Source organism: Oncorhynchus nerka, linkage group LG7, assembly GCF_034236695.1.
Source record: "Oncorhynchus nerka isolate Pitt River linkage group LG7, Oner_Uvic_2.0, whole genome shotgun sequence".
Classification (NCBI taxonomy): Eukaryota; Metazoa; Chordata; class Actinopteri; order Salmoniformes; family Salmonidae; genus Oncorhynchus; species Oncorhynchus nerka.
In genome coordinates, this window is record NC_088402.1 from 86,630,955 (window position 1) to 86,775,133 (window position 144,179).

Below are 144,179 nucleotides of genomic sequence, written 5' to 3' on the forward strand. Positions count from 1 at the left end.
TTTCCTGTCTAGAGACAACATGTATTCTGTAGCTACTAGGCAGCAGTACCGGCCTTTTCCTGTCTAGAGACAACATGTATTCTGTAGCTACTAGGCAGCAGTACAGTCCTTTTCCTGTCTACAGACAACATGTATTCTGTAGTTACTAGGCAACAGTACTGTCCTTTTCCTGTCTACAGACATGTATTCTGTAGTTACTAGGCAGCAGTACCAGCCTTTTCCTGTCTAGAGACAACATGTATTCTGTAGTTACTAGGCAGCAGTACCAGCCTTTTCCTGTCTAGAGACAACATGTATTCTGTAGTTACTAGGCAACAGTACAGTCCTTTTCCTGTCTAGAGACAACATGTATTCTGTAGTTACTAGGCAACAGTACAGTCCTTTTCCTGTCTAGAGACAACATGTATTCTGTAGTTACTAGGCAACAGTACTGTCATTTTCCTGTCTAGAGACAACATGTATTCTGTAGTTACTAGGCAGCAGTACCAGCCTTTTCCTGTCTAGAGACAACATGTATTCTGTAGTTACTAGGCAACAGTACAGTCCTTTTCCTGTCTAGAGACAACATGTATTCTGTAGTTACTAGGCAACAGTACAGTCCTTTTCCTGTCTAGAGACAACATGTATTCTGTAGTTACTAGGCAGCAGTACAGTCCTTTTCCGTAATTAGTTTGTATTATTTCACCTTTATTTATCATGCGTCAGACAGTTGTTATGGTTGCAAAATAAAAGTGCTTTAAAAACTGGGTTCCCCAGATAATGTGCTGTTAAATGGAACTATGTGGGGGGAAAAACAGGACCTGGTCTTTTTGACCTTGAAGAAGAGGTCAATCTGGTAGTTTCTCTATTCCAGATGGTGGATGTGACGTCCTAGAGGGACGATGATGTCATGCTCACCATGCTCTCTGAAAGGCAATTAGATTACACATCTGTTTTGTTGTTGTTGTTGTGTTAATTATATACAATTTCAATAGAGAGAGAAGGCAACGCTGGTTTCAAAGCTGGTTGCCCAATAGAGAGAGAAGGCAACGCTGGTTTCAAAGCTGGTTGCCCAATAGAGAGAGAAGGCAACGCTGGTTGCCCAACGGGCCTGAGAGGGGAGTGGGGGGCACATGAAAGAAGGTATTAGTGAAAAGTCTATTAAAAAAATACTGTTTCTTTTGGAGGAGAAAAATAGACAAATACTGATCAAATCTACACATCAAACTAATGGCACATACATACACAGGATCAAATACAACATTCTAAACATAGGAACATATAAGCTGAAATTTTAAAAGAAAAAAAACTTCTTCTTTTTTAAAGATTGAAAGTGCTAGAATTCAGATTAGCTCACAGAAACCCAGGGAGGACAAACTCAATGCCAATTGACGTTTCTTTTTTAATCAATAAATGCTCAATAAATGAATAAAAAGATAAATGCTAAATTTGAGTGCTACAATTTTGTCTGGAATTGGATATAGCCATGGTCTTTCAAAATGTAAACTTGATGTACACAAAAAATATATATGTTTTAAGCATAGCTTTTAAACAATTATATAAATATTTATATTCAATTACCACTATAAGAAAGAGGCAAATTCTTTCAAAGATGCGAACCACATTTCTTCACGATCAATCATTAAATGTTCCTAATTTAGATAATTTCCCAGCCTATTGGAAGTGTCAACATGAACTTTGGGGATTCATACCTGAACGTATTACTTCACAAGTATTGGTTGGTAGTGGCGCTCTGTCACAACCAAACACATGTTTCTTTTACGTTGGATTTCTTTTCACATATTTGGCAACTACTTTTATAGGTCAGTCTAATTAGCTGACTGAAGAGGCAATAGTAGGCTCTGATCGGTTGGTCAATTAGAATAACAATTCTACCATTATTAAAATGAAATAATAAAATATTTATTTTAATGAGCAATTGTGCAAGATTTTGTTTCCTCTCCCCAGGTTTTGGGAAGAAAAAAAATTCCCAAATAAAATGAGGTGATGTGTTGTGTCGTTTCAAGGTCCTGTTTTAACAAACAGAAAATAAAAATATCATATAACAACAACAAAAAAACGACTAAGAAATATCCTAGTCAGTCATCCCATGCTTTGAATGTCAAAGAGCAGGCTGGAGACTTGTCTGTTCTGGATATTGTGTATTTCTTTAAGACCCTTTCCTCCTGAAACCAGGAAGCAGCTGAGTGAGGAGTACAGACAGGAAGGGAAACAGTTCAAATCTGTACCACTGTGCATGTTTACATCTTGCAATGTTGAAATGTTCTCTGTTCCCAGCAACTGTAGCTAAAAGCAGCAATTTGTTTTGTTTTCCTTATGTTATATAGTTGTAGTTTTTCTTTTCTTCATACTTGGCGTCTACTTGAAACTACATGTTTACTAATAGTTGCATATGGACTGGGCTGAGTACTCAAACAGACAACGTCAAAGAGAGTTGAGAAAGTTGCAAACCAAGAGGATAATATATGAATACTGTTAATATCAGTCCTTGTACGCTCAAGATGCACTTTGACTTTCTTTTGACTAATGGACTTTATATACCCCACGTGCTGGGTGTTCCAAAGCCTATCTCTCGATCTATCAATCAGGACGTCTGTAGGAAAGTGAAACATATCATTCATTTGTTGGCCAAAAACAGGACATTATTAATATTTTCCATCATACAAATATCACTTACGTGATACAGAGCACGTATTATAGTTTTACAACTTTGGGCGCAAGTTTTCAACAGGCTAGTGTATATGAAAAAGGCATCTTAAAACCAGACCTCTTAATCAGGTTGTGTTTCAAACTGATAAAAATAGACTGTCGTACGAGACGATCAAAGACGTCTATGTAAAATCCTACTGGATTATTGTACCACTAACAGCCTACTAACTACATGTGTTTGTTTTAGTAGTACATGAACAGATAAACGAGACATCCAGAGGAGAAAAGCTACAAGGGCAAAGCTAAATACTTCATCCCATTTCTTATCAATAAAATGCCAGATACAGACACATGTAAACCAGCCACATAAAAAAAAAAAAACTTTGTTTTAATACGCCTAAATACACCTTACTGACATAAAAGCAATTCTAATGTTCATTTTTGACGAGATATTTAATACACTGCAAATAACATTCTTTTACACGTTTTCCTTAACTGTCGTCGTTGTTATTTTTGTTCTCTATTCACATATGTCAGGGTTATTATTACCATGTATCTAATAGACTGGATATATATTTGTTTTCATAAAAATAAAAATCATTAATATATGAAAGGTGGGAAAAGGATGTGACATATTGAATGAAAATCCTCATGAGTCAAATAATGACCTGTATTCAAGAGCAGCTTTTATAGGAGGGGTATATCCTCCACATGGGGTCATCCTCACTGGCCTGGCCCTGGTTGAGCAGGTCACGGTGGTTAGCCAAAGAGATTCCTAAAGGTAAAGACACTTCTGCTAAATAAAAGTGCTGCTCTTGAGGAACAACACATGCATGACTTGGCATGTTTTCTACTGACTCAGCTATTTTCACATCTGCTTTTCATTAAATATGTGGGCACCAGTGGTCGCTGTGTTTGGTTATCAACGTTAAAATCAACTCTCTGTTTTCACTTTTATTTTACTTTCTGCAGAAACTGATGAGTCTGAACAGTAATCAGTTATTCCAGTTTTTTTTTAAGAGCACTTTTTCAAGACAGATATTTTGTTGTGTGGTTGTAGCCTATATTAGAGGAGGGTAATGTCCGTGGGGCAGTATCACTTTAGTTCTTCACTAATCTTCCCCCCTGACGATGATGATGATGACAGGGTGTGTTTCTGGGTAGGTGATTCATACTTTTACACTCACGGGAGAGACAACCCAGCATGTTCAGTCACATTTGAAAAAGCAAGAAAATTATATTTCACCCACTTCAAAACTATACTTCTGGGTCACTAGGCTTCTGGGTAACAATATATATATGTTTTTTTTTTTACAATTTTCTCTATAATGAATATTTTTTTCTTAATATTCTGACTTTGTAAAGTACCAGGCCTTCAGGCCTGCAGATGCTGCCTCCTGACTACAGAGTAGAGGGAGGGAAGTGACGAGGGGGAATAGGCTAGTGGTAGAGGTTAAAGAACTCATTCACGGCAACTCACAGTATTATACAGAGCCGTGATCACATGGAACTCCCTTCCATTTCCAGTTACTCAGCAAACAGAAGAATTACCTTTAAAAGAAACAAAATAAACAGCATCTCATGGAACAGAGGGGACTGTGAGGTGACACACACACACACACACACACACACACACACACACACATTAACACTAACACAAAGACACACTAACACAGACACACTCTAACACACTCTTAACACACATACACACAGACACACTAGCACACAGACACACTAACAGACACTAGCACACAGAGACACTAGCACACAGACACACTAAGAGACACACACTAACACACAGACACACTAAGAGACACGCACTCTAACACACACACACATATTTGAGATGTATTGTTTGTACATCCCTGTATTTTAATTTGTGTGACTGTCCTTGTGTATCAGTGTTTTGTTACTTGTCGTGTTTTTTGTGGACCCCAGGAAGAGTAGCTGCTGATTCTACAAAAGCTAAATGGGGATCCAACTAAACAAACATCAACAAAGCGAGAGGGATTCAATCATCACAGCTAAAGAAAGGCCAAACAAAAGCTCCTTAGTTTGAAAGTTTCTCGTCTTTTCCTTTTTGTTTCAACAAAGGGATTTAGTTTCCTCTGGAGCTCAATCAAAAGCTTTTGTGCACTTCAATTAAGGCTTCTAAGTGTTCAAGTGTTTTTATGTCCACCCTTGCAGCCCAAGAGGCCCCTTGGCCCCTGGGTGTGAGGCAGTGAGCTGAGGATGATGGCCTGGGGGGCCCCTCATTGGAAGGCCTGGTGAAAGCGAGGCAGGGTGGTCGTGCTGAGGCTGGAGCTAAACACTGGCGGGAGAGGGTGCAGGGGCCCTAGACCCAGGCCCCTGCTGGAGCCATGCTGCTCCTGAGCTTGAGGTTGCAAAGAGGTAAGAGGTGCGGCTGTGGCAGCGGCGTGGGGCTCAGTGCCACGCAAGGATGACGAAGAGGAGGAAGAGGAGGAGGCAGCAGATGAGGTGTACCCCATGACTAGTCCTGCTGTGCTGATGGGGGCGTTGTAGGGGGGCAGGTTGAGAGGCAGGAAGCCCAGCAGGTGAGAGAAGTCCATGTTAGCTGTGCACAGAGACTCAGCGATGACAGCAGGGCTCTTAGACAGGAGGGGGTCACCACACAGCTCGTCTGTCAGGCCTGAGGGGTGCTCTAGTCCCTCCTTGGGGGGTGAGGCAGCAGCGTGATGATGATCACCTGAGTGGTGGCCCGGCAGCCCACTCTGCAGATCCATGAGAAAGCTCTCCATCTCCACTTTGAGGGGCTTGTCCAGCAGGTATGAGGTAGATCCCAGCTGGTACTTGGGTGGAGGCTGGGCGTGCTGTTGCTGCTGGTGCTGTTGGGGCTGCTGCAGGTGGGGCAGCGGGGGGGAGTTTTGGATGTGGTGGTGATGGTGGTGGTGGTGGTGGTGGTGGTGCGGGGGATGGAGGGGGGGCTCCATGTGGCAGCCCATCCCCATGGCAGTGGACAGGGAGCCGGGCATCAGAGAGTGGTGGTGGCCCACCTCAGGGTTGGACATGGCCTGGAGGTGGTGGGGGTTGTACATGCCCATGGGGAAGGGGGTGCCGCTGAGGAACGGCTTGGCCAGCATGTGGTCTTTGCTGGAACCCATACTGCACATCATAGGGCTGAGCTCCTCTTTGACGGTGCAGGGGGAGGAGCCAGAGCCCAGCATGCCTTGCATGTCCAGAGGCTCAGTCTTTATCTTCAGCAGCTCCTGAGAGTGGCTCTTCTTCACATGCCGCGTCAGGTGGTCCTTCCTGCCGAGCGCTGGGCGCAGTACTGACACAGGAAGTCCTTTCTGCCGGTGTGGACCACCATGTGGCGACGCACGTCCTTCCGTGTGTAGAAGCGGCGGTCACAGTGGTCACATGGATGCTTCTTCTCCTTGGCACCTCCGGAGGACTTGCCCGAGTGGCTCTTGAGATGCTCCATCAGGGCAGGGGTACTCTCGTAGCTCTGCAGGCACACCTTACAGGTGAGGTCCCCAGCTGTGGCTGAATGCATGGCCACATGACGCTTGTAGCCCAGCTTGGTGTTGTAGTGCTTGCCACATTCCTCACACTTGAAGGCCTCTTTGTTGGGGTCATGGGTCTGCAGGTGGTTCTTCAGGTGATCTTTGCGGTGAAACATTTTCTCGCAGAACGAGCACTGGTGAGTTTTCTGCGGAGAGTGTGTGGCCATATGCCTGGATAACGAAGAGAGTACAGTATGAGAAAAAAGTTAGTCAGTGAAAGTGTTTTAGAGCAACTGTTTAAAAACTCTTGGTGGAGTGATGTTTTACCTGAACAGTTTATATTTGGAGCTGAAGGCCTTAGGACAGTGTGGCTGGGAGCAGTGGAATGGTTTTTCTCCCGTGTGACAGAAAGAGTGAAGCCGAAGCTTATCCTGCGAACCAAACCAAGTCCCACACACCAAACACTCGTTGCCGCTGGCTCGCTCTTCCCTCTCTCTCTCTCTCTCTGTCCGTGGCAGGGTAGTGTCGCTGTACAGCTCGGCAGCGGCTAGTCGTTCCTCGTCCTCCGGCGTCAGTGCTGTAACATGGCGTGGAGCCTCGGCGGCACCAGCTGCCATGGCAGCCCTAGGGTGCTGTTGCCATGAAACCCCGGCCGTGGCTTCCCTGCCTTCCAGGCTCTACGTGGGGAGTGGTGGAGGGCAGTGTAGGGCGTGGCTCCAGGCAGGACCGGGTAGGGCTTAGGAGGGCTACGGTCTGGGCCTCAGATAGTGCTGCTGTTGTCAATGTCTGCTGATAAAACAAAAGTATTTGTGTACTTGTTGTTGCACTATGATGTGAGTGTGCAATTGTGTACATTTTCAAATTCCCTCACTCACTCACTCACTCACTCACTCACACTCACTCACTCACTCACTCACTCACTCGGTCCCAACAGCTATGGTTGGGGGTGAGTAGGAAATGATTCAATCAGTGTCGCTGAAGATCTGCGATAAAATGTAAAGGCAATTTCCCGTTGAGCAGACATATGCAGCGTTTCCCACGGGGAACCAGTATGAAAACTAATATGGAAATGTATGAACTCTCTATTGTGAGTCGCTCTGGACAAGAACAACTGCTAAATGACTCAAATGTTTAAAAATAAGAATGTAAAATGAATCCACCGCCTAAGGACTGATTGTTTTTCTGCTATGAAAATGGACAAACAGACTTGACTTGTGACTTGGACAGGGCAGAGTTCCAGTCCAAACACCCGTTGGGCACTAGGGGGCACTAAAGGACAATGTGGCATAGTGGTACACAAATGAAAAGTGACGAATAGGAATGTCTGAGACAGTTCATTCCCAGTCGTTGAGTCATTCAGCCATCCCACTCGTCACAGTATTCATCTATGTAAAATGTCAACGTCTTATCCACTGAACGTTAGCCACGTGTTACCGATGTTTAGCACATACCTGTTGTGTGCTTGGCTTCATACATGTCCTCATCATGTTGTGTGCTTGGCTTCATACATGTCCTCATCATGTTGTGTGCTTGGCTTCATACATGTCCTCATCATGTTGTGTGCTTGGCTTCATACATGTCCTCATCATGTTGTGTGCTTGGCTTCATACATGTCCTCATCATGTTGTGTGACTCCCCCCCCCAAAAAAAACATGGATGCACAAAGCAGGCATTGTGTGTGTGTGTGTGTGTGTGTGTGTGTGTGTGTGTGTGTACATGCATGTACATGTTATGAAGCTGGATAAGGCTCACATAATCCTACAGAAAACGATGAATCACACTCAGCCCCAGGGTATGGGGTGGGGGGGTTACCATAGACTGGTACCGGTTCATTTATCTGCCTAAATTCATCAGATTCCTCTAATGTATAAATCCCTACCTTTAAATAAGAACAACACTTGTCTAGTTTGGTCAGATTAAAATGAAAATCCAACCGTTGCAGAGTGATACTGTAACTACATGTCTGGATACAGTTTCTTTCCTGAGTGATATTTCATATAATAATCATCATAATAATAATTATAATAATAATAATAATAGAAGCCATTTAACAGACACTTTTATCCAAAGCCACTTACAGTCATGTCAAGCGTACATTTCTTACACCTTCCAAGTAACACTGTTGTACCATGTCTTTAAGTCACCTCTGCTGTCACCTCCGACCCCTCTCCTCCCACACAGCTAAGTCACATGGTCAAGTCCAAGGTCACCCTGGTCTGGCTCCTACTAACCACACCTGTGCCCCCACACTTGATATACACACAGGAAACTGTTGAGAGTGGAAAAACCCAGCAACGTTGCAGTTCTTGACACAAACCGGTGCGCCTGGCACCTACTACCGTACCCTGTTCAAAGCACTTAAATCTTTTGTCTTGCCCATTCACCCTCTGAATGGCACACATACACAATCCATGTTTCGATTGTCACAAGACCTAAAAAAAAATGGTTCTTTAACCCGTCTCCTCCCCTTCATCTACACTGATTGAAGTGGATTTAACAAGAGACATCAATAAGGGATCATAGCTTTCACCTGGATTCAGCTGGTCAGTCTGTCATGTTCAGAATGTTTTGTACACTCCGTCTAAATAAGTGTGTGCATACACACACACACAACACACACACACACAGCACACACACGACACACACAACACACACACGACACACACAACACACACACGACACACACAACACACACACACGACACACACACACACACAGACACTAACCCAGTTCCCACTACCCCATCTCTGTTGATAGGTGCAGTGTGATCTCTGGGATTCTCTGAGACAGAGAGGCTACAGGTCTGAATTGTATGAATTAATGAGAGACATCACACGGAGTACACTACACCTCACACCCTGACCCCTGACAGTTCTAGTCCTGCATCACACGGAGTACACTACACCTCACACCATGACCCCTGACAGTTCTAGTCCTGCATCACACAAAGTACACTACACCTCACACCGTGACCCCTGACCCCTGACAGTTCTAGTCCTGCATCACACGGCGTCCACTACACCTCACACCGTGACCCCTGCCAGTTCTAGTCCTGCATCACATGGAGTACACTACACCTCACACCGTGACCCCTGCCAGTTCTAGTCCTGCATCACATGGCGTACACTACATCTCACACCGTGACCCCTGACCCCTGCCAGTTCTAGCCCTGCATCACATGGCGTACACTACACCTCACACCGTGACCCCTGCCCCGCCGGTCCTAGGCATCACATCCAATAACTAACGCTTCCTACATAAAAACACCTAGCATCTACAACAGGACTCAACAACAAGACTTGTTTCTGCTATGTCATGTAATCATTTCAGGACGAATAACACACCACCAACAACACACAACTGAGCTCCACATAAGACCTCTTCATCAGCCCCGTAATATATAGTGGTAACCAACACCTCCATCAATCCCAACCTAGAACTATCTCACCATCTAACATAATGACCTCCTGAAATCCCCATACTCTCTCCATCTCTGCCGTGACTAAGCTACACCTCTTCATTCCATTACATTAGAATAAAATGAACAAGTCCCATTGTAAAAACCTGCCCACACATCAGTACAGTCGTTTTCTGTCATTTTTCAACCACTAACAGCTTCATACTGTGTGTGGCCCTTCTGCTCTTTGATATGTGTATGAGCTATACACGCTATGTTCCTCTGATGATTTAAATGTCCTTTACTTCGTTCTTTATTTGTCTTTGTTCGTTTCCCCTGACCCATCAGGCTCCGCCCCTCGCCCTCCTCTGCAGGGACCACAGTATGTGTGATAGTCAGGGAGGTAGTCATGGAGGAAGACAGGGAGGAAGTCAGGAGGGTAGTCATGGAGGTAGTCAGGGGGAAGTCAGGAGGGTAGTCAGGGAGGTAGTCAGGAAGGTAGTCAGGAGGGTAGTCAGGAGGGTAGTCAAGGAGGTAGTCAGGAGGGTAGTCAGGGAGGTAGTCAGGAGGGTAGTCAGGGAGGTAGTCAGGAGGGTAGTCAGGGAGGAAGTCAAGAGGGTAGTCAGGAAGGTAGTCGGGGCGGTAGTCAGGGAGGAAGTCAGGAGGGTAGTCAGGTAGGAAGTCAGGAGGGTAGTCGGGTAGGAAGTCAGGAGGGTAGTCGGTGGTAGTCAGGAGAGTAGTCAGGGAGGAAGTCAGGAGGGTAGTCCAGGGGTAGTCAGGAGAGTAGTCAGGGAGGTAGTCAGGAGGGTAGTCAGGGAGGAAGTCAAGAGGGTAGTCAGGAAGGTAGTCGGGAGGGTAGTCAGGAGAGTAGTCAGGGAGGTAGTCAGGGAGGAAGTCAGGGAGGGTAGTCAGGGAGAGTAGTCAGGATAGCCATAGCAAAGCACCGCACGCAATGCTTTCCCACTTGGCGCACACTGGTTGAATCAACGCTGTTTCCCGTCATTTCAATTAAATTACGATGAAGCAACGCTGAATTGACGTCTGAAGATGGAAATGGTAGCCTTCGCCCAAACGGTACTGTATATTCACTGTGAATGTCTATAAATAATAAACCTATGCACAATGATTTCATCATGTGGTAGCATTGTAAAGCATTGTCTACCCAGGAAAGATTAAAGCATTGTCTACCCAGGACAGAGTAAAGTATTTTCTACCCCAGGACAGAGTAGAGCATTGTCTACCCCAGGACAGAGTAAAGTATTGTCTACCCCAGGACAGAGTAAAGTATTGTCTACCCCAGGACAGAGTAGAGCATTGTCTACCCAGGACAGAGTAAAGCATTGTCTACCCCAGGACAGAGTAGAGCATTGTCTACCCCAGGACAGAGTAAAGCATTGTCTACCCCAGGACAGAGTAGAGCATTGTCTACCCCAGGACAGAGAAGAGTATTGTCTACCCCAGGAAAGAGAAAAGCATTGTCTACCCAGGGGCAGAGTAATCTACTGTCCACGCTAACAATTGTCAGTGCTGAGTGTTTCCATGCATTGCAGACAAAAATAGAATATACTGAGATAACAAATCAACATCCAGGAAGAGTATCTCATCACAGGTCCATCACAAATATGGACAGCAGGATGTGGTTTAACAAGACTAGCATGTATAAAAAGGTTTCTCTATGAGAAAACCCTTCCACATGCAACTGTCTAGTCTAAAACCTAGAACCTAGTCTGTCTAGTCTAAAACCTAGAACCTAGTCTAACTGTAGTCTAAAACCTAGAACCTAGTCTAACTGTAGTCTAAAACCTAGAACCTAGTCTAACTGTAGTCTAGAACATAGAACCTAGTCTAACTGTCCAGTCTAAAACCTAGAACCTAGTCTGTCTAGTCTAAAACCTAGAACCTAGTCTAACTGTCTAGTCTAAAACCTAGAACCTAGTCTGTCTAGTCTAAAACCTAGAACCTAGTCTAACTGTAGTCTAAAACCTAGAACCTAGTCTAACTGTAGTCTAAAACCTAGAACCTAGTCTAACTGAAGTCTAAAACCTAGAACCTAGTCTAACTCTAATCTAAAACCTAGAACAGAAATTCCCCTCTACTTTCCAACTGTTCCAAGTGTCTTTGGTTTTGTCCAAGATGAAAGAGCTTCCACATTCCTTTCCTTTGGGGTCAGGGGTCATCTCGTACACTTTTCTCTGGCTCCTGCATGTGGAGTTGTTTTAACCCTTTCACAGTCACACCGCTGAAATGAGGGGCGCTAGGCAGAAGGTAGGCACAGAGTAGTCAGGGCTGTGAGAGCTGTGAGAGCAGAGGGCCTGAGGCTACAGAACCTGTTCAACTAAACCACTGAGATAAATATAGAATATAGAAACTGAGTTCAGCTTCCTGAGCTTAGGTGACAACAGCCACACTCACCAGGGGAGAGGAGGGGCAAAACACTGATTACAAAAATATTGTGACAAATATACATAAATACACAAACAAACTCGCTGGTTATATCCGTGTCACCTTGTGTGAATATTTTGGTAGTGTAACCTCTTTTTGCCTTTATCTGAGAATATTATGATAGTTCATGCCAGTATAGCATGTCTGACTAGTTTGAAAGTTCAAGAGGATGTGTGAGAAAGGGAGTTTCCAGAGAGAATTGGACAGATCGATGCTATCGAGATATCGTAAGAGAGGGTGTGGGGGAGAGCTTCTGCAAGTGAGTGAGTGAAAGATAGGGAATGAGAGAGAGACGGTGAGCGAAGGACTGAGAAACTGAGTGAGGGACTGAGAGGGAGGACGAATAGAAAAACAGAGAGAGACTGCAGGTCTGGAGGGGGGGGGGTGTCACTTGCAACAGTGGAATTCGCCTTTAGCAATAGTGTAGTGACTCCACAGTGGAGGTTGGCAAGTCATGCTTTACCAACCACATGGACAAAAGAGTGACAGGGGAGGAAGTGGAGACACTCCTACAGACAGGACCAGATAGGAGAGTAGAAAGGAGAGTGAGGTGGGAGGTGTTCCGTTGAATAGCATAGCTCCTTGCATCGCGAACTGCTCAGAGAGGACTATGTATGGTGACCGACAACAACGATCAACGCAGTGATCAACAAGTTCTGAAAGTGGGCTTTTATGTGGCTGCTGTCAAGTTCTCTCTCTGAACAAGTCAACCCCTCGGTTGTCTCTCCCTCCCTCCTTTCCTCTCTCCCACCATTCACATAAATGGGCAGGTTTCGGTTCCTCTAATGGTTGTTGGCTTTGACAGCCTGGTCTTATAGACTAGACGTAACATAGTATACGTAAATGTGTTATTTCACTTCTTTTTTAAAATTATATATTTTTTTAACTTCAGTTGATTTTAGCACTTTCTTTTTTTAAACTGCATTGTTGGTTTAAGGGCTTGTAAGTTTGCATTTCACTGTAAGGTCTACCTACACCTGTTGTACTCGGCGCATGTGACAAAGAACATTTTATTTTATTTTACTTGAAATTCGGGACACTCAAATTAGTGTATGTTACTTTTGGTATGGTCACATAAGACAGAAGACAAAAACTAAAGTAAGGTGGTTGGTTGGGGTGTCTGGGTAGGCATATAACCCAAATATCTAGCAACCCAAAGGTTGTGTGTTCGAATCTCATCCTTCCACTGACCTTAACTCCTTACCTGAACGCTTAACCCCAACCTACCTAACGCCACCTTAGCCACCTACATAACGTTAGCCATCTAGCCAACGTTAGCATTAGCCACCTACCTAACGTAAGCCACCTATCTAAAGTTAGCATTAGCCACCTACCTAACGTTAGCCACCCAGCTAACGTTAGCATTAGCCACCTACCTAACGTTAGCCACAACAAATACAAAATGGATTGATGGACATACACAAATGAATACATACCACATTAAACGTAAATCCAGGACACCACAATTAGTATGATATTTTACGTTTGGTATGGTACGTCTACCCCTGAGTCCAGGTTGGTTTTGACCTCCTGGTGTGGAGGATTTTGTAGAGTTGGTGGTGGTGGGGAGAGGGGACAGAAGAGGAACCCCTCCCTGGCACGCCTGAAGAAGACTCTGTGCCAAACCCGCACATTCCCGGCAGTTGGAGCCAGTAGGCCTGGACAGGCAGCAAGCAGTGGGTTCGGGATGTGGCCAAACAACTCTGCGCTCTGCCCGGGCTAAAGATAGCCCCTGTGGTTGTGGGGACTCATCTGACAGTTACAGAGGAACACCTTCATGAGGGCTCTGTCTCTCCTCGGTTCACTTTTCACTGTTGGATCTTCCAAGTCAGTTTTGTCTTTCTTTCTTTTTTTTTTTACTTTTGTAAATCCAGCACAGATTATGAGTGATTGAAACCCAGGGGAAGTATTTATTTTTTACACTAAAACAGCCTTTTCATCTGTCAGCCAACAATAAAAAATCATTGACAAATCTGTGGTAACCAAAGAGATTTGGTCCCTTTCTGTGTTGTATCTACTACTCTGTGTGTGTCTATGGATACATCCTGCGACAGTAATGATAGCGGGAGGTCAACTGGGTTTTGTTCTGTTACACCACATACCCTGCAGAGACTGTTGTGTATGGTACACTGTTGTGTATGTGGTACTGTTGTGTATGTGGTACTGTTGTGTATGTGGTACTGTTGTGTATGGGGCACTGTTGTGTATGTGGTACTGTTGTGTATGTGGTACTGTTGTGTATGTGGTACTGTTGTGTATGGGGTACTGTTGTGTGAGGGGCACTGTTGTGTATGGGGTACTGTTGTGTATGGGGCACTGTTGTGTATGGGGTACTGTTGTGTATGGGGTACTGTTGTGTATGGGGTACTGTTGTGTATGGGGTACTGTTGTGTATGGGGTACTGTTGTGTATGGGGTACTGTTGTGTATTGTACACTGTTGTGTATGGGGTACTGTTGTGTATGGGGTACTGTTGTGTATGGGGTACTGTTGTGTATGGGGGACTGTTGTGTATGGGGTACTGTTGTGTATGGGGTACTGTTGTGTGAGGGGCACTGTTGTGTATGGGGTACTGTTGTGTATGGGGCACTGTTGTGTATGGTGCACTGTTGTGTATGTGGCACTGTTGTGTATGGTGCACTGTATGGGCCACTGTTGTGTATGGGGCACTGTTGTGTATGGGGCACTGTTGTGTATGGGGTACTGTTGTGTATGGGGTACTGTTGTGTATGGGGCACAGTTGTGTATGGGGCACTGTTGTGTATGGGGCACTGTTGTGTATGGGGCACTGTTGTGTATGGTGCACTGTATGGGCCACTGTTGTGTATGGGGCACTGTATGGGGCACTGTTGTGTATGGGGTACTGTTGTGTATGGGGCACTGTTGTGTATGGGGCACTGTTGTGTATGGTGTACTGTTGTGTATGGGGGACTGTTGTGTATGGGGCACTGTTGTGTATGGGGCACTGTTGTGTATGGGGCACTGTTGTGTATGGGGCACTGTTGTGTATTTGGCACTGTTGTGTATGGGGTAATGTTGTGTATGGGGCACTGTTGTGTATGGGGCACTGTTGTGTATGGGGCACTGTTGTGTATGGGGCACTGTTGTGTATGGGGCACTGTTGTGTATGGGGCACTGTTGTGTGAGGGGCACTGTTGTGTATGGTGCACTGTTGTGTATGGGGCACTGTTGTGTGAGGGGCACTGTTGTGTATGGGGTACTGTTGTGTGAGGGGCACTGTTGTGTATGGGGGACTGTTGTGTATGGGGGACTGTTGTGTATGGGGCACTGTTGTGTGAGGGGCACTGTTGTGTGAGGGGCACTGTTGTGTATGGGGGACTGTTGTGTATGGGGGACTGTTGTGTATGGGGCACTGTTGTGTGAGGGGCACTGTTGTGTATGGGGCAGATGCGTTTGAGGGGCACCTCCCAAAATAAACAGTCTAGATTACAGTACATCATGCATGGTGAGCGATTGGGAGGAGCACCACCCACTACTCACCAACCCATGACACTGTACCTTAACTGGAGAAACAGTACTGTAACCTCTGTCTTCTTCAAGTTTAGTCCCACAGCCCGTCACTAACCTGCCTGCAATTATCCGTGATCAAACGCCTTTCACACACCCTATATTCATTCCATGCATTACAACAAGTGGAGAAAGGAAATACACCTGGAGTATATACACAACCCTGCTGTGTTCACGCTCTGATTGAGACTCTAAAACGAGGCTCTTTCATAGAGCTATCTATCAGAGAAAGACACTAAACACACACCTAATAACTATCCTATTGAAGCCACACAATGGACTTTATGACTGATTCTCTCAAACAACAACACTCTCAATGTGCTGTATAGTCTACTGATAACTCTCAATGTGCTGTATAGTCTGCTGAGAACTCTCAATGTGCTGTATAGTCTGCTGAGAACTCTCAATGTGCTGTATAGTCTGCTGTGCTGTATAGTCTGCTGAGAACTCTCAATGTGCTGTATAGTCTGCTGAGAACTCTCAATGTGCTGTATAGTCTACTGAGAAATCTCAATGTGCTGTATAGTCTACCGAGAACTCTCAATGTGCTGTATAGTCTACTGAGAACTCTCAATGTGCTGTATAGTCTACTGAGAACTCTCAATGTGCTGTATAGTCTACTGAGAACTCTCAATGTGCTGTATAGTCTACCGAGAACTCTCAATGTTCTGTATAGTCTACTGAGAACTCTCAATGTTCTGTATAGTCTGCTGAGAACTCTCAATGTGCTGTATAGTCTGCTGAGAACTCTCAATGTGCTGTATAGTCTACCGAGAACTCTCAATGTTCTGTATAGTCTACTGAGAACTCTCAATGTGCTGTATAGTCTGCTGAGAACTCTCAATGTGCTGTATAGTCTACTGAGAACTCTCAATGTGCTGTATAGTCTACTGAGAACTCTCAATGTGCTGTATAGTCTACTGAGAACTCTCAATGTGCTGTATAGTCTGCTGAGAACTCTCAATGTGCTGTATAGTCTACTGAGAACTCTCAATGTGCTGTATAGTCTGCTGAGAACTCTCAATGTGCTGTATAGTCTACTGAGAACTCTCAATGTGCTGTATAGTCTACTGAGAACTCTCAATGTGCTGTATAGTCTGCTGAGAACTCTCAATGTGCTGTATAGTCTACTGAGAACTCTCAATGTGCTGTATAGTCTACTGAGAACTCTCAATGTGCTGTATAGTCTACTGAGAACTCTCAATGTGCTGTATAGTCTACTGAGAACTCTCAATGTGCTGTATAGTCTACTGAGAACTCTCAATGTGCTGTATAGTCTACTGAGAACTCTCAATGTGCTGTATAGTCTACTGAGAACTCTCAATGTGCTGTATAGTCTGCTGAGAACTCTCAATGTGCTGTATAGTCTACTGAGAACTCTCAATGTGCTGTATAGTCTACTGAGAACTCTCAATGTGCTGTATAGTCTGCTGAGAACTCTCAATGTGCTGTATAGTCTACTGAGAACTCTCAATGTGCTGTATAGTCTACTGAGAACTCTCAATGTGCTGTATAGTCTACTGAGAACTCTCAATGTGCTGTATAGTCTGCTGAGAACTCTCAATGTGCTGTATAGTCTGCTGAGAACTCTCAATGTGCTGTATAGTCTACTGAGAACTCTCAATGTGCTGTATAGTCTGCTGAGAACTCTCAATGTGCTGTATAGTCTGCTGAGAACTCTCAATGTGCTGTATAGTCTACTGAGAACTCTCAATGTGCTGTATAGTCTACTGAGAACTCTCAATGTGTTGTATAGTCTACTGAGAACTCTCAATGTGTTGTAGTCTATTCAGAACGCACTGGGTAGAGACATCTGGACGACACAAGGCATCCTCTTAACGATGGCACGGGATGAAACAGGACTAATTAGAAAATGAACAGGCTCTACAAACAAAGACAAATTTAACAGGGCTTCCCTCCATCCCACCCAGAACTAACACTCATCTGTGGGGAACGATAGTGAAGGAAGAGGAGGGGAGAGTGTGGAGAGGAAGAGGGAGGGAGAGGGAAGGGGAGAGTGTGGAGAGTGAAGGGAAGAGTGTGGAGAGGAAGAGGGAAGGGAGAGTGTGGAGAGGAAGAGGGAAGGAGATGGAAGGGGAGAGGAAGTGGGAAGGGAAGAGTGTGGAGAGGAAGAGGGAAGAGGGAAGGGAAGAGTGTGGAGAGGTAGAGGGAAGGAAGAGTGTGGAGAGGTAGAGGGAAGGGAGAGTGTGGAGAGGAAGAGGGAAGGGAGAGTGTGGAGAGGAAGAGGGAGGGAGAGGGAAGGGGAGAGTGTGGAGAGGAAGAGGGAAGGGAAGAGTGTGGAGAGGAAGAGGGAGGGGAGAGTGTGGAGAGGAAGAGGAGAGGCAACTTCCGGGTTGGAGCGATCTGGTCGCATCCGCGCTTCGGTCTGAAGGTTGTATAACTTTTTCATTACATTTCATTACATTTCATTATAGTACAACGGTCTGATTTGTCTAATCTTAGCAATTTCTTCTTAGCTAGCTACATAGTCGTCGTTGTATCAAAGATAATTGCGTAATTATCGTATTTCGTCGTCTCCTATCTGTCCAACACGTTCACCGTCTACCGTAGCACTGTAGTAACTATCACACTCAACTGAACGACTTGATTAGTGTAGTGTTAGCTAGCTACATAGCTAGCTACATAGTTGTCTTTGCTGTCTTCGTATCCAAGATAATTGTGTAGCTTAGAGTGTGGAGTCTTAGAGTGATAATTGCGTTATTATCGTATTTCGTCGCCCTCCTATCTGCCTAGCAGCTAGCCAGCTAGCATACGTTCACCGGCTACCGTAGCACTGTAGTAACTATCACACTCAACTGAACGACTTGATTAGTGTAGTGTTAGCTAGCTACTTAGCTAGCTACATAGTTGTCTTTGCTGTCTTCGTATCCAAGATAATTGTGTAGCTTAGAGTGTGGAGTCTTAGAGTGATAATTGCGTTATTATCGTATTTCGTCGCCCTCCTATCTGCCTAGCAGCTAGCCAGCTAGCATACGTTCACCGGCTACCGTAGCACTGTAGTAACTATCACACTCAACCGAACGACTTGATTAGTGTAGTATTAGATAGCTACATAGTTGTCTTTGCTGTCTTCGTATCCAAGATAATTGTGTAGTTTAGAGTGTGTAGTCTTAGAGTGATTATCTTAATTCACCGAGGTTAGCTAGCCAGCTATTTTGTCGTCCTTAACGTAGGAGACTCTCCTAGCTAGCCAATAGCCAGCCAACGTCTACTGAATAGAACTTTCGCATTCCGGTCGCATTCCGCGTCGCTCCACAGGTAGTATCACTTTTTCATTTCATTTCATTACAGTCCCAACGGTGTGATTTGTTTGATCATAGCTAGCTACATAGCCGTCTTTGTTTCAAAGATAATTGTGTAGTCTAGAGCGATTTTCTAGGTTAGCTAGCCAGCTATTGTCGTTCTCCTAACGCAACGTAACGTAACCAACACTGCTAGCTAGCCAGCTAGCTCCCGAAAAGCAGCATTGTAGAAACTTCACACTCAACGGTACGACTTGATTAGGGTAGTGTCAACAACGCAGCTAGCCTACCCCAGCAGTACTCTATCATTTTAATCATTTTAGTCAATTAGATTCTTGCTATGTAAGCTTAACTTTCTGAACATTCGAGACGTGTAGTCCACTTGTCATTCCAATCTCCTCTGCATTAGCGTAGCCTCTTCTCTAGCCTGTCAACTATGTGTCTGTCTATCCCTGTTCTCTCCTCTCTGCACAGACCATACAAACACTCCACACCGCATGGCCGCAGCCACCCTAATCTGGTGGTCCCAGCGCGCACGACCCACGTGGAGTTCCAGGTCTCCGGTAGCCTCTGGAACTGCCGATCTGCGGCCAACAAGGCAGAGTTCATCTCAGCCTATGCCTCCATCCAGTCCCTCGACTTCTTGGCTCTGACGGAAACATGGATCACCACAGACAACACCGCTACTCCTACTGCTCTCTCTTCGTCCGCCCACGTGCTCTCGCACACCCCGAGAGCTTCTGGTCAGCGGGGTGGTGGCACCGGGATCCTCATCTCTCCCAAGTGGTCATTCTCTCTTTCTCCCCTTACCCATCTGTCTATCGCCTCCTTTGAATTCCATGCTGTCACAGTTACCAGCCCTTTCAAGCTTAACATCCTTATCATTTATCGCCCTCCAGGTTCCCTCGGAGAGTTCATCGATGAGCTTGATGCCTTGATAAGCTCCTTTCCTGAGGACGGCTCACCTCTCACAGTTCTGGGCGACTTTAACCTCCCCACGTCTACCTTTGACTCATTCCTCTCTGCCTCCTTCTTTCCACTCCTCTCCTCTTTTGACCTCACCCTCTCACCTTCCCCCCTACTCACAAGGCAGGCAATACGCTCGACCTCATCTTTACTAGATGCTGTTCCTCCACTAACCTCATTGCAACTCCCCTCCAAGTCTCCGACCACTACCTTGTATCCTTTTCCCTCTCGCTCTCATCCAACACTTCCCACACTGCCCCTACTCGGATGGTATCGCGCCGTCCCAACCTTCGCTCTCTCTCCCCCGCTACTCTCTCCTCTTCCATCCTATCATCTCTTCCCTCTGCTCAAACCTTCTCCAACCTATCTCCTGATTCTGCCTCCTCAACCCTCCTCTCCTCCCTTTCTGCATCCTTTGACTCTCTATGTCCCCTATCCTCCAGGCCGGCTCGGTCCTCCCTCCCGCTCCGTGGCTCGACGACTCATTGCGAGCTCACAGAACAGGGCTCCGGGCAGCCGAGCGGAAATGGAGGAAAACTCGCCTCCTGCGGACCTGGCATCCTTTCACTCCCTCCTCTCTACATTTTCCTCCTCTGTCTCTGCTGCTAAAGCCACTTTCTACCACTCTAAATTCCAAGCATCTGCCTCTAACCCTAGGAAGCTCTTTGCCACCTTCTCCTCCCTCTTGAATCCTCCTCCCCCTCCTCCCTCTCTGCAGATGACTTCGTCAACCATTTTGAAAAGAAGGTCGACGACATCCGATCCTCGTTTGCTAAGTCAAACGACACCGCTGGTTCTGCTCACACTGCCCTACCCTGTGCTCTGACCTCTTTCTCCCCTCTCTCCAGATGACATCTCGCGTCTTGTGACGGCCGGCCGCCCAACAACCTGCCCGCTTGACCCTATCCCCTCCTCTCTTCTCCAGACCATCTCCGGTGACCTTCTCCCTTACCTCACCTCGCTCATCAACTCATCCCTGACCGCTGGCTACGTCCCTCCCGTCTTCAAGAGAGCGAGAGTTGCACCCCTTCTGAAAAAACCTACACTCGATCCCTCCGATGTCAACAACTACAGACCAGTATCCCTTCTTTCTTTTCTCTCCAAAACTCTTGAACGTGCCGTCCTTGGCCAGCTCTCCCGCTATCTCTCTCAGAATGACCTTCTTGATCCAAACCAGTCAGGTTTCAAGACTAGTCATTCAACTGAGACTGCTCTTCTCTGTATCACGGAGGCGCTCCGCACTGCTAAAGCTAACTCTCTCTCCTCTGCTCTCATCCTTCTAGACCTATCGGCTGCCTTCGATACTGTGAACCATCAGATCCTCCTCTCCACCCTCTCCGAGTTGGGCATCTCCGGCGCGGCCCACGCTTGGATTGCGTCCTACCTGACAGGTCGCTCCTACCAGGTGGCGTGGCGAGAATCCGTCTCCTCACCACGTGCTCTCACCACTGGTGTCCCCAGGGCTCTGTTCTAGGCCCTCTCCTATTCTCGCTATACACCAAGTCACTTGGCTCTGTCATAACCTCACATGGTCTCTCCTATCATTGCTATGCAGACGACACACAATTAATCTTCTCCTTTCCCCCTTCTGACGACCAGGTGGCGAATCGCATCTCTGCATGTCTGGCAGACATATCAGTGTGGATGACGGATCATCACCTCAAGCTGAACCTCGGCAAGACGGAGCTGCTCTTCCTCCCGGGAAGGACTGCCCGTTCCATGATCTCGCCATCACGGTTGACAACTCCATTGTGTCCTCGTCCCAGAGCGCTAAGAACCTTGGCGTGATCCTGGACAACACCCTGTCGTTCTCAAATAACATCAAGGCGGTGGCCCGTTCCTGTAGGTTCATGCTCTACAACATCCGCAGAGTACGACCCTGCCTCACACAGGAAGCGGCGCAGGTCCTAATCCAGGCACTTGTCATCTCCCGTCTGGATTACTGCAACTCGCTGTTGGCTGGGCTCCCTGCCTGTGCCATTAAACCCCTACAACTCATCCAGAACGCCGCAGCCCGTCTGGTGTTCAACCTTCCCAAGTTCTCTCACGTCACCCCGCTCCTCCGCTCTCTCCACTGGCTTCCAGTTGAAGCTCGCATCCGCTACAAGACCATGGTGCTTGCCTACGGAGCTGTGAGGGGAACGGCACCTCAGTACCTCCAGGCTCTGATCAGGCCCTACACCCAAACAAGGGCACTGCGTTCATCCACCTCTGGCCTGCTCGCCTCCCTACCACTGAGGAAGTACAGTTCCCGCTCAGCCCAGTCAAAACTGTTCGCTGCTCTGGCCCCCCAATGGTGGAACAAACTCCCTCACGACGCCAGGACAGCGGAGTCAATCACCACCTTCCGGAGACACCTGAAACCCCACCTCTTTAAGGAATACCTAGGATAGGATAAAGTAATCCTTCTCCCCCTCCCCCCTTAAAAGACCTAGATGCACTATTGTAAAGTGGCTGTTCCACTGGATGTCATAAGGTGAAAGCACCAATTTGTAAGTCGCTCTGGATAAGAGCGTCTGCTAAATGACTTAAATGTAAATGTAAATGAAGAGGGAAGGGAGAGTGTGGAGAGGAAGAGGGAAGGGAGAGTGTGGAGAGGAAGAGGGAGGGAGAGAGTGTGGAGAGGAAGAGGGAGGGAGAGGGCAGGGGAGAGTGTGGAGAGGGAGAGGGGGGGAAGGATGGGGAGAGTGTGGAGAGGAAGAGTGAGGGAGAGGGAAGGGGAGGGGGAGAGGAAGAGGGTGGGTCTGCCTCTGCTCAGTGTCTCTCTACCAACCTCCAGCAGTGCTATCAGTCACACCAACAGGAAAGAGGGATGTTTGGGGGTACATACCTGCCTGTATCTCAATCGTACTCTGTCATGAAGATACAGACAATTTGTTTAGCTTTTTATTCAATATTCATTGTTTGACCCAAATTATGTGTCACTTTCCAACACTTCATCAAATTGTGTTTAACTATTTCCAAGAAGTTGACTATATGTTTTGAGGAACTATCCAAATGTAGAGATTGAACAGTGTGTGTGCTTGTTTTCCTACCTTATCATGACCCTAACAAGCATTTCACTACACTCGCATTAACATCTGCTAACCATGTGTATGTGACAAATAACATTTGATTTGATTTGATGTCCTACTAATTCACTTGAATGTCCTGACAAGGTCGGGAAACAATAACTTTTTTGAAAAGTTTTAAGCTTCAGGTTTAGGTTTTTGTGGTTACGCTTAGCGTTGAGGTTAAGGAAAATATGATTTTTAATGGTCAAACATTTGTACTCCCCAAAGTCATGACATTTCACGAAAATAAAGCTGTGTGCTGCCAGGGGGCGCTCCGCCAACATCCCCCCCACCTCTCTCCATCTGTACCTCTCTCTACCTCCCTACACCTCTCTCTAACTCCCTACACCTCGCTCTACCTCCCTACACCTCTCTCTACCTCCCTACACCTCGCTCTACCTCCCTACACCTCTCTCTACCTCCCTACACCTCTCTCTACCTCCCTACACCTCTCTCTATCTCCCTACACCTCTCTCTACCTACCTACACCTCTCTCTAACTCCCTCTACTGCTCTCTACCTCCCTACACCTCTCTCTACCTCCCTACACCTCTCTCTAACTCCCTACACCTCTCTCTACCTCCCTACGCCTCTCTCTAACTCCCTCTACCGCTCTCTACCTCCCTACACCTCTCTCTAACTCCCTACACCTCTCTCTAACTCCCTACACCTCTCTCTCCCTCTACTGCTCTCTACCTCCCTACACCTCTCTCTACCTCCCTACACCTCTCTCTACCTCCCTACACCTCTCTCTATCTCCCTACACCTCTCTCTACCTACCTACACCTCTCTCTAACTCCCTCTACTGCTCTCTACCTCCCTACACCTCTCTCTACCTCCCTACACCTCTCTCTCTACCTCCCTACGCCTCTCTCTAACTCCCTCTACCGCTCTCTACCTCCCTACACCTCTCTCTACCTCCCTACACCTCTCTCTACCTCCCTCTACCGCTCTCTACCTCCCTACACCCCTCTCTACCTCCCTACACCTCTCTCTACCTCCCTACACCTCTCTCTACCCCTCTCTCTACCTCCCTACACCTCTCTCTACCTCCCTATACCTCTCTCTACCTCCCTCTACTGCTATCTACCTCCCTACACCGCTCTCTACCTCCCTACACCTCTCTCTAACTCCCTACACCTCTCTCTCCCTACACCTCTCTCTACCTCCCTACACCTCTATCTACCTCCCTACACCGCTCTCTACCTCCCTACACCTCTCTCTACCTCCCTACACCTCTCTCTACCTCCCTACACCTCTCTCTAACTCCCTCTACCTCTCTCTACCTCCCTCTACCGCTCTCTACCTCCCTACACCCCTCTCTACCTCCCTACACCTCTCTCTACCTCTACACCTCTCTCTACCTCCCTACACCTCTCTCTACCTCCCTACACCTCTCTCTACCTACCTACACCTCTCTCTACCTACCTACACCTCTCTCTACCTCCCTACACCTCTCTCTACCTCCCTACACCGCTCTCTACCTCCCTACAGCTCTCTACCTCCCTACACCGCTCTCTACCTCCCTACACCTCACTCTACCTCCCTACACCTCTCTCTAACTCCCTCTACTGCTCTCTACCTCCCTCTACCGCTCTCTACCTCCCTACACCTCTCTCCCTACACCTCTCTCTACCTCCCTACACCTCTCTCTACCTCCCTACACCGCTCTCTACCTCCCTACACCTCTCTCTACCTCTCTCTACCTCCCTACACCTCTCTCTAACTCCCTCTACCGCTCTCTACCTCCCTACACCTCCCTACACCTCTCTCTACCTCCCTACACACCTTGAGGAGACAAGCCCACAGAAACAACTAGTTGAGGAGACAAGCCCACAGAAAAAACTAGTTGAGGAGACAAGCCCACAGAAAAAACTAGTTGAGGAGACAAGCCCACAGAAACAACTAGTTGAGGAGACAAGCCCACAGAAACAACTAGTTGAGGAGACAAGCCCACAGAAACAACTAGTTGAGGAGACAAGCCCACAGAAACAACTAGTTGAGGAGACAAGCCCACAGAAAAAACTAGTTGAGGAGACAAGCCCACAGAAACAACTAGTTGAGGAGACAAGCCCACAGAAACAACTAGTTGAGGAGACAAGCCCACAGAAAAAACAGGATTGTGTTTTTTGTCTGAGAGCTAATATATCCACAACCACGGCAACAGGCCGCCGACTTTCACACTTTTGTTTCCCCGCCACTCGCGCTCGCTTTTTCATACGGGGTCAGCAACAAACAATCTAAGTTTGGCAACGTCAGCCGTGCTTAAAACAACAGGCATTGTTCACCAGGCTTTGTTTACAGAAATCTACAGGTTTCAATGGACAGCTTTTTCCTTAATCCTGTCAATCAACTCCTCATTTCCCCATTTTTTGGTTTGCTGTTTGAAGATGCCCTCTCATGTAATTTCCTTTGACTTTTTAAATATGCGCAGGGGAGGGGCAAAAAAGTGGAGAAGTTGTAAAACATGTTTTAAAAAGTTCATTCTTGCATAAACCTTGAAAATGGGCAGCTTGCATTGCCTGAATTTTAAAAAACAAAATCACTTTCTGAATCAGAGGCTACAGGCTCTGCCAGAGATACAGAGAGGATGACAAACATGAAAGGAGAGAGAGAGAGAGAGAGAGAGAGAGAGGAAAGAGAGAGAGGAAGGAGCGAGAGAGAAGAGGGGAGAGAAAGGGAGTTTATGAGGGGATTGGGTTCAGACTCCCTAATGCCCTTTGTGTATGTTTATCTAAGCAAGAGCAAGACGGAGTCAGCAATAGTGAAACTGAAAGAGAGAATTGAGACTTTTCATTGTTAAATCTCTGGTGCCTACAAAGCAGGAACAATGAGACAGCGAGCCAACTTCCCTAAATGTTCTCAACAACCAAAAACACTTATTTAAGTTCAACTTTCTTAATGGTTAGTTATTTCTGGTAGTTTGTAGTAAACTCTTCTGGTCCTGTAGGTTCCTCTGGCTGTTACTGTTACTGTTGCCATGTGTGTGTACTGTGACATGCAGCTGGCTCACTGGTCAGTCACAGGACATAGATGAGTCTTTGTATCAGGGCTAGAGATATTGGAAACCAGATCAGAGGATGTAGACATGGGGAGAGGTAATACCTCTATCGAGCAGTGTAGTGGCCATTCCTCCATAAGGAATACCAGAGGCAGGCTATCCCCCCCCCCCATCCTGCACGGGACAACTCTACAGGTGAATTTATCTTCAGTATCATGAGAGGATTGGCATGTATGAGAGAGTTGGCAAGAGGGGGAAACGGAAAATGTGTAGGACGGGAAAGAGAAAGGAGAGAGAGAGAGGGACAGAGAGAGAGAGAGAGAGGGAGAGAGAGGGAGAGAGAGAGAGAGAGGGACAGAGAGAGGGATAGAGAGAGAGAGAGAGGGACAGAGAGAGAGACACAGAGAGAGAGAGAGGGACAGAGAGGGAGAGAGAGAGAGAGGGACAGAGAGAGGGACAGAGAGATAGAGAGAGAGAGACAGAGAGATAGAGAGAGAGAGAGAGGGACAGAGAGATGGACAGAGAGATAGAGAGACACAGAGAGAGAGACACAGAGAGAGAGAGAGAGAGACACAGAGAGAGAGAGACAGAGAGAGAGAGAGAGGGACAGAGAGAGAAAGGAGAAGGGGAGAGAGAAAGGAGAAGGGGAGAGAGAGAGAGAGAAGAAAGGAGAAGGGGGAGAGAGAGACAGAGAAAGGAGAAGGGGGAGAGAGAGAGACAGAGACAGAGAAAGGAGAAGGGGGAGAGAGAGAGACAGAGAAAGGAGAAGGGGGAGAGAGAGACAGAGACAGAGAAAGGAGAAGGGGGAGAGAGAGAGACAGAGAAAGGAGAAGGGGAGAGAGAGAGAGAGAAAGGAGAAGGGGGAGAGAGAGAGAGAGAGAAAGGAGAAGGGGAGAGAGAGAGAGAGAAAAGGAGAAGGGGGGAGAGAGAGAGAGAGAAAGGAGAAGGGGGAGAGAGAAAGGAGAAGGGGGAAAGAGAGAAATGAGAAGGGGGAGAGAGAGAGAAAGGTGAAGGGAGAGAGAGAGAAAGAAGAAGGAGAGAAAACGCAGAGTATTAGGTCCGGGGGACTCCCTGCTCAGCAGTTATTCATTAACACATTTTAACACTTTCCTCCTCCGTTCTTCTCCTCCTCAGATATAAAAACACACACTCTCATTAGAATGACTGGCCTCCACCTCACTACATCCAGTACACTGCAAGTACAACTTGTGTGTGTGCGTGTGTGTGCGTGTGCATGCGTGCGTGCGCGCCCTGGACTACTCAGGGAAAGGGAGGTTCAAATTTCAGATGAGGGGTAAAATAGTTAACAGATTGCCCGTCTCAGTACCAGAGGTCCTGCTCAGTACCAGATGAGCCCCAGTCTACAGTACATCTCAGTACCAGAGGTCCTGCTCAGTACCAGATGAGCCCCAGTCTACAGTACATCTCAGTACCAGAGGTCCTGCTCAGTGCCAGATGAGCCCCAGTCTACAGTACATCTCAGTACCAGAGGTCCTGCTCAGTACCAGATGAGCCCCAGTCTACAGTACATCTCAGTACCAGAGGTCCTGCTCAGTACCAGATGAGCCCCAGTCTACAGTACATCTCAGTACCAGAGGTCCTGCTCAGTACCAGATGAGCCCCAGTCTACAGTACATCTCAGTACCAGAGGTTCTGCTCAGTACCAGATGAGCCCCAGTCTACAGTACATCTCAGTACCAGATGAGCCTCAGTCTACAGTACATCTAACTATGCCACTTTGTTTACATACTCATCTCATATGTATATACTGCACTCAATACCATCTACTGTATCTTGCCTATGCCGCTCTGTACCATCACTCACTCATGTATCTTTATGTACATATTCTTATCCCCTTACACTTGTGTCTATAAGGTAGTAGTTTTGGAATTGTTAGCTAGATTACTTGTTGGTTATTACTGCATTGTCGGAACTAGAAGCACAAGCATTTCGCTACACTCGCACTAACATCTGCTAACCATGTGTATGTGACAAATAACATTTGATTTGATTTGATCTCAGTACCAGATGAGCCTCAGTCTACAGTACATCTCAGTACCAGAGGTCCTGCTCAGTACCAGATGAGCCTCAGTCTACAGTACATCTCAGTACCAGATGAGCCTCAGTCTACAGTACATCTCAGTACCAGAGGTCCTGCTCAGTGCCAGATGAGCCTCAGTCTACAGTACATCTCAGTACCAGAGGTCCTGCTCAGTGCCAGATGAGCCTCAGTCTACAGTACATCTCAGTACCAGAGGTCCTGCTCAGTGCCAGATCAGCCTCAGTCTACAGTACATCTCAGTACCAGAGGTCCTGCTCAGTACCAGATGAGCCTCAGTCTACAGTACATCTCAGTACCAGAGGTCCTGCTCAGTGCCAGATGAGCTCCAGTCTACAGTACATCTCTTTGTCACTTTACCCTAAACATACATATATGGTTTTCAGTAATTACCAAAAAAGTACACACAGTAAGCGCCAGGATAATATCATCATATAAACGTACCAAAGATTGATTATCTCCATTCCATACTATTCATTACAATAACAATCATTTAGGAAACGGTACGACTGATCAGTTCACTTCACAAATAACAAATGAAGGATTGACTGATTTTGAGTCTTCATCCACCACAGTGGTGAGCGTGCTGCCATCTAGCTGAGGCCTATGGGAGATCAACTGGTCACTTAAACTACATGGCCAAAGGTATGTGGACACCGGCTCCTTGAACACATCATCCCGAAATCATGGGAATTGATATGACCTTGCCCCCCCAGTTTGCTGCTATAACAGCCTCCACTCTTCTGGGGAGGCTTTCCACTAGATGTTGGAACATTGCTGCAGGGACTTGCTTCCATTCAGCCACAAGAGCATTAGTGAGGTTGGGTACTGATGTTGGGCGATAAAGCCTGGCTCGCAGTCTGTGTTCCAAATCATCCCAAAGGTGTTCGATGGGGTTGAGGTCAGGGCTCTCTGCAGGCCAGTCAAGTTCTTCTACACCGGTCTCAACAAACCATTTCTGTATGGATCTCGCTTTGTGCACGAGGGCATTGTCATGCTGAAACAGGAAAGGGCCTTCCCCAAACTGTTGCCATAAAGTTGAAAGCACAGAAGTGTCTAGAATGTCATTGTATGCTGTAGCGTTAAGATTCCCTGCACTGGAACTAAGGGACCCGAACAATGAAAAACAGCCCCAGACCATTATTCCTCCTCCACCAAACTTTACAGTTGGCACTATGCAATGGGGCAGGTAGCATTCTCCTGGCATCCGCCAAACATCCAGATTCATTCATCAGACTGCCAGATGTTGAAGTGTGATTCATCACTCCAGAGAACGTGTTTCCACTGCGCCAGAGTCCAATGGTGGCGAGCTCTACACCAGCCGACACTTGGCATTGCACATGGTGATCTTAGGCTTGTGTGCGGCTCCTTGGCCATGGAAACTTAATTTCATAAAGCTCCTGGTGAACAGTGCTGACGTTGCTTCCAGAGGCATTATGTATTTCAGCGATCCCGTTCGGTGAGCTTGTGTGGCCTACCACCTACCGTTGTTTCTCCTAGACTTTTCCACTTCACAATAACAGCTCTCTAGAGGGTAGTGAGGTCTGCCCAACGTATCACCGGGGGCAAACTACCTGCCCACCAGGACACCTACAGCACCCGATATCACAGGAAGGACAAAAAGATCATCAAGGACAACAACCACCCGAGCCACTGCCTGTTCACCCCGCTACCATCCAGAAGACGAGGTCAGTACAGGTGCATCAAAGCTGGGACCGAGAGACTGAAAACAGCTTCCATCTCAATTTCATCAGATTGCTAAATAGCCATCACTAGGCGGCTTCTACCCGGTTACGTAACCCTGCACCTTAGAGGCTGCTGCCCCATATACATAGACATGGAATCACTGGTCACTTTAACAATGGAACACTAGTCACTAATAATGTTGACATATTTTGCATTACTCATCTCATATGTATATACTGTATTCTATACTATTCTACTGTATCTTAGTCTATGCATTACTCATCTCATATGTATATACTGTATTCTATACTATTCTACTGTCTCTTAGTCTATGCATTACTCATCTCATATGTATATACTGTATTCTATACTATTCTACTGTCTCTTAGTCTATGCATTACTCATCTCATATGTATATACTGTATTCTATACTATTCTACTGTATCTTAGTCTATGCATTACTCATCTCATATGTATATACTGTATTCTAAAATGTTTCTCATCCAAATATTGATATATTCTTAATTCCATTCCTTTACATTTGTGTGTATTGTGTATATTGTTGTGAAATGTTAGATATTACTTGTTAGATATTACTGCACTGTTGGAGCTAGAAACACAAGCATTTTTGTTACACCCGCAATAACATCTGCTAACCATGTGTATGTGACCAATAACATCTGCTAAACATGTGACCAATAACATCTGCTAACCATGTGACCAATAACATCTGCTAAACATGTGACCAATAACATCTGTTAAACAGGTGACCAATAACATCTGCTAAACATGTGACCAATAGCATCTGTTAAACAGGTGACCAATAACATCTGCTAAACATGTGACCAATAACATCTGCTAAACATGTGACCAATAACATCTGTTAAACAGGTGTATGTGACCAATAACATCTGTTAAACAGGTGTATGTGACCAATAACATCTGTTAAACAGGTGTATGTGACCAATAACATCTGTTAAACAGGTGTATGTGACCAATAACATCTGCTAAACATGTGACCAATAACATCTGCTAAACATGTGACCAATAACATCTGATAAACATGTGTATGTGACCAATAACATCTGGTAAACAGGTGTATGTGACCAATAACATCTGCTAACCATGTGTATGTGACCAATAACATCTGCTAACCATGTGTATGTGACCAATAACATCTGTTAAACATGTGTATGTGACCAATAACATCTGGTAAACAGGTGTATGTGACCAATAACATCTGCTAAACATGTGACCAATAACATCTGCTAACCATGTGTATGTGACCAATAACATCTGCTAACCATGTGTATGTGACCAATAACATCTGTTAAACAGGTGTATGTGACCAATAACATCTGTTAAACAGGTGTATGTGACCAATAACATCTGCTAAACATGTGACCAATAACATCTGCTAAACATGTGACCAATAACATCTGCTAAACATGTGTATGTGACCAATAACATCTGTTAAACAGGTGTATGTGACCAATAACATCTGTTAAACAGGTGTATGTGACCAATAACATCTGTTAAACAGGTGTATGTGACCAATAACATCTGCTAAACATGTGACCAATAACATCTGCTAAACATGTGACCAATAACATCTGATAAACATGTGTATGTGACCAATAACATCTGGTAAACAGGTGTATGTGACCAATAACATCTGCTAACCATGTGTATGTGACCAATAACATCTGCTAACCATGTGTATGTGACCAATAACATCTGTTAAACATGTGTATGTGACCAATAACATCTGGTAAACAGGTGTATGTGACCAATAACATCTGCTAAACATGTGACCAATAACATCTGCTAACCATGTGTATGTGACCAATAACATCTGCTAACCATGTGTATGTGACCAATAACATCTGTTAAACAGGTGTATGTGACCAATAACATCTGTTAAACAGGTGTATGTGACCAATAACATCTGCTAAACATGTGACCAATAACATCTGCTAAACATGTGACCAATAACATCTGCTAAACATGTGTATGTGACCAATAACATGTGGTAAACATGTGTATGTGACCAATAACATCTGGTAAACATGTGTATGTGACCAATAACATCTGGTAAACATGTGTATGTGACCAATAACATCTGCTAACCATGTGTATGTGACCAATAACATCTGCTAACCATGTGTATGTGACCAATAACATCTGCTAACCATGTGTATGTGACCAATAAAATCTGCTAAACATGTGTATGTGACCAATAACATCTGCTAACCATGTGACCAATAACATCTGCTAAATATGTGACCAATAACATCTGCTAACCACGTGACCAATAACATCTGCTAACCATGTGTATGTGACCAATAACATCTGTTAACCATGTGTATGTGACCAATAACATCTGCCAAACATGTGTATGTGACCAATAACATCTGCTAAACATGTGACCAATAACATCTGCTAAACATGTGACCAATAACATCTGCTAACCATGTGACCAATAACATCTGCTAACCATGTGACCAATAACATCTGCTAACCATGTGACCAATAACATCTGCTGAACATGTGTATGTAACCAATAACATCTGCTAAACATGTGTATGTGACCAATAACATCTGCTAACCATGTGTATGTGACCAATAACATCTGCCAAACATGTGTATGTGACCAATAACATCTGCTAACCATGTGTATGTGACCAATAACATCTGCTAACCATGTGTATGTGACCAATAACATCTGCTAACCATGTGACCAATAACATCTGCTAACCATGTGACCAATAACATCTGATAAACATGTGACCAATAACATCTGCTAACCATGTGTATGTGACCAATAACATCTGATAAACATGTGTATGTGACCAATAAAATTGGATTAGATTTGACATACAGTTGGCCAGGGCAGCTCTAGCAGGGCAGATATTTGACAAACTGACTTGTTGGAAAGGTGGCATCCCATGACGGTGCCACGTTGAAAGTCACTGAGCTGTTCAGTTCGGGCCATTCTACTGCCAGTGTTTGTCTATGGAGATTGCATGGCTGTGTGCTCGATTTTATACCCCTGTCAGCAACGGGTTGAAACAGACGAATCCACTACATCTGAAAAGGTGTCTGCATACTTTTGTAGTGTTTCTCCACAAAAACACAGAGCACAACTGGCAAGTACTGTACTTCAATATGTGTACTAAAAGGTGCTAAACAGAAGAGCCTTGAATAAACATCTCTCTCTCTCGTCACAGGTTTGGTGTTTAGATCAAAGTATATTCACGTATGGAAGTATCTCCTGTTTTGGTGAATATGGACAAAAATAACTAAACTGATACGACAAATCTAATTCCAGATGTACGCAGATAGAATGGGGAAAAAAATAGCTAATAGGCTAATGGGATGCAGCCCTACAACACAACAGCAAAACAGTAAAAGTCAGCAGAGACATATGGAACGTTAGATAGACACCAAGTTCCAACTGTCTCTCTCAAAAGCTCTCTTCCTCTTCAAAGTCACATCCATTGATGAAGACACGAATGTGTTTGTGAATTTAGGGTATTTTGAGCTGGTTGAGTTTTTACAGAAACTCTCTGGCGGTTGTATCTCTATGAGCTGAACATGTCTGGATACAGATCTGCCCCCCCCCCCGTCACTGGGGCGTCCAGCAGGCAGTGGAGGCGGTGAGCACAGAGATATGTGCAGAAAGTCACTCGCTGGCAAAATGAGGCCATTCAACCACATGGCCAGTGTGAAGAGGACCCACTGGCCCGTGATTGGCCAGCCCACACTGGGGAAGGGGAGGTCACCGTACAGAGAGGAAGGGGGAGAGAGAGAGAGAGAGAGAGAGAGAGAGAGAGAGAGAGAGAGGGAGATACGGTCACGTGACCTAGTCCAGCAGAGAGCTGTATAATAGGCCCTCTCTCGGAGTAGAGAGGCAAAGGCTGGATGTGAACCAAAATCCCTCTACCACACACAGGCTGGGCATTGTTGCCTGTTCACCAGACTCTATCTCAGGGGGCACTTTATCATTCAATTAGGACAGCTTTCACACCAAACACCGGAGAAAGGGGACCTTCAATCAAGCTCTAAAAACTCACACTAAAGCTGGAGGGGACACAGGAAAGGGACTCAAAGTTGTCACTCCACTTCCATTTTTTTTGTTTGTGTGTGTTGTCATCCAAGACTTTGAGGAGAGAGGAAGAGAGAGGAAGAGAGAGGAAGAGGAAGAGAGAGGAAGAGAGAGGAAGAGGAAGAGAGAGGAAGAGGAAGAAATGTGGCAGGAAGGAAAAGAGAGGAGAAGTATCTAGGCGGGACAACATGCAGTCAACCACATGTTCATGGAGGGTTCGCCATATATGTGTGAATGGGGGAGAGAGAGGGAGGATGTCAGAGAGGAGGGAGGATGTCAGAGAGGTGGGAGGATGAGACAGGTGTGAGGATGTCAGAGAGGAGGGAGGATGTCAGAGAGGAGGGAGGATGTCAGAGAGGTGGGAGGATGTCAGAGAGGAGGAAGGATGTCAGAGAGGTGGGAGGATGAGAGAGGGAGGATGTCAGAGAGGTGGGAGGATGAGAGAGGTGGGAGGATGAGAGAGGTGGAAGGATGTCAGAGAGGTGGGAGGATGTCAGAGAGGTGGGAGGATGAGAGAGGGAGGATGTCAGAGAGGTGGGAGGATGAGAGAGAGGTGGGAGGATGAGAGAGGGAGGATGTCAGAGAGGTGGGAGGATGAGAGAGGTGGGAGGATGTCAGAGAGGTGGGAGGATGTCAGAGAGGTGGGAGGATGTCAGAGAGGAGGGAGGATGTCAGAGAGGTGGGAGGATGTCAGAGAGGTGGGAGGATGTCAGAGAGGAGGGAGGATGTCAGAGAGGTGGGAGGATGTCAGAGAGGTGGGAGGATGTCAGAGAGGAGGGAGAATGAGAGAGGTGGGAGATGTCAGAAAAGTGGGAGGATGTCAGAGAGGTGGGAGGATGTCAGAGAGGAGGGAGGACACCTGCCTCTGATTGAGAACCATACCAGGCCAAACTCAAAAACACAACATAGAAAACGGAACATAGACAACCCACCCAACTCACGCCCTGACCATACTAAAACGAAGACATAACAAAGGAACTAAGGTCAGAACGTGACAGAAATCCAATGTTCATATTCCCTCATCTCTCAATGTATGCATCCTTACCTTCACCACCCTCTCAAATGTTTTGGCCAAATGTTGTGCGCTTTGAATGTTACCAAAAAAAGTGGGAATCATTTCACACAGTCTCAACTTCATGTTTTTCTACTTCTTTCTAATAGGGAGAGATGCTTTCTTGTCATCTAAGGAGGGAGAGATGCTTCTTATCATCTAAGGAGGGAGAGATGCTTCTTGTCGTCTAAGGAGGGAGAGATGCTTTCTTATCATCTAAGGATGGAGAGATGCTTTCTTATCGTCTAAGGATGGAGAGATGCTTTCTTGTCATCTAAGGATGGAGATATGCTTTCTTATCATCTAAGGATGGAGAGATGCTTTCTTATCATCTAAGGATGGAGAGATGCATTTTTATCATCTAAGGAGGGAGAGATGCTTTCTTATCGTCTAAGGATGGTGAGATGCTTTCTTATCGTCTAAGGATGGAGAGATGCTTTCTTGTCATCTAAGGAGGGAGAGATGCTTTCTTATCATCTAAGGAGGGAGAGATGCTTTCGTTGGCATAATTTTTGAGGGGTTGGGATTGTGGAGCAGGGCGGGGTTGTGGAGCAGGGTGGGGTTGTGGAGCAGGGCGGGGTTGTGGAGCAGGGTGGGGTTGTGGAGCAGGGCGGGGTTGTGGAGCAGGGCGGGGTTGTGGAGCAGGGGGCGGGGTTGTGGAACAGGGCGGGGTTGTGGAACAGGGCGGGGTTGTGGAGCAGGGCGGGGTTGTGGAGCAGGGCGGGATTGTGGAACAGGGCGGGGTTGTGGAGCAGGGCGGGGTTGTGGAACAGGGTGGGGTTGTGGAACAGGGTGGGGTTGTGGAACAGGGTGGGGTTGTGGAGCAGGGTGGGGTTGTGGAACAGGGTGGGGTTGTGGAGCAGGGTGGGGTTGTGGAACAGGGTGGGGTTGTGGAACAGGGTGGGGTTGTGGACCAGGGTGGGGTTGTGGAGCAGGGTGGGATTGTGGAGCAGGGTGGGGTTGTGGAACAGGGTGGGGTTGTGGACCAGGGTGGGGTTGTGGAGGAGGGTGGGATTGTGGAACAATCTGATCCTCTCAGTACTACAGTTCCTCTCTGATGCTCTCAGTACTACAGTTCCTCTCTGATCCTCTTAGTACTACAGTTCCTCTCTGATCCTCTCAGTACTACAGTTCCTCTCTGATGCTCTCAGTACTACAGTTCCTCTCTGATCCTCTCAGTACTACAGTTCCTCTCTGATCCTCTCAGTACTACAGTTCCTCTCTGATCCTCTCAGTACTACAGTTCCCCTCTGATCCTCTCAGTACTACAGTTCCTCTCTGATCCTCTCAGTACTACAGTTCCCCTCTGATCCTCTCAGTACTACAGTTCCTCTCTGATCCTCTCTGATCCTCTCAGTACTACAGTTCCTCTCTGATCCTCTCAGTACTACAGTTCCTCTCTGATCCTCTCTGATCCTCTCAGTACTACAGTTCCTCTCTGATCCTCTCAGTACTACAGTTCCTCTCTGATCCTCTCAGTACTACAGTTCCTCTCTGATCCTCTCAGTACTACAGTTCCCCTCTGATCCTCTCAGTACTACAGTTCCTCTCTGATCCTCAGTACTACAGTTCCTCTCTGATGCTCTCAGTACTACAGTTCCTCTCTGATCCTCTCAGTACTACAGTTCCTCTCTGATGCTCTCAGTACTACAGTTCCTCTCTGATCCTCTCAGTACTACAGTTCCTCTCTGATCCTCTCTGATCCTCTCAGTACTACAGTTCCTCTCTGATCCTCTCAGTATTACAGTTCCTCTCTGATCCTCTCAGTACTACAGTTCCTCTCTGATGCTCTCAGTACTACAGTTCCTCTCTGATCCTCTCAGTACTACAGTTCCTCTCTGATCCTCTCAGTACTACAGTTCCTCTCTGATCCTCTCAGTACTACAGTTCCTCTCTGATCCTCTCAGTACTACAGATCCTCTCTGATCCTCTCAGTACTACAGTTCCTCTCTGATCCTCTCAGTACTACAGTTCCCCTCTGATCCTCTCTGATCCTCTCAGTACTACAGATCCTCTCTGATCCTCTCAGTACTACAGTTCCTCTCTGATCATCTCAGTACTACAGTTCCTCTCTGATCCTCTCTGATCCTCTCAGTACTACAGATCCTCTCTGATCATCTCAGTACTACAGTTCCTCTCTGATCCGCTCTGATCCTCTCAGTACTACAGATCCTCTCTGATCATCTCAGTACTACAGTTCCTCTCTGATCCTCTCAGTACTACAGTTCCTCTCTGATCCTCTCAGTACTACAGTTCCTCTCTGATCCTCTCAGTACTACAGTTCCTCTCTGATCCTCTCAGTACTACAGTTCCTCTCTGATGCTCTCAGTACTACAGTTCCTCTCTGATGCTCTCAGTACTACAGTTCCTCTCTGATCCTCTCAGTACTACAGTTCCTCTCTGATCCTCTCAGTACTACAGTTCCTCTCTGATCCTCTCAGTACTACAGATCCTCTCTGATCATCTCAGTACTACAGTTCCTCTCTGATCCTCTCTGATCCTCTCAGTACTACAGATCCTCTCTGATCCTCTCAGTACTACAGTTCCTCTCTGATCCTCTCAGTACTACAGTTCTTCTCTGATCCTCTCAGTACTACAGTTCCCCTCTGATCCTCTCAGTACTACAGTTCCCCTCTGATCCTCTCAGTACTACAGTTCCTCTCTGATCCTCTCAGTACTACAGTTCCTCTCTGATCCTCTCAGTACTACAGTTCCTCTCTGATCCTCTCAGTACTACAGTTCCTCTCTGATCCTCTCAGTACTACAGTTCCTCTCTGATCCTCTCAGTACTACAGTTCCTCTCTGATCCTCTCAGTACTACAGTTCCTCTCTGATCCTCTCAGTACTACAGTTCCTCTCTGATCCTCTCAGTACTACAGTTCTTCTCTGATCCTCTCAGTACTACAGTTCCTCTCTGATCCTCTCAGTACTACAGTTCCTCTCTGATCCTCTCAGTACTACAGTTCCTCTCTGATCCTCTCAGTACTACAGTTCCTCTCTGATCCTCTCAGTACTACAGATCCTCTCTGATCATCTCAGTACTACAGTTCCTCTCTGATCCTCTCTGATCCTCTCAGTACTACAGATCCTCTCTGATCATCTCAGTACTACAGTTCCTCTCTGATCCTCTCTGATCCTCTCAGTACTACAGATCCTCTCTGATCCTCTCAGTACTACAGTTCCTCTCTGATCCTCTCAGTACTACAGTTCTTCTCTGATCCTCTCAGTACTACAGTTCCCCTCTGATCCTCTCAGTACTACAGTTCCTCTCTGATCCTCTCAGTACTACAGTTCCTCTCTGATCCTCTCAGTACTACAGTTCCTCTCTGATCCTCTCAGTACTACAGTTCCCCTCTGATCCTCTCAGTACTACAGATCCTCTCTGATCCTCTCAGTACTACAGTTCCTCTCTGATCCTCTCAGTACTACAGTTCCTCTCAGTTCCCCTCAGATCCCCTCTGATTCACTGACACATAAAATGGCATAACTGGATCGGTGCATATTTAAGGCATTACAGGGCTAAGATGAATAACTCCCTCCCTAGGCAGGGATATGACTCACGTTTAGGTATATCTTATTTTCAGTATTTCCAACCCCTTTAATGCAAACCTACATGTTCTCCTGCCACTTACCTAAACGTAGCATCTTTAGAAATAATGGAATGATCCGAGGTGAGGTTTTGCTTCGTGGAGTTCAAGATACACAAACTGTCAGTCTGTCTCAAGGCTTCAACGTAACGGAATCTACGTTGCAGTTCTGACACAGTAAATATATTTCCCACAGTCATAAACTCACAGAATCCCTTTGGGTACTGTAAAACATTATACAACTGCCAGGTAGGCTCACGTCACAGTTCAAAGTGTTTCCGCAGGCAGTAGTTTATGAACAAAGATATTAAATAAGCATTGGCGTGAGCAATTTAACCTGACCTTTATATTTAGGCTCTGACTTGGTCATTTTTCTGAATAATAATCACATCAGGAATAAATCAAATTTAAAAAATGAAATCGATGCATTTGACTTCAGGGGGAAAAGTTCTCCATTTCTGATAGATACCTTGACATATGTCTCTATATATACATAGTCCTCCAGTTTTCGTTTCTTCTGTACATCAGCTTAATCTTTTACCAAACTGGATGAGATGGATGGATGGGAGAGAGAGAGAGAGAGAGAGAGAGAGAGTCTTCGTTTCTCCTGTACATCAGCTTAATCTTTTACCAAACTGGGCTCTCAGATAGCAGTTGTACATCAACTGATCTCATCATTATTCTGTTTGGAAAGAACCATGACATGTCCCAGTATGTTTTGAGGTTGAAACCATATGTCAAAGACAATGAACTGACAGCGAAGTCCCAAAAACAAAACTATGTGTTTACTGCAGAGAGAAAAGACAGGCAATACATCTAGAACAGACACCATAGAGGAAGTAGCCCTGAGGGGTGTAAGCCCCAGTCTTTGGATGAAATGGATGGAGGACAGAGAGAGAGAGAGAGAGAGAGAGAGAGAGGGGGGAGAGAGAAAGACAGGGGGAAAGGAGGGGTGTAAGCCCCAGTCTTTGGATGAGATGGATGGAGGACAGAGAGAGAGAGAGAGAGAGAGAGAGAGAGAGAGAAAGACAGGGGGAAAGGAGGGGTGTAAGCCCCAGTCTTTGGATGAGATGGATGGAGGACAGAGAGAGAGAGAGAGAGGGGGGAGAGAAAGACAGGGGGAAAGGAGGGGTGTAAGCCCCAGTCTTTGGATGAGATGGATAGAGGACAGAGAGAGAGAGAGAGAGAGAGAGGGGAGAGGGGGAGAGAAAGACAGGGGAAAGGAGGGGTGTAAGCCCCAGTCTTTGGATGAGATGGATGGAGGACAGACAGAGAGAGAGGAGGGGGAGAAAGACAGGGGAAAGGAGGGGTGTAAGCCCCAGTCTTTGGATGAGATGGATGGAGGACAGACCGAGAGAGGAGGGGAGAAAGACAGGGGGAAAGGAGGGGTGTAAGCCCCAGTCTTTGGATGAGATGGATGGAGGACAGACAGAGAGAGGGGGGGGGAGAAAGACAGGGGGAAAGGAGGGTGTAAGCCCCAGTCTTTGGATGAGATGGATGGAGGACAGACAGAGAGAGGGGGAGAAAGACAGGGGGAAAGGAGGGGTGTAAGCCCCAGTCTTTGGATGAGATGGATGGAGGACAGACAGAGAGAGGGGGGAACAGAGGGAGAGGTGTAAGCCCCAGTCTTTGGATGAGATGGATGGAGGACAGACAAAGAGAGAGGAGGGGGAGAAAGACAGGGGGAAAGGAGGGGTGTAAGCCCCAGTCTTTGGATGAGATGGATGAAGGACAGACAGAGAGAGGAGGGGGAGAAAGACAGGGGGAAAGGAGGGTGTAAGCCCCAGTCTTTGGATGAGATGGATAGAGGACAGACAGAGAGAGGAGGGGGAGAAAGACAGGGGGAAAGGAGGGGTGTAAGCCCCAGTCTTTGGATGAGATGGATGGAGGACAGACAGAGAGGGGGGGGACAGAGGGAGAGGTGTAAGCCCCAGTCTTTGGATGAGATGGATGGAGGACAGACAGAGAGAGGGGGGACAGAGGGAGAGGTGTAAGCCCCAGTCTTTGGATGAGATGGATGGAGGACAGACAGAGAGAGGGGGGGCAGAGGGAAAGGAGGGGTGTAAGCCCCAGTCTTTGGATGAGATGGATGGAGGACAGACAGAGAGAGGGGGGGGGGCAGAGGGAGAGGTGTAAGCCCCAGTCTTTGGATGAGATGGATGGAGGACAGACAGAGAGAGGGGGGGGACAGAGGGAGAGGTGTAAGTGGTGCTTCGTGATGGATGGAACTAGGTCCTGAAAAGCCACAGCTGCTCCGCTCTTCCCAGAAAAAAATCCAGAAGGAAAAGTGTCAGTATGTGGTTCAAGCATGTAGCATCATCTCACTACTACAGACCTGCACACCGCAAGGACCATCAGAACGTGCAACGGCCCAGAGCAACGTCTACCAGTCTGAATCTATCTACTTAAATGTGTGTGCCATATGTTCAACTGTGTGTGTGTGTGTGTGTGTGTGTGTGTGTGTGTGTGTGTGTGTGTGTGTGTGTTTGCATGCAAGCAACAGCATTCATTCGGATTTTGGATACAGGTAGATCTTCATACTGGTATATATAAATATATATACCCATTATATACCCAATATATACCCATAATGAAAATGATAAATACATATATAAATAATAAGTATTGAACCAAATTCAAAACAAAGCTGACAGAAAACAGGGGGGGAGAACAAACATTAAAAACATGTCACGCTTTAACCAAACCATAGATATAAGTGAAATTCCATTGCTTTGTTTAATTGATAACTATGTTCATCAAATAAACAGAACAACTTTGTGTGTGTGGTGAATCACCACTTAGCCAACCGTTGGAAGAGTCATCTACTTATCTCTATGGTGCTGGACAGTTCAGCAGCGATGACGATGATTTGGGAGTGCTATTAGGCCTGTGAACTTGGCTCTGACGTTATCTCTCTGAGTTGGAGTGACCAAAGCAACCACAGGGTTCAACGGTCAGCAGGGCTACTGTGTGTGAAACACTACATCATATAACTCAAATAAATAATTCTTCCCTTCTCGGTTGACGCACACACACACACACACACACACACACGAGGCTGTTGAGGGGAGGACGGCTCATACTAATGTCTGGAACGGAGCAAATGGAATGGCATCAAACACGTGGAAACCATGGAAACCATGTGTTTGATGTATTTTATATCATTCCACTGATTCTGCCCCAGTCATTACCACGAGCTCGTCCTCCCCAATTAAGGTGCCACCAACCTCCTGTGCGGTTCACACACTTTGAGAGACAAGACGTCCTCTGATGCCCATGATCCGCGGCAGTTCTCAGGCTCCCAATCGGCCTGTTTTTCTCATGCTTTCTTGAGAAAATAACTAAATAGAACAATCTTGTTGCCGCCTTGATGCTAACATCCATTGTTAGGCGAACCCACTGTCCCCACCGGGCCTCGCCACTCCTCCGTGCTCCCCAGAAGGTGAATAAATACAAAAAAATAGGATCAGAGCTGTCCCTGTTCTTCTCTGGTTATTAGCTACCATGTGTTTTTCCTGAGAGCTGTCCTTCCCATTAACCCAACTGATGCTATTTTCTCATGGAAATCAGCCTCCTACCCAAAGAGGTGAAGGGGATTGTGGGACATTTCCAGAGGAAGCAATGGGACCTCCCTCCACCACACACAAAAACATTTCTCTATCAAAGGCAAACATGTAGCGTGTTGGCTCCCCACCACACAGGCTGAGCTCATGTATAAGGTAATCAAAAGATGTTGTATAAGTATTTCAAGAGCATTCAAACTGTTTATCCATGGAAAAAGTACCTTTCGCTGAATAAAACATAGTTATCTACAAAAACAAGGATGAGGAAAAATACATATATTTAGTCAAGTTTAATGTGATATTACTAGGTTATTTGTAATTCAAACGGTCTTTTCCACAAAGAACATGCTTCTAAAACTATTCAACTTTGAAATGTTTACATTAATTTAAAAAAATATATATATCTTAAATTGTCCTAGTCAAAGGTTTGTTTTGAGAAGTTTCATTGAATATTGAATATAAAAACAGTTCATTTTGTGTGGGGTTACCACTATTTCAGAAGCAGACTATATCCACTGCCTATTTATTCCAGATGTGACGTTGTAGCCTACACATGCATCAAGTTTCTATTTAACTTAAGTTTGACCTAAGTCTCACTCAGAAATAATGAGGGAAAAGAACAAACATCAACACTTGTGTATCAACTTGCACTGCAATTGTCAAAAAAAAAAAAAAAGCATTGTCTTTGTGACGTTCTCAACTTCCATTTCCTTATTATGTGGCTCGAGGCAGTGGACATGAGGCCTTGATGGAGGGAGCATTGCTCGTGTCAGACCTGCCATAACGGCGAGGAGGCGATTTGTTGCCTCACAAGAGGTGCTTAGTAGGTAGCCAAGCCTATACAACTATGCATAAATGTAGCCTACAGTGACTACAGGCGGTTCAATTTTTCGGGGATGCATATTGTTTATTTATCCTGCAACATTGTTGCTAAATGAAGCAACGTTGTATCTATAGGCATACTTTACGCCAAGTAGCCATACTTTCACACTGAAAGCATAGCCTGTACGTCGTCGAACATTCAATAAGTATTTAGCAATAGCATTGATAGCCAAGTAGGATATAATAGTCTAGTGACGTAAAACGAAAAGATTGAAACTACTAAAAGTCAATTGCAGCCTCCCAACAGCCAATACGTCACAGGTGTTTTGACATGTTGCTCAATGTTTCAGGCTCCGTTCTGGTGCAATAATGGGAGTAGCGTTGCAATGTGGGTTTGGTACAATTGATGATGATTAATTATACAGCCGTATCTGCACACACAAGTCCTCTGTTACAATGTAGGCCTAATGCACGTACTATTAGGCTACGATGTGGATCATTGACATCACTATCGCCATTAGAAGTGTTCTTTTTGCGTGTATAATGTAGACTACATCATAACATGAAAATAAACTAAACACTGCAAAATACAAAATCAGGCCCATGCCTAAAATATTATTCAAGATAATAATTGAGATCAGCCAGTGCAGACAACAGAATCACATGTTGCTTCTCAGAATCTGTTTTCTTAGAGCCAAATGTTGTTTGACAAAAACAGTTTGAAACGAAATTACAAAGTTAAACAACAAAGGTGTATCAGTGCATATGAAATGAGCCCCCCCCCCCCGCATCCATAACATGACCTTGCCCCCTTCTAAAGGCTTGCTACAGTGTTATTTAGCCATTACGACACACACACACACACACAAGGAGACGCAAAAGTCGCATAGCCCCTCAATCCGCCCGAAACATTCAATCAGCGACAACCACATGACACAAAGCCATTACAGTATGGACGAATTGTCGAAGGAAAACACTCAAATAGTTACACTTCTATGGTGTGCTGATTTTCAACGCCTGAAAATCAAGCAACAACGTCCATGAATTAGGATATGGTGCATGTAAACATTGAATGTCACATGTGTAGTTGGCAGACCTACTTAAAACATCGGAGTAGTTTACTATTTCAAATACAACAGGGACGTCCCTTCTTCTATCTCCCTCGCTCTTCTGCAGTAACATGTTCATCCATGATAAATATTCGGAAATTATTTAAAATGCTGCAATTTGTAGAAAAATCGCACCGAACATCAATCATCATTGCCAAAGCCATCATTAACACAATGCATAATGTTTACAACTTCAATTATTTAAATGTGTGACACATTTATCGACAAAAATTCCAGCGAAGAAACGATCGCGTAATTAAGATTTAAATAGCTCGATGCTGACATTCTTCTACAAAATAAGATAAATTAAACCGTGTCCGATTGCAGAACTACAACAGATCACTGATAATTGACATGTCGTGAACATCAATCTATCGATACTCATTGAAGAAAGTTGCTGTAATAATCTAAATCTTTTTTTTATTTTTTTTAAACATGCACACATCAGAACGTGCAGCTACATTATGAGATCTGACAAAAAACGAGCAGTTACCCACCAAAAAGTTTCCAGCGCCGCATTTGTCAATTTCTCATGGAACCCCGGTAACATTCCATCACCGAATATTCGCAAACATACGGTGGGAGAGACTCCACGCCACCTTTCACGGTCTTTCTTCCCTCGATCTGTTGTTTGATTAAAAAAATAATAATCTAAAATGTTCTATAATGTGTCTATATTCGGGGCCTGACCGTGTCTCTGTCTCGCTCTCAGGCTGCAGCGAGTTATGGGGCGCGAGCATTGTGGGAATGTGACGTCAGGCCACTTTCACCAACTTTTTTTCTACTAGGGACATGCAGTTTACTCTGTCGTGCTAGACTGACGTTTTCACAGTACTGGTTATGGCAATATATAACTGATTCGACTGCAGTCTACCCTCTCAGTATACACAACTAACGGAGATATTTAAACTTTAGACAGATTTAATATAACAATAAATAAGAAGGGTAAACAAAGTAAGATAAATAAACATTTATATTACAATTTCACATATACAATCATTATAGTCTATATATATTTCTGATCAACAGATCTATATATTTGGAGAATATTAATGTTATTTTCGATATACATTTTATTATATCCTATTGATTTGGCATTGTTTGTTGCTGAAAATGATAATCGAGGCATATTTATTGAATAAAATGTTTATTTATGTCAAAACGGCAATCTCATATATTTGTACAATATTGCTTAATCAACACGTTTACATTGATTATATTGAGAGGTAACTTTATAGGCCTATAGATAGCCCATGTTTAACTGATAACCTGTGCTTTGCAAGTAATCCCACTCATTACTTTATTCATATTGGTTTGTTTATTCGTTTATGTTTGAGTTTTATAATACTGAACGAATATTTTCGAAATATATATAGAGTTTCAAGTTTGTGTAATTATTCATAATTCATGTCATTTTATAGGTAACTCTTCGACATATAATTTTCATGTGGCCAATAGATGTTTGAAATGGTAATGTAAGCTTACTAAAATGTTGAAAACTATGGAATTGCCTATTATTAATTAACTGTGCATGCACACCATAAAACTAAAATGAGTAGCTAAATTATGAAAGATGTTTCTACATATGAACACATCTATTACTCTCCATTTTAGGGGGACTTAAATTCAACTGTTACAAAATATCACCACACAGAGGTCCTGATAGTACAACAAATTCAGCTCTTCACACAAACGCCACCAGATCTGGAATGCGGAGCGTGGGTCCCACGTCCGAAAGCGATGCTCTGGTGGTCCCATTTCACCTTGTGTTTTTTGGGCGAAAGAATTACTTCCAGGGCGTATCAACCCGTTTCCTCGTCACCCCAACCCCCTCCCCATCCCTTCCATACGCTTCCAAACCGCGGATGGAAGTGTTTGTGTATGAGAAAGAGTAGGGGGTGGGGAGCAAGAGTTTTAAATAAGCCTTTCGGCGTGTTCAATGGAGTGGGGGGGGACACGTTTTTGTTGGTATCATACTAAGGAAATACCTCCGAACCATATTAGCCGGCCTGTTGCAACATTGCTCACTGATATGGATAGTAAGATAATATATTGGAATGTTTTGTAACGAAGACAAATGGAAAGTATCATGAAAACTATGAATCATTTGGACTGATAAAAACATCAGGTAGACCAGTTGGACATGGAATAGTATGGGGTTATTTTGAGAAATAGGCTTATTGTTGAAGAGTAGTGTTGATAGGTCTCATAATTGTTATTCACATTTTTGAAGTAAATATTGTTAAAACATCTTTAAATAACTTTGACTAATCTTTGAATATTTCTGAACTTTAAAAAACTAAAACGTGTAGTTTGTAGTCATGAACCACACTGGTGGTTGATATAGGTAAATGCAAAGCATTATGAATAGTCTGCTGTAATTCATAATTCATGCAAATATACATGTGTTTGGATGCAGTATTTAAATAATATACAGAAAAGTGCATACTTATTTCATACTCGTACTCACTAATCGCCTATTCTAAATCATCCTTCAACAAGTAGAAAGTCAATAGTGTCACACAATCTGCATACCTTCTCGTGTCTTTATAGAATTGACGTTTTACCGAGGTGAATATTTTGAAGGACGATTAAATGAAGAAATAAGATCTGTGGCTGGATATCTAGTTCTCCGGGGAATGTAGTGTTTACAGTACTATTATTATTTATATGTTCACGTGACCTGGAATATTGGGATTTTTAACCCAGAAAAGTTTGGATCCAGCTTCAACTGTTTGGATACAATTTGTAGTTAAATGTTTTCAGGAAAATGGAAACATGGGATGTACCTTAAACTATTTATGATTCCCTGTCATTCAGTGAATTTATTCAACTGCAATATCATAAGGGCATGATTACTTTGATTAGCATAAAATGAACGTTTCGGTTATTTATTGAGTTTTTCTTCATTTGAGAGGTTCCCCATAATCATTTTGGATTTTATTTGATAATCAGACACGTTTAGGTCATTAATGATTCTTAAAAAATGTTAAAATGTGGTTAACCGACTTCAACATGATGGATTAGTTTAAAGTGGGATTATATTATGGATTAGTTTTAAAGTGGGATTATATTATGGATTAGTTTTAAAGTGAGATTATATTATGGATTAGTTTTAAAATTAGATTATTTTCTGGATTACTTTAAAGTGAGATTATATTATGGATTAGTATAAAGTGAGATTATATTATGGATTAGTATAAAGTGAGATTATATTATGGATTAGTATAAAGTGAGATTATATTATGGATTAGTTTTAAAGTGAGATTATATTATGGATTAGTTTGAAGTGAGATTATAGTGTGGATGAAGAAATTCACAACCTACCATTAGCCATTTAAACCTTAAAAAGGTAATGGAATGCTATATAAAATCACATCAAGACAGAAACATTTTTTTTATTACAAAACTATTCTAATTAAAACAAATAAACGTCTCGTAAACAAATAAATGATAGGAGGTTGAAATCCGCAACTGTTCGGAAAACATATGGAAGTTTCCTCCATTCCACAAATCGTTTTATCCTAAACATTTGTTTCAGGAACATAGACATATATGAATATAGGATATTAATATCTCCGTAAATATATGAATATAGATATTAATATCTCCGTAAAGAGCTTCAACATTTCATACATTCTGATACCTGTAGTTAGAAAAAGGACAATACAAATCTAACCCCTCAGCACAATTTTTAGATTTTGATCAACTGTGAGGCTGACATGTTCTGGCGATGGGTGATGAGTGAGGACAGGGAAAGTGTCACTCACAACACCCTCTCATTTTGTCCTTGAAGGGGGAACCCTCTGAAAAAAAGTTCCTTTAACAGGTTCTATGTGGAACCAAAAGGGGTTTTATTTGGAACCCAAAAGGGTTCTATCTGGACCTGAAAAGGGTTCTATCTGGACATGAAAAGGGTTCTATCTGGACATGAAAAGGGTTCTATCAGGAACTGAAAAGGGTTCTGTCTGGACATGAAAAGGGTTCTATCTGGAGCTGAAGAGGGTTCTAATCTGGACATGAAAAGGGTTCTATCTGGACATGAAAAGGGTTCTATCTGGAGCTGAAGAGGGTTCTTATCTGGACATGAATAGGGTTCTAATCTGGACATGAAAAGGGTTCTATCTGGAGCTGAAGAGGGTTCTAATCTGGACATGAAAAGGGTTCTATCTGGACATGAAAAGGGTTCTAATCTGGAGCTTATTTTCAGGGGTTTTCCTACAGGGACAAATGTTGTCACATGGCACTCTTTTCTTTCTAAGAGTGTAGACAGAAACAAGTACTTTATGTCTGTGTATCACAGGAGGTTGGTGGCACACCTTAATTGGGGAGGACGGGCTGGTGGTAATGGCTGGAGCAGAGTGAGTGGAATGGTATGAAATACGACAAACGTATGGCTCCCATGTGTTTGATGCCATTCCATTTGCTCCTTTCCATCCATTATTATGAGCCATCCTCCCCTCAACAGCCTCTTGTGGTCTGCATCAAACATCTGCTGCTGCTGCTGTTGTGTTATATAAAGATCCCCACATCACTTAGTGAAAATGTTTGTGCTACTTTCCCCTTCAAAAATCTAAAGACCGAATAGAAAGTGTAGCCTACAAGAATACACGAGAGAGTGTGGGTAAGGAGGAAGAGGGAAACGAGTTCCCAGCAGAATGGTCTACTTTCATTAGCCAACTGTTTATTTATTTGGATTACTGTGTGGTTGGGCCACATTCAGGTTGATTGCAGTTGCGGCCTGTCATTTAGAGTTGTAGATCGATTTTAAAGTACCCTATGGAACGCCACATAGTGCCTGCCATGGTAGCTAGCTCCTCTTCCTCCCTCCTTTCTCCATTCCAAAACTGCTCATACAAACCACCATGAACAACAAGAGTAGAGTGAGTTTCAAAGCCAGGCAGAGACTCCCCAGTTTAAATCAAATCAAATCAAATTTATTTGTGTAGCCCTTCGTACATCAGCTGATATCTCAAAGTGCTGTACAGAAACCCAGCCTAAAACCCCAAACAGCAAGCAATGCAGGTGTAGAAGCACGGTGGCTAGGAAAAACTCCCTAGAAAGGCCAAGTCTCAACCCAGTTTAAGCCCAGTCTCAACCCAGTTTCAGCCCAGTCTCAGCCCAGTTTAAGCCCAGTCTCAACTCAGTCTCAGCCCAGTTTAAGCCCAGTCTCAACCCAGTCTCAGCCCAGTTTAAGCCCAGTCTCAGCCCAGTTTAAGCCCAGTCTCAATCCAGTCTCAGCCCAGTTTAAGCCCAGTCTCAATCCAGTCTCAGCCCAGTTTAAGCCCAGTCTCAATCCAGTTTAAGCCCAGTTTAAACCCAGTCTCATACCAGTCTCAGGCCAGTTTAAACCCAGTCTCAGCCCAGTTTAAGCCCAGTCTCAATCCAGTCTCAGCCCAGTTTAAGCCCAGTCTCAATCCAGTCTCTGCCCAGTTTCAGCCCAGTTTAAGCCCAGTCTCAACCCAGTCTCAGCCCAGTTTAAGACCAGTCTCAGCCCAGTTTAAGACCAGTTTAAGACCAGTTTATGCCCAGTCTCAACCCAGTCTCAGCCCAGTCTCAGCCCAGTTTAAGCCCAGTCTCAACCCAGTCTCAGTCCAGTTTCAGCCTATACCACAATTAAAACTCTGATTCAAGTTGGGGGCTGGGATGCCAGCAGTTTAGGCTTTCAAATGCAATGATGACATGAAAGAAGAAAGGGACTTGCCTAAATAAACCCGATAGAGTTGTGGGGCATCGAGAACCTCTGCGTCTGTTTATGGATAAGAAGCCATGCAGTGTTCTAATTCCAAACTGGTTCTATTTTCATTTTACCTCTTCCTCACCTTCTACTTTGAGTTCCTTCTACCCACTCCCCCTGACAACTCAGATTTAAAAAGCCAGAAAACCAGGCATCATTGAATCAGAACCACCTTTTTTTCACCAAGCACATTTACACATGCCCAGAATTTGCCACAGTGAGAAGGTGCTGCCAGCAATAGACAATACAAACAGAATACAGACAGTCCACATATACACCATACAGAGTATAGGCTGATTACAGAGAGGATATACAATTTACAGAGGAGCTATAGCTATATAAGCAGAGGGAGGGATGCTGCCGTGGTGAATATATACAATGGATACACCTCTCCAACCCTGTTCCTGAGAGCTACCCTCCTGTAGGTTCTCTCTCCAACCCTGTTCCTGAGAGCTACCCTCCTGTAGGTTCTGTCTCCAACCCTGTTCCTGAGAGCTACCCTCCTGTAGGTTCTCTCTCCAACCCTGTTCATGAGAGCTACCCTCCTGTAGGTTCTCTCTCCAACCCTGTTCCTGAGAGCTACCCTCCTGTAGGTTCTGTCTCCAACCCTGTTCCTGAGAGCTACCCTCCTGTAGGTTCTGCCTCCAACCCTGTTCCTGAGAGCTACCCTCCTGTAGGTTCTGCCTCCAACCCTGTTCCTGAGAGCTACCCTCCTGTAGGTTCTGTCTCCAACCCTGTTCCTGAGAGCTACCCTCCTGTAGGTTCTGTCTCCAACCCTGTTCCTGAGAGCTACCCTCCTGTAGGTTCTCTCTCCAACCCTGTTCCTAAGAGCTACCCTCCTGTAGGTTCTCTCTCCTACCCTTTTCCTGAGAGCTACCCTCCTGTAGGTTCTGTCTCCAACCCTGTTCCTGAGAGTTACCCTCCTGTAGGTTCTCTCTCCAACCCTGTTCCTAAGAGCTAGCCTCCTGTAGATTTCTCTTCAAATGCAGTTGTAACTAACCAGATGAATCTTTTCAACCAGCTAGTTATTAGAATCAGGTGCGCTAGATTGGGATCGGAGTGAAAATCTACAGGACGGTAGCTCTCCAGGAACGGGGTTGGAGTGAAAACCTACAGGACGGTAGCTCTCCAGGAACAGGGTTGGAGTGAAAACCTACAGCACAGTAGCTCTCCAGGAACAGGGTTGGAGTGAAAACCTACAGCACGGTAGCTCTCCAGGAACAGGGTTGGAGTGAAAACCTACAGCACAGTAGCTCTCCAGGAACAGGGTTGGAGAGCACTGGCATCAACAGTGTTTTGTGGAGGTGTACATCACAGAAGGTTGGTGGCACTTTAATTGACGAGAACGGACTCATGGCAATGACTGGAGCAGAATCAGTGGAATGGGATCTCTAAAATATGGGGTGTCCAGAGTGGGCAAGGTGTCCAGAGTGGGCAGGCTGTCCAGAGTGGGCAGAGTGGGCAGGGTGTCCAGAGTGGCCTGGGTGTCCAGAGTGGGCAAGGTGTCCAGAGTGGGCTGGGTGTCCAGAGTGGGCAGGGTGTCCAGAGTGGCCTGGGTGTCCAGAGTGGCCTGGGTGTCCAGAGTGGGCAGAGTGGGCTGGGTGTCCAGAGTGGGCTGGGTGTCCAGAGTGGGCAGGGTGTCCAAAGTGGGCTGGGTGTCCAGAGTGGGCAAGGTGTCCAGAGTGGGCAGGGTGTCCAGAGTGGGCAGGGTGTCCAGAGTGGGCAGAGTGGGCAGGGTGTCCAGAGTGGCCTGGGTGTCCAGAGTGGGCAGAGTAGGCTGGGTGTCCAGAGTGGGAAGGGTGTCCAGAGTGGGCTGGGTGTCCAGAGTGGGAAGGGTGTCCAGAGTGGGCAGAGTGGGCTGGGTGTCCAGAGTGGGCTGGGTGTCCAGAGTGGGCAGCGTGTCCAAAGTGGGCAGGGTGTCCAGAGTGGGCAAGGTGTCCAGAGTGGGCAGGGTGTCCAGAGTGGGCAGAGTAGGCTGGGTGTCCAGAGTGGGCAGAGTGGGCAGGGTGTCCAGAGTGGGCAGAGTGGGCAGGGTGTCCAGAGTGGGCTGGGTATCCAGAGTGGGCAGAGTGTCCAGAGTGGGCTGGGTGTCCAGAGTGGGCAAGGTGTCCAGAGTGGGCAGGGTGTCCAGAGTGGGCAGAGTGGGCAGGGTGTCCAGAGTGGCCTGGGTATCCAGAGTGGGCAGAGTGGGCAGGGTGTCCAGAGTGGGCAGAGTGGGCAGGGTGTCCAGAGTGGGCAGGGTGTCCAGAGTGGGCAGAGTGGGCAGGGTGTCCAGAGTGGGCTGGGTATCCAGAGTAGGCAGAGTGTCCAGAGTGGGCAGGGTGTCCAGAGTGGGCAGGGTATCCAGAGTGGGCAGAGTGTCCAGAGTGGGCAAGGTGTCCAGAGTGGGCAGGGTGTCCAGAGTGGGCAGAGTGGGCAGGGTGTCCAGAGTGGGCAGGGTGTCCAGAGTGGGCAGGCTGTCCAGGGTGGGCAAGGTGTCCAGAGTGGGCAGGGTGTCCAGAGTGGGCAGGGTGTCCAGAGTGGGCAGGGTGTCCAGAGTGGGCAGAGTGGGCAGGGTGTCCAGAGTGGGCAGGGTGTCCAGAGTGGGCTGGGTGTCCAGAGTGGGCAGGGGTTGGCGATGATCTTACCTGCTTCCTTGTCCTGGAGGTGTGCAGGTCCTTGATGGAGGGCAGGTTACAGACGATAAACTACAACTGGACGATTTGTTCACATCTGGAGAGTATTTCCTCACCACTAGGACACTCAGAAATCCCTTCTTCCAGGCACAGATTAAAGAGTTTGTATGTGTTTGGTTTAAAACAGATGGCTGGTTAATGCTACCAGAGGCTGGCGATAAACAACGTAGATGCAAAACCACCCAACAGAGCCATCACAGCCTGCCAGCGCCAGAGATGTTGGGAGGGATACTGTGAGAGGGGAAGTGTTTGGATGCTCCGATCATCTGCTAATTGCCCTGGTTATTCTATCCCACAGTTTGAGTAACTGTGTTCCCATCCCTGCTTCTGCTAGTCGGGATGGGAGAAATGTATTTCCTCAGCTCATATTAGTATGTTTGATTTCTATGTTTGGGTAAGACATTTCACTTGATCGTCTAGGAGAGAGATGTGGTTGTAGAATTCTAGTGCTTGATAATCATGTTTATGATCATGTACAGGAAGATAATGTACACTGTGTCATGTACAGGAAGATAATGTACACAACGTCATGTACAGGAAGATAATGTACACTGTGTCATATACAGTAAGTATTAAGACATAGTGTTACACTTTTAGAGTGATATTGATGCAGTTTCTTTTTCCCCTTCAACCTTCTCTCCCATCCCTCCACCAATCAACACATTAGTATCAGCTTCGTGTTTAGACAATGGTTTTCCATTGGCAGAATGACAGCATGTTGGCTGTGATTTTATAGGGAACACGTCAGGCCCAAAAATCACTTTAATTCAAGTCTTAACAATATACAACATACACACAACTTAGGTTAAAAAGCTATAAATACCAGCAGTGGAACGCCAGCAACTTTGCTTTGCGTATAGATTTAGCCTTCCCTCCAAACACAGCTCCTCTGAGTGACACTACCCAATACAACAGAGACACATAAACATTGCAAGTCGCTAAGGGGAGACCCATTTGAAATGATAACAGTCCAGCTACAGGTCTCTCCACAGAACCTCTTGGTCACACTCAGGAGAGGTGGCGAAATAACCTACTCAGTCACTTTTAGGAGTGACTGTTAAAAAAAAACAGGTTTTGATGGACCTAGCAGTGGACAAGCAGATAGAGGAGAGGGACAACCTGGTCAACTGTCTGTGGGACACCTGTCTGTGGGACACCTGTCTGTGTTCTACAGGGACACTGTCTCAAATAGCTCCCTATATCCTTTATAGTGTCTGTAGGGATCTGGTCAAAAGTAGTGGGATCTGGTCAAAAGTAGTGGGATCTGGTCAAAAGTAGTGGGATCTGGTCAAAAGTAGTGTGCTGGATATAGAATAGGGTGCCATTTGGGACACTATATAGGAATAGGGTGCCATTTGGGACACTATATAGGAATAGGGTGCCATTTGGGACACTATATAGGAATAGGGTGCCATTTGGGACCTGTCTCAGACAGTCTGGACCTGTTTTACCCAACGGTTGATGGAAACGGTCTCTTCTGGCATTTCATGTACATTTTATTTCCTGGTTAAACAATATACATTTATTGTCATATTTTTCTAACCACTCAACGTTGACCAATTCTCACAGACATTGTGTGAAAGTAATGCCATTTTACCATTAGAGTACTATATTAAAGATGATGGCAGCCATCAACCAGTCGGTCATGTTCTGTGGAGACTTCCTGAAGTTTGTGTTGCTACTGCCGAGCGTCCTCAACGTTAGGTGCGTTCTCAGCACATTTTAAAAAGCAAACGTATTAAGACTGAGATGCAGTCCTCTCTTGATACGTGTGACTATACTGCTTTCATTTCCTAACCCAAGGCGGCGTGTCCTGAATGGCTCCCTATGATCCCTATGCACTGCACTGCTTTGGACCGGGACCCATAGGGCTATGGTCAAGCGTAGTGCACTATATGAGGGAATAGGGTGCGATATGTTGTTTACAGCACATGTATTCATGACTCTGTCTGCTTGTCTGATGTTTTCTATGTGAGCTTGTTGTTTCCTATACGTTTCAATAGGTGCCATTAGAAACACAGCCTTTCTGTTGTAAATGAATGCAGATGCACCAAATAGGAGAGCTTCAATGGAAATGTACAAATTCTGATTTCATTTCTAATCCCGTGGATGGTTTTTTGATACTCAAGGATGTTCCATGTATTGTGTGCTGCCATCATATGGTCTCTTCATTCAAACTCAGGATACACATGTTCATAACTGACCTTGTTTATTTATATATAAAACATAGGATTATTCAACACTTTAAAAACATTTTTTTTAAAGGTTTTGAAACATTGTTTTGAATATAGATTGAATGAATGTTACACACTGTGGAAGTGTAGCACTTTAAATGACAGCACCGAATGACGATGTAATAACATAGTGGTAGTTTGGTGACAAGTTATAGTTAGTCGCAATAAAAACAGAATCCTGCCTAAATACCCATTTATTTGTTGAGTTGGGCTGGTATTAACATAGGTAGGGAGGTGTCGTGAGAGAGGTTAGCAGTGACTGAGTACTTTTGATGAGGTGTGGTATCAGCAATAGACAGTCTACACCAGCAGTCTGCAGTAGGTTGATAAGGCAGAAGGGTGGACCCAGTATTGCACGTCAAACCAGAAATACATCATAACCTTGTCCTGTTGCCAGAGGGGATACCAGCCCTGACAGTCAGTAGAGAACAACACTGAAATAACATTCTCTTAAATACCTTTGATTTCCTCTGTTTCCGTGTCCCTCGATCTCTTTCCGTACTAGCAATGTAGTTTGTCGTGTGTTGAGCACAAGTATAGCTTTTAACATTTATTCAGTCTACATGTGGTCCTTTCTGGTCCTCTGACAGGGTACCTCACAGGCACTAGTAAAGGTGCAGCTGGTCAAGAAAAGAGCAGAACGTCTTTCTCTTGACTGCATCGATTCTTGTTTTTGTGAGAAATATTGATGCATTGAAATGTCCAAATTGTCTGTATAATCAACGTACACATAGCTCTGACAGACATACTTTACCCCACCAGACATGCCACCAGGGGTCTCTTCACAATCCCAGTATTATACAGAGCCATGATCACACGGCACTCCCTTCCATCTCAAATAATGCAAGCAGTCAAATTTTCTTTAAAAAAAACACTAATAAAACAACACCTCACAACACAACCCCTCTCCCCTATCTGACCTAAATAACTCATAGGTATGTGTGTAAGTACCAACGTACAGTATGTATGTGTGTAGAATCATTAATGGTTCTACTGTTCTTTTAAATGTAGGTAGTTCTGTCCTTGGACTGTTCTTGTTTTAAATGTAGGTTCCTTGGACTGTTCTTGTTTTAAATGTAGGTTCCTTGGACTGTTCTTGTTTTAAATGTAGGTAGTTCAGTCCTTGGACTGTTCTTGTTTTAAATGTAGGTAGTTCAGTCCTTGGACTGTTCTTGTTTTAAATGTAGGTAGTTCTGTCCTTGGACTGTTCTTTTAAATATAGGTAGTTCTGTCCTTGGACTGTTCTTGTTTGAAATGTAGGTAGTTCTGTCCTTGAACTGTTCTTGTTTTAAATGTAGGTAGTTCTGTCCTTGAACTGTTCTTGTTTTAAATGTAGGTAGTTCTGTCCTTGGACTGTTCTTGTTTGAAATGTAGGTGTCACGCCCTGAGCGTAGAGAGCGTTTTATGTCTCTATTTTGGTTTGGTCAGGGTGTGAGTTGGGGTGGGCAGTCTATGTTCTATGATTTTCTATTTCTATGTGTTTGGCCGGGTGTTGTTCTCAATCAGAGGCAGCTGTCTATCGTTGTCTCTGATTGAGAACCATACTTAGGTACCCTTTTCCCCCACCTGTTTTGTGGGAAGTTAACTTTGTCTTTGTTCAGGGCACATAGCCCTGGGTTTGGGTTTTGTTCTTTGTTTTGTCGGCGTCATTTTTAATAAAAATAAAATGTACGCTTACCATGCTGCACCTTGGTCCAGTCCTTCAGCCAGCCGTGACAGTAGGTAGTGCTGTTCTTGTTTTAAATGTAGGCAGTTCAGTCCTTGAGCTGTTCTTGTTTTAAATGTAGGCAGTTCAGTCCTTGAGCTGTTCTTGTCTCAGCCAAAGGAGAGAGAGGTTTCATTAAGAGAAGATAGAGAGAGAGGGGGTTTATTAACAGAAAGGTAAAGAGAGAGGGGGTTTCATTAAGAGAAGATAGAGAGAGGGCGTCTCATTAAGAGAAGATAGAGGGGGTTTCATTAAGAGAAGATAGAGAGAGGGGGTTTCATTAAGAGAAGGTAGAGAGAGGGGTTTCATTAAAAGAAGGTAGAGAGGGGGTTCATTAAGAGAAGGTAGAGAGAGAGGGGTTTCATTAAGAGAAGATAGATAGAGAGGGGTTTCATTAAGAGGTAAGGTTTCAGAGAGAGGGGGGGTTTCATTAAGAGAAGGTAGAGAGAGAGGGGCTTCATTAAGAGAAGGTAGAGAGAGGGGGTTTCATTAAGAGAAGGTAGAGAGAGGGGGTTTCATTAAGATAAGATGGGGAGAGGGAGGTTTCATTAAGAGAAGGTAGAGAGAGGTTTAAGAGAAGATAGAGAGAGAGGGGTTTCATTAAGAGAAGGTAGAGAGAGGGGCGGTTTCATTAAGAGAAGGTAGAGAGAGGGGCGTCTCATTAAGAGAAGATAGAGAGAGGGGGTTTCATTAAGAGAAGATAGAGAAAGAGGGGTTTCATTAAGAGAAGGTAGAGAGAGGGGGTTTCATTAAGAGAAGATAGAGAGAGGGGTTTCATTAAGAGAAGGTAGAGAGAGGGGGGTTTCATTAAGAGAAGGTAGAGAGAGAGGGGGTTTCATTAAGAGAAGATAGAGAGAGAGGGGTTTCATTAAGATAAGGTAGAGAGAGGGGGTTTCATTAAGAGAAGGTAGAGAGGGGGGTTTCATTAAGAGAAGATAGAGAGAGGGGTGTTTCATTAAGAGAAGGTAGAGAGAGGGGGGTTTCATTAAGAGAAGGTAGAGAGAGGGGGTTTCATTAAGAGAAGATAGAGAGAGGGGTGTTTCATTAAGAGAAGGTAGAGAGAAGGGGGTTCATTAAGAGAAAGTAGAGAGAGGGGGTTTATTAAGAGAAAGTAGAGGGGGTTCATTAAGAGAAAGTAGAGAGGGGGTTCATTAAGAGAAGGTAGAGAGAGGGGGTTCATTAAGAGAAAGTAGAGAGAGAGGGGTTTTATTAAGAGAAAGTAGAGGGGGTTCATTAAGAGAAGATAGAGAGAGGGGGTTTATTAAGAGAAAGTAGAGGGGGGGGGGGCAGGTAGATAAGACGATTGTGAGCATAGAAAGGGATGGGAAGACAAGACATCAAAACAGAGCTCATAAACAGTGTAGTTTCTAGAAGAAGAGAAGGTAGAGAGAGAGGGGGTTCATTAAGAGAAGGTAGAGAGAAGACATCAAAACATGCACAGAGCTCATAAACAGTGTAGTTTCTATGTAAATAGATACAGTACATAGAGGTTTGCAGTTCATGGAATTGTTTTTGTCTTATTGGTGCCCTGCAATCTCTCCTGTGCCTCAAAAAATGTAGTTCCTGCACCTAACATTTGTGAATCTCTTTTGATGAAGCTAAAAGAGAGAAACAGTGAGGCTGAAAGAGAGAAACAGTGAGACTGAAAGAGAGAAACAGTGAGGCTGAAAGAGAGAAACAATGAGGCTGAAAGAGAGGACAGTGAGGCTGAAAGAGAGAAACAGTGAGGCTGAAGGCTGAAGGGGAGAAACAGTGAGGCTGAAGGCTGAAGGAGCGAAACAGTGAGGCTGAAGGCTGAAGGAGGGAAACAGTGAGGCTGAAAGAGAGATACAGTGAGGCTGAAAGAGAGAAACAGAGAGGCTGAAGTCTGAAGGAGAGAAACAGTGAGGCTGAAGGAGAGAAACAGTGAGGCTGAAAGAGAGATACAGTGAGGCTGAAAGACAGAAACAGTGAGGCTGAAGGCTGAAAGAGAGAAAGAGTGAGGCTGAAAGAGAGAAACAGTGAGGCTGAAGGCTGAAAGAGAGAAACAGTGAGGCTGAAAGAAAGAAACAGTGAGGCTGAAGGCTGAAAGAGAGAAACGGTGAGGCCGAAAGAGAAAAACAGTGAGACTGAAAGAGATAAACAGTGAGGCTGAAAGAGAGAAACAGTGAGACTGAAAGAGAGAAACAGTGAGGCTGAAAGAGATAAACAGTGAGACTGAAAGAGATAAACAGTGAGGCTGAAAGAGATAAACAGTGAGACTGAAAGAGATAAACAGTGAGGCTGAAAGAGAGAAACAGTGAGACTGAAAGAGAGAAACAGTGAGGCTGAAAGAGAGAAACAATGAGGCTGAAAGAGAGGACAGTGAGGCTGAAAGAGAGAAACAGTGAGGCTGAAGGCTGAAGGGGAGAAACAGTGAGGCTGAAGGCTGAAGGAGCGAAACAGTGAGGCTGAAGGCTGAAGGAGGGAAACAGTGAGACTGAAAGAGAGATACAGTGAGGCTGAAAGAGAGAAACAGAGAGGCTGAAGTCTGAAGGAGAGAAACAGTGAGGCTAAAGGAGAGAAACAGTGAGGCTGAAAGAGAGATACAGTGAGGCTGAAAGACAGAAACAGTGAGGCTGAAGGCTGAAAGAGAGAAAGAGTGAGGCTGAAAGAGAGAAACAGTGAGGCTGAAGGCTGAAAGAGAGAAACAGTGAGGCTGAAAGAGAGAAACAGTGAGGCTGAAGGCTGAAAGAGAGAAACGGTGAGGCCGAAAGAGAAAAACAGTGAGACTGAAAGAGATAAACAGTGAGGCTGAAAGAGAGAAACAGTGAGACTGAAAGAGAGAAACAGTGAGGCTGAAAGAGATAAACAGTGAGACTGAAAGAGATAAACAGTGAGGCTGAAAGAGATAAACAGTGAGACTGAAAGAGATAAACAGTGAGGCTGAAAGAGAGAAACAGTGAGACTGAAAGAGAGAAACAGTGAGGCTGAAAGAGAGAAACAATGAGGCTGAAAGAGAGGACAGTGAGGCTGAAAGAGAGAAACAGTGAGGCTGAAGGCTGAAGGGGAGAAACAGTGAGGCTGAAGGCTGAAGGAGCGAAACAGTGAGGCTGAAGGCTGAAGGAGGGAAACAGTGAGGCTGAAAGAGAGATACAGTGAGGCTGAAAGAGAGAAACAGAGAGGCTGAAGTCTGAAGGAGAGAAACAGTGAGGCTGAAGGAGAGAAACAGTGAGGCTGAAAGAGAGATACAGTGAGGCTGAAAGACAGAAACAGTGAGGCTGAAGGCTGAAAGAGAGAAAGAGTGAGGCTGAAAGAGAGAAACAGTGAGGCTGAAGGCTGAAAGAGAGAAACAGTGAGGCTGAAAGAGAGAAACAGTGAGGCTGAAGGCTGAAAGAGAGAAACGGTGAGGCCGAAAGAGAAAAACAGTGAGGCTGAAGGCTGAAGGAGAGAAACAGTGAGGCTGAATGAGGGAAACAGTGAGGCTGAAAGAGAGAAACAGTGAGGCTGAAGGCTGAAGGAGAGAAACGGTGAGACTGAAGGCTGAAAGAGAGAAACAGTGAGGCTGAAGGCTGAAAGAGAGAAACGGTGAGGCTGAAGGAGAGAAACAGTGAGGCTGAAAGAGAGAAACAGTGAGGCTGAAGGCCGAAAGAGAGAAACGGTGAGGCCGAAAGAGAGAAACAGTGAGGCTGAAGGAGAGAAACAGTGAGGCTGAAGGCTGAAGGAGGAAACAGTGAGTCTGAAGGCTGAAGGAGAGAAACAGTGAGGCTGAAGGCTGAAGGAGAGAAACAGTGAGTCTGAAGGCTGAAGGAGAGAAACAGTGAGGCTGAAAGAGAGAAACAGTGAGGCTGAAGACTGAAGGAGAGAAACAGTGAGGCTGAAGGATGAATGAGAGAAATGGTGAGGCTGAAGGAGAGATACAGTGAGGCTGAAGGCTGAAGGAGAGAAACAATGAGGCTGAAGGCTGAAGGAGAGAAACAGCAAGGCTGAAAGAGAGATACAGTGAGGCTGAAGGAGAGAAACAGTGAGGCTGAAGGAGAGAAATGGTGAGGCTGAAGGAGAGAAAGAGACAGGGAAATAGAGATAAATATAAAAACATTCATCTGTGGAACACTCATACACACTCTTAGAAAAAAGGGTTCCAAAAGGCTTCTTTGGCTGTCCCCATAGAAGAACCCTTCTTGGTTCCAGGTAGAACCCTTCTTGGTTCCAGGTAGAACCCTTCTTGGTTCCATGTAGAACTCTTTTGGGTTCCATGTAGAACCCACTGTGGAAAGGGTTCTCAACGTAACTCAGAAAAGTTCTACATGGAAGGGTAAAGGGTTCTACTTTGGAACCAAAAATAGGTTTTCCAAGGGTTCTCATATGAGGACAGCTAAATAACCCTTTTAGGTTCTAGAAAGCACCTTTATTTTGAAGGTCACCTACTATATTGCACAGTTAGTTTTTGTTTCCACCCGCCGTTTGTTAATCTATTTCAGTTATCCACCTGGAGGAAGTCTCAGGGTGGTGAGCTGTGGCTCTCTGCTTCGTTATCATCGCTGTCATCTCTGTGAATGGGGGCGGAGCAGAGCCAGACAGGAAAAGAGGGAAAGAGAGGCCTGAGCAGAGACAGAAGAAAACACACACACATAGAACAGGGGTAGTATTTTGAGGAACGTCTGTACCTGCGTGTGTGTGTGTGTGTGTGTGTGTGTGTGTGTGTGTGTGTGTGTGTGTGTGTGTGTGTGTGTGTGTGTGTGTGTGTGTGTGTACGTGGTTATGGGAGGAGGGGAATGGGAGAGTTACCCTATGAAGATATCAACCGCTCATGATGGGTCTGTCAACCTACAATTAGCATTCTAAAGTTCAAGCCACCTCAGGAACTTGCCCAATCGACCTTTCTGCTGTCTAAATTAAAATTGTTATAAGACATGATAAAATGATCTATCAATGAATTAAGACAAATTGGCTTCATTGACAGTAGTGGTGATGTTTATTAATTTATTTTTTATGCCCCATACAATTTACAAACATTCATACAGACCCTTTCTCTCTGGCATATGTACACACGTATGTACACACAGCACTTTAATGTGGGTGGAGGCCAAACCAAGTGTTTATATGGGTTGAGGCTACACCCAAACCCAGTGTTTATATGGGTTGAGGCCACACCCAAACCCAGTGTTTATATGGGTTGAGGCCACACCCAAACCAAGTGTTTATATGGGTTGAGGCCACACCCAAACCAAGTGTTTATATGGGTTGAGGCCACACCCAAACCCAGTGTTTATATGGGTTGAGTCCAAACCCAGTGTTTATATGGGTTGAGGCCACACCCAGTGTTTATATGGGTTGAGACCACACCCAGTGTTTATATGGGTTGAGACCAAACCCAGTGTTTATATGGGTTGAGGCCACACCCAAACCCAGTGTTTATATGGGTTGAGGCCACACCCAAAGCAAGTGTTTATATGGGTTGAGGCCACACCCAAACCAAGTGTTTATATGGGTTGAGGCCACACCCAAACCAAGTGTTTATATGGGTTGAGGCCACACCCAAACCAACTGTTTATATGGGTTGAGGCCACACCCAAAGCAAGTGTTTATATGGGTTGAGGCCACACCCAAACCAACTGTTTATATGGGTTGAGGCCACACCTATATGGGTTGAGGCCACACCCAAACCAACTGTTTATATGGGCTGAGGCCACACCCAAACCAAGTGTTTATATGGGCTGAGGCCACACCTATATGGGTTGAGGCCACACCCAAACCAAGTGTTTATATGGGTTGAGGCATGTTGCACACAGATTTAGCTTTTATTGAAGAGTTTAATCACAGAACTCTGGGTTCAATCTTAGTACTTGTTTCGTCTGGGTCTTTATCAGTGAAAATAACACTCCATTTTGATTGACTCCATTCCAGTTCAAGGCACTATGGTCAGGAAGCCAGTTACTCATGGTCCTCTCTGTCACGGCTGAAGATTTCACGAGGACCCTGTTGTTAATTAATGAAGAAACACAATCAAATACTAGTACATCTATGATGATGAACTCACTTGCGGTTTGGTTTAGAAGCATGATGTTGTTGTTCCCCCCCCCCCCAAACTAAACTACAAGACGTGTGTGAGCAATATGCGTGGGTTTTGTGGGATTTGATTTGTGGGATTTGATTTGTGGGATTTGTATAGGCCTATTGGATGACTATTTGAATCTGTTCAAACTCTTTCATTGAACTTTTCATCAGAATACTCTGATTTAAAAAGAAAAAAGTACAATACTTCTGTCATCAGCTTCTGTATGTCGTTTACACATCGCAGTTTTGTGATATAGTCTGTTCCACAAAAAGTTTTTGTATAAAAGCAGTTAATGCTAGACAAATGAGTCAATTCTGTGACTACTAAAAATAGAGAACCACACATTTCTTTGGCTAATAAATTCACATTTCATGAAGACTGATTGCCTCACATATGAATCTGAAATTAAAAGAACAGATAATATATTATTTTCTTTCTCTCTCTCCCTCTCTCTCTCTCTCTCTGTCTCTCTCTCTGTCTCTCTCTCTCTCTCTCCACTCTCTCTCTCTCTCTCTCTCTCTCTCTCTCTCTCTGTCTCTCTGTCTCTCTGTCTCTCTCTCTCTCTCTCTCTCTCTCTCTCTCTCTCTCTCTCTCTCTCTCTCTCTCTCTCTCTCTCTCTCTCTCTCTCTCTCTCTCTCTCTCTCTCTCTCTCTCTCTCTCTCTCTCCCAACCCCCTCACTTTCCTCAAACACATGTCTAAAGATTCCATGAAATAGATTTATGTCTAAATATTCCATCAATTTTCCAAGATCATATGAAGTTCCAATTCCAAATTCATTGGAGGTTTCAGAGTGATGTAGCAGACCCGCGTACACAAGCGGGAGCAGCACCTCGGGGGTTAAACGTTTTTCAACATCCAATGCATTCTGGGATGTAGCATGAAACACAATGGCGGCGAAACTCAATCATTTGCAACTTTTTGTGGTTTATTATTCGCTCATAGCAATATTGCTACAAATTAGTCTAACGTGTGCTACAGAGTTAACGTGGGACGACAATGGCTACATTTTATATTGTCCTTGCATGGGTAATTTGATCAACTTTAATCGGAAGCATTGTAACGTTAGATACTCTGGTGTCATTGATGTCTGATGTGTAACTAGCCCGGCTTTGTTTTCCTTGCAGCTAATTTATTAACGCAGGTGTTATGTATTTATCTATCTAGATTTGTATTTTCCAAATATAAATGTAGTGTTTAAAGTTCGTTGCTAATGGGACCAATTTTCGTTACTCAGGTCGATTTGGAAACCAAGCCGACCACTTTCTGGGTTCTTTGGCATTCGCAAAAATCCTGAATCGCACACTGGCAGTTCCCCCCTTCATAGTGTACCGGCACCACGCGCCACCATACTCAAATGTAAGTGTATGAATCATGTTTCCTGGTGTTGATCTCACCAGTCCCTTTTTTTTAAATCCACGAAGTGAACAAGAGCACACTTTGGGAGAAAGGACAGAGAATTGTGATGCAGAGATGATCACATCTCACACTCACAGCTGTGTCTCCCCCTCAACAGGTACATGTCCCCTACAGTGAGTTCTTCCAGCTGGAAGCCCTGACCCACTACCACCGTGTGGTAAGCCTGGAGGATTTCATGGAGCAGCTTGCCCCAACACACTGGCCTAAGGGACAGAGGGCAGCCTACTGCTTTGAGTCAGCTGCCCAGAGGAGCGTGGACAAGAAGTCCTGCCCCATGAAGGTGAGTGTTGTGATTGAGGTTCAGAGAGTCGGAGATAACTGAGCCAGTTGCTCAGGTATTGAGCCTGGTTAGTGAAAGAATAAAAAAAAACGTTGAAACTGGTCAAGAAAGATTATATAAAAGCCAGGTCCTGGAACAGAGGCCATAGCTTTGGCTCTATTGTCTTTTATATAGTTAAATTACTTATAAGAAATAAATTGATTTAGTGTTGTTAATGAAAAGAATGCCATGGCAGAGCAGAACACTGCCCCCTGCTGGAATGTTACTATAACTGTATTTTACATTAAAATCTCTTCCATATCATCTATTTCTCATGTTTACCACCTTAGTGGTGAAAAATCATAAGATCTGGTATAAATGTCATGTCAAGCCTTGCTCATGGGGTGTTATGAACCATCACATGCTGTCATTATCAGGACGGGAATCCTTTTGGTCCGTTTTGGGACCACGTAGGAGTGGAGTTTGACAGGTCTGTCCTGTTTGACGGCCTGTCCTTCAGTTCCTACCACCAACCTCATTGGCTCAACAAGTAAGTCTTTGTGTTTTACTGTGAGTGAAACATAAGCATGTTTTTTTTTGCTCAACTTACTGGTGATATAACAGAATAATTACACCTCGTATTACCATAACCAATCTATTACATTGAATGTAGTTTTACAGGGGTGGTGCCCATTAATGAACATCACTGTAGAAGTGCAAGTTTTAGCCAGCCAGCTAATTTTCATCTGCAGTCCCAAATTCCTTGCCTCTGTGGTTTCCCCTGTGCAGGTTCCCTCCGTCAGAGCACCCTGTCCTGGCCCTGCCTGGTGCCCCGGCCCAGTTCCCTGTCATAGAGGAATATGTGGGTCTACAGCGTTATGTAGTTTGGACGGAGAGGATGGTGCAGGAGGGACAGGAACACATTGCTGCTCTGCTGCCCAGGCCATACGTGGCCATACATCTGAGGATCGGCTCTGATTGGGTGAGCTGGGAACACACATATACACACATGGATAGAGACACACACACACACATAGTCGACAGAATAAAAAATAATTATTTATTGACATTTTCAATACTTTTTTGGCTGCTCAGACCCATTCTGTTTCCCTGTTCTATTCCCTGATTGAATTGTCCTTGTAGGTTAATGCCTGTAAGCTGCTCCAGAGTGGGGATACTGGGCCTCACTTCATGGCCTCTCCTCAGTGTGTGGGTTATAACCGGCACACCGCTCTGCCCCTCACCATGACCATGTGCCTCCCTGACCTGGCTGAGATCCGCCGGGCCCTCAAGCTCTGGGTCAAGAAAACCTCTGCCCGTTCTGTTTACATCGCCACAGACTCAGAGTCCCACCTCGCTGAGATCCAAAAACTCTTCAAGGATAAGGTGAGCTTTGTTTGATTTATTGATTTTATTTGTCAGTTTTATATATATTTATATATATATATATATATGCGTGCGTACGTACATACATACATACATGCATACACACATACATACATACATACATGCATACATACATACATACATACGTACATACATACATACATGCATACATACGTGCATACATGCATACATACATACGTACATACATACACGCATACATACATGCGTACATACATGCATACGTACATACACACATACATGCGCGCATACATACATGCACGCATACATACATGCGCGCATACATACATGCGCACATACATGCATGCATACATACATGCATACATACATACATGCATGCATGCGCACATACATACATGCGCGCATACATACATACATACATACATACATGCACGCATACATACATACATACATGCGTACATGCATACATACATGCATACATACATACATTCATACATACATACATGCGTACATGCATGCATACATACATACATGCATACATACATAGATACATACATGCATAGATACATACATGCATACATGCACGCATACATACATACATGCATACATGCACGCATACATACATACATGCATACATTCATACATACATGCGTACATGCATGCATGCATGCATACATACATGCGTACATGCATGCATGCATACATACATAGATACATACATACATACATGCATACATGCACGCATACACGCATACATGCATACACACATACACGCATACACACATACACGCATACATACATACATGCATACACGCATACATACATACATGCATACACACATACATACATGCGTACATGCGTACATACATGCATACATGCATTCGGAAAATATTCAGACCGCTTGAGTTTTTCCACATTTTGTTATGTTACAGCCTTATTCTAAAATGGATTAAATAAAATATGTTCGGTGTGCCAATACAGAATGGTGTGCCAATACAGAATGGTGTGCCAATACAGAATGGTGTGCCAATACAGAATGGTGTGCCAATACAGAATGGTGTGCCAAGCTTGTAGCATCATACCCAAGAAGACTCGAGGCTGTAATCACTGCCAAAGGTGCTTCAACAAAGTTCTGAGTAAATGGTCTGAATACTTACAGCACCAGTCAAAAGTTTGGACACACCTACTCATTCAAGGGTTTTTCCATATTTTTACCATTTTCTACATTGTAGAATAATAGTGAATACATCAAAACTATGAAATAACACATGGAATCATGTAGTAACCAAAAGTGTTATACAAATCTAAATATATTTGAGGTTCTTCAAAGTAGCCACCCTTTGCCTTGATGACAGCTTTGCACACTCTTTGCATTCTCTCAACTAGCTTCATGAGGTAGTCACCTGGAATTCATTTCAATTAACATGTATGTAAATGTAACATTTCAGTATTTTTTATTTTTTTTTATGTGCAAAAAAACCAACTGTTTTTGCTTTGTCAATATGGGGTATTGTGTGTAGATGACTATGTAATCAATTTTAGAATAAGGCTGTAACGTAACTGGAAAAAGTCAAGGCGTCTGAGTACTTTCCGAATGCACACAGTACATCTGTTTTTCGCAGGTGTTACACTGTTGGTAAACATGCTTTGTTTGTATACTACATGTTCAGTGTATCGTCTGTTTGTATACTGCATGTTCAGTGTGTCGTCTGTCTACTGCATGTTCAGTGTGTCGTCTGTCTACTGCATGTTCAGTGTATCGTCTGTCTGTCTACTGCATGTTCAGTGTGTCGTCTGTCTACTACATGTTCAGTGTATCGTCTGTTTGTATACTGCATGTTCAGTGTGTCGTCTGTCTACTGCATGTTCAGTGTGTCGTCTGTCTACTGCATGTTCAGTGTATCGTCTGTCTGTCTACTGCATGTTCAGTGTGTCGTCTGTCTACTACATGTTCAGTGTATCGTCTGTTTGTATACTGCATGTTCAGTGTGTCGTCTGTCTACTGCATGTTCAGTGTATCGTCTGTCTGTCTACTGCATGTTCAGTGTATCGTCTGTTTGTATACTGCATGTTCAGTGTGTCGTCTGTCTACTGCATGTTCAGTGTGTCGTCTGTCTACTGCATGTTCAGTGTATCGTCTGTTTGTCTACTGCATGTTCAGTGTGTCGTCTGTCTACTGCATGTTCAGTGTGTCGTCTGTTTGTTCATACTGTCTGTCTACTGCATGTTCAGTGTATCTACTGCATGTTCAGTGTGTCGTCTGTCTGTTCACTGTCATGTTCAGTGTATCGTCTGTCTGTCTACTGTCTACTGCATGTTCAGTGTATCGTCTGTTTGTCTACTGCATGTTCAGTGTCTGTCTGTCTACTGCATGTTCAGTGTATCGTCTGTCTGTCTACTGCATGTTCAGTGTATCGTCTGTCTGTCTACTGCATGTTCAGTGTGTCGTCTGTCTGTCTACTGCATGTTCAGTGTATCGTCTGTCTGTCTACTGCATGTTCAGTGTATCGTCTGTCTGTCTACTGCATGTTCAGTGTGTCGTCTGTCTGTCTAGTGTATCTCTGTCTGTCTATGTTCAGTGTATCGTCTGTCTGTCTACTGCATGTTCAGTGTATCGTCTGTTTGTCTACTACATGTTCAGTGTGTCGTCTGTCTGTCTACTACATGTTCAGTGTATCGTCTGTCTGTCTACTGCATGTTCAGTGTATCGTCTGTCTGTCTACTGCATGTTCAGTGTGTCGTCTGTTTGTCTACTACATGTTCAGTGTATCGTCTGTCTGTCTACTGCATGTTCAGTGTATCGTCTGTCTGTCTACTACATGTTCAGTGTATCGTCTGTCTGTCTACTGCATGTTCAGTGTATCGTCTGTTTGTCTACTACATGTTCAGTGTATCGTCTGTCTGTCTACTGCATGTTCAGTGTCTACTGTCATGTTCAGTTATCGTTCAGTGTCTGTCTACTGCATGTTCATGTTCAGTGTTCAGTATCGTCTGTCTGTCTGTCTACTGCATGTTTCAGTGTATCTGTCTGTCTACTGTTCAGTGTATCGTCTGTCTGTCTACTGCATGTTCAGTGTATCGTTCAGTGTCATCGTCTGTCTTCAGTTTGTTTACTGCAGTGTTCATCGTCTGTTTGTCTACTACATGTTCAGTGTATCGTCTGTTTGTCTACTGCATGTTCAGTGTATCGTCTGTCTGTCTACTACATGTTCAGTGTATCGTCTGTTTGTCTACTGCATGTTCAGTGTATCGTCTGTTTGTCTACTGCATGTTCAGTTTGTCGTCTGTTTGTCTGTCCATGCCCAGGTGAAGGTGGTGAGCCTCAAGCCGGACTCTGCCCAGTTGGACCTGTACATCCTAAGCCAAGCTGACCACTTCGTTGGGAATTGTGTGTCCTCATTCTCTGCTTTTGTCAAACGAGACCGGGATGTCCATTCCCTTCCGTCGTCTTTCTTCGGAATGGACCATGCTGGAAAAATGTACAAGAAACAGGAGCTGTGAAGATTTTCCGTTTCTGGGTCGTCCATTCTGAAGAAAGATGACAAATGGCTTTTCAATCTTGGGTGAGGACTTGGACAGTGCATTGTGGGAATGTGATCTACTCCATCCTCATATTACACAGTGGTGTAGTAATACTTTTTTAGGTGGGGGGGGGCTCAGATCGCCGTTCGCTGTGAATAAAGTAACGCTTTCAATGCATGTTTCCTGCAAAAGGTAGGTAAAAAAAATAAAAAAGTTGCGTAAACTGCGTTTCCTTGGGTTTATTCTCTAGTACACCACTACTATTAAACAATCAGTTACACTATTACATAACTCTTCAGAGCATCAAGAGGGTGTTCAATTTACACAATACTTTCTACAGCCACAGCTACATACAGTGCCTTGCGAAAGTATTCGGCCCCCTTGAACTTTGCGATCTTTTGCCACATTTCAGGCTTTAAAGATATAAAACTGTATTTTTTTGTGAAGAATCAACAACAAGTGGGACACAATCATGAAGTGGAACGACATTTATTGGATATTTCAAACTTTTTTAACAAATCAAAAACTGAAAAATTGGGTGTGCAAAATTATTCAGCCCCCTTAAGTTAATAATTTGTAGCGCCACCTTTTGCTGCGATTACAGCTGTAAGTCGCTTGGGGTATGTCTCTTATCAGTTTTGCACATCGAGAGACTGAAATTTTTCCCCATTCCTCCTTGCAAAACAGCTCGAGCTCAGTGAGGTTGGATGGAGAGCATTTGTGAACAGCAGTTTTCAGTTCTTTCCACATATTCTCGATTGGATTCAGGTCTGGACTTTGACTTGGCCATTCTAACACCTGGATATGTTTATTTTTGAACCATTCCATTGTAGATTTTGCTTTATGTTTTGGATCATTGTCTTGTTGGAAGACAAATCTCCGTCCCAGTCTCAGGTCTTTTGCAGACTCCATCAGGTTTTCTTCCAGAATGGTCCTGTATTTGGCTCCATCCATCTTCCCATAAATTTTAACCATCTTCCCTGTCCCTGCTGAAGAAAAGCAGGCCCAAACCATGATGCTGCCACCACCATGTTTGACAGTGGGGATGGTGTGTTCAGGGTGATGAGCTGTGTTGCTTTTACGCCAAACATAACGTTTTGCATTGTTGCCAAAAAGTTCAATTTTGGTTTCATCTGACCAGAGCACCTTCTTCCACATGTTTGGTGTGTCTCCCAGGTGGCTTGTGGCAAACTTTAAACGACACTTTTTATGGATATCTTTAAGAAATGGCTTTCTTCTTGCCACTCTTCCATAAAGGCCAGATTTGTGCAATATACGACCGATTGTTGTCCTATGGACAGAGTCTCCCACCTCAGCTGTAGATCTCTGCAGTTCATCCAGAGTGATCATGGGCCTCTTGGCTGCATCTCTGATCAGTCTTCTCCTTGTATGAGCTGAAAGTTTAGAGGGATGGCCAGGTCTTGGTAGATTTGCAGTGGTCTGATATTCCTTCCATTTCAATATTATCGCTTGCACAGTGCTCCTTGGGATGTTTAAAGCTTGGGAAATCTTTTTGTATCCAAATCCGGCTTTAAACTTCTTCACAACAGTATCTCGGACCTGCCTGCTGTGTTCCTTGTTCTTCATGATGCTCTCTGCACTTTTAACGGACCTCTGAGACTATCACAGTGCAGGTGCATTTTCTACGGAGACTTGATTACACACAGGTGGATTGTATTTATCATCATTAGTCATTTAGGTCAACATTGGATCATTCAGAGATCCTCACTGAACTTCTGGAGAGAGTTTGCTGCACTGAAAGTAAAGGGGCTGAATAATTTTGCACGCCCAATTTTTCAGTTTTTGATATGTTAAAAAAGTTTGAAATATCCAATAAATGTCGTTCCACTTCATGATTGTGTCCCACTTGTTGTTGATTCTTCACAAAAAATACAGTTTTACATCTTTATGTTTGAAGCCTGAAATGTGGCAAAAGGTCGCAAAGTTCAAGGGGGCCGAATACTTTCGCAAGGAACTGTATGTCTCAATCTGCATAGCAGCCAAGTTAGCAGGAGCTCAGATCACCCTGTTGAACCCTGCGTGGGTAAGACTTCCAGTGTAATGTCCCTGTCTGATCCTGTGCTCCACCATGTTGCTCTCCCTCCCTCCTATCCTTTTTTAATACGATGTAAAGGGGACCTGATGGATGAGGGTGGGAAATAACCCTCTCAGGAGTGTAGTAACTGATCCTGCAGATACTAGTTATAAAGGGGAGGTTGACAGTCCTCCTACATTTTTCTAATGTACGTATGTAAATTATTACTGTATCAGCTTTTGTAATCGGTTTCTGATATTTTTGAAGAGTTGTACCTGCTAGCTAGTTGTATTATTGCTCTGTGATGAAAATGACTGGGAACATGACATTTATGCAAATTACCCCTAAAATGTGATGACTGAGCTTCCTCGGTTAGATAAATGGAGAAGATTCAGGCTTCACTGGTGAATACATGTCTGTAGCCTTGAATGAAACCAGTTAATGCATATTCTCGCTTTTGACATGTTACATTTTTCAATGCATTTCTTTGCATAACATTTTCCAAAGTTATATTGACCCAATTTTGTAAGAGACATTTGCTCCCTATTTATTATGATTGGTCTTCAGCTGTTACCTAGGAATATGTTGCTAGGCTACTCCATACAGTAGCAGGACAAACACACTGATTGGCTGTGATGTCAATATGTTAGGCTGAACATTCCAGGAGTAGTTGCTTCATACCCAAGAAGACTCGAGGCTGTAATCACTGTCAAAGGTGCTTCAACAAAGAACTGAGAACAGGGTCTGAATACTTACAACACGAGTCAAAGGTTTGGACACACCTACTCATTCAAGGGTTTTTCCACATTTTTACCATTTTCTACATTGTAGAATAATAGTGAAGACATCAAAACTATGAAATAACACATGGAATCATGTAGTAACCAAAAAAGTGTTATACAAATCGAATAGATTTTATTTAATATTCTTTGAAGTAGCCACCCTTTGCCTTGATGACAGCTTTGCACACACTTTTGGCATTCTCTCAACTAGCTTCATAAGGTAGTCGCCTGAAATGCGTTTCAATGAACAGGTGTGCTTTGATAAAAGTTAATTTGGGGAGTTTATTTTGTTCTTAATGCATTTGAGCCAATCAGTTGTGTTGTAACAAGGTAGGGGTAGTATACAGAAGACAGCCCTATTTGGTAAAATACCAATTCCATATTGTGGCAAAAACAGCTCAAATAAGCAAAGAGAAATGACAGTCCATCATTACTTTAAGACATGGTCAGTCAATCCATAAAATATCAAGAACTTTTAAAGTTTCTTCAAGTGCAGTCGCAAAAACCATCAAGCGCTGTAATGAAACTGGCTCTCATGAGGACCGCCACAGGAAAGGAAGACCCAGAGTTACCTCTGCTGAAGAGGATAAGTTCATTAGAGTTACCAGCCTCTGAAATTACAGCCCAAATAAATGCTTTACAGAGTTTATGTAACAGACACATCTCAACATCAACTGTTCACAAGAGACTGCGTGAATCAGGCCTTAATTGTTGATTTGCTGTAAAGAAACCACTACTAAAAAGACACCAATAAGAATAGACTTACTTGGGCGAAGAAACACGAGCAATGGACATTAGACCGGTGGAAATCTGTCCTTTGGTCTGATGAGTCCAAATTTTAGATTTTTGGTTCCAATCGCCGTATCTTTGTGAGACGCAGAGTAGGTGAACGGATGATCTCCACATGTGTGGTTCCCACAGTGAAGCATGGAGGAGGAGGTGTGATGGTGACACTGATTTATTTAGAATTCAAGGCACACTTAACCAGCATGGCTATCACAGCATTCTGTAGCGATATGCCATCCCATCTGGTTTGCGCTTAGTGGGACTATCATTTGTTTTTCAACAGGTCAATGACCCAGCAAGATGGCGCTGACAGAGATGGTTGCCTCACTTCGAGTCCTTAGGAAACTATGCAGTATTTAAAAATGTATTACACTGTCACAACTATAAGCACAAGCATTTCACTACACTCACATTAACATCTGTTAACCATTTGTATGTGACCAATAAAATTTGATCTGATTTGACACACCTCCAGGCTGTGTAAGGGCTTTTTGACCAAGAAGGAGAGTGATGGAGTTCTGCACCAGATGACCTGGCCTCCACAATCACTCGACCTCAACCCAGTTGAGATGGTTGGGATGTGTTGGGCTGCAGAGTGAAGGAAAAGCAACCAGCAAGTGTTCAACATATGTGGGAACTTCTTCAAGACTGTTGGAAAAGCATTCCAGGTGAAGCTGGTTGAGAGAATGCCAAGAGTGTGCAAAGCTGACATCAAGGCAAAGGGTGGCTACTTTGAAGAATCTCAAATATATTTTGATTTGTATAACACTTTTTTTGGTTACTACATGATTCCATATGTGTTATTTCATACTTTTGATGTCTTCACTATTATTCTACAATGTAGAAAATGGTAAAAAATAAAGAAAAACCCTTGAATGAGTAGGTGTGTCCAAACTTTTGACTGGTAATGTATATATTTATTATTATTTACACCGCAATATTTCATTTTGGGGATCTTTATTATCCACCCGCACAGTAGGTGGCAGAATGCACGTATAATTGTTGTGAATGCCATTATACCTAAGAAGAAGAAGATTGGCTGTGACGTTGAACGCATCTCTCCATTCCATCCGGGATAGTTTTCTGTGATGAGGTTGACGGCTGCGGTAATGGCTGACTGGATGGAAGTACTGGATTAAATGGTAACTAGCTGACAACGTTTACTTTTGTCACGGATGTTGCCGTTTTAGTAATATCCGAAAAAAAATGAGTTTCACCAGAATTGTGTGCTTGTTCTTGTAAACTGGATAAGGAGACGCCTCCATCATCCAAAATACACCGAACTTGTCTCTTGTCCTCTGAGGATGGCTGTTTTTTTTGCCGTTGCTAGGCCATCTGATGGGTTGCTGTCCCGGGTCTTTGTAAACCAGCCGGATAACTAAATCTAACATCGTGTTGGGTGACGTGAACATATTTATCCAGTTTGCTTGCTGTGTTCTCGTCAATATTGCTAATTGTCACAATTAGCAAACCGAAAACCTGTAACCATTGATTTTTCATTTGCATCAATCAACTAACGTTAGCCAACTCGCTAGAGTAGCACTGGAAATGGCATCAGGTCTGTTTCGTCGATATCGCTAGGCAGTACTGACTGATAAATACCTAGATAGCTAAAAATGTCACGTTCTTTGGCAAGCTAAGTTAGTAGCCCATACATTTACAACGTTTTGCTGGCGAAATGGCCTAGCCTCGCTATATATACGAAAGTCTGTGGACACCCCTTCAAATGACTGTATTCGTCTATTTCAGCCACACCCGTCGCTGATATGTGTGGGCAAATAGAGTACACAGCCATGCAATTTCCATAGACAAACATTGGCAGTAGAATGGCCTTACTGAAGAGCTCAGTGACATTCAACGTTTCACTGTTATAGGATGCCACCTTTCCAACAAGTCAGTAAATCAATGATTGGTCTGCTAGAGCTGCCCTGGTCAACTGTAAGTGCTGTTATTGTGAAGTGGAAACTTCTAGGAGAGACAACGCCTAAGCCGCTAAGTGGTAGGCCACACAAGCTCACCGAACGGGAGTACTGAGAGCATAGCAACACTCACTACCGAGTTCCAAACTGCCTCTGGAAGCAATGTCGGCGCAATAACTGTTCGTCGGGAGTTTCATGAAATGGGTTTCCATGGCTGAGCAGCCATACACAAGCCTAAGATCACCATATGCGATGCCAAGTGTTGGCTGGATTGGTGTAAAGCTCGCTGCCATTGGACTCTGGAGCAGTGGAAAAGTGTTCTCTGGAGTGATGAATCACGCTTCACCATCTGGCAGTCTGACGGACTAATCTAGGTGTCTGGCGGAAGAACGCTACCTGCCCAATGCATAGTGCCAACTGTAAAGTTAGTGGAGGAGGAATAATGGTCTGGGGCTGTTTTTCATGGTTCAGGCCCCTTAGTTCCAGTGAAGGGAAATCTTAACACTACAGCATACAATGACTTTCTAGATGATTCTGTGCTTCCAACTTTGTAGCAACAGTTTGGCGAAGGCCCTTTCCTGTTTCAGCATGACAATGCCCCCCTGCACAAAGCGAGGTCCATACAGAAAATGGCTTGTTGAGATCGGTGTGGAAGAATTTGACTGGCCTACACAGAGCTTTGACCTCAACCCCATCGAACACATTTGGGATGAATTGGAATGCTGACTGCAAGCCAGGCCTAATTGCCCAACGTCAGTGCCCGACCTCACTAATGCTCTTGTGGCTGAATGGAAGCAAGTCCCCGCAGCAATGTACCAACATCTATTGGAAAGCCTTCCCAGAAGAGTGGAGGCTGTTATAGCAGCAAAGGGGGACCCAACTCCATATTTATGCCCATGATTTTGGAAGGAGATGTTTGATGAGCAGGTGTCCACATACTTTTGGTCATGTAGCTAGGTAACTTTAATTCTATGTCTCAGATGACGGTTTAGCTAGTTACCAGCAGTATCTTTGATCTTGTGCTCTGTCGTTAACCTAGGTAGCTAGTCTTGTTAATGTTAGCTTGCTAGCTAGCTGCTACAGTATCTAACACCACTGTAGCCAGTAAGCTAGTTTGAGGCACAGTGCACAAACTAAGGTCTTCATAATCACAAAAGAAAACATTAACAGTAACTAAATGTGTTGGGAATAGCTATTTGAACATCAGCATATGATAATTTCTTTCTCTTTTTACAGGTTCTGATGCTGGCGGGTCTGACATTGTGAACTCAGACTTGTACAGTACTTGAAGGACATAGACACAAGGCCAGTTTGTCTGAGAATCCTCACGATGTCTAAGACCAGAGAGTCGGTCAAGGTGGTGGTTCGCTGTCGACCCATGAATGAGAAGGAGCGTGCAGCCAACTTTGAGAAGGTGGTGCAGGTGGATGTGAAGCTGGGCCAGGTGGCCGTGCGAAACCCCCGGGGGGCTGCAGCCCACGAACACCCCAAGGTCTTTACATTTGACTCTGTGTACGACTGGAACTCCAAACAGGTGGATCTCTATGATGAAACCTTCAGGCCCCTGGTAGACTCCGTTTTGCTTGGTTTCAATGGGACCATATTTGCATACGGCCAGACGGGTACAGGAAAGACCTACACTATGGAGGGGGTGCGCAATGACCCAGAGAGAAGGGGTGTAATCCCCAATTCCTTTGAGCACGTCTTCACACACATCTCCCGCTCCCAGAACCAGCAGTACCTGGTGAGGGCCTCGTACCTGGAGATCTACCAGGAGGAGATCAGGGACCTGCTGTCCAAGGATCAGTCCCGCCGGCTGGAGCTGAAAGAGAGGCCAGACACCGGTGTATACGTCAAGGACCTGTCCTCCTTCGTCACTAAGAGTGTACGAGAAATAGAGCACGTGATGAACGTGGGGAACCAGAACCGCTCGGTGGGTTCCACCAATATGAACGAGCACAGCTCCCGGTCACATGCCATATTTCTTATTACCGTCGAGTGTAGCGAGCTGGGCGTCGACGGAGAGAACCACATTCGAGTGGGCAAACTGAACCTGGTGGACCTGGCTGGCAGTGAGAGGCAGACCAAGACAGGAGCCCAAGGAGAGCGCCTGAAGGAAGCCACCAAGATCAACCTGTCCCTGTCAGCCTTGGGGAATGTCATCTCTGCCCTGGTGGATGGCAGGAGCACCCACATCCCCTACCGCGACTCCAAGCTCACCCGTCTGCTACAGGACTCCCTGGGGGGCAATGCCCGCACAGTCATGGTGGCTAACATCGGACCAGCATCTTACAACGTGGAGGAGACACTGACCACGTTACGCTACTCAAACCGGGCCAAGAACATTAAGAACAAGCCCCGCGTCAACGAGGACCCTAAAGATGCTCTGCTCAGGGAGTTCCAGGAAGAGATTGCTCGACTCAAAGAACAGTTAGAGAAACGCTCAGGGAAGAAGAAGAAGAAGAGGAGGAGGAAGGGGGTTGGAGAAGCTGGGGATGAACTCGAAGAGGACACTGAGGATGGAGAGACGACGGAGGAGGAGGATGATGGTGTAGAACCAGCTGATAAAGTGGGTGCAGATTATTGGCGTGTACAGCAGGAGAAGTTGGAGAGGGAGAGGAAGGCCATCATGGAGGATCACAGCCTGGTGGCGGAGGAGAAACAGAGGCTGCTAAAGGAGAAGGAGAGGAAGATGGACGCCCTCAAAAAGGAGCAGGAGGCAGGCGAGATGCTGACTGCCAAAGTCAAGGTGAGGAGACTACGTTCTCGTCCTTTTTCATGGTCTTTTACCCAAACCATTTTTTGTTGTTTCATTCTACCTGTTTCCCCCTCATAATTGTGTTTCCCCCTCATAATTGTGTTTCCCCCTCATAATTGTGTTTCCCCCTCATAATTGTGTTTCCCCCTCATAATTGTGTTTCCCCCTCATAATTGTGTTTCCCCCTCATAATTGTGTTTCCCCCTCATAATTGTGTTTCCTCATAATTGTGTTTCCCCCTCATAATTGTGTTTCCCCCTCATAATTGTGTTTCCCCCTCACGCCTCATGATTGTTTCCCCCTCACGCCTCATGATTGTTTCCCCCTCACGCCTCATGATTGTTTCCCCCTCACGCCTCATAATTGTGTTTCCCCCTCACGCCTCATGATTGTGTTTCCCCCTCACGCCTCATGATTGTGTTTCCCCCCTCGTGCCTCATGATTGTGTTTCCCCCTCGCGCCTCATGATTGTGTTTCCCCCCTCGCGCCTCATGATTGTGTTTCCCCCTCGCCCTCACGATTGTTTCCCCCTCGTGCCTCACGATTGTTTCCCCCCCTCGTGCCTCACGATTGTTTCCCCCCTCCGCCTCACGATTGTGTTTCCCCCTCGCGCCTCATGATTGTGTTTCCCCCCCTCGCGCCTCATGATTGTGTTTCCCCCTCGCCTCATGATTGTGTTTCCCCCTCGCGCCTCATGATTGTGTTTCCCCCCTCGCCTCACGATTGTTTTCCCCCCTCGCGCCTCACGATTGTGTTTCCCCCTCGCGCCTCACGATTGTGTTTCCCCCTCGCGCCTCACGATTGTTTCCCCCTCGCGCCTCACGATTGTTTCCCCCCTCGCCTCACGATTGTGTTTACCCCTCGCGCCTCACGATTGTGTTTACCCCTCGCGCCTCACGATTGTGCTTCCCCCCTCGCTCCTCACGATTGTGTTTCCCCCCTTGCTCCTCACAAATCAAATCAAATGTATTTATATAGCCCTTCGTACATCAGCTGATATCTCAAAGTGCTGTACAGAAACCCAGCCTTAAACCCCAAACAGCAAGCAATGCAGGTGTAAAAGCACGGTGGCTAGGAAAAACTCCCTAGAAAGGCCAAAACCTAGGAAGAAACCTAGAGAGGAACCAGGCTATGTGGGGTGGCCAGTCCTCTTCCGGTAGAGATTATAACAGAACATGGCCAAGATGTTCAAATGTTCATAAATGACCAGCATGGTCGAATAATAATAAGGCAGAACAGTTGAAACTGGAGCAGCAGCACAGTCAGGTGGACTGGGGACAGCAAGGAGTCATCATGTCAGGTAGTCCTGGGGCACGGTCCTAGGGCTCAGGTCCTCCGAGAGAGAGAGAAAGAAAGAGAGAATTAGAGAGAGCATATGTGGGGTGGCCAGTCTTCTTCTGGCTGTGCCGGGTGGAGATTATAACAGAACGTGGCCAAGATGTTCAAATGTTCATAAATGACCAGCATGGTCGAATAATAGTAAGGCAGAACAGTTGAAACTGGAGCAGCAGCATGGCCAGGTGGACTGGGGACAGCAAGGAGTCATCATGTCAGGTAGTCCTGGGACATGGTCCTAGGGCCCAGGCCAGTTGAAACTGGAGCAGCAGCATGGCCAGGTGGACTGGGGACAGCAAGGAGTCATCATGTCAGGTAGTCCTGGGGCATGGTCCTAGGGCTCAGGTCCTCCGAGAGAGAGGAGAAGGAGAGAATTAGAGAACGCACACTTAGATTCACACAGGACACCGAATAGGACAGGAGAGGTACTCCAGATATAACAAACTGACCCTAGCCCCCCGACACATAAACTACTGCAGCATAAATACTGGAGGCTCACGATTGTGTTTCCCCCCTCGCGCCTCACGATTGTGTGTCCCCCTCGCGCCTCACGATTGTGTGTCCCCCTCGCGCCTCACGATTGTGTTTCCCCCCTCACGCCTCATAATTGTGTTTCCCCCCTCACGCCTCATGATTGTGTTTCCCCTCACGCCTCATGATTGTGTGTCCCCCTCGCGCCTCATGATTGTGTGTCCCCCCGCGCCTCATGATTGTGTTTCCCCCTCGCGCCTCATGATTGTGTTTCCCCCTCGCGCCTCATGATTGTGTTTCCCCCTCGCGCCTCATGATTGTGTTTCCCCCCTCGCGCCTCATGATTGTGTTTCCCCCTCGCGCCTCATGATTGTGTTTCCCCCTCGCCTCATGATTGTGTTTACCCCTCGCGCCTCACGATTGTGCTTCCCCCTCGCGCCTCACGATTGTGTTTCCCCCCTCGCCTCATGATTGTGTTTACCCCTCGCCTCACGATTGTGCTTCCCCCTCGCTCCTCACGATTGTGTGTCCCCCTCGCGCCTCACGATTGTGTGTCCCCCTCGCGCCTCACGATTGTGTGTCCCCTCGCGCCTCACGATTGTGTGTCCCCTCGCGCCTCACGGTGTGTGTCCCCCTCGCGCCTCACGATTGTGTGTCCCCCTCGCGCCTCACGATTGTGTGTCCCCCTCGCCTCGATTGTGTGTCCCCCACGACGATTGTGTGTCCCCTCGCGCCTCACGATTGTGTGTCCCCCTCGCCTCACGATTGTGTTCCCCCTCGCGCCTCACGATTGTGTTCCCCCTCGCGCCTCACGATTGTGTTCCCCCTCAATCCTCACGATTGTGTTCCCCCTCAATCCTCACGATTGTGTTCCCCCTCACGCCTCACGATTGTGTTCCCCCTCACGCCTCACGATTGTGTTCCCCCTCACGCCTCATGATTGTGTTTTCCCCTCGCGCCTCACGATTGTTTCCCCCTCACGCCTCATGATTGTGTTTCCCCCTCGCGCCTCATGATTGTGTTCCCCCTCACGATTGTTTCCCCTCCGCCTCACGATTGTGTTTCCCCCTCACGATTGTTTCCCCCTCATGATTGTGTTTCCCCCTCACGCCTCATGATTGTGTTTCCCCTCACGCCTCATGATTGTTTTCCCCTCACGCCTCATGATTGTGTTTCCCCCTCACGCCTCATGATTGTGTTTCCCCCTCACGCCTCATGATTGTGTTTCCCCCTCACGCCTCATGATTGTGTTTCCCCCTCACGCCTCATGATTGTGTTTCCCCCTCACGCCTCATGATTGTGTTTCCCCCTCACGCCTCATGATTGTGTTTTCCCCCTCACGCCTCATGATTGTGTTTTCCCCCTCACGCCTCATGATTGTGTTTTCCCCCTCACGCCTCATGATTGTGTTTCCCCCTCATGATTGTGTTTCCCCCTCACGCCTCATGATTGTGTTTCCCCCTCACGCCTCATGATTGTGTTTCCCCCTCACGCCTCATGATTGTGTTTCCCTCCTCGCCTCATGATTGTGTTCCCCCTCATGATTGTGTTTCGCCTCATGATTGTGTTTCCCCCTCCGCCTCATGATTGTGTTTCCCCCTCACGCCTCATGATTGTGTTTCCCCCTCACGCCTCATGATTGTGTTTCCCCCTTCACGCCTCATGATTGTGTTTCCCCCTCACGCCTCATGATTGTGTTTCCCCCTCACGCCTCATGATTGTGTTTCCCCCTCACGCCTCATGATTGTGTTTCCCCCTCACGCCTCATGATTGTGTTTCCCCCCTCACGCCTCATGATTGTGTTTCCCCCTCACGCCTCATGATTGTGTTTCCCCCACGCCTCACGCCTCATGATTGTGTTTCCCCCTCACGCCTCATGATTGTGTTTCCCCCTCACGCCCCATGATTGTGTTTCCCCCTCGCCCTCATGATTGTGTTTCCCCCTCGCGCCTCATGATTGTGTTTCCCCCTCGCGCCTCATGATTGTGTTTCCCCCCTCGCCTCATGATTGTGTTTCCCCCTCGCGCCTCATGATTGTGTTTCCCCCTCGCGCCTCATGATTGTGTTCCCCCTCATGATTGTGTTACCCCCTCACGCCTCAAGATTGTGTTTCCCGCCTCATGATTGTGTTCCCCCTCGCGCCTCACGATTGTGTTTCCCCCTCAATCCTCACGATTGTGTTCCCCCTCACGCCTCATGATTGTGTTTCCCCCTCACGCCTCATGATTGTGTTCCCCCTCACGCCTCATGATTGTGTTTTCCCCTCGCCCTCATGATTGTTTCCCCCTCACGCCTCATGATTGTGTTTTCCCCTCGCGCCTCATGATTGTGTTTCCCCCTCCCCCTCATGATTGTGTTTCCCCCTCGCGCCTCATGATTGTGTTTCCCCCCTCGCGCCTCATGATTGTGTTTCCCCCTCGCGCCTCATGATTGTGTTTCCCCCTCGCGCCTCATGATTGTGTTTCCCCTCACGCCTCATGATTGTGTTTCCCCCTCGTGCCTCACGATTGTTTCCCCGCCTCACGATTGTGTTTCCCCCTCGTGCCTCACGATTGTTTCCCCCCTCGTGCCTCACGATTGTTTCCCCCCGCGCCTCACGATTGTGTTTACCCCTCGCGCCTCACGATTGTGTTTACCCCTCGCGCCTCACGATTGTGCTTCCCCCCTCGCTCCTCACGATTGTGTTTCCCCCCTTGCTCCTCACAAATCAAATCAAATGTATTTATATAGCCCTTCGTACATCAGCTGATATCTCAAAGTGCTGTACAGAAACCCAGCCTAAAACCCCAAACAGCAAGCAATGCAGGTGTAAAAGCACGGTGGCTAGGAAAAACTCCCTAGAAAGGCCAAAACCTAGGAAGAAACCTAGAGAGGAACCAGGCTATGTGGGGTGGCCAGTCCTCTTCCGGTAGAGATTATAACAGAACATGGCCAATATGTTCAAATGTTCATAAATGACCAGCATGGTCGAATAATAATAAGGCAGAACAGTTGAAACTGGAGCAGCAGCACAGTCAGGTGGACTGGGGACAGCAAGGAGTCATCATGTCAGGTAGTCCTGGGGCACGGTCCTAGGGCTCAGGTCCTCCGAGAGAGAGAGAAAGAAAGAGAGAATTAGAGAGAGCATATGTGGGGTGGCCAGTCTTCTTCTGGCTGTGCCGGGTGGAGATTATAACAGAACGTGGCCAAGATGTTCAAATGTTCATAAATGACCAGCATGGTCGAATAATAGTAAGGCAGAACAGTTGAAACTGGAGCAGCAGCATGGCCAGGTGGACTGGGGACAGCAAGGAGTCATCATGTCAGGTAGTCCTGGGACATGGTCCTAGGGCCCAGGCCAGTTGAAACTGGAGCAGCAGAATGGCCAGGTGGACTGGGGACAGCAAGGAGTCATCATGTCAGGTAGTCCTGGGGCATGGTCCTAGGGCTCAGGTCCTCCGAGAGAGAAGAAGGAGAGAATTAGAGAACGCACACTTAGATTCACACAGGACACCGAATAGGACAGGAGAGGTACTCCAGATTTAACAAACTGACCCTAGCCCCCCGACACATAAACTACTGCAGCATAAATACTGGAGGCTCACGATTGTGTTTCCCCCCTCGCGCCTCACGATTGTGTTTCCCCCCTCGCGCCTCACGATTGTGTGTCCCCCTCGCGCCTCACGATTGTGTGTCCCCCTCGCGCCTCATGATTGTGTTTCCCCTCACGCCTCATAATTGTGTTTCCCCCTCACGCCTCATGATTGTGTGTCCCCTCGCGCCTCATGATTGTGTTTCCCCCCTCGCGCCTCATGATTGTGTTTCCCCCCTCGCGCCTCATGATTGTGTTTCCCCCCTCGCGCCTCATGATTGTGTTTCCCCCTCGCGCCTCATGATTGTGTTTCCCCCCTCGCGCCTCATGATTGTGTTTCCCCCTCGCGCCTCACGATTGTGTTTACCCCTCGCGCCTCACGATTGTGCTTCCCCCTCGCGCCTCACGATTGTGTTTCCCCCCCTCGCGCCTCACGATTGTGTTTACCCCTCGCGCCTCACGATTGTGCTTCCCCCTCGCTCCTCACGATGTGTTTCCCCCCTCGCCCTCACGATTGTGTGTCCCCCTCGCGCCTCACGATTGTGTGTCCCCCTCGCGCCTCACGATGTGTGTGTCCCCTCGCGCCTCACGATTGTGTGTCCCCCTCGCGCCTCACGATTGTGTTCCCCCTCGCCTCACGATTGTGTTCCCCCTCGCGCCTCACGATTGTGTTCCCCCCTCGCGCCTCACGATTGTGTTCCCCCTCAATCCTCACGATTGTGTTCCCCCTCACGCCTCACGATTGTTTCCCCCTCGCGCCTCATGATTGTGTTTCCCCTCGCGCCTCATGATTGTGTTCCCCCTCACGATTGTTTTACCCCTCACGCCTCATGATTGTGTTTCCCCCTCGCGCCTCATGATTGTGTTCCCCCTCATGATTGTGTTCCCCCTCATGATTGTGTTCCCCCCTCATGATTGTGTTTTCCCCTCCGCCTCATGATTGTGTTTCCCCCTCACGCCTCATGATTGTGTTTCCCCCTCACGCCTCATGATTGTGTTTTCCCCTCACGCCTCATGATTGTGTTTCCCCTCACGCCTCATGATTGTGTTTCCCCCTCACGCCTCATGATTGTGTTTCCCCCTCACGCCTCATGATTGTGTTTCCCCCTCACGCCTCATGATTGTGTTTTCCCCCTCACGCCTCATGATTGTGTTTCCCCCCACGCCTCATGATTGTGTTTCCCCCTCACGCCCCCTCATGATTGTGTTTCCCCCTCACGCCTCATGATTGTGTTTCCCCCTCACGCCTCATGATTGTGTTTCCCCCTCATCATGATTGTGTTTCCCCCTCATGATTGTGTTTCCCCCTCACGCCTCATGATTGTGTTTCCCCCTCACGCCTCATGATTGTGTTTCCCCCTCACGCCTCATGATTGTGTTTCCCCCTCACGCCTCATGATTGTGTTTCCCCCTCACGCCTCATGATTGTGTTTCCCCCTCACGCCTCATGATTGTGTTTCCCCCTCCGCCTCATGATTGTGTTTCCCCCTCCGCCTCATGATTGTGTTTCCCCCTCACGCCTCATGATTGTGTTTCCCCCTCACGCCTCATGATTGTGTTTCCCCCTCACGCCTCATGATTGTGTTTCCCCCTCACGCCTCATGATTGTGTTTCCCCCTCACGCCTCATGATTGTGTTTCCCCCTCACGCCTCATGATTGTGTTTCCCCCTCACGCCTCATGATTGTGTTTCCCCCTCACGCCTCATGATTGTGTTTCCCTCCTCCGCCTCATGATTGTGTTTCCCCCTCACGCCTCATGATTGTGTTTCCCCCCTCACGCCTCATGATTGTGTTTCCCCCTCACGCCTCATGATTGTGTTTCCCCCTCGCCTCATGATTGTGTTCCCCCTCATGATTGTGTTACCCCTCACGCCTCAAGATTGTGTTTCCCCCTCATGATTGTGTTCCCCCTCGCGCCTCACGATTGTGTTCCCCCCTCAATCCTCACGATTGTGTTCCCCCTCACGCCTCATGATTGTGTTTCCCCCTCACGCCTCATGATTGTTTCCCCCTCACGCCTCATGATTGTGTTTTCCCCTCCTCGCCTCATGATTGTTTCCCCCTCGCGCCTCATGATTGTGTTTTCCCCTCGCGCCTCATGATTGTTTCCCCCTCACGCCTCATGATTGTGTTTCCCCCTCACGCCTCATGATTGTTTTCCCCCTCACGCCTCATGATTGTGTTTCCCCCTCACGCCTCATGATTGTGTTTCCCCTCACGCCTCATGATTGTGTGTCCCCCTCATCATGATTGTGTGTCCCTCATGATTGTGTTTCCCCCCCTCGCCTCATGATTGTGTTTCCCCCCTCGCGCCTCATGATTGTGTTTCCCCCTCGCCTCATGATTGTGTTTCCCCCTCGCGCCTCATGATTGTGTTTCCCCCCTCGCGCCTCATGATTGTGTTTCCCCCCTCGCCTCATGATTGTTGTGTTTCCCCTCGCCCTCACGATTGTGCTTCCCCCCTCGCGCCTCACGATTGTGTTTCCCCCCTCGCCTCATGATTGTGTTTACCTCGCGCCTCACGATTGTGCTTCCCCTCGCTCCTCACGATTGTGTGTCCCCCTTCACGATTGTGTGTCCCCCTCGCGCCTCACGATTGTGTGTCCCCCTCGCCTCACGATTGTGTGTCCCCTCGCCTCACGATTGTGTGTCCCCCTCGCGCCTCACGATTGTGTGTCCCCCTCGCGCCTCACGATTGTGTGTCCCCCTCGCGCCTCACGATTGTGTTCCCCCCTCGCGCCTCACGATTGTGTTCCCCCCTCGCGCCTCACGATTGTGTTCCCCCTCAATCCTCACGATTGTGTTCCCCCTCAATCCTCACGATTGTGTTCCCCCTCACGCCTCACGATTGTGTTCCCCCTCACGCCTCACGATTGTGTTCCCCCTCACGCCTCATGATTGTGTTTTCCCCTCGCCTCACGATTGTTTCCCCCTCACGCCTCATGATTGTGTTTCCCCCTCGCGCCTCATGATTGTGTTCCCCCTCACGATTGTTTCCCCTCCGCCTCACGATTGTGTTTCCCCTCCGCCTCATGATTGTTTCCCCCTCACGCCTCATGATTGTGTTTCCCCCTCACGCCTCATGATTGTGTTCCCCCTCACGCCTCATGATTGTGTTTCCCCCACGCCTCATGATTGTGTTTCCCCCTCACGCCTCATGATTGTGTTTCCCCCTCACGCCTCATGATTGTGTTTCCCCCTCACGCCTCATGATTGTGTTTCCCCCTCACGCCTCATGATTGTGTTTCCCCCTCACGCCTCATGATTGTGTTTCCCCCTCCGCCTCATGATTGTGTTTTCCCCCTCACGCCTCATGATTGTGTTTTCCCCCTCACGCCTCATGATTGTGTTTTCCCCCTCCGCCTCATGATTGTGTTTCCCCCTCACGCCTCATGATTGTGTTTCCCCCTCACGCCTCATGATTGTGTTTCCCCCTCACGCCTCATGATTGTGTTTCCCCCTCACGCCTCATGATTGTGTTTCCCCCTCGCGCCTCATGATTGTGTTTCCCCCCTCATGATTGTGTTTCCCCCTCACGCCTCATGATTGTGTTTCCCCCTCCGCCTCATGATTGTGTTTCCCCCTCACGCCTCATGATTGTGTTTCCCCCTCACGCCTCATGATTGTGTTTCCCCCTTCACGCCTCATGATTGTGTTCCCCCTCACGCCTCATGATTGTGTTTCCCCCTCACGCCTCATGATTGTGTTTCCCCCTCACGCCTCATGATTGTGTTTCCCCCTCACGCCTCATGATTGTGTTTCCCCCTCACGCCTCATGATTGTGTTTCCCCCTCACGCCTCATGATTGTGTTTCCCCCTCACGCCTCATGATTGTGTTTCCCCCTCACGCCTCATGATTGTGTTTCCCCCACGCCCCATGATTGTGTTTCCCCCTCGCGCCTCATGATTGTGTTTCCCCCTCGCGCCTCATGATTGTGTTTCCCCCTCGCGCTCATGATTGTGTTTCCCCCTCCCCTCATGATTGTGCGCCTCATGATTGTGTTTCCCCCTCGCGCCTCATGATTGTGTTCCCCCTCATGATTGTGTTTCCGCCTCAAGATTGTGTTTCCCGCCTCATGATTGTGTTCCCCCTCGCGCCTCACGATTGTGTTCCCCCTCAATCCTCACGATTGTGTTTCCCCTCACGCCTCATGATTGTGTTTCCCCCCTCACGCCTCATGATTGTGTTCCCCCTCATGATTGTGTTTCCCCTCGCGCCTCATGATTGTTTCCCCCCTCGCGCCTCATGATTGTGTTTCCCCCTCGCGCCTCATGATTGTGTTTCCCCCGCGCCTCATGATTGTGTTTCCCCCTCGCGCCTCATGATTGTGTTTCCCCCTCACGCCTCATGATTGTGTTTCCCCTCGCCTCATGATTGTGTTTCCCCCTCGCCTCATGATTGTGTTTCCCCCTCACGCCTCATGATTGTGTTTCCCCCTCGTGCCTCACGATTGTTTCCCGCCACGATTGTGTTTCCCCCCTCGTGCCTCACGATTGTTTCCCCCCTCGTGCCTCACGATTGTTTCCCCCCTCGCGCCTCACGATTGTGTTTACCCCTCGCGCCTCACGATTGTGTTTACCCCTCGCGCCTCACGATTGTGCTTCCCCCCTCGCTCCTCACGATTGTGTTTCCCCCCTTGCTCCTCACAAATCAAATCAAATGTATTTATATAGCCCTTCGTACATCAGCTGATATCTCAAAGTGCTGTACAGAAACCCAGCCTAAAACCCCAAACAGCAAGCAATGCAGGTGTAAAAGCACGGTGGCTAGGAAAAACTCCCTAGAAAGGCCAAAACCTAGGAAGAAACCTAGAGAGGAACCAGGCTATGTGGGGTGGCCAGTCCTCTTCCGGTAGAGATTATAACAGAACATGGCCAATATGTTCAAATGTTCATAAATGACCAGCATGGTCGAATAATAATAAGGCAGAACAGTTGAAACTGGAGCAGCAGCACAGTCAGGTGGACTGGGGACAGCAAGGAGTCATCATGTCAGGTAGTCCTGGGGCACGGTCCTAGGGCTCAGGTCCTCCGAGAGAGAGAGAAAGAAAGAGAGAATTAGAGAGAGCATATGTGGGGTGGCCAGTCTTCTTCTGGCTGTGCCGGGTGGAGATTATAACAGAACGTGGCCAAGATGTTCAAATGTTCATAAATGACCAGCATGGTCGAATAATAGTAAGGCAGAACAGTTGAAACTGGAGCAGCAGCATGGCCAGGTGGACTGGGGACAGCAAGGAGTCATCATGTCAGGTAGTCCTGGGACATGGTCCTAGGGCCCAGGCCAGTTGAAACTGGAGCAGCAGAATGGCCAGGTGGACTGGGGACAGCAAGGAGTCATCATGTCAGGTAGTCCTGGGGCATGGTCCTAGGGCTCAGGTCCTCCGAGAGAGAGGAGAAGGAGAGAATTAGAGAACGCACACTTAGATTCACACAGGACACCGAATAGGACAGGAGAGGTACTCCAGATTTAACAAACTGACCCTAGCCCCCCGACACATAAACTACTGCAGCATAAATACTGGAGGCTCACGATTGTGTTTCCCCCCTCGCGCCTCACGATTGTGTTTCCCCCCTCGCGCCTCACGATTGTGTGTCCCCCTCGCGCCTCACGATTGTGTGTCCCCCTCGCCCTCATGATTGTGTTTCCCCCTCACGCCTCATAATTGTGTTTCCCCCTCACGCCTCATGATTGTGTGTCCCCCCCTCGCGCCTCATGATTGTGTTTCCCCCTCGCGCCTCATGATTGTGTTTCCCCCTCGCGCCTCATGATTGTGTTTCCCCCTCACGCCTCATGATTGTGTTTCCCCCTCACGCCTCATGATTGTGTTTCCCCCTCACGCCTCATGATTGTGTTTCCCCCTCACGCCTCATAATTGTGTTTCCCCCTCACGCCTCATGATTGTGTTTCCCCCTCGCTCCTCACGATTGTGTTTCCCCCTCGCGCCTCACGATTGTGTGTCCCCCTCGCGCCTCACGATTGTGTTTCCCTCACGATTGTGTGTCCCCGCCTCACGATTGTGTGTCCCCCTCGCTCTCACGATTGTGTGTCCCCTCGCGCTCACGATTGTGTTCCCCCTCGCGCCTCACGATTGTGTTCCCCCCTCGCGCCTCACGATTGTGTTCCCCCTCAATCCTCACGATTGTGTTCCCCCTCACGCCTCACGATTGTTTCCCCCCCTCGCGCCTCATGATTGTGTTTCCCCCTCGCCTCATGATTGTGTTCCCCCTCACGATTGTTTTCCCCCTCACGCCTCATGATTGTGTTTCCCCCTCGCCTCATGATTGTGTTCCCCCTCATGATTGTGTTCCCCCTCATGATTGTGTTCCCCCTCATGATTGTGTTTTCCCCTCACGCCTCATGATTGTGTTTCCCCCTCACGCCTCATGATTGTGTTTCCCCCTCACGCCTCATGATTGTGTTTTCCCCCCCTCACGCCTCATGATTGTGTTTCCCCCCTCACGCCTCATGATTGTGTTTCCCCCTCACGCCTCATGATTGTGTTTCCCCCTCACGCCTCATGATTGTGTTTCCCCCTCACGCCTCATGATTGTGTTTTCCCCTCACGCCTCATGATTGTGTTTCCCCCTCACGCCTCATGATTGTGTTTCCCCCTCACGCCTCATGATTGTGTTTCCCCCTCACGCCTCATGATTGTGTTTCCCCCTCACGCCTCATGATTGTGTTTCCCCCTCACGCCTCATGATTGTGTTTCCCCCTCGCGCCTCATGATTGTGTTCCCCCGCATGATTGTGTTTCCCCCTCACGCCTCATGATTGTGTTTCCCCCTCACGCCTCATGATTGTGTTTCCCCCTCACGCCTCATGATTGTGTTTCCCCCTCACGCCTCATGATTGTGTTTCCCCCTCACGCCTCATGATTGTGTTTCCCCCTCACGCCTCATGATTGTGTTTCCCCCTCACGCCTCATGATTGTGTTTCCCCCCCGCCTCATGATTGTGTTTCCCCCTCACGCCTCATGATTGTGTTTCCCCCTCACGCCTCATGATTGTGTTTCCCCTCACGCCTCATGATTGTGTTTCCCCTCACGCCTCATGATTGTGTTTCCCCTCACGCCTCATGATTGTGTTTCCCCCCTCACGCCTCATGATTGTGTTTCCCCCTCACGCCTCATGATTGTGTTTCCCCCTCACGCCTCATGATTGTGTTTCCCCCTCACGCCTCATGATTGTGTTTCCCCCTCACGCCTCATGATTGTGTTTCCCCCTCACGCCTCATGATTGTGTTTCCCCCTCACGCCTCATGATTGTGTTTCCCCCTCACGCCTCATGATTGTGTTTCCCCCTCGCCTCATGATTGTGTTCCCCCTCACGTGTTACCCCCTCACGCCTCAAGATTGTGTTTCCCGCCTCATGATTGTGTTCCCCCTCGCCCTCACGATTGTGTTCCCCCTCAATCCTCACGATTGTGTTCCCCCTCACGCCTCATGATTGTGTTTCCCCCTCCCTCATGATTGTTTCCCCCTCACGCCTCATGATTGTGTTTTCCCTCGCGCCTCATGATTGTTTCCCCCTCGCCTCATGATTGTGTTTTCCCTCGCGCCTCATGATTGTTTCCCCCCTCACGCCTCATGATTGTGTTTCCCCCTCACGCCTCATGATTGTTTCCCCCTCACGCCTCATGATTGTTTCCCCCTCACGCCTCATGATTGTTTCCCCCTCACGCCTCATGATTGTTTCCCCCTCACGCCTCATGATTGTTTCCCCCTCACGCCTCATGATTGTGTTTCCCCCTCACGCCTCATGATTGTGTTTCCCCCTCACGCCTCATGATTGTGTTTCCCCCTCACGCCTCATGATTGTGTTTCCCCCTCACGCCTCATGATTGTGTTTCCCCTCACGCCTCATGATTGTGTTTCCCCCTCACGCCTCATGATTGTGTTTCCCCCTCACGCCTCATGATTGTGTTTCCCCCTCACGCCTCATGATTGTGTTTCCCCTCACGCCTCATGATTGTGTTTCCCCCTCACGCCTCATGATTGTGTTTCCCCTCGCGCCTCATGATTGTGTTTCCCCCTCGCGCCTCATGATTGTGTTTCCCCCCTCGCGCCTCATGATTGTGTTTCCCCCTCGCGCCTCATGATTGTGTTTCCCCCTCGCGCCTCATGATTGTGTTTCCCCCTCGCGCCTCATGATTGTGTTTCCCCCTCGCGCCTCATGATTGTGTTTCCCCCCTCGCGCCTCATGATTGTGTTTCCCCCTGCGCCTCATGATTGTGTTTCCCCCTCGCCCTCATGATTGTGTTTTCCCCCTCATGATTGTGTTTCCCCCTCGCGCCTCATGATTGTGTTTCCCCCTCGCGCCTCATGATTGTGTTTCCCCCCTCGCGCCTCATGATTGTGTTTCCCCCCTCGCGCCTCATGATTGTGTTTCCCCCTCGCCTCATGATTGTGTTTCCCCCTCGCGCCTCATGATTGTGTTTCCCCCTCGCCCCTCATGATTGTGTTACCCCCTCACGCCTCAAGATTGTGTTTCCCGCCTCATGATTGTGTTCCCCCCTCGCCCTCACGATTGTGTTCCCCCCTCAATCCTCACGATTGTGTTCCCCCTCACGCCTCAAGATTGTGTTTCCCGCCTCATGATTGTGTTCCCCCTCGCGCCTCACGATTGTGTTCCCCCTCACGCCTCATGATTGTGTTTCCCGCCTCATGATTGTGTTCCCCCCTCGCGCCTCACGATTGTGTTCCCCCCTCAATCCTCATGATTGTGTTCCCCCTCACGCCTCATGATTGTGTTTCCCCCTCACGCCTCATGATTGTGTTCCCCCCTCACGCCTCATGATTGTGTTTTCCCCTCGCGCCTCATGATTGTTTCCCCCTCACGCCTCATGATTGTGTTTCCCCCTCGCCCCTCATGATTGTGTTACCCCCTCACGCCTCAAGATTGTGTTTCCCGCCTCATGATTGTGTTCCCCCTCGCGCCTCACGATTGTGTTCCCCCCTCAATCCTCACGATTGTGTTCCCCCCTCACGCCTCAAGATTGTGTTTCCCGCCTCATGATTGTGTTCCCCCTCGCGCCTCATGATTGTGTTCCCCCTCACGCCTCATGATTGTGTTTCCCGCCTCATGATTGTGTTCCCCCTCGCGCCTCATGATTGTGTTCCCCCTCAATCCTCATGATTGTGTTCCCCCTCACGCCTCATGATTGTGTTTCCCCCTCACGCCTCATGATTGTGTTCCCCCTCACGCCTCATGATTGTGTTTCCCCTCACGCCTCATGATTGTTTCCCCCTCACGCCTCATGATTGTGTTTCCCCCTCGCGCCTCATGATTGTTTCCCCCTCACGCCTCATGATTGTGTTCCCCCCTCACGCCTCATGATTGTGTTTCCCCTCACGCCTCATGATTGTGTTCCCCCTCACGCCTCATGATTGTGTTTCCCCCTCACGCCTCATGATTGTGTTTCCCCCTCACGCCTCATGATTGTGTTTCCCCCTCACGCCTCATGATTGTGTTTCCCCCCACGCCTCATGATTGTGTTTCCCCCCTCACGCCTCATGATTGTGTTTCCCCTCACGCCTCATGATTGTGTTTCCCCCTCACGCCTCATGATTGTGTTTCCCCCTCACGCCTCATGATTGTGTTCCCCTCCCCTCATGATTGTGTTTCCCCCTCACGCCTCAAGATTGTGTTTCCCTCCTCATGATTGTGTTTCCCCCTCACGCCTCATGATTGTGTTTCCCCCTCACGCCTCATGATTGTGTTTCCCCCTCACGCCTCATGATTGTGTTTCCCCCTCACGCCTCATGATTGTGTTTCCCCCTCGCGCCTCATGATTGTGTTTCCCCCTCGCCTCATGATTGTGTTCCCCCTCATGATTGTGTTTCCCCCTCGCGCCTCATGATTGTGTTTCCTGCCTCACGATTGTTTCCCCCTCGCGCCTCATGATTGTGTTTCCCGCCTCACGATTGTGTTTCCCCCTCGCGCCTCATGATTGTGTTTCCCGCCTCACGATTGTGTTTCCCCCTCACGCCTCACGATTGTGTTTCCCGCCTCACTATTGTGTTTCTCCCCTCACGCCTCATGATTGTGTTTCCCCCCTCACGCCTCATGATTGTGTTTCCCCCTCACGCCTCACGATTGTGTTCCCCCCTCACGATTGTGTGTCCGCCTCACGATTGTGTGTCCCCCTCACGCCTCATGATTGTGTTTCCCCTCACGCCTCATGATTGTGTCGTCTCCCAGGCGATGGAGAGTAAGCTTCTGATGGGCGGGAAGAACATAGTGGACCACACCAACGAACAACAAAGGATCCTGGAACAGAAGAGACAGGAAATCGCTGAGCAGGTAACGTTTGTGTTCAGACTGGGCAGGTAACGTTTGTGTTTAGACTGGGCAGGTAACGTTTGTGTTTAGACTGAGGTTATTGATAGACATTCTATTGAGTGTTTATTTCTCTATCTAATAGTATTGATTTGCCGACACAAACAGTTGACTAATTTGTGTGATTTACACAGCCCTGCCCTTGTTACCGTGACGCTCTGTGTGTTTGTGTGCAGAAACGCAGAGAGAGGGAGATGAAACAGCAGGTGGAGAATCGTGACGAGGAGACCCTGGAGTTGAAGGAGACATACAGCTCTCTACAACAGGAAGTAGACATCAAGACCAAGAAGCTGAAAAAGGTAGGACATTAGAAAACCATAACAAACGACTGTATATGATTCCTTAGAAAGCTGTCCTTTACGTTGTCAGTTTAGCTTACAAAAAGTTCAAAGGAAATTGTGCATAACTTTTTCCTTGTAAATGTGTTTGCTGCACTGAATCAAGGTGTTTTAGTCTCTTCTCTTTGCCTCACTACCCTGTTTTTCTCTCCTCAGCTGTTTGCGAAGCTGCAGGCAGTGAAAACAGAGATCCATGACGTCCAGGAGCTGCACAGTAAGGAGAGACAGGAGCTGGAACAGACCCAGAACGAGTTGACCAGGGAGCTCAAACTCAAGTATGGAGCCGCCCAGCCGCACCTCGCATTTCTCACACGCAGGAAAAAGAAAACAAACAAAACAATCAATATAGTGTATTTTGGTTGTTGCCCTCTGACGAGGAGCGCATGCGCCCCGTTGTGACGAGGAGCGCATGCGCCCCGTTGTGACGAGGAGTCATTTAGCAGACGATCTTATCCAGAGACTTACTTTGTGCGTTCGTCTTCAGATAGCTCGGTGAGACACCCACACATCAGTCATACTAAGTGCATTGTTCCTCTAACGTAGCTGTCAGAGCTAGTTATTGATTGGTCCAGATTAGCAGACTGTACTGTAGTTCCCTCATCCCCCATGACTGCCTAGACTACCTCCTATTATCAATGATAGTACCCTCAAGCTGTTAAGAGGTCCCTGTCAGCTGCACAGCAGAAATGACCTTGTTGTTCTGTCTGCCAGGCATCTCATCATTGAGAACTTCATCCCCATGGAGGAGAAGAATAAGATTGTGAACAGGGCGTTCTTCGACGAGGAGGACGACCACTGGAAGATGCGTCCCATCACACGCATAGAGGAGTATATTCACATTTAATTATCCAGTAGAGACATTTAGACATACAAACATGCTGAAAACCATCCTGAATACAAACGCAGGGTTTGGAAGAAGTGGTTGGTAAATCCCTCGTGTGTGTGTGTGTAGGAACACACACAGATTGTCTTCTTAATAACTGTCTCTCTGTCTCTGTCTCTATCACAGTGACCAGCGGATGATGACCAGGCCAGTGTCAGCGGTGGGCTACAGAAGACCCCTGAGTCAGCACGCCCGTACCTCCATGGTGATGAAGGCTGACGTCAGATACAAGGTATGGTGTTCTGTCCTCGCTCTCCTCGGTGAAGGTGACTTTAGTCCTCTGGGCAGTAGCAGTCTCCTGACCTCCCCTTTCTCTCTGTCTCTTCCCCAGGCTGAGAATATCCTGATGCTGGAGATGGACCTTCCCGCGCGGACCACTAAGGAGTACGAGGAGCCGGTCATAGCGCCCCTGGTAGCAGCGGCGTTGGAGGATGCTCTGGGAAGAAGATGAGATTCAGGTGGACGCCTCCGGGTTCCACAGCAGCCTCGGACCCACCCAGACCACCAGCACTGGGGCCGGAAGGAAACCAAAGTCTGGGTAAGAGTCTGTCCTGTTCTGTACAAATAAGCACTGGGTTTTGTCCGTTTTTTCAGTAGGGAGTGTTTCTGCCTGTTTTGTGTCACAGATCAAATTGTATTAGTCACATGCACATGGTTAGCAGATGTTAATGTCTGTAGTGAAATGCTACACTCAATACCACAGGGTTATAAAGCAATAATCATGATTTAAAAACCAATGTTTCCACATCAACCCCCCCCCCCCCCCGCAACAAAATATTGATCTTCCTATCTCCTCCAGCCGACCTAAAACGGGTAAGAAGACTGTCACCCCCACCTCTCCATACAGCCCCTCCAGCCCAGGACATCCTTTATACCCACAATCCCGTGGGCTGGTGCCCAAGTGATCACCCCACACCTTTCTGTTTTGGGACCCCAAAGACTGCTTTTTGTTTTGTTTTTCTGCTGAGTCTTGCAGACTGATTTGCAGAGAAAGTGAAGGACACTCAGATTCAAGCTCATTTTATTTTACCTGAGAACGTAGCTGTTTATGTTTGCGTTTTAAAGAGATTTGTTACAATCTTACCATCCCAAATGGTTTCTGGACCAATACTTTTCTGAGCTGTACGTTTCCTCCTGGGCCCCTCCCTCCCAGGTCTGCAGTATGATGGGATGTGGACATGGGGGGTTGACATGATGGGGCACATGACAGCTGTTACATGTCATTGACATGCTGTGTGTTTCTGTGCTGCATGTCTGTTCAGAAGTGGTTGTGCTTCCTACTTTAGGTTTACAATGGACTGCTGTTATCCAGGTCTGTCTGAGCTTTGTCTGTTGCCCTAGATAAGTGTCTGTACTGTCTGTACTGCATGGTGCAAGTGTACAGGCCGGAGGGTGAAGCACACTACAACACGTTTCTGTCGCGCGGTGGGGACCGGTTGCTGCTGGAATCACTAGATGCTGTTCTTTCTGGCGCACATGATGGATGACGCGACGACAAGGGGAGGATGACGCGACGACAAGGGGAGGATGACGCGACGACAAGGGGAGGATGACGCGACGCGACGACGGGGGAGGATGACGCGACGACGGGGGGAGGATGACGCGACGACGGGGGAGGGACGACGGGGGGAGGACGACCGGGGGAGGACGAGGGGAGGACGATGGGGCGAGCGGAGGGAGGATGACGACGGGGGAGGACGACGGGACGACGGAGGGAGGATGACGACGGGGAGGACGACGAGACGACGGAGGGAGGATGACGACGGGAGGGAGGATGACGACGGGGAGGACGACGAGACGACGGAGGGAGGATGACGACGGGGAGGACGACGAGACGACGGAGGGAGGATGACGACGGAGGGAGGATGACGAGACGACGGAGGGAGGATGACGAGACGACGGAGGGAGGATGACGAGACGACGGGGAGAGGATAGTGGGGAACTAGAGGTCAACACAAACCAAATCTATCAGGGTTCCAAGGTGCCTTTATATTCTCCTACAGGGACAGGCTAAAGGAGAGGATGGAGGGGTTGTATCGTTTCCCTTTATCAACCTCCCGTCTGGCTGTGTTCCTTGGAATCAACCCATTTCTTGTACATGAGAGAGATTTGGAGGGGTTGAATGGAGTTGAAGGTTGGGACTAATAACTAATGTAAGACATTTTATAGGTTAACAAGAGCAGGCTGAAATACTGTACAAAAAAAGCAGCTCTTCTACCTACTATATCAAAATGAAATAGACTTGGTGTGGAAAATGAAGGTAGCTTTCCGTGTTTTGGATAAATATGCAGTCTTATTTCACACGGTTGAAACCTGCACGGTGTGACTACTGTCCCCACCTCCTGTCACTGTGAGGGCTGTGCTGCACCTCCTGTCACGGTGAGGGCCGTGCTGCACCTCCTGTCACTGTGAGGGCTGTGCTGCACCTCCTGTCACTGTGAGGGCTGTGCTGCTGCTGCTACTACTGGGTTCTACTACCTACTACCCCGTGACATAGTATATACAAAGATATATAGAGAGCAACATGTCCATAGATAATTCTGCGGCACCTTTTCACAGTTGTAGAAATGATACAAGTAAATAGGTCTCAATATTTGGAGAAGTTAACTTATTACCACTTTTCATTTTTATAGACAAGTGTAGATTAAAGTTTTATTTTTGGATTTGTATAATTTCAACTTTCTGTACACATTTTGTTTCATTGGTTTATACTTTTTGTTTTAATCTGACACATTTAATAAATGGCTCTAGTTCAAATCTTTAGGTTAACTTTAAAATATAAATTAAGGTTGGCTCAACTGCAATGTTTTATATGCGTTCTCTTAATGTGATGTTCACTCAGATTGTGTGTGTGTGAAAGCATATGTTGGGACATGTGTACACAGAGTATAGCAAATATTAGGAACACTTATTGGGTTGCAGCCATCCCTCCCTTTTGTCCTCAGAACAGCCTCACCTCGTCGGGGCATGAACTCTACGAGGTGTTGAAAGCATTCCACAGGGATGCTGGCCCATGTTGACTCTACAAGGTGTTGAAAGCGTTCCACAGGGATGCTGGCCCATGTTGACTCTACGAGGTGTTGAAAGCATTCCACAGGGATGCTGGCCCATGTTGACTCTACAAGGTGTTGAAAGCGTTCCACAGGGATGCTGGCCCATGTTGACTCTACAAGGTGTTGAAAGCGTTCCACAGGGATGCTGGCCCATGTTGACTCCAATGCTTCCCACAGTTGTGTCCAGTTGGCTGGATGTCCTTTGGGCGGTGGACCATTCTTGATACACACGGGAAACTGTTGTGTGATACAAAGCGGTGTGCCTGGCACCTACCATATACCCTGTTCAAAGGCTCTTGTCTTTCCCATTCACACACCATCCATGTCTCAAGGTTTAAAAATCCTTCTTTAACCTGTCTCCTCCCCTTCATCTACACTGATTGAAGTGGATTTATCATAGCGTTCAGCTGGTCAGTCTCATGGAAAGAGCAGGTGTTCCTAATGGTTTTGTACACTGTGTACATTTGCCATGAGTCTTTATACATATATATGGTTAGCCCCTGATTAAATGACTTCTTATGAAAGCTAACAATTACACTACATATTGCATGATTTAGAAAATTCTTACCAAGCCATAGAATTTGGTGAATGTTCAATTTGCTTGATAATCCCTAAATTTAACCGCACCACACCCAGACTCTGTGTAGAAGACGTTTGACCGAGATGAATCTCTGATATTGTTTTAGCCAAGTTAAGAGTGTTCTGGTGCTGACTGGGAATGCAGAAGTCCTCTTTTTCCTTGTACTTTTCTTTTATTAAAGACTTAATTACAAATGGTTCCATGTGAATCTGGTGTTTAAATCACTAAAGTGCTATATATTCTCAACTTTGCAGAAAGGATTTTATTAACAGCATTCAATAGTACAGCTCAAATTCCAAAACATCCTTACAAAACTGCTGAAGTACAACACATACATTCACAAAATGATGACCTTTAACCTACAGCACAGAATAAAAGGCAGATTGGGAAAGACTTAAAGCCTTTCATCTACCACAATATTGAAAATGAACATGACAAAACTCAAGACGTGTACTGTTACACAGTCGGACGACCAAAACGATCTGCCTGGTCAAGTCACTATAAAGATTTATCGATAATTTGATCAATGAGAAAGCATTATCTTTCCAAATGTTCTATTAAAAAAAGGACAAATCAGAATCGTTTTTAACTAGAATGCAAGTTTCATGCGACATACTGTAAGTTTGGCACTGAAGGGTGAAAGTTGAGTCGAGACGAAAAACGGTTAAACATCCAGTCTGTAACTTAAGGAATATCTGTAGCGATTAAGATCTAAAAATATATATATTTTAGTCCGTTTTTTAATTTTCCTGTTGCATTACAAACCAAATACTACACACAAAATGTCCCATGTGTTGATGAACACCACAAAACTCCACTTCAAATGTATATTAACAAAACAAATAGTTTTGAATGACAGGAGGAAAGATAAGCAACCCTTCACACATCAACAAAATTCATTGGCATCAACCAGTAAAAAAAAATGTTTACAATTTCATGCTGTTTTCGACCAATAGGAAAACACAACTAGTATGTAGGGGAAAAAACATGATCCTTTCACTATTGATTATGAAGTAAACCAAATGAACATATTTAGATAAACGTACATGCCAGGGTTATAGTCAATTTTACCTTTATCCAATACATTCAGAAGCTAATGCAACTCAATTTAAATCCACCTATGAATCCAATTTAAAATTGACTTTCCCCCCCGAATTGACAATTAAAAATGTCCCAACACGGACGAGCTAGGAAATATTCATAGGACCTCTTGGAAAATAAATCTACTCAACATAAAAAGAGAATTTGATCTCTAGTAGGTGCTTTTGAATCTGGAAATGAGCAGAATCAGTCATAACAACTGAAGAAGCATTGCCAACCTTAGTCTCATGATCATGTTGAATCTGAAACGTCTTCTGGACTTAATCATAGTGTCAACTACAGTTATTCTCTGGAATGCTGACTCTCAGGTACCTCTACCAGCTCCACACCCACACGTCTTCAACAGGTACCTCTACCAGCTCCACACCCACACGTCTTCAACAGGTACCTCTACCAGCTCCACACCCACACGTCTTCAACAGGTACCTCTACCAGCTCCACACCCACACGTCTTCAACAGGTACCTCTACCAGCTCCACACCACACGTCTTCAACAGGTACACCAGCTCCACACCACACGTCTTCAACAGGTACCTCTACCAGCTCCACACCACACGTCTTCAACAGGTACCTCTACCAGCTCCACACCCACACGTCTTCAACAGGTACCTCTACCAGCTCCACACCCACACGTCTTCAACAGGTACCTCTACCAGCTCCACACCACACGTCTTCAACAGGTACCTCTACCAGCTCCACACCCACACGTCTTCAACAGGTACCTCTACCAGCTCCACACCACACGTCTTCAACAGGTACCTCTACCAGCTCCACACCACACGTCTTCAACAGGTACCTCTACCAGCTCCACACCACACGTCTTCAACAGGTACCTCTACCAGCTCCACACCACACGTCTTCAACAGGTACCTCTACCAGCTCCACACCACACGTCTTCAACAGGTACCTCTACCAGCTCCACACCACACGTCTTCAACAGGTACCTCTACCAGCTCCACACCACACCTCTTCAACAGGCACCTCTACCAGCTCCACTCAGCCACACCAGATCAGACCAATGTTACGATGTGCAATATCAAAAACAAAATGGCCTCACTGTGGAATCCTACCTGATACTCATTGTGCAAGCTCTGTTGATTTACAGAGTTCCAACTCCACACAAACAGCTCCCCTGAACAGATCTATGATGTCATGGGAACTTGGGGGTCTAATAGGGAAAATCCCAGCTGTGTGGTCTCAAATCCCTGTCCACCATGCCAAACAAAGTCTCTCTGGCTTCTGGACACGACTGAAATTACAAACTATTTCCCCTCCGGCTCGGACGCTATGCCATTTATGAAGCACAAGGCTCTAAAGCAATATCCAGTGGTTTACCTTTATTTAAGACCTGAACCAACGTGTTCTGGAACCTGTGGCTGCACGTAACGACCAATAAGAAGTCTTCCAACAAGATAACAGACACCACCATATGTCCAGGGCTCAATCACAGCACAGAATGATAGATCACAAACTCACACCCACCCAACTCTCAGAGTTAAAATGGATCTGTTTGGCTGTCAGAGAAAGATATCTGTGCCATTGAGAAAGCTAAGCTACAGATTCCCAGGGAGCCGTTCTATCACAGAGGTGAAACTCTTACCATCACACTGGTCAAATATGTATGCTTCTTACACATACAGAAAAGGCATTGAGTAAGAAAAACACAGAGAGAGAGAGAGAGAGAGAGGATGATGTAGAGGACAAGAGGGATACAGACCCAGTCAGTAAGTCAGTAACAGGGGGTTGTAGATGCCCAACGTTTGTTTGTGAATGTGCCGACGTTTGTTTTCTGCTGTTAGTTCTATCTGTGGAGAAGTCATTTCTCCCGGTAGTACAGCAGGTACATCTTCAGAGGCTCCGGGAGGGGCAGACAGAGAATCCTCTCTCTCAAGATGTTTATAGGTGGCTCTGCCCGGAGTAGCTCCCCTGTCTCCCTCTCTGCTTCCTCCTCCTCCGCAGCCTCCTCTCCCGCTCCCCGGGTTGCCCTCTCCTGCTCCTCCTCCTTCTGGCCCCCGCGGTTATTGTTGTTGTCCAGGGGGGCGGAGGTAGGGAGGGCACTGCTCAGTACCACAGAGTTGCAGTGGCGCCGATGAATGCGCCGACGTTTAAAGCGCGGGCCGTACTTGTGGAGCCCACTGACCCCCAGGCCCCTGCCTCCTCCAAAAGAGCCCCGGCCTCGTTGCTGACCCCCCCTGTTGTCCGTGGTCACTCTCAGGGTGTGGCGGATGGCTATACGAGCCAGCTCTTGCAGCGTCCGCACCTCAAACGTGGCTGATCCGTGGGTCACCAGAGAGATGATCGAAAGGAAAGGACACAGAAAATGATGGGAAAGTTAGAAAACGGTTAACGTGAGTATTGTTTCCATGGTGACAAAAAGTTATTTTGGGGGTTTTCTATCGTCACTCAACTCTTTAAAAAAAACAGAAGGTACGAACAGACCACTAGAATGGCCGAGTGTCTGCCGGCCGAGAGTACTTATCACCTCTAAACAGTACTTATCACCTCTAAACAGTACTTATCACCTCTAAACAGTACTTATCACCTCTAAACAGTACTTATCTAAACAGTACTTAGCACCTCTAAACAGTACTTATCACCTCTAAACAGTACTTATCACCTCTAAACAGTACTTATCACCTCTAAACAGTACTTATCACCTCTAAACAGTACTTATCACCTCTAAACAGTACTTATCACCTCTAAACAGTACTTATCACCTCTAAACAGTACTTAGCACCTCTAAACAGTACTTAGCACCTCTAAACAGTAGCACCTCTAAACAGTACTTAGCACCTCTAAACAGTACTTATCACCTCTAAACAGTACTTATCACCTCTAAACAGTACTTATCACCTCTAAACAGTACTTATCACCTCTAAACAGTACTTATCACCTCTAAACAGTACTTATCACCTCTAAACAGCACACCTCTCTAAACAAACAGTACTTATCACCTCTAAACAGTACACCTCTAAACAGTACTTATCACCTCTAAACAGTACTTAGTAAACAGTACTTATCACCTCTAAACAGTACTTATCACCTCTAAACAGTACTTATCACCTCTAAACAGTACTTATCACCTCTAAACAGTACTTATCACCTCTAAACAGTACTTATCACCTCTAAACAGTACTTATCACCTCTAAACAGTACTTATCACCTCTAAACAGTACTTAGCACCTCTAAACAGTACTTAGCACCTCTAAACAGCTCCGGTAGAGAGTACTTAGCACCTCTAAACAGTGCCGGTAGAGAGTACTTAGTACCTCTAAACAGCTCCGGTAGAGAGTACTTAGCACCTCTAAACAGTGCCGGTAGAGAGTACTTAGCACCTCTAAACAGCTCCGGTAGAGAGTACTTAGCACCCCTAAACAGCTCCGGTAGAGAGTACTTAGCACCCCTAAACAGTGCCGGTAGAGAGTACTTAGCACCCCTAAACAGCTCCGGTAGAGAGTACTTAGCACCCCTAAACAGCTCCGGTAGAGAGTACTTAGCACCCCTAAACAGCTCCGGTAGAGAGTACTTAGCACCTCTAAACAGCTCCGGTAGAGAGTACTTAGCACCTCTAAACAGCTCCGGTAGAGAGTACTTAGCACCTCTAAACAGCTCCGGTAGAGAGTACTTAGCACCCCTAAACAGTGCCGGTAGAGAGTACTTAGCACCTCTAAACAGTACTTAGCACCTCTAAACAGCTCCGGTAGAGAGTACTTAGCACCTCTAAACAGTTCCGGTAGAGAGTACTTAGCACCTCTAAACAGTGCCGGTAGAGAGTACTTAGCACCCCTAAACAGTGCCGGTAGAGAGTACTTAGCACCTCTAAACAGTACTTAGCACCTCTAAACAGCTCCGGTAGAGAGTACTTAGCACCTCTAAACAGTACTTAGCACCTCTAAACAGTGCCGGTAGAGAGTACTTAGCACCTCTAAACAGCTCCGGTAGAGAGTACTTAGCACCTCTAAACAGCTCCGGTAGAGAGTACTTAACAGCTCTGGTAGAGTACTTAGCACCCCTAAACAGCTCCGGTAGAGAGTACTTAGCACCTCTAAACAGCTCCGGTAGAGAGTACTTAACAGCTCCGGTAGAGAGTACTTAGCACCTCTAAACAGCTCCGGTAGAGAGTACTTAGCACCTCTAAACAGTACTTAGCACCTCTAAACAGTACTTAGCACTTCTAAACAGTGCCGGTAGAGAGTACTTAGCACCTCTAAACAGCTCTGAAGTACTCTCTACCGGAGCTGTTTAGAGCCGTTTACTGAGGTGCTGCTAACAGCTCCGATGAGTACTTAGCACCTCTAAACAGCTCCGGTAGAGAGTACTTAGCACCTCTAAACAGCTCCGGTAGAGAGTACTTCCGGTAGAGTACTCTAACCTCTAAACAGCTCCGGTAGAGAGTACTTAACAGCTCCGGTAGAGAGTACTTAGCACCTCTAAACAGTGCCGGTAGAGAGTACTTAGCACCTCTAAACAGCTCCGGTAGAGAGTACTTAGCACCTCTAAACAGCTCCGGTAGAGAGTACTTAGCACCTCTAAACAGCTCCGGTAGAGAGTACTTAGCACCTCTAAACAGCTCCGGTAGAGAGTACTTAGCACCTCTAAACAGCTCCGGTAGAGAGTACTTAGCACCTCTAAACAGTACTTAGCACCTCTAAACAGCTCCGGTAGAGAGTACTTAGCACCTCTAAACAGCTCCGGTAGAGAGTACTTAGCACCTCTAAACAGCTCCGGTAGAGAGTACTTAACAGCTCCGGTAGAGAGTACTTAGCACCTCTAAACAGTGCCGGTAGAGAGTACTTAACAGCTCCGGTAGAGAGTACTTAGCACCTCTAAACAGCTCCGGTAGAGAGTACTTAGCACCTCTAAACAGCTCCGGTAGAGAGTACTTAGCACCTCTAAACAGCTCCGGTAGAGAGTACTTAGCACCTCTAAACAGTGCCGGTAGAGAGTACTTAGCACCTCTAAACAGTGCCGGTAGAGAGTACTTAGCACCTCTAAACAGTGCCGGTAGAGAGTACTTAGCACCTCTAAACAGTGCCGGTAGAGAGTACTTAGCACCTCTAAACAGTGCCGGTAGAGAGTACTTAGCACCTCTAAACAGCTCCGGTAGAGAGTACTTAGCACCTCTAAACAGTGCCGGTAGAGAGTACTTAGCACCTCTAAACAGCTCCGGTAGAGAGTACTTAGCACCTCTAAACAGCTCCGGTAGAGAGTACTTAGCACCTCTAAACAGTGCCGGTAGAAATTTGCAGACTGATTCTACATGTAGAAATGGGCGAAATGACGGCTGTCAGTCCTCATAACACGCCGCACCGGAAAGCAAGCGAACGGACCCCAGACTGTGCAGAGCGACCATCGGTCTGGCGAGTCATGTCCTTCGAACTGACTCCCCTGTACAACAAACTGATGAGGCACTCACGTAGTGGGGCGGTCTTTGATGTTTTGATGTTACTGGTGTAATCTTTGGGGAGCACCAGGGGAGCGAAGGACACAGCAATGATCTTTTTGGTCTCCCAGCTGCTCTGGCCTGTACGCGTGATCTTGGTTAGCTAGAAAGGGGAAAACAAGAGGTTATGAGTGCAAAACAAGAGGGTACATCACAGCAGGGGTTCTCAAACTGTGCCCCTTCCCAAATTGTTTAAAAAAATAATACAAATATGTATTTTTTTAAAGGAACTCAGCCCGGCTTTCAATTTACTGTTGAAAGTTGTAATAGTAGAATGCACAAGGTGACATTTTGTAGTTGGGTATTACATCATCAGTACCTCTCGTTATGTCAGTCATTACAGACCATTAGAGAAATGTCCAGATCAACGAGCCCATGTCAGCCGTTTTATTTTTTAGCCCTTAAATGTTGTTGCAATGTTTGAGTCACTCGGATATCATCACATGAATACACATTAGACATGGTCAAATGTATAGAATTGGAAGACAATGGGATTTAAACCTGAAACTTCTCTCTACCAACAAGAGGGGTGTGAACAGTTTGTGTCATGAACAGTGCTTGTGCCTGTAGAATTAGACGTATGTTCCCCAATGCTAGAAAGGAGGCCTGAGTAAAACAGTTTGGTAACCCCTAGATTAGGGTACATCCTTGTTGTGTAAGGGTCAGGTAATAGTACTCATTTAACATGTATGCATTTCAGTGTGAGTGTGTTGGTGTTTATACACACCTTCTCCTCTAGGGGCAGTACCAGAATACCCCCCACCTTCAGCAGGTTCATCATGTATTCCTCGTGGTCTCTCTGCACTCCCGCCCCACAATACACCCTGTCATACTGCCTGCACTCAGAGGGGATCTCCAGGCAGTTCCCCGCCACAAAGGAAGGCTCGCAGAACTCAAACCTAAAGAACACAAATACAGCATAAACAAAGAGACTAAAAAATGCATATTCAGGCTACACATGAAGTCACTGATGTCGACAGACAGACAAGACTGCTCTAGATGGGGAAGGAAATCAGAGGCAAAGTGTCTCACTTGTCAAAGCTTTCGCTGGTTTTGATGAAGTAGTCTAGCTTCTGGTAGGCATACTCAATCACATCAGCATATAACTCCACCCCATGGTTCACACCAAATGGACCTGGAACCAGGATAACAACAGAACAACCATGTGAGTTTTGTACAATCCACAATGAATTTTAATAAAGAAAATACACTTTTCCAATCAGCTGGCCTGCTGATTTCCCCATTTCCAGTCCCAATAAGGCCCAGAGTGGTTGTACCGTCTGCTACAGTAACTCACCCATTATGAGGCCCAGAGTGGTTGTACCATCTGCTACAGTAACTCACCCAGTATGAGGCCCAGAGTGGTTGTACCGTCTGCTACAGTAACTCACCCAGAATGAGGCCCAGAGTGGTTGTACCATCTGCTACAGTAACTCACCCAGTATGAGTCCCACCATAGTGCTGAGGTACCCCGTCCCACTGCCCAGGTTGAGGAAGGACAGGCCCGGGTGCAGGTCCAGGGCCTCCATCACCTCAGAGTAGATACAGGGTGCTGAGAGGTGGATGTTGCCGTGCCTCCAGGCCAGGTCCTTGTATGCGCTGTCACGGTACTCCTCCAGGTAGTAGTCGGCCCGGTCGATGGCCCTGAAGGCCCGCTCCACCAGGTCCGAACGGATGTAGTGTGCCTCCTTCAGGTTGTCAATCAACTCGTCATTATCCTCCCCAGCGCTCACAGCTCCTCCCATCTTAGCTGGAGAGAAGGGTCACTTCTGGGCCTTTATCTGAAGAAGAGAAATGTTTAAGTTATCTGCAATTCACTCACATCAAACATCTCCAATCGAAAATCAAATCAAGAGTCGGCTTTCTATTCCGCAACAAAGCCTCCTTCACTCACGCCGCCAAGCTTACCCTAGTAAAACTGACTATCCTACCGATCCTCGACTTCGGCGATGTCATCTACAAAATGGCTTCCAACACTCTACTCAGCAAACTGGATGCAGTCTATCACAGTGCCATCCGTTTTGTCACCAAAGCACCTTATACCACCCACCACTGCGACTTGTATGCTCTAGTCGGCTGGCCCTCGCTACATATTCGTCGCCAGACCCACTGGCTCCAGGTCATCTACAAGTCCATGCTAGGTAAAGCTCCGCCTTATCTCAGTTCACTGGTCACGATGGCAACACCCATCCGTAGCACGCGCTCCAGCAGGTGTATCTCACTGATCATCCCTAAAGCCAACACCTCATTTGGCCGCCTTTCGTTCCAGTACTCTGCTGCCTGTGACTGGAACGAACTGCAAAAATTCCTGAAGTTGGAGACTTTTATCTCCCTCACCAACTTCAAACATCAGCTATCCAAGCAGCTAACCGATCGCTGCAGCTGTACATAGTCTATTGGTAAATAGCCCACCCATTTTCACCTACCTCATTCCCATACTGTTTTTATACTGTTTTTTATTTATTTACTTTTCTGCTCTTTTGCACACCAATATCTCTACCTGTACATGACCATCTGATCATTTATCACTCCAGTGTTAATCTGCAAAATTGTATTATTCGCCTACCTCCTCATGCCTTTTGCACACATTGTATATAGATAGACTGCCCATTTTTTCTACTGTGTTATTGACTTGTTAATTGTTTACTCCATGTGTAACTCTGTGTTGTCTGTTCACACTGCTATGCTTTATCTTGGCCAGGTCGCAGTTGCAAATGAGAACTTGTTCTCAACTAGCCTACCTGGTTAAATAAAGGTGAAAAAAATAAAATAAATTGAATTCAAAAGTGTCTCTTGCATTGCGACGACTAACTAAATAAAAATTTCAACAAAACAGCCTCCATGTCATATCTTGTACATTTCAGATTAAACCAGCCATCCCTTTTTGCATTAGAATGACCAATACTGAAAGAGCAACCTAAAAAGTCTTCCTCAACACATTAGGTGCGATCGTCGTACCTGTGGCTTGTACCTGTGAACGACGCCAATGGGGAGATGATAGGACTACCAGCCAAATGTTTACTGGGCCTGCTGTGTCATAAAGCAATAGAGAAGAAAGGAGCTTGATGATGCCCACGAGACATTGTGTTTGATTGACAAATGACTCACATGCAAGCACAATAAATAAAGTGTGAAATGTAGGAGAACATTTTCCTCGATGGTAATAACTATTTCAGAATCATTAGGTACGAATTTTTCAGATATGAAAAAAAAAACACGACCATAGGATGGCGCTGTAGAACCTGACGGACCTGCGCCTTGGGTTAAGAGAAAAGTCTTACCCAATCCAACTCTGACCAGAATATATCAATAACATATGCGCGAACCCATGTCATTTAAATAGCTTAGTTACTATCTACATAGTTTAAAAAAAATTGGTTGTCACATTGGAAATCTGAAAAAATACAAAACAGGCAACAACAATCGTAATCTGAGTCTTCCACGCACGCAGACAGCAAAACAAAGATTCGGTACAAGGCAAGCACGACAGACAATACACATACAGCCACCAAAATAACTGTAATTTATAATTACCTACAATTTGATAATCAATTGTTTCGTTTTAAAATGCCAATTGCTGCTATTGATTTGTTCGTCTTCAGGCTTTTGTTCGGAAACGCTCACACAGTGTGCACCGCTAGCTACACGTAAACGTTCAACCAGCCGACGTACTTACGTCACACGTACGTTATGTAAATCCGACACATTTTTACTTAAAAAATTATATTTTTACAATCGAATAAACGTTCTGATTGGTTATTGATTAATACCATTTCTGAAAATAATTGGCCTAAACATAAAATAGTAATTAAACAAGCACAATGCTAAAGTGAATGTGATAGAGAATAACTTTCTTTTTCCAGAAGGAACTTCAGTATATTGTAGGGCTATATGATTGCTCACATTTCATCACTCCTGATTAATATAGCACACCAATCAGTTGAATACGATTTTTGTACTTAACTTTAGGATTAGGGTTGAGCTGGGATGATGTGGACATGAAGCTATAGATTTAGGGTTTAGCTGGGATGTGGACATTACAGTTTTTTACATTTACATTTAAGTCATTTAGCAGACGCTCTTATCTGCTTACACACAAAATATTTTCATGTCACACGATTTTTGAAACCTCTCACTCAAAGTGCAAAACTACACACCAAATATCCAAAACCATAAGCTATTTCTCAGCCTTTGACTCAGTTGTCAATTACATAAAACACATTTTTCAAAACACTACACACAATTCTCTACCTAAAACACAAAAATCTAACAGGAAGTGACTTGCTTTCCTTTTCCAAACACAACCAATCAAAATGCTACACTTATTCACCAGGTTACACACACACTCCTAACAATGTGCAAACAATAATAGCTTAACTGATCACTAACCAATCACTGCTTTACTGTAGCATAGGCCTATAAATAGGTCAAAGGATGACCTGTTTTGAACAATGGATGCCAACAATGGACAGAGAGCAAGAGGAAGATGAAGAAGAGGATGAGGGCAAAGAAGAGAAGGAAGGAGAGCCATCTCTGATGAGATTAGGGCAACACTTGTTGATCATGTGATCAACCACAGTTTGACCATGAGAGAGACTGGACTGGGAGTCCAGCCCAATTTGAGTCGATTTACAATGGCGTCAATATTTCAGAAACAAAAGATAATAAGACCAGGTATGCAAATATATAATGACAATTTTAGCATTACAGTAATGTACTGTAAAATACGTATGACTGCATAGTATTGCATAAACATTTGTGACTCTAAGCCATCCATTTACTGCACTGCATTGAATGAATGAGGTTGGTTATCATGCTGTACTACATTTTTTTGTACATTGTTTACAGTTCCTATGCTGAACACATACTGTGTTTGAATTCTGTACAGAGTGGAAAGGCAAAGACATCATGGAGGACGAGGACGCTTGTTTACAGATGTACAAGAGACTGCAATTATAAATATGGTTTTGGCCAACAATGCAATTAGGATTAGAGAGATAAGAGAGTATATCTTGAAAAATGACACCATATTTAACAACATCAATGCTGTAAGCCTGTCGACCATACAACGCATCCTCCAACGGCACCGAGTGACGATGAAACAACTTTACAAGGTGCCATTTGAGAGAAACTCTGACAGAGTCAAGAATATGCGACATGACTTTGTAGAGGCATGTATGCAACACTACGTCCAGTACTTCAGACCATATTTACTCATCTGTATATCCTTTTGTCTGTTACAGAGAGTATTGGAGCTGGATGCCCATGTAATTCGCCATGAATTTATTTATGTGGATGAGGTTGGCTTCAACCTCACCAAAACCAGGCGCTGCAGAAGAAATGTAATAGGACAGAGGGCAATTACCAATGTCCCTGGACAGCGTGGGGGTAATATAACTATGTGTGCTGCCATCACTCAAAACGGGGTCCTCCATCACAATGCCACACTTGGTCGTACAACACCGGCCATATGTTCACTTTTCTGGATGCAATTTACACAATGCTTGTCCCTGATCCAGATCAGGAGCCTGCTAGATTTGTGGTTTTATAGGACAATGTTAGTTTTCACCGGGCTGTTCTGGTCCAAAACTGGTTTGCCACCCATCCACAATTTGTAGTTTTGTACCTACCCCCATATTCACCTTTTCTAAATGCCATAGAGGAATTCTTCTCAGCCTGGCGCTGGAAAGTGTATGATCGCCAACCCTATGCCCGCATGCCGCTTCTCCAGGCAATGGAGGACGCATGTGGGGACATAGAGGTTGCCTCTGACCAAGGTTGGATACGCCATGCTAGGAGATACTTCCCTCCATGTTTGGCAAGAGAACTAAACTTGTGATGTGGACAAAGTATTGTGGCCAGACACAGGCCGGAGAAGAGATGAAGCGTAAGCTTAGCACTGGTGGGCTGAGCTGGGATGTGGACATTGAACTAGGGTTAGGTTTAGGGCTGAGCTGGGATGTTGACATTAAACTAGGGTTAGGTTTAGGGTTGAGCTGGGATGTGGACATTAAACTAGGGTTAGGTTTAGGGTTGAGCTGGGATGTGGACATTGAACTAGGGTTAGGTTTAGGGTTGAGCTGGGATGTGGACATTAAACTAGGTTTAGGGTTGAGCTGGGATGTGGACATTAAACTAGGTTTAGGGTTGAGCTGGGATGTGGACATTAAACTAGGTTTAGGATTGAGCTGGGATGTGGACATTAAACTAGGGTTAGTTTTAGGGTTGAGCTGGGATGTGGACATTGAACTAGGGTTATGTTTATGGTTGAGCTGGGATGTGGACATTAAACTAGGTTTAGGGTTGAGCTGGGATGTGGACATTGAACTAGGGTTAGGTTTAGGGTTGAGCTGGGATGTGGACATTAAACTAGGGTTAGGTTTAGGGTTGAGCTGGGATGTGGACATTAAACTAGGTTTAGGGTTGAGCTGGGATGTTGACATTAAACTAGGGTTAGGTTTAGGGTTGAGCTGGGATGTGGACATTAAACTAGGGTTAGGTTTAGGGTTGAGCTGGGATGTGGACATTAAACTAGGGTTAGGTTTAGGGTTGAGCTGGGATGTGGACATTAAACTAGGGTTAGGTTTAGGGTTGAGCTGGGATGTGGACATTGAACTAGGGTTAGGTTTAGGGTTGAGCTGGGATGTGGACATTAAACTAGGTTTAGGGTTGAGCTGGGATGTTGACATTAAACTAGGGTTAGGTTTAGGGTTGAGCTGGGATGTGGACATTAAACTAGGTTTAGGATTGAGCTGGGATGTGGACATTAAACTAGGGTTAGGTTTAGGGTTGAGCTGGGATGTGGACATTAAACTAGGGTTAGGTTTAGGGTTGAGCTGGGATGTGGACATTGAACTAGGGTTAGGTTTAGGGTTGAGCTGGGATGTGGACATTAAACTAGGTTTAGGATTGAGCTGGGATGTGGACATTAAACTAGGGTTAGGTTTAGGGTTGAGCTGGGATGTGGACATTAAACTAGGGTTAGGTTTAGGGTTGAGCTGGGATGTGGACATTGAACTAGGGTTAGGTTTAGGGTTGAGCTGGGATGTGGACATTGAACTAGGTTTAGGGTTGAGCTGGGATGTTGACATTCAACTAGGGTTAGGTTTAGGGTTGAGCTGGGATGTGGACATTAAACTAGGTTTATGGTTGAGCTGGGATGTTGACATTAAACTAGGGTTAGGTTTAGGGTTGAGCTGGGATGTGGACATTAAACTAGGTTTAGGATTGAGCTGGGATGTGGACATTAAACTAGGGTTAGGTTTAGGGTTGAGCTGGGATGTGGACATTAAACTAGGTTTAGGTTTAGGGTTGAGCTGGGATGTGGACATTAAACTAGGTTTAGGTTTAGGGTTGAGCTGGGATGTGGACATTAAACTAGGTTTAGGTTTAGGGTTGAGCTGGGATGTTGACATTAAACTAGGTTTAGGGTTGAGCTGGGATGTGGACATTAAACTAGGGTTAGGTTTATGGTTGAGCTGGGATGTTGACATTAAACTAGGTTAGGTTTAGGGTTGAGCTGGGATGTGGACATTAAACTAGGGTTAGGTTTAGGGTTGAGCTGGGATGTGGACATTAAACTAGGGTTAGGTTTAGGGTTGAGCTGGGATGTGGACATTAAACTAGGGTTAGGTTTAGGGTTGAGCTGGGATGTGGACATTGAACTAGGGTTAGGTTTAGGGTTGAGCTGGGATGTGGACATTAAACTAGGGTTAGGTTTAGGGTTGAGCTGGGATGTGGACATTAAACTAGGGTTAGGTTTAGGGTTGAGCTGGGATGTGGACATTAAACTAGGGTTAGGTTTAGGGTTGAGCTGGGATGTGGACATTGAACTAGGGTTAGGTTTAGGGTTGAGCTGGGATGTGGACATTAAACTAGGTTTAGGTTGAGCTGGGATGTTGACATTAAACTAGGTTAGGTTTAGGGTTGAGCTGGGATGTGGACATTAAACTAGGTTTAGGATTGAGCTGGGATGTGGACATTAAACTAGGGTTAGGTTTAGGGTTGAGCTGGGATGTGGACATTGAACTAGGGTTATGTTTATGGTTGAGCTGGGATGTGGACATTAAACTAGGTTTAGGGTTGAGCTGGGATGTGGACATTGAACTAGGGTTAGGTTTAGGGTTGAGCTGGGATGTGGACATTAAACTAGGGTTAGGTTTAGGGTTGAGCTGGGATGTGGACATTAAACTAGGTTTAGGGTTGAGCTGGGATGTTGACATTAAACTAGGGTTAGGTTTAGGGTTTTGCTGGGATGTGGACATTAAACTAGGGTTAGGTTTAGGGTTGAGCTGGGATGTGGACATTAAACTAGGGTTAGGTTTAGGGTTGAGCTGGGATGTGGACATTAAACTAGGGTTAGGTTTAGGGTTGAGCTGGGATGTGGACATTGAACTAGGGTTAGGTTTAGGGTTGAGCTGGGATGTGGACATTAAACTAGGTTTAGGGTTGAGCTGGGATGTTGACATTAAACTAGGGTTAGGTTTAGGGTTGAGCTGGGATGTGGACATTAAACTAGGTTTAGGATTGAGCTGGGATGTGGACATTAAACTAGGGTTAGGTTTAGGGTTGAGCTGGGATGTGGACATTAAACTAGGTTTAGGATTGAGCTGGGATGTGGACATTAAACTAGGGTTAGGTTTAGGGTTGAGCTGGGATGTGGACATTAAACTAGGTTTAGGTTTAGGGTTGAGCTGGGATGTGGACATTAAACTAGGTTTAGGTTTAGGGTTGAGCTGGGATGTGGACATTAAACTAGGTTTAGGTTTAGGTTGAGCTGGGATGTTGACATTAAACTAGGTTTAGGGTTGAGCTGGGATGTGGACATTAAACTAGGTTAGGTTTAGGTTGAGCTGGGATGTTGACATTAAACTAGGGTTAGGTTTAGGGTTGAGCTGGGATGTGGACATTAAACTAGGGTTAGGTTTAGGGTTGAGCTGGGATGTGGACATTAAACTAGGGTTAGGTTTAGGGTTGAGCTGGGATGTGGACATTAAACTAGGGTTAGGTTTAGGGTTGAGCTGGGATGTGGACATTAAACTAGGGTTAGGTTTAGGTTGAGCTGGGATGTGGACATTAAACTAGGGTTAGGTTTAGGGTTGAGCTGGGATGTGGACATTAAACTAGGTTTAGGTTGAGCTGGGATGTTGACATTAAACTAGGGTTAGGCTTAGGGTTGAGCTGGGATGTGGACATTAAACTAGGTTTATGGTTGAGCTGGGATGTTTAAACTAGGGTTAGGTTTAGGGTTGAGCTGGGATGTGGACATTAAACTAGGTTTAGGTTTGAGCTGGGATGTGGACATTAAACTAGGTTTAGGTTTGAGCTGGGATGTTGACATTAAACTAGGTTTAGGTTTAGGGTTGAGCTGGGATGTGGACATTAAACTAGGTTTTAAACTAGGTTTAGGGTTGAGCTGGGATGTGGACATTGAACTAGGGTTAGGTTTAGGGTTGAGCTGGGATGTGGACATTAAACTAGGTTTAGGTTGAGCTGGGATGTGACATTAAACTAGGGTTAGGTTTAGGGTTGAGCTGGGATGTGGACATTAAACTAGGTTTAGGTTTAGGGTTGAGCTGGGATGTGGACATTAAACTAGGTTTAGGGTTGAGCTGGGATGTGGACATTAAACTAGGGTTAGGTTTAGGGTTGAGCTGGGATGTGGACATTAAACTAGGGTTAGGTTTAGGGTTGAGCTGGGATGTGGACATTAAACTAGGTTAGGTTTAGGGTTGAGCTGGGATGTTGACATTAAACTAGGGTTAGGTTTAGGGTTGAGCTGGGATGTGGACATTAAACTAGGTTTAGGATTGAGCTGGGATGTGGACATTAAACTAGGGTTAGGTTTAGGGTTGAGCTGGGATGTGGACATTAAACTAGGGTTAGGTTTAGGGTTGAGCTGGGATGTGGACATTGTAGGGTTAGGTTTAGGGTTGAGCTGGGATGTGGACATTAAACTAGGTTTAGGTTTATTGAGCTGGGATGTGGACATTAAACTAGGGTTAGGTTTAGGGTTGAGCTGGGATGTGGACATTAAACTAGGTTTAGGTTGAGCTGGGATGTTGACATTAAACTAGGGTTAGGCTTAGGGTTGAGCTGGGATGTGGACATTAAACTAGGTTTATGGTTGAGCTGGGATGTGGACATTAAACTAGGGTTAGGTTTAGGGTTGAGCTGGGATGTGGACATTAAACTAGGTTTAGGTTGAGCTGGGATGTGGACATTAAACTAGGTTTAGGTTTGAGCTGGTTGACATTAGCTGGGATGTGGACATTAAACTAGGTTTAGGTTTGAGCTGGGATGTGACATTAAACTAGGTTTAGGGTTGAGCTGGGATGTTGACATTAAACTAGGGTTAGGGTTGAGCTGGGATGTGACATTAAACTAGAGGTTTATTGAGCTGGGGGTTGAGCTGGGATGTGGACATTGAACTAGGGTTAGGTTTAGGGTTGAGCTGGGATGTGGACATTAAACTAGGGTTAGGTTTAGGGTTGAGCTGGGATGTGGACATTAAACTAGGTTTTTAGGGTTGAGCTGGGATGTGGACATTAAACTAGGGTTAGGTTTAGGTTAGAGCTTAGGTTTAGGGTTGAGCTTAAACTAGGGATGTTGACATTAAACTAGGTTTTAGGGTTGAGCTGGGATGTGGACATTAAACTAGGTTTTTAGGTTGAGCTGGGATGTGGACATTAAACTAGGTTTAGGTTTAGGGTTGAGCTGGGATGTGGACATTAAACTAGGTTTTTAGGTTGAGCTGGGATGTGGACATTAAACTAGGGTTAGGTTTAGGGACATTAAACTGAGCTGGGATGTGGACATTAAACTAGGTTTAGGGTTGAGCTGGGATGTGGACATTAAACTAGGGTTAGGTTTAGGGTTGAGCTGGGATGTGGACATTAAACTAGGTTTAGTTTAGGGTTGAGCTGGGATGTGGACATTAAACTAGGGTTAGGTTTAGGGTTGAGCTGGGATGTGGACATTAAACTAGGTTTAGGTTTAGGGTTGAGCTGGGATGTGGACATTAAACTAGGTTTAGGTTTAGGGTTGAGCTGGGATGTGGACATTAAACTAGGTTTAGGTTTAGTTGAGCTGGGATGTGGACATTAAACTAGGGTTAGGTTTAGGGTTGAGCTGGGATGTGGACATTAAACTAGGTTTAGGGGTTGAGCTGGGATGTGGACATTAAACTAGGTTAGGTTTAGGGTTGAGCTGGGATGTGGACATTAAACTAGGGTTAGGTTTAGGGTTGAGCTGGGATGTGGACATTGAACATTAAACTAGGTTTTAGGTTTAGAGCTGGGATGTGGACATTAAACTAGGCTGGGATGTGGACATTAAACTAGGGTTAGGTTTAGGGTTGAGCTGGGATTTAAACTAGGGGTTTAGGTTTAGCTGGGATGTGGACATTAAACTAGGGTTAGGTTTAGGGTTGAGCTGGGATGTGGACATTAAACTAGGTTAGGTTTAGGGTTGAGCTGGGATGTGGACATTAAACTAGGTTTTTAGGGTTGAGCTGGGATGTGGACATTAAACTAGGGTTAGGTTTAGGGTTGAGCTGGGATGTGGACATTAAACTAGGTTTAGGGTTGAGCTGGGATGTTGACATTAAACTAGGTTAGGTTTAGGGTTGAGCTGGGATGTGGACATTAAACTAGGTTTAGGGTTGAGCTGGGATGTGGACATTAAACTAGGTTAGGTTTAGGGTTGAGCTGGGATGTGGACATTAAACTAGGTTTAGGGTTGAGCTGGGATGTGGACATTAAACTAGGGTTAGGTTTAGGGTTGAGCTGGGATGTGGACATTAAACTAGGTTTAGGTTTAGGGTTGAGCTGGGATGTGACATTAAACTAGGTTTAGTTTAGGGTTGAGCTGGGATGTGGACATTAAACTAGGTTTAGGTTTAGGTTGAGCTGGGATGTGGACATTAAACTAGGGTTAGGTTTATGGTTGAGCTGGGATGTTGACATTAAACTAGGTTTAGGGTTGAGCTGGGATGTGGACATTAAACTAGGGTTAGGTTTAGGGTTGAGCTGGGATGTGGACATTAAACTAGGGTTAGGTTTAGGGTTGAGCTGGGATGTGGACATTAAACTAGGGTTAGGTTTAGGTTGAGCTGGGATGTGGACATTAAACTAGGGTTAGGTTTAGGGTTGAGCTTAGGTTTAGGGAGCTGGGATGTGGACATTAAACTAGGGTTGAGCTGGGATGGCTTAGGGTTAGGTTTAGCTGGGATGTGGACATTAAACTAGGTTTAGGTTGAGCTGGGATGTTGACATTAAACTAGGGTTAGGTTTAGGGTTGAGCTGGGATGTGGACATTAAACTAGGTTTATGGTTGAGCTGGGATGTGGACATTAAACTAGGTTAGGTTTAGAGCTGGGATGTGGACATTAAACTAGGTTTAGGGTTGAGCTGGGATGTGACATTAAACTAGGTTTAGGTTTGAGCTGGGATGTGACATTAAACTGGGTTTAGGGTGAGCTGGGATGTGGACATTAAACTAGGTTAGGTTTAGGTTTGAGCTGGGATGTTGACATTAAACTAGGTTTAGGGTTGAGCTGGGATGTGGACATTGAACTATGGGACATTAAACTAGGTTTAGGGTTGAGCTGGGATGTGGACATTAAACTAGGGTTAGGTTTAGGGTTGAGCTGGGATGTGGACATTAAACTAGGGTTAGGTTTAGGGTTGAGCTGGGATGTGGACATTAAACTAGGGTTAGGTTTAGGTTGAGCTGGGATGTGGACATTAAACTAGGGTTAGGTTTAGGGTTGAGCTGGGATGTGGACATTAAACTAGGGTTGAGCTGGGAGGACATTAAACTAGGTTTAGGTTGAGCTGGGATGTTGACATTAAACTAGGTTAGGTTTAGGGTTGAGCTGGGATGTGGACATTAAACTAGGTTTAGGATTGAGCTGGGATGTGGACATTAAACTAGGTTAGGTTTAGGGTTGAGCTGGGATGTGGACATTAAACTAGGGTTAGGTTTAGGGTTGAGCTGGGATGTGGACATTGAACTAGGGTTAGGTTTAGGGTTGAGCTGGGATGTGGACATTAAACTAGGTTTAGGATTGAGCTGGGATGTGGACATTAAACTAGGGTTAGGTTTAGGGTTGAGCTGGGATGTGGACATTAAACTAGGTTTAGGTTGAGCTGGGATGTTGACATTAAACTAGGTTAGGCTTAGGGTTGAGCTGGGATGTGGACATTAAACTAGGTTTAGGTTGAGCTGGGATGTGGACATTAAACTAGGGTTAACTGAGCTGGGATGTGGACATTAAACTAGGTTTAGGTTTGAGCTGGGATGTGGACATTAAACTAGGTTTAGGTTTGAGCTGGGATGTTGACATTAAACTAGGTTTAGGGTTGAGGGGATTTAAACTAGGTTTAGGTTGAGCTGGGATGTTGACATTAAACTAGGTTTAGGTTTAGGGTTGAGCTGGGATGTTGACATTAAACTAGGTTTAGGGTTGAGCTGGGATGTGGACATTAAACTAGGGTTAGGTTTAGGGTTGAGCTGGGATGTGGACATTAAACTAGGTTTAGGGTTGAGCTGGGATGTGGACATTGAACTAGGGTTAGGTTTAGGGTTGAGCTGGGATGTGGACATTAAACTAGGGTTAGGTTTAGGGTTGAGCTGGGATGTTGACATTAAACTAGGGTTAGGTTTAGGGTTGAGCTGGGATGTGGACATTAAACTAGGGTTAGGTTTAGGGTTGAGCTGGGATGTGGACATTGCAACTAGGGTTAGGTTTAGGGTTGAGCTGGGATGTGGACATTAAACTAGGTTTAGGATTGAGCTGGGATGTGGACATTAAACTAGGGTTAGGTTTAGGGTTGAGCTGGGATGTGGACATTAAACTAGGTTAGGTTTAGGGTTGAGCTGGGATGTGGACATTAAACTAGGTTTAGGATTGAGCTTGTGGACATTAAACTAGGTTAGGTTTAGGGTTGAGCTGGGATGTTGACATTAAACTAGGGTTAGGTTTAGGGTTGAGCTGGGATGTGGACATTAAACTAGGGTTAGGTTTAGGGTTGAGCTGGGATGTGGACATTAAACTAGGGTTAGGTTTAGGGTTGAGCTGGGATGTGGACATTAAACTAGGGTTAGGTTTAGGGTTGAGCTGGGATGTGGACATTAAACTAGGGTTAGGTTTAGGGTTGAGCTGGGATGTGGACATTAAACTAGGTTAGGTTTAGGGTTGAGCTGGGATGTGGACATTAAACTAGGGTTAGGTTTAGGGTTGAGCTGGGATGTGGACATTGAACTAGGGTTAGGTTTAGGGTTGAGCTGGGATGTGGACATTAAACTAGGTTTAGGGTTGAGCTGGGATGTTGACATTAAACTAGGGTTAGGTTTAGGGTTGAGCTGGGATGTGGACATTAAACTAGGTTTAGGATTGAGCTGGGATGTGGACATTAAACTAGGGTTAGGTTTAGGGTTGAGCTGGGATGTGGACATTGAACTAGGGTTATGTTTATGGTTGAGCTGGGATGTGGACATTAAACTAGGTTTAGGGTTGAGCTGGGATGTGGACATTGAACTAGGGTTAGGTTTAGGGTTGAGCTGGGATGTGGACATTAAACTAGGGTTAGGTTTAGGGTTGAGCTGGGATGTGGACATTAAACTAGGTTTAGGGTTGAGCTGGGATGTTGACATTAAACTAGGGTTAGGTTTAGGGTTTTGCTGGGATGTGGACATTAAACTAGGGTTAGGTTTAGGGTTGAGCTGGGATGTGGACATTAAACTAGGTTAGGTTTAGGGTTGAGCTGGGATGTGGACATTAAACTAGGTTAGGTTTAGGGTTGAGCTGGGATGTGGACATTGAACTAGGGTTAGGTTTAGGGTTGAGCTGGGATGTGGACATTAAACTAGGTTTAGGGTTGAGCTGGGATGTTGACATTAAACTAGGGTTAGGTTTAGGGTTGAGCTGGGATGTGGACATTAAACTAGGTTTAGGATTGAGCTGGGATGTGGACATTAAACTAGGGTTAGGTTTAGGGTTGAGCTGGGATGTGGACATTAAACTAGGTTTAGGATTGAGCTGGGATGTGGACATTAAACTAGGGTTAGGTTTAGGGTTGAGCTGGGATGTGGACATTAAACTAGGTTTAGGTTTAGGGTTGAGCTGGGATGTGGACATTAAACTAGGTTTAGGTTTAGGGTTGAGCTGGGATGTGGACATTAAACTAGGTTTAGGTTTAGGGTTGAGCTGGGATGTTGACATTAAACTAGGTTTAGGGTTGAGCTGGGATGTGGACATTAAACTAGGTTAGGTTTAGGTTGAGCTGGGATGTTGACATTAAACTAGGGTTAGGTTTAGGTTGAGCTGGGATGTGGACATTAAACTAGGGTTAGGTTTAGGGTTGAGCTGGGATGTGGACATTAAACTAGGTTAGGTTTAGGGTTGAGCTGGGATGTGGACATTAAACTAGGGTTAGGTTTAGGGTTGAGCTGGGATGTGGACATTAAACTAGGGTTAGGTTTAGGTTGAGCTGGGATGTGGACATTAAACTAGGGTTAGGTTTAGGGGTTGAGTTGGGATGTGGACACTAAACTAGGTTTAGGGTTGAGCTGGGATGTTGACATTAAACTAGGTTAGGCTTAGGGTTGAGCTGGGATGTGGACATTAAACTAGGTTTATGGTTGAGCTGGGATGTGGACATTAAACTAGGGTTAGGTTTAGGGTTGAGCTGGGATGTGGACATTAAACTAGGTTTAGGTTTGAGCTGGGATGTGGACATTAAACTAGGTTTAGGTTTGAGCTGGGATGTTGACATTAAACTAGGTTTAGGGTTGAGCTGGGATGTTTAAACTAGGTTTAGGTTTGAGCTGGGATGTTGACATTAAACTAGGTTTAGGGTTGAGCTGGGATGTGACATTGAACTAGGTTAGGTTTAGGGTTGAGCTGGGATGTGGACATTAAACTAGGTTTAGGTTGAGCTGGGATGTGGACATTGAACTAGGGTTAGGTTTAGGGTTGAGCTGGGATGTGGACATTAAACTAGGTTAGGTTTAGGGTTGAGCTGGGATGTTGACATTAAACTAGGGTTAGGTTTAGGGTTGAGCTGGGATGTGGACATTAAACTAGGGTTAGGTTTAGGGTTGAGCTGGGATGTGGACATTGAACTAGGGTTAGGTTTAGGGTTGAGCTGGGATGTGGACATTAAACTAGGTTTAGGGTTGAGCTGGGATGTTGACATTAAACTAGGGTTAGGTTTAGGGTTGAGCTGGGATGTGGACATTAAACTAGGTTTAGGATTGAGCTGGGATGTGGACATTAAACTAGGTTAGGTTTAGGGTTGAGCTGGGATGTGGACATTAAACTAGGGTTAGGTTTAGGGTTGAGCTGGGATGTGGACATTGAACTAGGTTAGGTTTAGGGTTGAGCTGGGATGTGGACATTAAACTAGGTTTAGGATTGAGCTGGGATGTGGACATTAAACTAGGGTTAGGTTTAGGGTTGAGCTGGGATGTGGACACTAAACTAGGTTTAGGGTTGAGCTGGGATGTTGACATTAAACTAGGGTTAGGCTTAGGGTTGAGCTGGGATGTGGACATTAAACTAGGTTTATGGTTGAGCTGGGATGTGGACATTAAACTAGGGTTAGGTTTAGGGTTGAGCTGGGATGTGGACATTAAACTAGGTTTAGGTTTGAGCTGGGATGTGGACATTAAACTAGGTTTAGGTTTGAGCTGGGATGTTGACATTAAACTAGGTTTAGGGTTGAGCTGGGATGTGGACATTAAACTAGGTTTAGGTTTGAGCTGGGATGTTGACATTAAACTAGGTTTAGGGTTGAGCTGGGATGTTGACATTAAACTAGGTTTAGGGTTGAGCTGGGATGTGGACATTGAACTAGGGTTAGGTTTAGGGTTGAGCTGGGATGTGGACATTAAACTAGGTTTAGGGTTGAGCTGGGATGTGGACATTGAACTAGGGTTAGGTTTAGGTTGAGCTGGGATGTGGACATTAAACTAGGGTTAGGTTTAGGGTTGAGCTGGGATGTTGACATTAAACTAGGGTTAGGTTTAGGGTTGAGCTGGGATGTGGACATTAAACTAGGGTTAGGTTTAGGGTTGAGCTGGGATGTGGACATTGCACTAGGTTAGGTTTAGGTTGAGCTGGGATGTGGACATTAAACTAGGTTTAGGGTTGAGCTGGGATGTTGACATTAAACTAGGGTTAGGTTTAGGTTGAGCTGGGATGTGGACATTAAACTGGTTTAGGATTGAGCTGGGATGTGGACATTAAACTAGGGTTAGGTTTAGGGTTGAGCTGGGATGTGGACATTAAACTAGGGTTAGGTTTAGGGTTGAGCTGGGATGTGGACATTGAACTAGGGTTAGGTTTAGGGTTGAGCTGGGATGTGGACATTAAACTAGGTTTAGGATTGAGCTGGGATGTGACATTAAACTAGGTTAGGTTTAGGGTTGAGCTGGGATGTGGACATTAAACTAGGTTAGGTTTAGGGTTGAGCTGGGATGTGGACATTGAACTAGGTTAGGTTTAGGGTTGAGCTGGGATGTGGACATTGAACTAGGTTTAGGTTGAGCTGGGATGTTGACATTAAACTAGGTTAGGTTTAGGGTTGAGCTGGGATGTGGACATTAAACTAGGTTTATGGTTGAGCTGGGATGTTGACATTAAACTAGAGTTAGGTTTGGTTGAGCTGGGATGTGGACATTAAACTAGGTTTAGGATTGAGCTGGGATGTGGACATTAAACTAGGTTAGGTTTAGGGTTGAGCTGGGATGTGGACATTAAACTAGGTTTAGGTTTAGGGTTGAGCTGGGATGTGGACATTAAACTAGGTTTAGGTTTAGGGTTGAGCTGGGATGTGGACATTAAACTAGGTTTAGGTTTAGGGTTGAGCTGGGATGTTGACATTAAACTAGGTTTAGGGTTGAGCTGGGATGTGGACATTAAACTAGGTTAGGTTTATGGTTGAGCTGGGATGTTGACATTAAACTAGGTTAGGTTTAGGGTTGAGCTGGGATGTGGACATTAAACTAGGGTTAGGTTTAGGGTTGAGCTGGGATGTGGACATTAAACTAGGGTTAGGTTTAGGGTTGAGCTGGGATGTGGACATTAAACTAGGTTAGGTTTAGGGTTGAGCTGGGATGTGGACATTGAACTAGGTTAGGTTTAGGGTTGAGCTGGGATGTGGACATTAAACTAGGGTTAGGTTTAGGGTTGAGCTGGGATGTGGACACTAAACTAGGTTTAGGGTTGAGCTGGGATGTTGACATTAAACTAGGGTTAGGCTTAGGGTTGAGCTGGGATGTGGACATTAAACTAGGTTTATGGTTGAGCTGGGATGTGGACATTAAACTAGGTTTAGGTTTGAGCTGGGATGTTGACATTAAACTAGGTTTAGGGTTGAGCTGGGATGTGGACATTAAACTAGGTTTAGGTTTGAGCTGGGATGTTGACATTAAACTAGGTTTAGGGTTGAGCTGGGATGTGGACATTGAACTAGGGTTCGGTTTAGGGTTGAGCTGGGATGTGGACTTTAAACTAGGTTTAGGGTTGAGCTGGGATGTGGACATTGAACTAGGGTTAGGTTTAGGGTTGAGCTGGGATGTGGACATTGAACTAGGGTTAGGTTTAGGGTTGAGCTGGGATGTGGACATTAAACTAGGTTTAGGATTGAGCTGGGATGTGGACATTAAACTAGGTTAGGTTTAGGGTTGAGCTGGGATGTGGACATTAAACTAGGGTTAGGTTTAGGGTTGAGCTGGGATGTGGACATTGAACTAGGTTAGGTTTAGGGTTGAGCTGGGATGTGGACATTAAACTAGGTTTAGGAAGCTGGGATGTGGACATTAAACTAGTGTTAGGTTTAGGTTGAGCTGGGATGTGGACATTAAACTAGGTTAGGTTTAGGGTTGAGCTGGGATGTGGACATTGAACTAGGGTTAGGTTTAGGGTTGAGCTGGGATGTGGACATTGAACTAGGTTTAGGGTTGAGCTGGGATGTTGACATTAAACTAGGTTAGGTTTAGGGTTGAGCTGGGATGTGGACATTAAACTAGGTTTATGGTTGAGCTGGGATGTTGACATTAAACTAGAGTTAGGTTTCGGGTTGAGCTGGGATGTGGACATTAAACTAGGTTTAGGATTGAGCTGGGATGTGGACATTAAACTAGGGTTAGGTTTAGGGTTGAGCTGGGATGTGGACATTAAACTAGGTTTAGGTTTAGGTTGAGCTGGGATGTGGACATTAAACTAGGTTTAGGTTTAGGGTTGAGCTGGGATGTGGACATTAAACTAGGTTTAGGTTTAGGGTTGAGCTGGGATGTTGACATTAAACTAGGTTTAGGGTTGAGCTGGGATGTGGACATTAAACTAGGGTTAGGTTTATGGTTGAGCTGGGATGTTGACATTAAACTAGGGTTAGGTTTAGGGTTGAGCTGGGATGTGGACATTAAACTAGGGTTAGGTTTAGGGTTGAGCTGGGATGTGGACATTAAACTAGGTTAGGTTTAGGGTTGAGCTGGGATGTGGACATTAAACTAGGGTTAGGTTTAGGGTTGAGCTGGGATGTGGACATTAAACTAGGGTTAGGTTTAGGGTTGAGCTGGGATGTGGACATTGAACTAGGGTTAGGTTTAGGGTTGAGCTGGGATGTGGACATTAAACTAGGTTTAGGGTTGAGCTGGGATGTTGACATTAAACTAGGGTTAGGTTTAGGGTTGAGCTGGGATGTGGACATTAAACTAGGTTTAGGATTGAGCTGGGATGTGGACATTAAACTAGGGTTAGGTTTAGGGTTGAGCTGGGATGTGGACATTAAACTAGGTTAGGTTTAGGGTTGAGCTGGGATGTGGACATTGAACTAGGGTTAGGTTTAGGGTTGAGCTGGGATGTGGACATTAAACTAGGTTTAGGTTTAGGGTTGAGCTGGGATGTTGACATTAAACTAGGGTTAGGTTTAGGGTTGAGCTGGGATGTGGACATTAAACTAGGGTTAGGTTTAGGTTGAGCTGGGATGTGGACATTAAACTAGGTTTTTAGGGTTGAGCTGGGATGTGGACATTAAACTAGGGTTAGGTTTAGGGTTGAGCTGGGATGTGGACATTGAACTAGGTTAGGTTTAGGGTTGAGCTGGGATGTGGACATTAAACTAGGGTTAGGTTTAGGGTTGAGCTGGGATGTGGACATTAAACTAGGGTTAGGTTTAGGGTTGAGCTGGGATGTGGACATTAAACTAGGTTAGGTTTAGGGTTGAGCTGGGATGTGGACATTGAACTAGGGTTAGGTTTAGGGTTGAGCTGGGATGTGGACATTAAACTAGGTTTAGGGTTGAGCTGGGATGTTGACATTAAACTAGGGTTAGGTTTAGGGTTGAGCTGGGATGTGGACATTAAACTAGGTTTAGGTTGAGCTGGGATGTGGACATTAAACTAGGGTTAGGTTTAGGGTTGAGCTGGGATGTGGACATTGAACTAGGGTTAGGTTTAGGTTGAGCTGGGATGTGGACATTAAACTAGGTTTAGGGTTGAGCTGGGATGTGGACATTGAACTAGGGTTAGGTTTAGGGTTGAGCTGGGATGTGGACATTAAACTAGGGTTAGGTTTAGGGTTGAGCTGGGATGTGGACATTAAACTAGGTTTAGGTTGAGCTGGGATGTTGACATTAAACTAGGGTTAGGTTTAGGGTTTTGCTGGGATGTGGACATTAAACTAGGGTTAGGTTTAGGGTTGAGCTGGGATGTGGACATTAAACTAGGTTAGGTTTAGGGTTGAGCTGGGATGTGGACATTAAACTAGGTTAGGTTTAGGGTTGAGCTGGGATGTGGACATTGAACTAGGGTTAGGTTTAGGGTTGAGCTGGGATGTGGACATTAAACTAGGTTTAGGGTTGAGCTGGGATGTTGACATTAAACTAGGTTAGGTTTAGGGTTGAGCTGGGATGTGGACATTAAACTAGGTTTAGGATTGAGCTGGGATGTGGACATTAAACTAGGTTAGGTTTAGGTTGAGCTGGGATGTGGACATTAAACTAGGTTTAGGATTGAGCTGGGATGTGGACATTAAACTAGGGTTAGGTTTAGGGTTGAGCTGGGATGTGGACATTAAACTAGGTTTAGGTTTAGGGTTGAGCTGGGATGTGGACATTAAACTAGGTTTAGGTTTAGGGTTGAGCTGGGATGTGACATTAAACTAGGTTTAGGTTTAGGTTGAGCTGGGATGTTGACATTAAACTAGGTTTAGGTTGAGCTGGGATGTGGACATTAAACTAGGGTTAGGTTTATGGTTGAGCTGGGATGTTGACATTAAACTAGGGTTAGGTTTAGGGTTGAGCTGGGATGTGGACATTAAACTAGGGTTAGGTTTAGGGTTGAGCTGGGATGTGGACATTAAACTAGGGTTAGGTTTAGGGTTGAGCTGGGATGTGGACATTAAACTAGGTTAGGTTTAGGTTGAGCTGGGATGTGGACATTAAACTAGGGTTAGGTTTAGGTTGAGCTGGGATGTGGACATTAAACTAGGGTTAGGTTTAGGGTTGAGCTGGGATGTGGACACTAAACTAGGTTTAGGGTTGAGCTGGGATGTTGACATTAAACTAGGGTTAGGCTTAGGGTTGAGCTGGGATGTGGACATTAAACTAGGTTTATGGTTGAGCTGGGATGTGGACATTAAACTAGGTTAGGTTTAGGGTTGAGCTGGGATGTGGACATTAAACTAGGTTTAGGTTTGAGCTGGGATGTGGACATTAAACTAGGTTTAGGTTTGAGCTGGGATGTTGACATTAAACTAGGTTTAGGGTTGAGCTGGGATGTGGACATTAAACTAGGTTTAGGTTTGAGCTGGGATGTTGACATTAAACTAGGTTTAGGGTTGAGCTGGGATGTGACATTGAACTAGGGTTAGGTTTAGGGTTGAGCTGGGATGTGGACATTAAACTAGGTTTAGGGTTGAGCTGGGATGTGGACATTGAACTAGGTTAGGTTTAGGGTTGAGCTGGGATGTGGACATTAAACTAGGTTAGGTTTAGGGTTGAGCTGGGATGTTGACATTAAACTAGGGTTAGGTTTAGGGTTGAGCTGGGATGTGGACATTAAACTAGGGTTAGGTTTAGGGTTGAGCTGGGATGTGGACATTGAACTAGGTTAGGTTTAGGGTTGAGCTGGGATGTGGACATTAAACTAGGTTTAGGGTTGAGCTGGGATGTTGACATTAAACTAGGTTAGGTTTAGGGTTGAGCTGGGATGTGGACATTAAACTAGGTTTAGGATTGAGCTGGGATGTGGACATTAAACTAGGGTTAGGTTTAGGGTTGAGCTGGGATGTGGACATTAAACTAGGTTAGGTTTAGGGTTGAGCTGGGATGTGGACATTGAACTAGGGTTAGGTTTAGGGGTTGAGCTGGGATGTGGACATTAAACTAGGTTTAGGATTGAGCTGGGATGTGGACATTAAACTAGGGTTAGGTTTAGGGTTGAGCTGGGATGTGGACACTAAACTAGGTTTAGGGTTGAGCTGGGATGTTGACATTAAACTAGGGTTAGGCTTAGGTTGAGCTGGGATGTGGACATTAAACTAGGTTTATGGTTGAGCTGGGATGTGGACATTAAACTAGGGTTAGGTTTAGGGTTGAGCTGGGATGTGGACATTAAACTAGGTTTAGGTTTGAGCTGGGATGTGGACATTAAACTAGGTTTAGGTTTGAGCTGGGATGTTGACATTAAACTAGGTTTAGGGTTGAGCTGGGATGTGGACATTAAACTAGGTTTAGGTTTGAGCTGGGATGTTGACATTAAACTAGGTTTAGGTTGAGCTGGGATGTTGACATTAAACTAGGTTTAGGGTTGAGCTGGGATGTGGACATTGAACTAGGGTTAGGTTTAGGGTTGAGCTGGGATGTGGACATTAAACTAGGTTTAGGGTTGAGCTGGGATGTGGACATTGAACTAGGGTTAGGTTTAGGGTTGAGCTGGGATGTGGACATTAAACTAGGGTTAGGTTTAGGGTTGAGCTGGGATGTTGACATTAAACTAGGGTTAGGTTTAGGGTTGAGCTGGGATGTGGACATTAAACTAGGGTTAGGTTTAGGGTTGAGCTGGGATGTGGACATTGCACTAGGGTTAGGTTTAGGGTTGAGCTGGGATGTGGACATTAAACTAGGTTTAGGGTTGAGCTGGGATGTTGACATTAAACTAGGGTTAGGTTTAGGGTTGAGCTGGGATGTGGACATTAAACTAGGTTTAGGATTGAGCTGGGATGTGGACATTAAACTAGGGTTAGGTTTAGGGTTGAGCTGGGATGTGGACATTAAACTAGGGTTAGGTTTAGGGTTGAGCTGGGATGTGGACATTGAACTAGGGTTAGGTTTAGGGTTGAGCTGGGATGTGGACATTAAACTAGGTTTAGGATTGAGCTGGGATGTGGACATTAAACTAGGGTTAGGTTTAGGGTTGAGCTGGGATGTGGACATTAAACTAGGGTTAGGTTTAGGGTCGAGCTGGGATGTGGACATTGAACTAGGGTTAGGTTTAGGGTTGAGCTGGGATGTGGACATTGAACTAGGTTTAGGGTTGAGCTGGGATGTTGACATTAAACTAGGGTTAGGTTTAGGGTTGAGCTGGGATGTGGACATTAAACTAGGTTTATGGTTGAGCTGGGATGTTGACATTAAACTAGAGTTAGGTTTCGGGTTGAGCTGGGATGTGGACATTAAACTAGGTTTAGGATTGAGCTGGGATGTGGACATTAAACTAGGGTTAGGTTTAGGCTTGAGCTGGGATGTGGACATTAAACTAGGTTTAGGTTTAGGGTTGAGCTGGGATGTGGACATTAAACTAGGTTTAGGTTTAGGGTTGAGCTGGGATGTGGACATTAAACTAGGTTTAGGTTTAGGGTTGAGCTGGGATGTTGACATTAAACTAGGTTTAGGGTTGAGCTGGGATGTGGACATTAAACTAGGGTTAGGTTTATGGTTGAGCTGGGATGTTGACATTAAACTAGGGTTAGGTTTAGGGTTGAGCTGGGATGTGGACATTAAACTAGGGTTAGGTTTAGGGTTGAGCTGGGATGTGGACATTAAACTAGGGTTAGGTTTAGGGTTGAGCTGGGATGTGGACATTAAACTAGGGTTAGGTTTAGGGTTGAGCTGGGATGTGGACATTGAACTAGGGTTAGGTTTAGGGTTGAGCTGGGATGTGGACATTAAACTAGGGTTAGGTTTAGGGTTGAGCTGGGATGTGGACACTAAACTAGGTTTAGGGTTGAGCTGGGATGTTGACATTAAACTAGGGTTAGGCTTAGGGTTGAGCTGGGATGTGGACATTAAACTAGGTTTATGGTTGAGCTGGGATGTGGACATTAAACTAGGTTTAGGTTTGAGCTGGGATGTTGACATTAAACTAGGTTTAGGGTTGAGCTGGGATGTGGACATTAAACTAGGTTTAGGTTTGAGCTGGGATGTTGACATTAAACTAGGTTTAGGGTTGAGCTGGGATGTGGACATTGAACTAGGGTTCGGTTTAGGGTTGAGCTGGGATGTGGACTTTAAACTAGGTTTAGGGTTGAGCTGGGATGTGGACATTGAACTAGGGTTAGGTTTAGGGTTGAGCTGGGATGTGGACATTGAACTAGGGTTAGGTTTAGGGTTGAGCTGGGATGTGGACATTAAACTAGGTTTAGGATTGAGCTGGGATGTGGACATTAAACTAGGGTTAGGTTTAGGGTTGAGCTGGGATGTGGACATTAAACTAGGGTTAGGTTTAGGGTTGAGCTGGGATGTGGACATTGAACTAGGGTTAGGTTTAGGGTTGAGCTGGGATGTGGACATTAAACTAGGTTTAGGATTGAGCTGGGATGTGGACATTAAACTAGTGTTAGGTTTAGGGTTGAGCTGGGATGTGGACATTAAACTAGGGTTAGGTTTAGGGTCGAGCTGGGATGTGGACATTGAACTAGGGTTAGGTTTAGGGTTGAGCTGGGATGTGGACATTGAACTAGGTTTAGGGTTGAGCTGGGATGTTGACATTAAACTAGGGTTAGGTTTAGGGTTGAGCTGGGATGTGGACATTAAACTAGGTTTATGGTTGAGCTGGGATGTTGACATTAAACTAGAGTTAGGTTTCGGGTTGAGCTGGGATGTGGACATTAAACTAGGTTTAGGATTGAGCTGGGATGTGGACATTAAACTAGGGTTAGGTTTAGGGTTGAGCTGGGATGTGGACATTAAACTAGGTTTAGGTTTAGGGTTGAGCTGGGATGTGGACATTAAACTAGGTTTAGGTTTAGGGTTGAGCTGGGATGTGGACATTAAACTAGGTTTAGGTTTAGGGTTGAGCTGGGATGTTGACATTAAACTAGGTTTAGGGTTGAGCTGGGATGTGGACATTAAACTAGGGTTAGGTTTATGGTTGAGCTGGGATGTTGACATTAAACTAGGGTTAGGTTTAGGGTTGAGCTGGGATGTGGACATTAAACTAGGGTTAGGTTTAGGGTTGAGCTGGGATGTGACATTAAACTAGGGTTAGGTTTAGGGTTGAGCTGGGATGTGGACATTAAACTAGGGTTAGGTTTAGGGTTGAGCTGGGATGTGGACATTAAACTAGGGTTAGGTTTAGGGTTGAGCTGGGATGTGGACATTGAACTAGGGTTAGGTTTAGGGTTGAGCTGGGATGTGGACATTAAACTAGGTTTAGGGTTGAGCTGGGATGTTGACATTAAACTAGGGTTAGGTTTAGGGTTGAGCTGGGATGTGGACATTAAACTAGGTTTAGGATTGAGCTGGGATGTGGACATTAAACTAGGGTTAGGTTTAGGGTTGAGCTGGGATGTGGACATTAAACTAGGGTTAGGTTTAGGGTTGAGCTGGGATGTGGACATTGAACTAGGGTTAGGTTTAGGGTTGAGCTGGGATGTGGACATTGAACTAGGTTTAGGGTTGAGCTGGGATGTTGACATTAAACTAGGGTTAGGTTTAGGGTTGAGCTGGGATGTGGACATTAAACTAGGTTTATGGTTGAGCTGGGATGTTGACATTAAACTAGGGTTAGGTTTAGGGTTGAGCTGGGATGTGGACATTAAACTAGGTTTAGGATTGAGCTGGGATGTGGACATTAAACTAGGGTTAGGTTTAGGGTTGAGCTGGGATGTGGACATTAAACTAGGTTTAGGTTTAGGGTTGAGCTGGGATGTGGACATTAAACTAGGTTTAGGTTTAGGGTTGAGCTGGGATGTGGACATTAAACTAGGTTTAGGTTTAGGGTTGAGCTGGGATGTTGACATTAAACTAGGTTTAGGGTTGAGCTGGGATGTGGACATTAAACTAGGGTTAGGTTTATGGTTGAGCTGGGATGTTGACATTAAACTAGGGTTAGGTTTAGGGTTGAGCTGGGATGTGGACATTAAACTAGGGTTAGGTTTAGGGTTGAGCTGGGATGTGGACATTAAACTAGGGTTAGGTTTAGGGTTGAGCTGGGATGTGGACATTAAACTAGGGTTAGGTTTAGGGTTGAGCTGGGATGTGGACATTAAACTAGGGTTAGGTTTAGGGTTGAGCTGGGATGTGGACATTGAACTAGGGTTAGGTTTAGGGTTGAGCTGGGATGTGGACATTAAACTAGGTTTAGGGTTGAGCTGGGATGTTGACATTAAACTAGGGTTAGGTTTAGGGTTGAGCTGGGATGTGGACATTAAACTAGGTTTAGGATTGAGCTGGGATGTGGACATTAAACTAGGGTTAGGTTTAGGGTTGAGCTGGGATGTGGACATTAAACTAGGGTTAGGTTTAGGGTTGAGCTGGGATGTGGACATTGAACTAGGGTTAGGTTTAGGGTTGAGCTGGGATGTGGACATTAAACTAGGTTTAGGATTGAGCTGGGATGTGGACATTAAACTAGGGTTAGGTTTAGGGTTGAGCTGGGATGTGGACACTAAACTAGGTTTAGGGTTGAGCTGGGATGTTGACATTAAACTAGGTTAGGCTTAGGGTTGAGCTGGGATGTGGACATTAAACTAGGTTTATGGTTGAGCTGGGATGTGGACATTAAACTAGGGTTAGGTTTAGGGTTGAGCTGGGATGTGGACATTAAACTAGGTTTAGGTTTGAGCTGGGATGTGGACATTAAACTAGGTTTAGGTTTGAGCTGGGATGTTGACATTAAACTAGGTTTAGGGTTGAGCTGGGATGTGGACATTAAACTAGGTTTAGGTTTGAGCTGGGATGTTGACATTAAACTAGGTTTAGGGTTGAGCTGGGATGTTGACATTAAACTAGGTTTAGGGTTGAGCTGGGATGTGGACATTGAACTAGGGTTAGGTTTAGGGTTGAGCTGGGATGTGGACATTAAACTAGGTTTAGGGTTGAGCTGGGATGTGGACATTGAACTAGGGTTAGGTTTAGGGTTGAGCTGGGATGTGGACATTAAACTAGGGTTAGGTTTAGGGTTGAGCTGGGATGTTGACATTAAACTAGGGTTAGGTTTAGGGTTGAGCTGGGATGTGGACATTAAACTAGGGTTAGGTTTAAGGGTTGAGCTGGGATGTGGACATTGAACTAGGGTTAGGTTTAGGGTTGAGCTGGGATGTGGACATTAAACTAGGTTTAGGGTTGAGCTGGGATGTTGACATTAAACTAGGGTTAGGTTTAGGGTTGAGCTGGGATGTGGACATTAAACTAGGTTTAGGATTGAGCTGGGATGTGGACATTAAACTAGGGTTAGGTTTAGGGTTGAGCTGGGATGTGGACATTAAACTAGGGTTAGGTTTAGGGTTGAGCTGGGATGTGGACATTGAACTAGGGTTAGGTTTAGGGTTGAGCTGGGATGTGGACATTAAACTAGGTTTAGGATTGAGCTGGGATGTGGACATTAAACTAGGGTTAGGTTTAGGGTTGAGCTGGGATGTGGACATTAAACTAGGGTTAGGTTTAGGGTCGAGCTGGGATGTGGACATTGAACTAGGGTTAGGTTTAGGGTTGAGCTAGGATGTGGACATTGAACTAGGTTTAGGGTTGAGCTGGGATGTTGACATTAAACTAGGGTTAGGTTTAGGGTTGAGCTGGGATGTGGACATTAAACTAGGTTTATGGTTGAGCTGGGATGTTGACATTAAACTAGAGTTAGGTTTCGGGTTGAGCTGGGATGTGGACATTAAACTAGGTTTAGGATTGAGCTGGGATGTGGACATTAAACTAGGGTTAGGTTTAGGGTTGAGCTGGGATGTGGACATTAAACTAGGTTTAGGTTTAGGGTTGAGCTGGGATGTGGACATTAAACTAGGTTTAGGTTTAGGGTTGAGCTGGGATGTGGACATTAAACTAGGTTTAGGTTTAGGGTTGAGCTGGGATGTTGACATTAAACTAGGTTTAGGGTTGAGCTGGGATGTGGACATTAAACTAGGGTTAGGTTTATGGTTGAGCTGGGATGTTGACATTAAACTAGGGTTAGGTTTAGGGTTGAGCTGGGATGTGGACATTAAACTAGGGTTAGGTTTAGGGTTGAGCTGGGATGTGGACATTAAACTAGGGTTAGGTTTAGGGTTGAGCTGGGATGTGGACATTAAACTATGTTTAGGGTTGAGCTGGGATGTTGACATTAAACTAGGGTTAGGCTTAGGGTTGAGCTGGGATGTGGACATTAAACTAGGTTTATGGTTGAGCTGGGATGTGGACATTAAACTAGGTTTAGGTTTGAGCTGGGATGTTGACATTAAACTAGGTTTAGGGTTGAGCTGGGATGTGGACATTAAACTAGGTTTAGGTTTGAGCTGGGATGTTGACATTAAACTAGGTTTAGGGTTGAGCTGGGATGTGGACATTGAACTAGGGTTAGGTTTAGGGTTGAGCTGGGATGTGGACATTAAACTAGGTTTAGGGTTGAGCTGGGATGTGGACATTGAACTAGGGTTAGGTTTAGGGTTGAGCTGGGATGTGGACATTAAACTAGGGTTAGGTTTAGGGTTGAGCTGGGATGTGGACATTGAACTAGGGTTAGGTTTAGGGTTGAGCTGGGATGTGGACATTAAACTAGGTTTAGGATTGAGCTGGGATGTGGACATTAAACTAGTGTTAGGTTTAGGGTTGAGCTGGGATGTGGACATTAAACTAGGGTTAGGTTTAGGGTCGAGCTGGGATGTGGACATTGAACTAGGGTTAGGTTTAGGGTTGAGCTGGGATGTGGACATTGAACTAGGTTTAGGGTTGAGCTGGGATGTTGACATTAAACTAGGGTTAGGTTTAGGGTTGAGCTGGGATGTGGACATTAAACTAGGTTTATGGTTGAGCTGGGATGTTGACATTAAACTAGAGTTAGGTTTCGGGTTGAGCTGGGATGTGGACATTAAACTAGGTTTAGGATTGAGCTGGGATGTGGACATTAAACTAGGGTTAGGTTTAGGGTTGAGCTGGGATGTGGACATTAAACTAGGTTTAGGTTTAGGGTTGAGCAGGGATGTGGACATTAAACTAGGTTTAGGTTTAGGGTTGAGCTGGGATGTTGACATTAAACTAGGTTTAGGGTTGAGCTGGGATGTGGACATTAAACTAGGGTTAGGTTTATGGTTGAGCTGGGATGTTGACATTAAACTAGGGTTAGGTTTAGGGTTGAGCTGGGATGTGGACATTAAACTAGCGTTAGGTTTAGGGTTGAGCTGGGATGTGGACATTAAACTAGGGTTAGGTTTAGGGTTGAGCTGGGATGTGGACATTGAACTAGGGTTAGGTTTAGGGTTGAGCTGGGATGTGGACATTGAACTAGGGTTAGGTTTAGGGTTGAGCTGGGATGTGGACATTAAACTAGGGTTAGGTTTAGGGTTGAGCTGGGATGTGGACACTAAACTATGTTTAGGGTTGAGCTGGGATGTTGACATTAAACTAGGGTTAGGCTTAGGGTTGAGCTGGGATGTGGACATTAAACTAGGTTTATGGTTGAGCTGGGATGTGGACATTAAACTAGGTTTAGGTTTGAGCTGGGATGTTGACATTAAACTAGGTTTAGGGTTGAGCTGGGATGTGGACATTAAACTAGGTTTAGGTTTGAGCTGGGATGTTGACATTAAACTAGGTTTAGGGTTGAGCTGGGATGTGGACATTGAACTAGGGTTAGGTTTAGGGTTGAGCTGGGATGTGGACATTAAACTAGGTTTAGGATTGAGCTGGGATGTGGACATTAAACTAGTGTTAGGTTTAGGGTTGAGCTGGGATGTGGACATTAAACTAGGGTTAGGTTTAGGGTCGAGCTGGGATGTGGACATTGAACTAGGGTTAGGTTTAGGGTTGAGCTGGGATGTGGACATTGAACTAGGTTTAGGGTTGAGCTGGGATGTTGACATTAAACTAGGGTTAGGTTTAGGGTTGAGCTGGGATGTGGACATTAAACTAGGTTTATGGTTGAGCTGGGATGTTGACATTAAACTAGAGTTAGGTTTCGGGTTGAGCTGGGATGTGGACATTAAACTAGGTTTAGGATTGAGCTGGGATGTGGACATTAAACTAGGGTTAGGTTTAGGGTTGAGCTGGGATGTGGACATTAAACTAGGTTTAGGTTTAGGGTTGAGCTGGGATGTGGACATTAAACTAGGTTTAGGTTTAGGGTTGAGCTGGGATGTGGACATTAAACTAGGTTTAGGTTTAGGGTTGAGCTGGGATGTTGACATTAAACTAGGTTTAGGGTTGAGCTGGGATGTGGACATTAAACTAGGGTTAGGTTTATGGTTGAGCTGGGATGTTGACATTAAACTAGGGTTAGGTTTAGGGTTGAGCTGGGATGTGGACATTAAACTAGGGTTAGGTTTATGGTTGAGCTGGGATGTGGACATTAAACTAGGGTTAGGTTTAGGGTTGAGCTGGGATGTGGACATTAAACTAGGGTTAGGTTTAGGGTTGAGCTGGGATGTGGACATTGAACTAGGGTTAGGTTTAGGGTTGAGCTGGGATGTGGACATTAAACTAGGGTTAGGTTTAGGGTTGAGCTGGGATGTGGACACTAAACTAGGTTTAGGTTGAGCTGGGATGTTGACATTAAACTAGGGTTAGGCTTAGGGTTGAGCTGGGATGTGGACATTAAACTAGGTTTATGGTTGAGCTGGGATGTGGACATTAAACTAGGGTTAGGTTTAGGGTTGAGCTGGGATGTGGACATTAAACTAGGTTTAGGTTTGAGCTGGGATGTGGACATTAAACTAGGTTTAGGTTTGAGCTGGGATGTTGACATTAAACTAGGTTTAGGGTTGAGCTGGGATGTGGACATTAAACTAGGTTTAGGTTTGAGCTGGGATGTTGACATTAAACTAGGTTTAGGGTTGAGCTGGGATGTTGACATTAAACTAGGTTTAGGGTTGAGCTGGGATGTGGACATTGAACTAGGGTTAGGTTTAGGGTTGAGCTGGGATGTGGACATTAAACTAGGTTTAGGGTTGAGCTGGGATGTGGACATTGAACTAGGGTTAGGTTTAGGGTTGAGCTGGGATGTGGACATTAAACTAGGTTTAGGATTGAGCTGGGATGTGGACATTAAACTAGGGTTAGGTTTAGGGTTGAGCTGGGATGTGGACATTAAACTAGGGTTAGGTTTAGGGTCGAGCTGGGATGTGGACATTGAACTAGGGTTAGGTTAAGGGTTGAGCTGGGATGTGGACATTGAACTAGGTTTAGGGTTGAGCTGGGATGTTGACATTAAACTAGGGTTAGGTTTAGGGTTGAGCTGGGATGTGGACATTAAACTAGGTTTATGGTTGAGCTGGGATGTTGACATTAAACTAGAGTTAGGTTTCGGTTGAGCTGGGATGTGGACATTAAACTAGGTTTAGGATTGAGCTGGGATGTGGACATTAAACTAGGGTTAGGTTTAGGGTTGAGCTGGGATGTGGACATTAAACTAGGTTTAGGTTTAGGGTTGAGCTGGGATGTGGACATTAAACTAGGTTTAGGTTTAGGGTTGAGCTGGGATGTGGACATTAAACTAGGTTTAGGTTTAGGTTGAGCTGGGATGTTGACATTAAACTAGGTTTAGGGTTGAGCTGGGATGTGGACATTAAACTAGGGTTAGGTTTATGGTTGAGCTGGGATGTTGACATTAAACTAGGGTTAGGTTTAGGTTGAGCTGGGATGTGGACATTAAACTAGGGTTAGGTTTAGGGTTGAGCTGGGATGTGGACATTAAACTAGGGTTAGGTTTAGGGTTGAGCTGGGATGTGGACATTAAACTAGGGTTAGGTTTAGGGTTGAGCTGGGATGTGGACATTGAACTAGGGTTAGGTTTAGGGTTGAGCTGGGATGTGGACATTAAACTAGGGTTAGGTTTAGGGTTGAGCTGGGATGTGGACACTAAACTAGGTTTAGGGTTGAGCTGGGATGTTGACATTAAACTAGGGTTAGGCTTAGGGTTGAGCTGGGATGTGGACATTAAACTAGGTTTATGGTTGAGCTGGGATGTGGACATTAAACTAGGTTTAGGTTTGAGCTGGGATGTGGACATTAAACTAGGTTTAGGTTTGAGCTGGGATGTTGACATTAAACTAGGTTTAGGGTTGAGCTGGGATGTGGACATTAAACTAGGTTTAGGTTTGAGCTGGGATGTTGACATTAAACTAGGTTTAGGGTTGAGCTGGGATGTGGACATTGAACTAGGGTTAGGTTTAGGATTGAGCTGGGATGTGGACATTAAACTAGGTTTAGGGTTGAGCTGGGATGTGGACATTGAACTAGGGTTAGGTTTAGGGTTGAGCTGGGATGTGGACATTAAACTAGGGTTAGGTTTAGGGTTGAGCTGGGATGTGGACATTGAACTAGGGTTAGGTTTAGGGTTGAGCTGGGATGTGGACATTAAACTAGGTTTAGGATTGAGCTGGGATGTGGACATTAAACTAGTGTTAGGTTTAGGGTTGAGCTGGGATGTGGACATTAAACTAGGGTTAGGTTTAGGGTCGAGCTGGGATGTGGACATTGAACTAGGGTTAGGGTTGAGCTGGGATGTGGACATTAAACTAGGGTTAGGTTTATGGTTGAGCTGGGATGTGGACATTGAACTAGGTTTAGGGTTGAGCTGGGATGTTGACATTAAACTAGGGTTAGGTTTAGGGTTGAGCTGGGATGTGGACATTAAACTAGGTTTATGGTTGAGCTGGGATGTTGACATTAAACTAGAGTTAGGTTTCGGGTTGAGCTGGGATGTGGACATTAAACTAGGTTTTTAGGATTGAGCTGGGATGTGGACATTAAACTAGGGTTAGGTTTAGGGTTGAGCTGGGATGTGGACATTAAACTAGGTTTAGGTTTAGGGTTGAGCTGGGATGTGGACATTAAACTAGGTTTAGGTTTAGGGTTGAGCTGGGATGTGGACATTAAACTAGGTTTAGGTTTAGGGTTGAGCTGGGATGTTGACATTAAACTAGGTTTAGGGTTGAGCTGGGATGTGGACATTAAACTAGGGTTAGGTTTATGGTTGAGCTGGGATGTTGACATTAAACTAGGGTTAGGTTTAGGGTTGAGCTGGGATGTGGACATTAAACTAGGGTTAGGTTTAGGGTTGAGCTGGGATGTGGACATTAAACTAGGGTTAGGTTTAGGGTTGAGCTGGGATGTGGACATTAAACTAGGGTTAGGTTTAGGGTTGAGCTGGGATGTGGACATTGAACTAGGGTTAGGTTTAGGGTTGAGCTGGGATGTGGACATTAAACTAGGGTTAGGTTTAGGGTTGAGCTGGGATGTGGACACTAAACTAGGTTTAGGGTTGAGCTGGGATGTTGACATTAAACTAGGGTTAGGCTTAGGGTTGAGCTGGGATGTGGACATTAAACTAGGTTTATGGTTGAGCTGGGATGTGGATATTAAACTAGGTTTAGGTTTGAGCTGGGATGTGGACATTAAACTAGGTTTAGGTTTGAGCTGGGATGTTGACATTAAACTAGGTTTAGGGTTGAGCTGGGATGTGGACATTAAACTAGGTTTAGGTTTGAGCTGGGATGTTGACATTAAACTAGGTTTAGGGTTGAGCTGGGATGTGGACATTGAACTAGGGTTAGGTTTAGGGTTGAGCTGGGATGTGGACATTAAACTAGGTTTAGGGTTGAGCTGGGATGTGGACATTGAACTAGGGTTAGGTTTAGGGTTGAGCTGGGATGTGGACATTAAACTAGGGTTAGGTTTAGGGTTGAGCTGGGATGTGGACATTGAACTAGGGTTAGGTTTAGGGTTGAGCTGGGATGTGGACATTAAACTAGGTTTAGGATTGAGCTGGGATGTGGACATTAAACTAGTGTTAGGTTTAGGGTTGAGCTGGGATGTGGACATTAAACTAGGGTTAGGTTTAGGGTCGAGCTGGGATGTGGACATTGAACTAGGGTTAGGTTTAGGGTTGAGCTGGGATGTGGACATTGAACTAGGTTTAGGGTTGAGCTGGGATGTTGACATTAAACTAGGGTTAGGTTTAGGGTTGAGCTGGGATGTGGACATTAAACTAGGTTTATGGTTGAGCTGGGATGTTGACATTAAACTAGAGTTAGGTTTCGGGTTGAGCTGGGATGTGGACATTAAACTAGGTTTAGGATTGAGCTGGGATGTGGACATTAAACTAGGGTTAGGTTTAGGGTTGAGCTGGGATGTGGACATTAAACTAGGTTTAGGTTTAGGGTTGAGCTGGGATGTGGACATTAAACTAGGTTTAGGTTTAGGGTTGAGCTGGGATGTGGACATTAAACTAGGTTTAGGTTTAGGGTTGAGCTGGGATGTTGACATTAAACTAGGTTTAGGGTTGAGCTGGGATGTGGACATTAAACTAGGGTTAGGTTTATGGTTGAGCTGGGATGTTGACATTAAACTAGGGTTAGGTTTAGGGTTGAGCTGGGATGTGGACATTAAACTAGGGTTAGGTTTAGGGTTGAGCTGGGATGTGGACATTAAACTAGGGTTAGGTTTAGGGTTGAGCTGGGATGTGGACATTAAACTAGGGTTAGGTTTAGGGTTGAGCTGGGATGTGGACATTGAACTAGGGTTAGGTTTAGGGTTGAGCTGGGATGTGGACATTAAACTAGGGTTAGGTTTAGGGTTGAGCTGGGATGTGGACACTAAACTAGGTTTAGGGTTGAGCTGGGATGTTGACATTAAACTAGGGTTAGGCTTAGGGTTGAGCTGGGATGTGGACATTAAACTAGGTTTATGGTTGAGCTGGGATGTGGACATTAAACTAGGGTTAGGTTTAGGGTTGAGCTGGGATGTGGACATTAAACTAGGTTTAGGTTTGAGCTGGGATGTGGACATTAAACTAGGTTTAGGTTTGAGCTGGGATGTTGACATTAAACTAGGTTTAGGGTTGAGCTGGGATGTGGACATTAAACTAGGTTTAGGTTTGAGCTGGGATGTTGACATTAAACTAGGTTTAGGGTTGAGCTGGGATGTTGACATTAAACTAGGTTTAGGGTTGAGCTGGGATGTGGACATTGAACTAGGGTTAGGTTTAGGGTTGAGCTGGGATGTGGACATTAAACTAGGTTTAGGGTTGAGCTGGGATGTGGACATTGAACTAGGGTTAGGTTTAGGGTTGAGCTGGGATGTGGACATTAAACTAGGGTTAGGTTTAGGGTTGAGCTGGGATGTTGACATTAAACTAGGGTTAGGTTTAGGGTTGAGCTGGGATGTGGACATTAAACTAGGGTTAGGTTTAGGGTTGAGCTGGGATGTGGACATTAAACTAGGTTTAGGGTTGAGTTGGGATGTTGACATTAAACTAGGGTTAGGTTTAGGGTTGAGCTGGGATGTTGACATTAAACTAGGGTTAGGTTTAGGGTTGAGCTGGGATGTGGACATTAAACTAGGGTTAGGTTTAGGGTTGAGCTGGGATGTGGACATTAAACTAGGGTTAGGTTTAGGGTTGAGCTGGGATGTGGACATTAAACTAGGGTTAGGTTTATCAACCTGAATACAACGGGTGTAGTCTAAACTGTGAAACGCTTTCTTACAAGCCTTCCCAATGATGCATAGTTAAACAATTAAAATATAAATACAAATAGTAAATCAGAACTATATACAGGGAGTACCAGATCAATGTGGAGCTATATACAGGGAGTACCAGATCAATGTGGAGCTATATACAGGGAGTACCAGATCAATGTGGAGCTATATACAGGGAGTACCAGATCAATGTGGAGCTATATACAGGGAGTACCAGATCAATGTGGAGCTATATACAGGGAGTACCAGATCAATGTGGAGCTATATACAGGGAGTACCAGATCAATGTGGAGCTATATACAGGGAGTACCAGATCAATGTGGAGCTATATACAGGGAGTACCAGATCAATGTGGAGCTATATACAGGGAGTACCAGATCAATGTGGAGCTATATACAAGGAATACCAGATCAATGTGGAGCTATATACAGGGAGTACCAGATCAATGTGGAGCTATATACAGGGAGTACCAGATCAATGTGGAGCTATATACAGGGAGTACCAGATCAATGTGGAGCTATATACAGGGAGTACCAGATCAATGTGGAGCTATATACAGGGAGTACCAGATCAATGTGGAGCTATATACAGGGAGTACCAGATCAATGTGGAGCTATATACAGGGAGTACCAGATCAATGTGGAGCTATATACAGGGAGTACCAGATCAATGTGGAGCTATATACAAGGAGTACCAGATCAATGTGGAGCTATATACAGGGAGTACCAGATCAATGTGGAGCTATATACAGGGAGTACCAGATCAATGTGGAGCTATATACAGGGAGTACCAGATCAATGTGGAGCTATATACAGGAGTACCAGATCAATGTGGAGCTATATACAGGGAGTACCAGATCAATGTGGAGCTATATACAGGGAGTACCAGATCAATGTGGAGCTATATACAAGGAGTACCAGATCAATGTGGAGCTATATACAGGGAGTACCAGATCAATGTGGAGCTATATACAGGGAGTACCAGATCAATGTGGAGCTATATACAGGAGTACAGATCAATGTGGAGCTATATACAAGGAGTACCAGATCAATGTGGAGCTATATACAGGGAGTACCAGATCAATGTGGAGCTATATACAGGGAGTACCAGATCAATGTGGAGCTATATACAAGGAGTACCAGATCAATGTGGAGCTATATACAGGGAGTACCATATCAATGTGGAGCTATATACAGGGAGTACCAGATCAATGTGGAGCTATATACAGGGAGTACCAGATCAATGTGGAGCTATATACAGGGAGTACCAGATCAATGTGGAGCTATATACAGGGAGTACCAGATCAATGTGGAGCTATATACAGGGAGTACCAGATCAATGTGGAGCTATATACAAGGAGTACCAGATCAATGTGGAGCTATATACAGGGATTACCAGATCAATGTGGAGCTATATACAGGGAGTACCAGATCAATGTGGAGCTATATACAGGGAGTACCATATCAATGTGGAGCTATATACAGGGAATACCAGTACCAGATCAATGTGCAGAGGTACGAGGTATTTGAGGTAGATGCGTACATGAAGGCAGGGTGAAGTGTCTTGGCATCAGGATAGATAATAATAAGGTATTTGAGGTAGATATGTACATGAAGGCAGGGTAAAGTGACTAGGCATCAGGATAGATAATAAGGTATTTGAGGTAGATATGTACATGAAGGCAGGGTAAAGTGACTAGGCATCAGGATAGATAATAAGGTATTTGAGGTAGATATGTACATGAAGGCAGGGTAAAGTGACTAGGCATCAGGATAGATAATAAGGTATTTGAGGTAGATATGTACATGAAGGCAGGGTAAAGTGACTAGGCATCAGGATAGATAATAAGTTATTTGAGGTAGATATGTACATGAAGGCAGGGTAAAGTGACTAGGCATCAGGATAGATAATAAGGTATTTGAGGTAGATATGTACATGAAGGCAGGGTAAAGTGACTAGGCATCAGGATAGATAATAATAAGGTATTTGAGGTAGATATGTACATGAAGGCAGGGTAAAGTGACTAGGCATCAGGATAGATAATAAGGTATTTGAGGTAGATATGCACATGAAGGCAGGGTAAAGTGACTAGGCATCAGGATAGATAATAAGGTATTTGAGGTAGATATGTACATGAAGGCAGGGTAAAGTGTCTTGGTATAAAGAACAGAGGACCAGCAGCAAATGGTGTGTGTGTGTCGGTGTGTGTGTCGGTGTGTGTGTCGGTGTGTGTAGTCTGTATGTGTTGTCTGTATGTGTGTGTGTGCCGGTCTGTCTGTGTGTTGGAGTGTGTCTTAGTGTGTGTGTGTCACCTCACAGTCCCCTTTATTCCATGAGATGCTGTTTAATCTGTTAAAAAAAAATTCACGGTAATTCTTCTGTTTGCTGAGTAACTGTAAATGGAAGGGAGTTCCATGTGGTCACGGCTCTGTATAATACTGTGAGTTGCCGTGAATTCGTTTTGGACTTGGGGTCTGTGAAGAGACCCCTGGTGGCATGGGTGTCTGAGCTGAATGTTATTTGATTATGCAGACAATGTGGAATCTTCATCACAGTCATATATGCACAGTCACTTTAACTATACTTTAACTATACATTCATGTACATATGTACATACTACCTCAATTGGCCCGACCAACCAGTGCTCCCTCACATTGGCTAACAGGGCTATAATGATGGCAAAAAAACAACATTTGAAAGTACGCTGACCCTGGTGCTAGAGGGGGTACACAGCTGGAGGTTGGTTGTTTGAAGGGGTACGGGACTATAAACGTTTGGGAACCACTGCTCTAGGGTAATGGTGTCTAGATGGAATTTGTTCTTGTGGTCCTGGCAACCGGACCTTTTTTAGGACACCATTATTTTGGTCTTGCTGAGATTTACCGTCAGGGCCCAGGTCTGACAGAATCTGTGCAGAAGATCTAGGTGCTGCTGAAAGCTCTCCTTGGTTGGGGACAGTAGCATTGTGTCCTGCCACCCACCACCCGCCAACCCCTCTTTACGCTACTGCTACTCTCTGTTCATCATATATGCATAGTCACTTTGACCATATCTACATGTACATACTACTTCAATCAGCCCGACTAACCGGTGTCTGTATGTAGCCTCGCTACTATTACAGCCTCGCTACTGTATATGGCCTCGCTACTGTATATAGCCTCGCTACTGTATATAGCCTCGCTACTGTATATGGCCTCGCTACTGTATATAGCCTCGCTACTGTATATAGCCTCGCTACTGTATATAGCCTCGCTACTGTATATAGCCTCGCTACTGTATATGGCCTCGCTACTGTATATAGCCTCGCTACTGTATATAGCCTCGCTACTGTATATAGCCTCGCTACTGTATATAGCCTCGCTACTGTATATAGCCTCGCTACTGTATATGGCCTCGCTACTGTATATGGCCTCGCTACTGTATATGGCCTCGCTACTGTATATGGCCTCGCTACTGTATATGGCCTCGCTACTATTACAGCCTCGCTACTGTATATAGCCTCGCTACTGTATATAGCCTCGCTACTGTATATGGCCTCGCTACTGTATATGGCCTCGCTACTATTACAGCCTCGCTACTGTATATAGCCTCGCTACTGTATATAGCCTCGCTACTGTATATAGCCTCGCTACTATTACAGCCTCGCTACTGTATATAGCCTCGCTACTATTACAGCCTCGCTACTGTATATAGCCTCGCTACTGTATATAGCCTCGCTACTGTATATAGCCTCGCTACTGTATATAGCCTCGCTACTATTACAGCCTCGCTACTGTATATGGCCTCGCTACTGTATATGGCCTCGCTACTGTATATAGCCTCGCTACTGTATACAGCCTCGCTACTATTACATGGCCTCGCTACTGTATATGGCCTCGCTACTGTATATAGCCTCGCTACTGTATAGTCTTTTTACAGTTGTTTTATTTCTTTACTTACCTATTGTTCACCTAATACCGTTTTTGTAGAGCCTGTAAGTAAGCATTTCACTGTAAGGTCTACACCTGTTGTATTCGGCACACGTTACAAATAAACTTTGATTTGATGGAAACTCACAGTGGTGAAATATTATGTAGCTAAAAGTAACGTGTCAGCCTATTAATTGTCCAAATATTTAAAAAAAATGTAAAAAACTGTTGAGGTCTTCGAGAATGTTTTTGAAACCAAATACGGTGCTTTTAGTTGTAGATGTATT

The 144,179-nt window shown here is 45.7% G+C and overlaps 5 protein-coding genes across 8 annotated transcripts; 3 read left to right on the top strand and 2 right to left on the bottom strand.

Annotated features, from left to right (window-relative positions):
- Positions 1–1,361: 1,361 nt before the first annotated feature.
- On the bottom strand, positions 1,362–44,472 carry LOC115119514 (zinc finger protein PLAGL2-like). The gene is given in 4 exon segments (XM_065020936.1): positions 1,362–5,926; positions 5,929–6,347; positions 6,444–6,902; positions 44,247–44,472. Coding segments are annotated over 3 exon segments (1,734 nt in total). The 5' UTR covers positions 6,734–6,902; positions 44,247–44,472; the 3' UTR covers positions 1,362–4,901.
- An 18,488-nt stretch (positions 44,473–62,960) lies between these two features.
- On the top strand, positions 62,961–68,902 carry pofut1 (protein O-fucosyltransferase 1). The gene is made up of 7 exons (XM_065020937.1): positions 62,961–63,143; positions 63,352–63,473; positions 63,631–63,813; positions 64,230–64,342; positions 64,582–64,774; positions 64,936–65,178; positions 68,464–68,902. Exons 1-7 carry the CDS (start codon positions 63,005–63,007, stop codon positions 68,656–68,658), a joined length of 1,188 nt encoding a protein of 395 aa, XP_064877009.1. The 5' UTR covers positions 62,961–63,004; the 3' UTR covers positions 68,659–68,902.
- A 4,429-nt stretch (positions 68,903–73,331) lies between these two features.
- Positions 73,332–95,452, top strand: kif3b (kinesin family member 3B). Its single transcript, XM_029656215.2, is given in 10 exon segments — positions 73,332–73,424; positions 75,438–76,950; positions 92,540–92,641; positions 92,854–92,976; positions 93,172–93,290; positions 93,727–93,843; positions 94,025–94,130; positions 94,230–94,336; positions 94,338–94,436; positions 94,698–95,452. Coding segments are annotated over 9 exon segments (2,298 nt in total). The 5' UTR covers positions 73,332–73,424; positions 75,438–75,531; the 3' UTR covers positions 94,804–95,452.
- Positions 95,453–97,770: 2,318 nt separating this feature from the next.
- On the bottom strand, positions 97,771–107,732 carry LOC115126583 (protein-L-isoaspartate O-methyltransferase domain-containing protein 2-like). Of its 4 annotated transcripts, none has more exons than XM_029656211.2 (7): positions 107,614–107,732; positions 107,034–107,105; positions 105,514–105,856; positions 105,108–105,210; positions 104,803–104,974; positions 104,049–104,178; positions 97,771–100,903 (listed from the first exon to the last, which is right to left on the bottom strand). In XM_029656211.2, exons 3-7 carry the CDS (start codon positions 105,818–105,820, stop codon positions 100,449–100,451), a joined length of 1,167 nt encoding a protein of 388 aa, XP_029512071.1. In that variant the 5' UTR covers positions 105,821–105,856; positions 107,034–107,105; positions 107,614–107,732; the 3' UTR covers positions 97,771–100,448. The 4 variants fall into 4 exon arrangements, with proteins under 4 accessions (XP_029512071.1, XP_029512073.1, XP_029512070.1 ...); XM_029656213.2 differs by having other exon boundaries at positions 107,610–107,732; XM_029656210.2 differs by lacking the exon at positions 107,034–107,105.
- On the top strand, positions 98,927–99,706 carry LOC135572599 (rho GTPase-activating protein gacF-like). Its single transcript, XM_065020938.1, has 2 exons — positions 98,927–99,129; positions 99,163–99,706. Exons 1-2 carry the CDS (start codon positions 98,927–98,929, stop codon positions 99,704–99,706), a joined length of 747 nt encoding a protein of 248 aa, XP_064877010.1.
- Positions 107,733–144,179: the final 36,447 nt, after the last annotated feature.

What these genes read in the sequence shown, in the direction of transcription:
- LOC135572599 (XM_065020938.1), top strand. Translation starts at nt 98,927, where the DNA reads ATGCTGACTCTCAGGTACCTCTACCAGCTCCACACCCACACGTCTTCA. An exon ending in ACACCACACGTCTTCAACAG is followed by an intron (nt 99,130 to 99,162) that starts GTACACCAGCTC and finishes CGTCTTCAACAG; the next exon opens with GTACCTCTACCAGCTCCACA.
- LOC115126583 (XM_029656210.2), bottom strand. Translation starts at nt 105,820, where the DNA reads ATGGGAGGAGCTGTGAGCGCTGGGGAGGATAATGACGAGTTGATTGAC. An exon ending in TACTGCCCCTAGAGGAGAAG is followed by an intron (nt 104,179 to 104,802) that starts GTGTGTATAAAC and finishes TCCCCTTTCTAG; the next exon opens with CTAACCAAGATCACGCGTAC. An exon ending in ATCAAAGACCGCCCCACTAC is followed by an intron (nt 100,904 to 104,048) that starts GTGAGTGCCTCA and finishes CCCACGGATCAG; the next exon opens with CCACGTTTGAGGTGCGGACG.
- pofut1 (XM_065020937.1), top strand. Translation starts at nt 63,005, where the DNA reads ATGGCGGCGAAACTCAATCATTTGCAACTTTTTGTGGTTTATTATTCG. An exon ending in ACGCGCCACCATACTCAAAT is followed by an intron (nt 63,474 to 63,630) that starts GTAAGTGTATGA and finishes CCCCCTCAACAG; the next exon opens with GTACATGTCCCCTACAGTGA. An exon ending in CAACCTCATTGGCTCAACAA is followed by an intron (nt 64,343 to 64,581) that starts GTAAGTCTTTGT and finishes TCCCCTGTGCAG; the next exon opens with GTTCCCTCCGTCAGAGCACC.